General features: G+C 38.3%; 4 protein-coding genes across 4 annotated transcripts; 2 read left to right on the forward strand and 2 right to left on the reverse strand.

The window, feature by feature from the left end:
* Positions 1 to 9,455: 9,455 nt before the first annotated feature.
* On the reverse strand, positions 9,456 to 21,977 carry LOC147163708 (uncharacterized). Its single transcript, XM_086093499.1, has 8 exons — positions 21,638 to 21,977; positions 18,480 to 18,622; positions 17,801 to 18,395; positions 16,614 to 17,145; positions 15,630 to 15,697; positions 14,945 to 15,041; positions 14,737 to 14,855; positions 9,456 to 14,493 (listed from the first exon to the last, which is right to left on the reverse strand). Exons 1-8 carry the CDS (start codon positions 21,833 to 21,835, stop codon positions 13,990 to 13,992), a joined length of 2,256 nt encoding a protein of 751 aa, XP_085949625.1. The 5' UTR covers positions 21,836 to 21,977; the 3' UTR covers positions 9,456 to 13,989.
* Positions 21,978 to 23,672: 1,695 nt separating this feature from the next.
* tslig3a (tRNA splicing ligase complex subunit 3A) lies at positions 23,673 to 29,699 on the forward strand. The gene is made up of 8 exons (XM_086092186.1): positions 23,673 to 23,813; positions 24,307 to 24,455; positions 24,923 to 25,057; positions 25,665 to 25,846; positions 26,963 to 27,043; positions 27,128 to 27,244; positions 27,345 to 27,512; positions 28,441 to 29,699. Exons 1-8 carry the CDS (start codon positions 23,776 to 23,778, stop codon positions 29,074 to 29,076), a joined length of 1,506 nt encoding a protein of 501 aa, XP_085948312.1. The 5' UTR covers positions 23,673 to 23,775; the 3' UTR covers positions 29,077 to 29,699.
* Positions 29,700 to 29,880: 181 nt separating this feature from the next.
* On the forward strand, positions 29,881 to 58,350 carry rin2a (Ras and Rab interactor 2a). The gene is made up of 12 exons (XM_086093428.1): positions 29,881 to 30,113; positions 31,030 to 31,114; positions 33,461 to 33,558; positions 35,769 to 35,979; positions 36,364 to 36,475; positions 36,897 to 36,969; positions 37,833 to 37,924; positions 42,915 to 44,519; positions 52,142 to 52,450; positions 52,767 to 52,898; positions 53,720 to 53,883; positions 55,463 to 58,350. The coding sequence occupies exons 2-12, from the start codon at positions 31,055 to 31,057 to the stop codon at positions 55,877 to 55,879; spliced, it is 3,273 nt and encodes a 1,090-aa protein (XP_085949554.1). The 5' UTR covers positions 29,881 to 30,113; positions 31,030 to 31,054; the 3' UTR covers positions 55,880 to 58,350.
* Positions 58,351 to 60,588: 2,238 nt separating this feature from the next.
* Positions 60,589 to 113,809, reverse strand: slc24a3 (solute carrier family 24 member 3). Its single transcript, XM_086093064.1, has 17 exons — positions 113,468 to 113,809; positions 97,136 to 97,261; positions 78,583 to 78,659; positions 76,350 to 76,424; positions 75,961 to 76,045; positions 75,123 to 75,226; positions 73,394 to 73,468; positions 71,524 to 71,549; positions 71,367 to 71,420; positions 70,759 to 70,886; positions 69,157 to 69,317; positions 68,568 to 68,808; positions 67,773 to 67,939; positions 66,599 to 66,713; positions 66,118 to 66,230; positions 65,826 to 65,891; positions 60,589 to 64,985 (listed from the first exon to the last, which is right to left on the reverse strand). Exons 1-17 carry the CDS (start codon positions 113,646 to 113,648, stop codon positions 64,836 to 64,838), a joined length of 1,944 nt encoding a protein of 647 aa, XP_085949190.1. The 5' UTR covers positions 113,649 to 113,809; the 3' UTR covers positions 60,589 to 64,835.
* Between the last annotated feature and the right edge of the window lie 725 nt (positions 113,810 to 114,534).

Consider the following 114,534-nt stretch of genomic DNA (forward strand, 5'->3'; position numbering starts at 1 on the left):
TTATAGTAGCACGTTTCTTATCGTCAGCGGAATTTCACTCAGTAAAAATATTCTTTCTATCTCCCTTACTTTCCCACTCAAACAAGCACTGTGTCCTTCCACTTATCATGCTGGAATGTATAACAGTCTCCCAGAGCGCAGATGAACTGTGTTAATTGGTACAGAAAGCAAATAGATTGAGAGAAATGTTCCCACACAAGGTAAACAGACAAACAGTACAAGAACGGGAAAACACAAGACGTTTATTAATCATGACGAATACACAAGAATAAAAAAAAGAAAAAGAAAGTGTTTCCTCATATAGTAATATAAACATATTCACATTAAATTGAATTAGGTATGTTCAATACCACTTTTTTTCAGTCCGATACTTAACTCTTGAGTAGTCACCGATACCAGATACAGCTAGTATATAAAATTCCTCCGCCCAAAAAAAACAACAGATAATTTAAAAGAAAAAATTATACATCACAGTATAGTATTTTTCCTGAAATTAGTTAATAGTTCCTGATTGCAAAACAGCCAATAGAGGACGGCCGGTACTGGTATCGGCTAAAGTTGCGAGTATCGATAGAAAGTTGCATACTGGTATAGACTGTTTAAAACCCATCATCAATAACAAGAAATTGTGTCTTCAACAACAGACAGACACAACAATCATATTTTTTTTCTTTCCTGCAAAAAAATGTCTAACTGTGCAAAGAACAATAAGAAGGCTTAAATTCATGCTAATTGAATGTTGACACTTCTCAAATTGTGGGGCGAGCCCCCCTGGGAGCGCTGCGGTGCGATGCCAGGGGCGGTGAGTGTTGCCCGATGTAGTCTGGACACACACAACAAAAAATGGCACTATTCTTTGTTTCATTAGCAACAAGACTGTCACAATGTGAGAGACATTTACTGACTCCCACTGGGGCAGCTTTGTGAATCATTAACTGCCAAGTTAATGTTTGTTTTTTTATGTGCGAGCAGGTGAAGAAACTGAAAAAGGAACTTTTTACCTTTTTTTTCTTTCTTTTTTTAACCAATGAGGTCATTCTGTTTCACATTTTCAGACTAACTGACACAAACATGATTATTAATCCCAAAAAGAGCAATATTCTCTTAATAACAATTTCACTTGTGATATATGTTGAGCAATGAAACACATACAATATTTGTGTCCTGACACTTTTTGTTAGTCCGAAGCTCCAATTTACAGTTTAACAGGTATTTTAGACTATTTAACCAATTTTTCTTCAAAACAATAGTATATTGTTCTTTATTGGTGGCTAGGTGATTCTGACATGAGAAAGAAGTCAATTAGGAGAATAAAAAGTGAACACTCATTACATCCCTCTACCATTGCTGGTGGACACGTGGAGAAGTGTTATTTATCTCGATGCCTAGAGCTAACTACAAGCATAAAAGCGCAACCATCAACCAATAACACTGGACTTCCTCTTAAAAGCCCATTATCAGGCTGCTCATAAGCTTTTAGTTCCCTTACCATCTTTATGGTAGCAAAGCCTTTCAGTCCAGCTTGGGAAAACTTTAACGTTCACTTATAGTGCATACAAGTTTTTGTCTGCTATACTAAAGAGGCATGGTATTTCAATCTAAGACAAATTTGGTCATGAATTACATGCTTGTCCGAGGTAGACAGGCCTGGCTCATATATGTTAATTTTGTTGAGCGACCAGCTCCCATCGTGCTACGCCTCTCCATCTGTGTGTGTACCTTTGTCTTTGCTACATGATGGGTCCATAACCCCCCCCCCCCTTTTTTTTTTCTTCACGGTTTAACTATAATTGTACTTGTACTTGTGGGGACATTTTGGTGGGCCCCACAAGTTCAGACTTTTTTTTTGTGGGTCAAGACTTGGTTTTAGAGTTTAGGTTTGAATTGGATTTTGGTTGGGGTTAGGGTTGTTAAGGGTTGGGCAATCCGTTGTGATGGTTAAGGTTATGGTAAGGGACTAGGAAATGAGATGTCCCTACTAAGATACAAAGACAAACGTGTGTGTGTGTGTGTACTTGTATATACGACATTGTGAGGACCAACATACATCTTTAACCAACAGATTGAGGACATTTTTGTGAAGTGAGGACATTTTGGCCGGTCCTCACAACTCAAGACCTCTTTTTGAGGGTCAAGACTTGGTTTTAGAGTTTAGGTTTGAATTGTGTTATGGTTGAGGTTAGGGTAAAGAATAGGGGTAGGCAATCATTTTTGATGGTTGGGGTTAGGGGAAGGGGCTAGGAAATGCATTATGTCAATGATATGGCCCCACAAAGATAGTAAAAAAAACCTGTGTGTGTGTGCGTGTGTGAAAACAAAGATTAAATAGGTTGTTAGTGACTTGCCTTTGTGAAACACGCCGATGTGTGTGCGCACCCCCCATTCTTCTATCCCTTTTACTACATTTAATATGATCCTGATTGCCTCAGCCAAGGAAATGGAATCGATAGCACAAAACTTTGTGGTGGGGTGACTCGAGGAATACGACGAGGGAGAGTCTGTTATGTGGTTTCAGATAAAGGAGCAGACTCACAACATTTATTTGACCTTATGTTTAATATTATAATATAGTATTTGTGCACTTTTCTTGCCCAGACTTTTTTTTTTTTTAAGCAGTGTACGTTCTTGCTAGTAACCAGCAAGGTCACAGGAAGATTTGGCTATGGTCATATCAGTGCACATTTCTTTTCAGCTTGACACTGATAGCATTCTTTCCTCACTGTTAAAACAAAGTTACAGTACGTCAATGTAAAGGTTTGGTTTAAGAGTCAGGTGTGCGTAGTAAATTAGTACTAAACCTCATAAGTGATTAGATTTGTTTTTTCTAATTGTGACCTAATAAAGGTGTGTGTGTGTGTATATATATATATATATATATATATATATATATATAAAACAGGATAGTGACTTTTGCACCCCTGTATTACATGTAAAAATATATATTATTTACAATTCAGTTTAACAATTATTTAACCAAATTAATTGTTCAATTGTTTATTTAAAAATGTTTATTGTATTATTTAAATACATAAACCAATAAATCAGTTGCTAATTATTTAATGAGTTAAATGGATAAAAGTGTTATTAAAATATTGTTAAATTAAATGCACAACTATGACAAGACTCTTGATAATGTAAATGCTCATTTTAAAAGAGATTGATGTGTCCCCCAAGGCCATACTTTGCCCACCCGATCTATTTTTTTCTCTCCAGATCATCTAGCCATCTTAAAAGTGTGCCGAGATACCAAGCGAGCTCCAGTTAAAATGACTTTAATCCAAACTACTCATCATTTTTGTATCATGCATTTAACCAAGCTGTGTTTATCTGTATTAAATACATGCTACATTGTATTTTGAAGGGATCTTCTTATGTAGCATTTCCTTCAACGGATTTGGGCAGACGTGAGCAATGCGCCACAGTCTTCAACTGTTTTCTTATCTGTGGAAAAGGTGACAACTGCCTGAAGGTAGTAAGGCCTGTCAGACTGCGAAATATGCAGGCCACACCCTGCACCTTAACCCTGCTTTGTCCTTGTTTTGTGTGTGTTTAAGCTACTGCTCCTTTGTCTTTGCCCATGCAGTGTGGGTGTGGTTACGCTTAACAATTACAGTAATTGGCATGTAAATAAAGGATGGATCCACAACAAAAACAAAGGACAACTCGCAGTGAAGCTCTAGGCCAAGCTGGCATGCACAAAACCAGGAAGAAAAATAATCATTCTCATATTCTGTTGGACATGTAAATGACACACTAATATGACTCATGCTTTGCTTTACTTTACACAGCTGTATGTCGATGTGAGATTTTCTCAAAAATAACAATTGTCTGGGAAACGGCAGCATGGTGGTTTAGTGGTGAGCACATCCGTCTCACAGTTCTCTGGCTTCCTCCCACATTCTAAAACCACGTGTGTGTGACGATAATCGCCCAAAGTGCTCGTTTTTTTCCCACAACCATGACCCTAATGAGGATAAGTGGTATAGATTGGAGATGAATAATTCTCTTGAATCATACGTCTCATGAACAATAGTTTTAAAGGCTCTACGTGTAGTGAAAGAATCCAATTGATTCACACAAAATCTCACCTAACGATGTAGTCCCATGCCACGATGAAGTAATTACTGTCATTAATTATATTGTTCTCACGTTTGTGTGCATCCACCTCAATTCAAAATACAGCATCTGAATCCTTGATAACTCGTTTTTGTCTCAATCTTCGTGCAGTCTATTTATTGCATGTGCTGAACATTGCTTTGAAACGTACCTAAGTCATAAAGAGCTCGCTATTGTTTGTAATACAGGGACTATTAAGTGAGAGTGGAATCTAAATTTAAGTAAATCTAAAGGGACCCTACACTCCACAGACAACAATTGGCAACACTCTTGGGCAGGTTGGGACTTGCAGTGATGAGACAGGAATGTTAGCGGCGCCTGACTCACCAAACTGGCCAATATTGCACAACAGCATTGCACTGACTGCACACAACCTTTTCAAAAAAACAAAACAAAAAAAACAACAACCCAAAAACGTTCTTCATACTCCTAGGCGAAAGTAAAAAATAAATAAATAAATAAAAGACTGTCAACTGTTGCCACAGTCAGTAGATAAACTGAAAACATGACAAAGATTTGATTAGTGAACAATCATCTTTCCGCTCTTCTTGTCTAGTACAATCAATGTTTTATCATTGCGCTAGCAGATATAATTTCCAAACGCCAGGACAATGACTTTTTCATCCGTTCATGTGGAAATCGCAAAATGCTGCGTTGGCTACTCATACGTAATCATTTGTAACGGACGTCAACAATTTTTGAGTCATACATTAGTCAGTTCTTGAGTAAGAGCCAGTGGCACTAACAAATTTAGATTAACATAATGGAACATACACGAACCAGGCACAACATTATTACCACTTGCACATTAAAAAAATAAGCATATAGCCATATCTGTAGCAAAATATTCTGCCTTTACAAAATCACTTCTCTAATGACTAAACCTTGTTGTAAATATTAATTTCAGTAAAGATCATTATTGTGGTTGTAGTGGTATACATTGTAATAAGTTCACTTTACTTTAAAAGAAAAAAATTCCCGAGTTAAGTAGAGAATTCCTTTTAAGTTGTTAAAGCTGAAAATAAATGTGTTGAGATCTCAGATGAAGCCAGTAAACTTGAGTGAATTTTACAAAAAATTTAAGTTAATTAGGTTAACTATAAAATATAAATTCCGACAACTCATACAGAGGCAATAAACTTGATTACAGGTCAAATTTTTGGTTAGGTTGACAATAAAATGTCAGATTTGTCAATTTAAACGTGTGAGTTATGTAAAATTAGGGACGTTTGATAATAAGAAAGGATATTATTAATAAAGATTTTATGCCTGGAGGTGGGAAAATATGTTTTTGGGGAAAATTAAAATATCTTTCATGTTGTGGATTTTGAAAAAAGGAATTTGCACTGCATGAAAATTTTTACAAATTGCAAGGTGGAAATGGCACCTGTTTCGGAGAATGACTCAATTACATTTTACAGTGTAGAACTGTACTACTGAGCATGCGTCCTTAATAACTGTGACTTTCTCAGGTCACTATTATTGAGGGACCAATAAAAGCAATAAAACAGCCATAAGGAAACTGGACATAGAAAAGATTAATATAACAAATGAAAACATATATTACAATAAAATAATTTTGGTCTATACGGATTTAAAAGCTCACTACTATATTCTGGTGCGATGACGTGGAGTGCTTTGAAAGTTATTAATACAATTTTAAAATTAATTCGGAATTGGACTGCATAGCAGCCTCTCTCTCTCTCCCCAACAGTGTGCAATTTACGTTTGGGGGATTTAGGACGTTGATGGATCATTATAGAACACTACATCATCTACAGACGGCACACTTCGCCATCTTCTGGTCAGTTTGAGAACTGCTGTCAGTGGCAACTTCCGGGCATCTTAAACAAATATAGGCGTCATTTTTCGATTTGTGTCTTGTGCTATATCCTATTTTCGTTTAAAAAAAAAGAAAATCTAACTGTTTTTAGACTTTATTTTTTATTTTTTTTATACTTACTCCTTACGTTAGGAAACAGATATTAAAAAATAGAAAAAAAGACACTGCATCACATCATTGCTTGGTTTTCTTGTTTGCTGTCAGAAGTTTAAAAAAAGAAAAAAGAAAAAAAGAAGAAGTCTAAGGCATGGTCAGAGTTTCTGTATAAAATATTATAATAACCTTATTGTTTAGTCATACCCAAATCTACAATGCTGACATTGAAAATAATGGACTTAAACAAAAAGAATGATAATATTGTAATTCATTCTTGAACAAAAGTTGTTGATTTAAGAAAAACTCAAGATTTAATTGGTGCAAAAGTATGTGGACCTCTCACTTAATCAGACATTGCACCTCCTTTTGCAATGAGAACTTCATCCAAAACTTTATTTCACATCTACTTTGAGGTTAGGGTTAGATGGGCATCTAGCATAAACTAACCGCTTCAGGTCCCGCCACGGTATTTTTGAAATAATTTAAGTCAGGATTTTGACTGGGCACATCCAGAACATGAATCTTGTTGTTCACCAGCCATTCCTTGGTTGTATTGCTGGAATGCTTTGGATTATTGTCATGTTGCATGATTCATCTTCTACCAGGCTGTAACTTCACAAAGGAGTTGTCCAGGTCCTGAGGATGAAAAGCCAGCCCAGAATTTAACATTCTCACCCCCATGCTTCTCTCTTATTTTAACTTCAACTTATATTTTGCAATGTGATAATATGCTCAATAAACCAACCAGCCGACAACAACTCTCTGGTCTGCCGCCTCCTCTTCGCCGACGAGATCCGACGATCTCTGCCTCGTCAATATATTTTATGTCAGCCCATGGTGACATTTCTCTTAATGCCTTGCTGAAAAGTGGTTGCTATGGAAATCCGACAGCGTTGACAGCGGTGCAAGAATAAGGATTCTTATAAATATAGGTACATGAAAAGTCAAAACGCCCAAAAAGGTAAAAACATTACATAATTTTGTTAACAGTAACAACACATCAAAGTTTAAGCTTCAATACAGCTCTGGTTCTACCGTTAACTTACGGCGCCCTTGTGTGGTCGACAACGACAGAGTTATACCTGAGAATGTTAACAAGTTACAAAAAACTGTCTGCAGTGGACAGCTTAAGAGGAAAAAACAAGGCAGAGTTATAACCTGCCTATGTGGACACAGAGCAGTGATCACTCGGTGTACTGTTGTCTGTCCTCTTCTTCGATGTCTTGACAAATGCACGCAACCACACCCGTAAAAAACAAAACAAAAAAAAAGGACGAAAAAATTACTCCAAAACGCTGACAACTGGTCGAGGTTCTCTAAAGAAAAACAAACAGCGATGGCCACTACCGGAAAAGGTGGTGCAATATGAGATTTTCCTGGAAAAACGTCACAGCGCTTTGTGCATAGAGTATTGCCCTAATTTGAACATTTCATGACAAATTTCACGCTGACAGCATCTGCAGCATGAAATAAATAAATAAATATGAGAGCAGAGCTTTTTATTTATTGATTGACATTTCATTTCCATATTTTTAACTTTTTAAATGTATTTATTTATATTTTTGGTGTTTTTATTTCCTTTTTTTTAATTTTTTACATATATTTATTTATTTCAAAAATATTGTGTCGCTGTGACTTGTCCTGGCTTGTGAGCCGTCCCCCGTGTGGGTGGGCGGCCAAGACAAAAAGATTAGAAACCATCTTGAACAGATTAGACCTTCTTCCACATATTAAAAGAAAAAGTATCTACAGCTGTGTACTCGATCTTTCTGGCATCCAGTAAATAGTTCAACTGAGGATATGCAGTCTCCTGATTGTTGTTGTTAGCATAGCGAGTATTAAAGATAAAAGAACCAGTGAAGGTTCCCATCAGAACTTTATAACAACAACAAAATACAGTGACAGCAACTCTCACCTCATAGTCAGCTTCAACTGAGGGGCGAGTGTGTCGACAACTGTCAAATAATATTTATTTGGTTGCTTCGGGCTCGAGGCGATATCGTCACCAAGTTTTTTTTATTAGAACAAGGTATGATTTTGCGGGACTGCCTTAATTTGCAGGACGCATGCATTGAGCTTCAAAAAGTGTCCTTGTACGCGCTACGCGGGACTGGTAGTCACTCGAGCTAGAAAAAAACATGCATGCTTTTGAATGTTGGAGACAGTCAGTGAAAACCCACATAAGCATGGAAGACGATGGAAATTCCACACAAGAAGGGCAGAGTTGAGATTCGAACCCTGTACCTTACAACTGTGATGCAGACCTAACCACAAGACCACCATTCTTCCTGTAGGGGTACATTTTTACCAAAACGTCATTAGAAATACCAAAGTAAAAATACACTTGTTGCGCAAAAAAGAAACAAGACAAACTGCTATCAAATTTATTAAATGATGCACATAAACCACAAAACAGAAAAAATATCAATACTGTATATAAAATACACAATAAAAAAAAAAATATATAGACAACTTACTAAGTAACTGTGATCATTTGCTGCGACTCAACAATTGATGACCTGGTTCTGATTTGGTAGATGGGCATCTCCAAAGTCACGGCTGATGTAGAGAGCTGACCCTTGTTATTGAGTAATCTGCCGTTGGATGGGAACAGGCTGGACAGCTGCAACATATGAAGCTGCCATGTTAGTCTCCTAAATACTCCAACTCGACAGTCCCTTTTCAATATCCCGACTCTCCGCATCCTCTCTAAGCTAACAATTGAAAGCACTCAATAACCAAGCTATTTCCTATTACATCTTAGAATCATTTTCACAAATCAATTTGTGCATTCTCTCTGGGTGCTTTTTTTTATGTATTTTTTTTTTTTAAACACGAGGAAAGATTGTTTTTGGGACCATACTTGTATGAAGGATTAGCTTTAACAGCGCCCAACACACACTTGCATTCAGAGGTGGGCATTCCGTCAGTATGACGGACATCTGTTTTGCTGATGAATGATGGGAAACTTAAAAAAATTAATAAAGACTGACTAAGCACTGACGGAAGTATTTTTCTTCATCCGATAGCGTACTCTTCACTAACTGGGTCTAGTACAGACAATCTGTCGGTCCTAAAATAGTCGTGACAAAGTGATGACGGAAGCATAGTTAAAACAAAAGGACTGACTGATGATTACAAGTTTGGTTCGGCTTGAAAAAACGATGGACTGACGATGATGGAAGGGTCCCCATGGCTCTGATGAATGACAGACTAGTAACTTGCCCACCTCTAATTATATCAAAATTTTAATTACATACTGTATTAACAGAGAACCAATAAGGATTTTTTTCAAATAATAATTTGCTTACCTTGGGCAGCTGCTGTCAAAATGATGAGACCGACTGCTTGTCTCAGGCCCGGATAAATAGGGAAGGTAGGAGTCTGGCAAAACAAACAAACAAAAACCCTGCCAAAACTTCATTCAAAAACTGCGACAGAAATATCAACTTCAAATACAGTATGTGCTCATAGATTATTATTTTATCTCAGTAGACATCCTATCAACACCCTCTATGTGGTGACAAACCGGTTCCAAATAAAATATCAGCCACAGTTTTCATTGATTTCAGAATTTATTTGATTGATTTAAATTAGTAATGTTTTATTATGAGTTTACAAACTACAAACATATTCAAATATTTAAACAAGGTGGTTAAATTTTTTTTATACTATACCTGCATCTGATTATGCATACTAAAACTAGATTGCTTTCAAGTATGAAGTGAAATTTACACAGTTCAAAAACATGAACTGTGATTTAAATTAATTATAATTACATTTGATACATGAGCGTAAACATCTATTCTGTTTGTCTGTGTCGGTAAATCAGCAGTTGCTGCAGTGATGTGCGGCAAGGGTAAGGTGAGGCACTGAAGCCTATGGGATCAGATATAAAAAATATGAAAATACAAAAATAAAAGATTGGCCTATATTTTAACATTAAACCGACCTTATTTAAACATTTGTTTTCAAAGTTTTAAATTATGCTTCAATCAATTCCACAGTCCACACTGTTCAACAGCTAAGTTAGTTGTTTTCTTCTGATTTCTTTTTAAAGTAAAAAGTATTTGGTCTTGCCTTAATATTTAATATGTTATGAAATCCCCGATTATAAAATTTTCCTCGTGCCTGGTATCACAACTGCATGTCTGATGGGTCTAACATACCAATCAAACTCTGTGAAGAATTAGATGAGTTACGATCAATTTCAAGGCTCAAAATAATTTTATTACCCACCTCTGCACACAACGAAACTGGCCTAGATAATTATGGGTCTTCCGGTTCCTTAATACAATTCAGATTCTTAAAAAAGAAAAAGAGAAAAAAAGAAAGATAAGAAAAGAAAAAAGTTTGCATGGTTTAAATAATGGTGCTAACCAGTAATTTTTTGGGGGATTAAATCATTTGAACGTTTCTGTTTCTTTATTCCATAAACTTTAAACCGTTAATGAAATTTACGATACATTTTTTAGGTTACAGTATTTTTATGCATATTAACATCAAACCTATGAACTTGAAATGATCACAAGAAGGCTTAATTTTTGAGAACCTCAAGAAAATACAATAATATAGTAGATACTTAAAAAAACTACTGAACACCCACTGATGGACTAACCTAGTGCAGTTTTTCTATACAAAGAAAAGACTATACGACAAACAAAACATTTATTTGAGGGGGACACAAGGAAAATATATTTTATCGAAGAAGTCCACAAAAAATAGATAAAACTAAATATTAGCCGGAAATTTGCATTTGTGTTAGCCCCACAGACTTGTATGGAATATCAATAGGCCCCTAACGGCTGAAGCCATAGGGGTCATTTTTTCACTGAAAACACATAACAGTGCGGGTTTTACACCAGGATCCCTGTATGGAGTGATGAGAGCCTCTCAAAGAATTAACTTCACTGTTTGCATCAGCCATTCAGACTACTATCATCTTGTAAATTGAGACGACTCACAGAGGTTAGGCTCACATTTCACAGCGAATATTTTCCTGATGAGCTTTAATTTCATTTGATTGTTGATGGTTCTGACAAAATGACACATATAAATCTGAGTAGCACTGAGTTATACCATATATTATAAATATAAGAGAAAATAAGAATCATATTCTTAGTGATGAAACTTTAGACTAGACTTTTTGTTACAACCGTATGCCATACACAGTAGCGTCATAAAGAACGAAAATAACGTGAAAAAATGGCAGAGAAATCCACATATTCAAGTTAAGCGGGCATACTGGGTGGCAATATAATAATTTTTTTGTTTCATTTTAACTTGTTGGCACAAGAGATATTTTACTCGTTTACTTACCTAATTCTGATCGTGTGGTACCAGGCTGAGGGGTCGGACCCGAAGTTAGGTAGCACAGGAAGGCCGAAGACGCGGCACACACAGTGGAAACTACATTCCCTGAATCCAGAGGTGTTTTGTCATATTTGAATTGCAATCTCCTTTGCTCGATATTATTTTATACACTGAGCAGCAGTATGGTCTTTTTTTCCTTCTTCAATTTTTGCTCGCCGCCAAGTTGTGTCCGCAACTCGTGAGTTTGAAACTTGCACATACTTGCTTCTTAGTTAATCGAGGTGTGTAGTGTTGCACACGTTACTTGTTGGTCATTCTTCATTTGTGCGGCTTCTGGCAGGAGTGAGCAGATGCACAACGCCGCCAACCGACCTTCAGTCTGTCCATTGTGTTTTTAATTTACCGTATCCTATGGAACATTAGGTGCACCGCATTTAGAAGCAATATCAATGAACAGATCTATTTGAAAACATTTTCATACATAAGGCACATGGGGTTATAAGGTGCTTTCTGAAGCATTGCATGTCAAAAGGAATTCAAGATTGTAAAGAGTTTGCTCTATATTAGTTATTTGGTTGTTACTAACATAACTATTTGGGTCATTTTTTCAAAAATATTTCCAGTTTAATACATTTAGTAGAAATTGTATTTGGACGTACGCCGCTATTGTTATTTACGTCGCAACGCATTCAGTGCGTAGTGATGTAGAATGGCGGCTGGCTCTCTCTGCCAAGCAATGTGAAACACGTATAAAGAAAGCAAGGTAAGCCTCGGTAGCATTCCTACAGGGACGATCAAAACTCTTGAATGTGTTTGGTGAATGACGAGAGCACGGCATAGGGGAGGGTGACACTCCCAATCGTACCATTTTTTGTTTATTTTGTTTTATAAATCCACTTGAAGGTATTAGAGAGGATTCTGCAGCGAATGAGTAGCCCAACGGCTGTTTGTGGTTTGCTCAATAAACGGATTTGTACACAGAAAAAAGTTTGTTAACCATAAGTACAAGTCTGTTGCAGGTTGATAAAGCGATTTTTAAGTGAATCAGACAACTTAATTTGTAGTAAAATCCTCTCCAATACCTTTAAGCTACATAAAGTAACATATTATTAAATGATTAACGTATAAATAAATGTATTATTTATCAAATTATATACATTTAATTAAGACACTGCTTTATCTTGTGTAAATTGTACATTTAATAACAGAATGTACGGAGCACACTTGTTCAGGACAGAATGTTGTAAAAGGTGATTATTTTTTTTTAATGGCCGACAACCAAGCCATATGTCGGCGCTCTAAAATCTCAGAAACGTGGGTTCCGTCAAGCAGGAAACCTGTAAAAACGTATTCCGTTATTTTGTTGTTTTATTTTTACCTTTGCGATTGTGGGAGGTGTTGCTGCACCCCCTAATACAGCAAGAGTTCGGGTCGCCATATTTCAATCTTTCGGCCAGATAAATGACAATAAATCGGCGACACCACGACAGAGTACGGTTTGACATGTAAACAATAGCCGTGTTGCATCAAACATGACGAATACGTCTTGCACAGGCCCTATTAGGATAATTAGATGTGACAGGTCGACATCAATGGCTTCCTAACACACATGGCTGGAGAGGTGTTTGTGTCTGTGTGTGTGAAAGTTCACCCCTGTGCCCCAGCATTCTAGTACCTTTACACACAGGGCCCATACGGGTGTTACGGCTACGGACTATATGAATGGACTGTCAATAGGTCTCTTGTGGCTGAAACCAGAGGGAAGCCATCTTAAGTTGCCACTGTTACAAACGACTTTTTTTTTTTATGCATGCTAGGATCTTTGTATGGAATAATGAGAGCTTCTTACATAATGGTTGATGGTAATAATGCAGACAAATCTTAAGAGTAGCACCCAGAGATATACTTTATAAGCGAACATTAAAAGTCTCTTAGCGATGAAATGTAATGCAAGTGGTTCTCCCAGACTTATTGGTACAACCATATGTGATACATGGGGGCACTTTGGCTGCAGAGGCAGAAAATAACATGAGAGCGCTGCAGAGATATCAACGCATTCAAGTTAGGCGGGCTGAGTGAGTGGCAATGTAATATGGCCGCCGGTGGCGTCACTTCTCTAAACGCAGAGTAAGCGGCATTGTTAGTCTATCTATATACAGTATAAGCCCGTGGTTACCCAATTTCAGTTTGTTCAACCAAAGGATGACTAACACTAGAAACAATCCATTCAAAGAGAAAAAAAATCACTCTAGATTACAGGGATGTCTAACGTTTGTCATGGGCCACAATGTAGTAGAAGTCCATTACTGAAAACCGTATCGATATAAATCGCCTCAAATAATTTTTACATACACACAACAAATTGATGGATAATCACTTTTGAAATCAGAAGCCAAGAAAAATAGCTTGTTTTCACCTTTTTTTCCTTTTTAAATTTTTACAGTATTTCAAAAAGAACAAAAAATATGCTTGCAACATCTCAATGTAAATAAAAGTGACAATGGAGATGATGAGACGGACGGGCCTTGTACAAATGTTATTGTCTGACGGTAATGTGATGTGACATTTGTTGAGGTTTGAACTTAATAAGCAAGCACAATGTACCACTATGAATCATCATCCTACTTTTTCTTCTTGTCCTTCTTCTTTTTGTCCTTCTTCTTCTTCTTTTTGTGTGACTTTACTTTGGATTCCTTTCCTTGGTCATCGCTGCTGTTGTGGCTTTTATTTTCTTTCTTTGCATCTTTTTTGCTAACATCTTTCAACTTTCCAGTGGATGATGCTTCCTCCTTAACTTTTGTATGACTTTCAATATTCTTATTCAGCTCTTCCTTAACATTTGAGGATCCAACACAAACAGTTATGAGCATCTTCTCATTCCTCATCTCCTTGATCAAATTACTTTCCTTTCCAGGCCTGTGACTACTATGATCATCCTTCTCGTGTTTGATTTTGTGATCCCTCTCATGCGACCTATCATTATGATTCACGCGTTTCATGTTATCTCCTTTATCTGTAGAACTGTCTCTTTCCTCGGACAATTTGGGATGGTGTTTTTTGCTGCTACTGCTGCTACAGCTGGAGTGACCTCTAGCCTCTTCTGGATGTTTATTCACCATTGTTTTCTGTCAAAAAATAAAATTAAAATAATAATGTAAAAGTAAAAATATTTAAATATATTTCTAATAGAATATTACATTTGGTTAACAGTTCAAATCATTGAGGCATTTATATACATGGGTCAACATGGCAACCAGTGCAGTGCTTAATTTTACATTCCCTTCATTTTTTTTTTTTACTTATTTGATGTCAATCTGACAAATACAACATATATCAAACATTATTTGTCATGGAAAAGAAATACTCACACGGCCAGTCTTACGGTGACAGTGGATGGCTGCATGGTTTTCAGCAGTACTTAAATTTCCAATGAATTCCTCACATATCTGGCAGTAAAACCCAATCACTGGTACAAGAAAATCGAATCCTGCAAAAACAGTACGTCGCTGAATGCATTTAATAATAATAATGGAGCAATTTATATAATAAAGACCATACAAATTAAGACTACTGTACCTTCCTCTTTGAGCAAGTCCCCCACTTCTTTCATCAAATTTTCAGTTTGAGCTATTTTTGCTCGTTTGGCTTTGATCCTTTCACTTTCATCACCTGGCTAGAAAATACAAATGACAAGTTAAACCAACGACAGGGGGGAAAAAAACAAAAACCCAATCCCTGGGGCTGATCTGCAAGGCCACTACTGCAACTGTCTTCAAAACTGTAATCGCCTGACACCCCTGATATCTATCCATCTCTCTAAATATATATATATACACATACATACACACACACACGTTACTTGGATGTAAATGCCTTCAAATGACAAATTAAAAGCTGAGAGTCTGCAGTTAAAGGTCATTCTGTTCATCCATCCATTTCATTTCAAATCCATTGTGGTGATGTTGAGAGCCACTAAGATGAGAATTGTATGTATATCTTTCTAGAGTTAGATGTTGACCAAATCCACATTGTTTGAACAGGACGGGACCCATGGAGATCGGGGCACACCGTTGTTCTTGTGTCATCTACTTTGTCGGCCTAAAACAGGCGTCCTAATTCATGCATGTGCGGTTGTAAAAAATAATTTAAAAAAATAAACAAAAAGAGCTGCTTGTTACACATTGACTTTATTGATATAAAAGTGACAAATGTTTAAGTTTGTATGCTCTTGTTTCATAATGTTCTGTCAGAAATTGTTTACCTTGTGTTTATCATAGGAGGACAGAGATGTCTCAACTGTTTCACATTTTTCCCGCTTCTCCTTGGTTGCTTTAAAAAAGCAAAAACCAAAATGTTATGAGTCTACATAAAACAAGTATCGATCAATAAAAACATAGTACGGGAAGCGTATTAGACAGCAGTTTAAACGGATCTGGTCCACCGTCATGTGCAGATGACATAAAACCTTATCAGTGACAAATGGGGAGAAAAAAAACATCCAAGTATGATGTAAGGAAACACATAACTGATTCAAAATCAATAAAAAATACATGCTTTAAAGGTATAGTCTGACGGATTTCCCTCAAAAATAAATGCTGGATGTGTACAAATAATACTCAACGTTTTCCCTCCAGCCAATCACAGAGTGGAGGGTGTGTCTCTGGGCTGGCAGGGCGGCATTTGAGCAGAGACTGGAGCGATTGCTCACAAACAATGGCTGACCGTACCAAAACGAGGAAATATTCCTCTACGAAACGTGTAGTGGTGGTGAATATTGGGTTTGCTTTTACTCGCTTCCAAGGGCTGAAGAGCGACGTGGAGTTGGCCTGCTTGCTGTAGGACGGGGTAAGTGCCAAACACAGAATGTTAGCCTGCTAATTCAGCGACATGCTAGGTTGCAGTCTTAAATGAGGGTCAAACTTTGCTTCTATCGTATTTATACCGCACAATAGGCAAAGCTAAACAAGTAAGTGAACGCTTCTCTAGCATTTTTTTTTTGTATCCACGGCAGTGGGGACATTATTTATCTTGGTCTCATTTATGTGCATTACAAAACCTTGGCATTTGAACACAGGTTTGTAGACTTTTTATATCCACAACGGTTAAAGTAACCCTTTTTGCAAGCCTGACTTTTTGACTTTCCAATTTCATGCCATTCTTGTAAGTATGTGAGGCTGGTAGTAAATAATACAATCCCTGCCTACTGAATTGAATAATCTTAATATTTGATGGAAAATGCTCTCACCTTTGATGAGTGACTGTAGGGACTCCAAAGCACTCCGCACATTTGGGGTGTGAGATGACATCAATCCCAGGGAGGCTGCTGCCGAACTAAGAGTTGGCTCAGAAGGTAACGGTTTCTCACTATTGTTGGTTTTGCCCAAATTGTTCAATATCTTTTTGATCTTCTCACACTCATTGTTGTCCAGATTGGCAAATACTTGTTTTGAGGAGAGACCATCCAAAACACGGAAATTTGACTTATGTTTCTGCTGTTGACTGCCTAGATCACAAGTCTTCATTTCATCACACTTTGGTTTGACCAACTCTTCAGTCATGAGCGATAGGGTTTTTCGGGGGACGTTTTCATCACCATATAGGAACCACTCTTCATCGTCAACGTAATCAGTTTTTGAAGTCGTCTGACTTTTAGGCTGAAGCCATGAGAAGTCACTGCCAACTCTGTCATGAGGCAGGAGCATGCTGTCATTTTCCAAGGACGTGTCATGTTGTTGCTCGTTGAAGACACGCTTCACTTTTTTGCTTTTATCTGAAGCCTGGAGAAAAAAAAAAGTTTCTTAAACAGTGGACATTTATGTTTCATTTACAGAATATCAAAGAAATCATTTTGGATCATTAGGACTTGCATAGGTACTTTGTACATTTAAATCAGGGTTTCTGCAGGCACCCGCAAATCTAATTTAATGCTTTTAAAACTAATTTAATGCTCAGGAGGTCCTACTGTGTGTGTATATTAGGGGTGTAACAAAAACCGGTTTGAACCGGAAATGTTATATATATATATATATATATATGGCCTGGATTGGACTCAATACCGATTCCGTGGATCGGATTGGACCATCCCTCATACATACATATATCGATGGTGTTGGGCCTAAACCTCTTAAGTCACACTTTGGGCAAAATTCCTATTTTTTCAAAATTCTGTGCTTTTGGTCAGCACACGTGTGGGTGTATTTTTTATTTATTTATTTTTACAAATTATTGACCAATATAAAGTGTTGAAAATGGATTGTTCTCTTTGAAGATGCAATATTAACAGTTGAACAAACATGCAGTTTTTGGGGTCCTCTGAAGTGACTATTTTGGAGGTACAATGTTTTGGTCCAACACCAGTGACATATTCCTGCAACTTTAATATTACATCTTTATACACAAACTATAAATAAATGTAGGAATGCCATTTTCTACCTGAACAGATAGGATTGCCTCTTTGAGTGAGGGCAGCTGGTTTTCCAGTTGTGTGTTTTTCATGACCATCTTAAGTCCCTCTAACAAACTACTGCCTCTTAGACCAGTACTACAACTAGCACCAGTGTCACCAAAGTGGCTGGGGTTCCTTTTCCTCTTTCTGCTTTTAGCATGGCCTTTGTCCAGACTGCTACTTCGTGACGATGACCGCCTTGGTCGGCTTTTGCTACGTGCACGATTCTCCCTGGTCTGGCTTCGACTGCGAGCTCTGCTTTTGCTCCTTGCTCGGCTTTTTGCGCGAACACGACTTTTGCTCTTTCCTCTACTTCTGCTTCTGCTTCGCGCATGGCTACGCCCACGGCTTCGCCCGCGGCTTTTGGCTCGAGATCTTCCACGGCTGCGGTCAGGGCTCCTGGTCTGACTTTTGCTCCTGGTTGAACGATTCTGGAAAACATGGTCTGTCTTGACTGCCTCCTTCAGGATACTGGCTGACTTTAATGCATCAGCCAGATTGTATGCCATGTTTCCTCTGAGATAGTCTGGGAAAGGTTTATTTGCAGCTATACATCTCAGGAATTCTTCTCCAGCATTGTCACTGAAAAATGTAATAAATCTGCATTTGAATGAAGAAATGAAAATGTTCCATCTTTGACTTTCATTTACATGTACGACTACATACCTGTTCTCTGGTGTATTCTTGGCAGGTGTTGGATTCCATTGGGAGACAGGGAGGTGTGATGGTAGTGGCTGAGAGGCAAGCTGCTGGCTGCCTCCCAGAGTAATCACTGTACTACGGTCTATGGAGAACGAGCTACAGTGGGGCTGAGAGATTTCAGAATTTATGTTAATCGTACTTTACAGGAAAGACTTGTGATATTTATGGCATATTTATACTATTTAAGCTAACAAGCAAACGGTGGTACCTTGACATAGGAGTGCCCCAATTTATGTGTTTTTTGACATAGGAGCCGTGGCTTGGTCAATTTGTTTTCTTTGTGTTGCAAGAATTTGACTTGCGAGCCAGATGCAGCTACTCAGCAACAAATTATTATTTTCCAGAGGTGGGCATTCCATCAATAATGACGGAAGGTCCATCATTGACGCACAGCCATTTTGTTGTCAATTAACGATTGATAGGAAATTTTGAAAAACTGACGAACTAAGCAGTGTCGGAGGTGGGTTTTCGTTCGTCAATGTTAACATCAATAACCGAGGTCAGTACTAACGGATATGATGGCATGCGTATTTTGCTGACAAAAGACGGAAACTTTGACGAATGCCTACATCGTTGACGAATGACGAAAACATTGACGGACGCCCATTTAGCAGATAAATGATGGATGGAGGAATTGAATTTTGAGCATGGTCATGGAACAAATTAAGGTCATTACTCGTTAGTCAAAGTACCACTTTTAAATTTTAATGGACAAGGAAAGTAGACGGTGGATATTTCCCGCCATTAATGTAACCCATATATATATATATATATATATATATATATATATATATATATATATATATATATATATATATATAAAATGTTGGTATCGGTTCCGGTACCAGCATGTAGTTTGATACTTTTCGGTACTTTTCCCAAATCAAAAGACAACCAAAAAAACTTCATTAAAGACTTTATTTTTCTTCCCAAAAATGTATTGTGTCTTTATTTATATAGATGAGTGAGATTTTATGAAAGGACAACTCGTAGTAGCCGCTCCTTTATGCATTGCTGTTACGCTTCCCATATAGCCAGTTGTAAATTAGGTCAGTCATAACTACAGTGCGTAAAAGGAAAAAGAAACAGGTTATCAACCAGAAAGTACGGAAGGCCTACCTGTCGATCTTTGAGCTCCTTATGCAGGTCAGGGTGCTTGTCTTTTAAATGTTTTGTGATGTTGGAGGTGTTTCCACCTTTCGCCTGGCAGGTTTTATAACATCGTCTACAGACCGGTGCGTCACGCTTTGCCTTGCACATTTTCTTCAGCCAAACTGACTATATATTTGTTGTTTTTAAATATCGTAATTTTGTATTTATTTGGTGATGATGTATTAAGCATTGACATTCTTTTGCACTCATCTGGGAAGAAAAGCCAACTAGAACATCTGAACTGTATTTGGGGTTAATCAGTCGGACTTTAAATGGTGGTAGATGTGCGCTGACTGCCATATAACATGAGTTTGAATATGATTGGGTATTTCTAAACACAGCCACACGCCCAGCTATTTACCTCGGTTGTTATTTTTCATGGAATACGTTTTGAAATGATTTACTGGTATCGTGCTTTCATTTTTTGTATCACCAAAAACTGGCATTTGAAGAGGGGTGTTTGACATTTTATCCACAGTATAACTGAACACTGTACAGGATATTTATTTGATTCCAAATTATGGTGGATACAATATGACGATTCAATTATCATTAAGAATGAGCATATGCTTTCTTCTAATATGACCTCAGAATTTCATTTTATATAATACATACTGGTAAATACTAACGATGACTTACCACATCCGATGTCTCCTACATGATAAGAAATGCCTTTTATTGTTACCTTTTGATCACGTTTGTTACAGTGCTTCGCACAAAAATATCCTTGTAATCCTTGTACATGGCAAATGGGCCAAGGAAGAATTATTTACACATGATGCATATTAAGCAATTCATGTTCATTTATCACCGTTAGAGACACATTGACCAACTTGTTGAACTGCATTATTTTTTAATCAAACAGGGACATGCACTACTGCTCGGTATTGGTGGGCGACTGCACTGTACTGAGATACATATGTTTTTAATAACTGAGTAAATTAGGAATAGCTACAGTTGATTAGTACTTTAATGACACTTTATTTTACATTTTTCGCGTTGGTTTTCCACTTCAAATACCACCTCAATAATCACAAGAAACTGCAAACACTCAACACATCAAAACTTTCATTTGAGAAGAAAGTGAGGGCAGAAAGAAAAGTGGAAATTGTTAAGTAAAACGTGTTCATGATTGTCATTTCTAGCTGTACATCCTCAAGTGTTAGAATGGCACCACAATGGTGAATCTGCTCCACCTATTAAAAGTTTAGCAGTTTCCTTCACCATATAGTATCCTTTCCGCATCCATTGAACCTCTGCTGATGAGGCAATAAAAATACAGACCTGTTGTAGTCTATTTAAGAGCTCTCAGTTTTGCCAGTGGAAAAGGCTCAATGACAAGTAGAGTTTGTGCCAAACTGTGCTCGTACTATTAAGAGGAAAAAGTATCTTGCATTTATTAGATCTTCTGGACACAACGTTCTGCGTGTATGACTGATGTATGCCTAGGAGAATGACATTAAAGTTGGATTGTTTCTTTTGACAGCTATATTGTAGAAGGAGCAAGCACTTCTCATATTTAGCATCTTTCTTAAGTCTAGGCTAATTATGGAATTACAATAATAAGCATTTATAGCACCTGAAAGCCAATGCGTTATCATCCCTCACCGTGTCTAATCCAATTATTCATGAAAATTAAAGTAAACAAGATAATACTTAATGTTGCAATGAGAAATTTCGATACAGTTCCTACTTCAGTGCTTAATTCTAACTTCTTTAATGACGTATTACTACTACAACAAAACCCGACCAACTTGTAAAGCTGGTAGACACGAACCAAATGTACTGTAGTGACAAAAAAACTAGGTCTAGTATATTGGGTCGCCACAATAGATGAATTTCACACGTATAAAACATTATTTTCTTTTAAGCATACGTGTTGATGTTTCTACCAGGTCCTCTAACAATTATATTTTAAACTGCCCTGTTCCACCCGCCTCAGAGTATGAGTATGTTGTTGGTGTACCTACATTCATATAATTAGGTCCTGGAGGTCTTTGTTGAAATTGGTTGTGCAGCGGCGCCGAAGACGAAAATGATCTGGCCGGTCCTGGAGGTAAATGTCCAGGAGAAGATCCACAAGGGGCGCCGTCGTTGAACGGAGGGCCGCGGCATGGTGGAACACCGAAAGATGGCGGACCACACGGATGTTGACCGGCCCGGTACATTACTCGTGCTTTGATGAAGCAATAAAGACAAGTCGGGTAAATTCAAGTGGAGAGCATAATAGTTTCCAACCGAATCATTTGCGATGCTGCGAAGGTGTCGACTGTCGAGCAGAAGAATTCGCCGCGGTGACAGACCTAAACAGACTCTTCTTCTATAAACAGGAACACAAATAACCACATCGCCCCCTACTGAATAGGAGCGTCATTTATTATTATTTTTTTTCAAATTGCACATATCAAGAAATACAATCAGACAGAAATAGGGACACATGACCGGGCATTTCCATACTAACATACATACTACAAAGGACAATTATACCAAGAGCAAAAATAAAAAATAAAGCAGACATAATCTTTCAATAAATGAAGCCACTCCTGGTGTTAATAAGTCTAATAGTATTATTACGAGATTTCAACTCATTTTTACAATGAGTAATATTTGGTTTTGTTTCACAGAAACTACATTGTATTGCTTTGACATGTATTGCTTGCCCAGCAAAATAATATTGCCAATGTAAAAGCCAAAATTATTATTACAGAAAAAAAAACAAATTTTATATCAGTGATACTATTAAGATTGACAACTGACCATTTAGAACAAGTATAAAAGAAAAGGTGGTCCAAATCTTTCATTACACTTTCACAAAGATTTTTTTTCCCATCGGGTAAATATTATTAATATATTTGTAATTACAAAAATCAATACAGTTAATGAAGAACTGCTCTAAAGCCAAGGTGGTTTTTGATTATATTTAACCACCACCTGTATATCCATGTTTATCAGGGATATTGGGAAAGTTTTCACAATGTGTTTGTATTTATTTTGAGCACATCTAATTATCACAAAACTCCACATGTTGTAAAATATGTCCTTCCTCATCTATTGTTTTTATTGAGTTGTGGGTCATAAAGAAGTAATTCCCAACTCATATTTACAAAGCACTTTACAACAACCATTGCTACAAAGTGCTGTACATGGAGTAAAAATCAATCGTGCAATAAAGACAGGTAACACAAAATAAATCCATAAATGTCATAAGTAGATCAGTTGGTAAAAAGGTAGATATTATTTGTCATATCATATTACGCAGTCCTGTTACACAGATACTCAGGCACTTGAACACATTTAAAACATTGCTGAATACGTCCTTACAACTAAATAAAATGAGATTTAATTTGAATTTCATTTAACTTTAGTTTTACTCTAACCACAGGTTGCTAGTACCAAGGTCTAAAAGTTATTGTAGAATATGAGTACACGCTTACTGTATTAGCCGCTGTACTAGTCAACAACAAACATAGCGATCTAATACATTTTTTAAATGATATTATTGTTTTCTGATAAAATTAGAAAGGGTTGCATTGGTGTGAGTGACACTCTCAGTGACGGCTGAAAAAGTTGAAAAATAGATGTAGTTCACTTTTCCCTCTCTTCCTCTCTTCCTAGTTAAACGGTTTTGAGGAACATGGTTGTGTTTCTGTTGAGAGACATAACTTGAGAGCATCAACCGTCCTATTTAAAATGTTTGTGATTAAATCAAAATGTTACAAAAAAACCCCACAGAACTGTACTTTTTAATAACATGGTTATGTTTTTCTTGAGATACATAACTTGAGAGCACAAACAAAATCACTTCTATTTGAAATATGCAATAAATGTTACATATAGCACAAACAACTATTTCGTATTTTACATCCTAAAGAAAAAAACAGGAGTACTTGACTGTACTATACTGTTGTCCGCACTGTCTTTGTGCAGTTTTACTGGTGGTTTATCTTGACAGAATCCGTACACTAGTAGGCGATATTCTGCCTGTGCCACACGTTGCTAAGCAGAAATAAATCCAGCGAAGAAGTCAATCGCCGTTAGTCCAACAGGCAAGCACATTAGTGTGCGTTTGACGTTTCGTGAATTTTAAGCGTACGCAAGAATTATTACTATGGATAATGATATTATCGTCTCTCTGGAGGATTTAGGGTAAGTGGAGGGAAAAAAACAATTTTGTTAAACAATGCACTGTACAGTTGGAATTTCAATGGCTAACCATGTCCGTGTCTGTTGAGCAATGTGACGTGGTATGCTTCAGCTAAACAACTGACCCGGTGTTAAAGCTAACATTAGTCAGACAGTCGTTTTAACCGACCTCTATTGATTGCTCATTAACGTTGCAACAACTATTACAAAGAAACCGTCGGTCAGTCTTCTCAACAACACTTGTTTCTGTTGAAATGAAACCATTGCACTGTTGCTGAGATCAAGTGCAGCTTATTTTTAACTCCACCCTCGCTAGAAAGTCGTCATTTGTTTCAATTTCGTCGTCACGATATATGCGGTCATTCCGAAATGTTAGTCAAATTTGGTTGGTTAGAGGCTTTCAGTTTAACTACTGTACATGTTATATGATAGCCACGCTGGGCTGATGAGCAAAATGGCTTGAGTTGAATTTAAATTTGTGCCTATGTGATTGAAGGTATCAAGGCCCACTGTTGGAGGACGGAGCGCTGGAGTCAGCTGTGACTGGTGGGGCTGCTTCACCGGAATATACAAAGCTCTGTGCTTGGATTGTATCAGAGCTCAGACTTTACAGTAAACTGGAGGAGAATGTCCATGCCACAAACTGTAAGATTTCAAAAACGTTTCTTCCCAAATACCAACACTTTAACGAAGGCTTTTGGTCAAATCCATCACAATTACTGCAAAAGCCCATTGGCAGTGATTTAAATCTAGAACAATTAAATTGACATTTTGTAATATGAGGGCAGTCAAGTGATTTAGTGGCAATTCTGTCTCATCGTTCTGATTTTTGGGTTTCATTCTCATTTGGATATAGTCTAACAAAAAGTGTTCTTTCCTGAGCTATTGAACATATCTAGAGTTAAATTCCATGAAATAGAAGCAGGAATTCTAAACTTTTGTCTCATAATCATCTTGTGATATGAAACCCAAATGCCTTCAGTATACAACATAAACAAAAGAAGTAACGGAATGGAAGGGACTCTGTGTGTTTACTGTATACGCACACATACATTCATGTTTAATTTCACAAGGACAGAAATACAAGGTAATTGCTCTTTTACATTTTTTAGGTCCAAGTGAGGCAGAGAGCTTCCAGCTGGAGATGAGCGGTCTGTTGGCAGAAGTCGCTTGTCCTTACTCCGTCCTCACAAGTGGGGCTGTCAACCAAAGGCTTCTTAACAAGAATGACTGTCTGCTGCTGCTCTGTATGATTTTACTTTTGGCAACAGTTTTTGTATCATACAACATCTACAGCTAGATTTAAACTTCTGGTTCAAGTGACGCAGTTTTTATTTATTTGTTGTTGTTTTTTTGCTGCCAATTGGCAAAATTCTGATGTGCATTATGGCAGAGGGAACAAAAATCATGGAATAGTATGAGAATCAGGCCTCTTCCAGATGTAGATTAAAGTCTGATCTATATCGTCAAGTGCAACTGCAGCCTAAACAGGCAGGATATACCTGTCAGCGGTTTTGACATTGAAATATATGCTTAATGATGTGTACAATACAGACCCATGTTTGATCAACAACAGATTAAAAACACCAAATTAAGCAAAATGTTAACTACAGAAAAAGCGTCGATCATAGTTACTATCCGTGCAATTTGGGAATCTGCGTACATACCAGATATGTCACTTAAAATATACATGTAAATACGAGGTGTGACAGAAAAGGTCACCCATTTAAGTGTTTCTCTCCAACATTACTCTGAGTGGATATGTCGATTTGAAGTCCAGCATTTATCTGAGCAAGCAAGATATACAAATTCAAATGTGACTGAAATAATGACAACGTGTGATTTTCATCTCAGCCTTTCTGGTATCCGAGCTTGAGGCTTCGAGGATGATCCTGGTGAACAAACCCCAGAAGAAGGCCCAGGAGTCTGGTAGCCCTGCCTTCCAGGAACTAAAGGGCATCTGCATGTCACTGGGCATGTCCAAGCCTCCAGCCAACATAGCCATGTTCCAGTTCTTTAGTGGCATTGAGAAGAAGGTCAGTTTGGTCAGCTCTTCATTGATTGGATCTTTTTCACTGTCTGCTTGGGGTAAGGTTCGCCCCGCCTCAGAAATGCGCTTGATGCTGACAGTGACCAGACTCTTCCGCTGGTTACATGGATTAGTCTGGTTTCCAGGCTAATTCTGAACACAGCCATATCTCCAGTTATAAACGGGTTTGCACACTTGAGCAACCATACTCGGTTGTTTATTTCTACATTCCCGCTACAAAATATTTCATTTATTTTTTTCAATTGAGTTGTACAGGTTATATGTCACACTAATGGTGGGAAAAGTCTTGAAATGCTTTTTCTTGGTCACATCACAATAGCCTGTCAGTTGAACGGCGGTGTGTAAACATTATGTCCATTGCATACCCAAACACGGCCAATTAGATCACTTGAACCATATTGTTTATGCAGTTACCATATACGTAACAGATATAAAGTTAGATATTTTTTTTGGGGGGGGGGGGGGTAAATACATGAATAGGTGCATCCACAGGTGTCGAACTGCGAGAATGTGAGAGTCCACTTAAGGGAAAAATCCAGAATGACAATTGGCTTCTACAAAATTGTAATATACAGTGTATTTTGGGCTGATATTCTCATGCATATGAAATTTGAAAATGGCATGGGGAACACTGTGTCTTGCAAACTAGTCAGTGTACTGTAGGCAATTCTCTTTTCAAAAAGTTAGCCTGTGAACACATAAGTTATGCTACCCTTGAATAATAATGAGCCCTCTGTGAAATGCTTGCGATTATTTTTTTTACCTTGATTGAAAATACAAACATTGTATCTTACCGCTCTTGTGGTCATATTGATCTAAATCAGGAAATTGTGTCAGTCCTCAGAAGGCCGTTTTGACTGTGAACCCTTATAAATGTATGATTACCTCATGCTACATACCGTGTACACAGTAAATTGATGGCTAGCTCAAATTATTTTAAAAGGGAGATTGTAAAAACAAAAAAAAAAACTTTCAAATGCAATGTAATAATGTGATGTGATCTAAATAAGTCTTTGTTCTTGCGGTGTGGTGTAAGATTTTAAAATTGCAGTTTTCTGTATCTTCTCACACTGTTTGTTTTATCTGTCACCATGTATGGTAGCTGAAAGAAGCCACAAGTAGAGTACCACCAAGTCATATAGGAGAGCCTTTGCTGAAGAAACCCTTTGGACCTGTGCACATGGTAAACTTGAAAGGATTACAGTTTGGGGAAAAATACACGGTATTGTTGTTAAGATGCTGCCTTTTTTTTTCTTCCTTTTGACAGGAAAAGATAGAAGCCATCAATCAAGCACTTGTAAATGAGTATGAAGTGAGAAGAAAGATGTTGTTAAAACGTCTGGATGTGACAGTGCAGTCTTTTGGTTGGTCAGAAAGAGCAAAGGTATGCAGCACCTTGTATCAGAAGAAAGAAGAACAACACGCTCTGTTTGGTCTAGTTTTCCTCTAATAAAGGCAAATCATGTTTGGTTTTTCCACCACAGACGCAGGCTGGGAATTTGGCTCATGTTTATCAGCCACTACGTTCCACCCTTGGTGCCAAAAGCCAAATCTCCGTAGCTCACCTTCTTGCAGCCCGACAAGACTTTTCAAAAATCCTTCGTACAAGCAGTGGAAGGTCGAGAGAGAAGACTGCTTGTGCTATTAATAAGGTGAGTCAATCAGCTAAAAATAAACTTAGACAAGTCTGCCGCCTAGTGTTAATTTTATCTGCCAGTTTTAAAATTTAGTCTGTTTTAGTCCAGTTTCAATCACACTTGTTAGTTTTTATCATAGTTAAGTCAACGTCATCCCTTTTTTATGTAGTCCATTTTTAGTCAACTATAAATAAAGCATTTTAGTCAAGAAAACATGATTTTATTCGTCTCGTTTTATAGTCAACAAAAAAAATTCAATGTTTCAGTCTAGTTTTAGTCAGGACAATCATTTAAGGCCTGTATTTTTAGATTATTTTTAACCTTTCGGGTCTAAAACTATTTCACATAAAATGTTCTCTCATCTTTTTTTCACACAAAATTACAGCGTATCAACAAGTTGCTATGAGCTAGTAAATTAGCCATCATTAGTTAGCGGTCGGATTAACATTATTGTTGGTTAGATTAATGTTACGTTTTAATTGTAATTTATTTATTTATTTTTAACCTTTCACTGTGAATCCTCCTGTATATGTCCAATGTGTTTGTGCATGTTGCACTCGCTAGCTGCAGATTCGAAAGGGAGTGCGTCACATGGCAGTGTCACAGTGACAGATTAGCAGAAACAAGATTTTACAAAACCATATAATTTTCATCTCTTTTTTTTGTTTATGAACTAAATGTCCATAGATTTTAGTCCAGTTTTTATTAAGTGAAGTACATTTCCGTCTTGTCTTCATTAGTCGACGGAAATGCATACTGATTTAGTCCCAGTTACTGTTTACAAATGCAATTGTATGGGTTCTTTGCACATGAACATCTGGTCGAAGGAGAAATGCGATCAAGCTCGGTGCAAAATTTTGTTTTTTTGTGTTCTGTCACAGTGGGAGAAAAACTTTGGGGTCAGTGCTGAACATGCCATTTCATGTTTTTTTCTTCCCACCAGGTTTTAATGGGCCGAGTGCCAGATAGAGGAGGCCGTCCCTGTGAGATTGAGCCTCCCCCGCCAGAAATGCCCTCATGGCAAAAGCGGCAGGATGCCCCCCAAGGTAGTGGACACTATGGTGGTGGAGGTGGGCATGGAGGCAGCAGGGGTGGTTACGATCATTATTCCCAAGGCAGCCGAGGGGGCTATGAGAGGGGTGGAGGAGAAAGAGGCGGTAGGGGGGGAGGGGGAGGGGGAGGAGGCGGCGGCAGAGGCGGGAGGGTGCAAGGAGGCTGGGGGGAGGGCGGCGGAGGAGGAAGAGGTGGTTACAACAAGGGCCAGTATCAAGATTTGGGCGGTCATCAGGGGGGAGGCGGAACGAGAGGTGCCTATAGAGGAGGTGGTGGCGGCAACCAAGGAGGCCCCCAGGAGTCCAGCCACCATTCAGGTTACAATGACAATTACCACCAGAATGGAAACTGGCATCAAGAGCGAGGCGGCGGTAGAGGAGGCAGGGGAAGAGGAGGTCGAGGAGGCTGGGGAGGGAGAGGAGGCCAGAATTTTAATCAAGGAGGACAGTTTGAACAGTTTTTTCAACATGGCGGCCAAAACTACAACCAAGCTGGCTTTAATCAAAGCCGCCACTACACTAGTTGAAGATAGTAGTGTGGGACACTACAGTGCAGTCCACAATCGCTTAAACAACAAGTGAGAAGGCCTTATCAATCGCAGATTTTCAGCATGTTTGATCAGACTGGTCACCAGTAAGTAATATGTGGATACTTAATTACTGAAATATACATGTGAATGTTTACATATAAAGTGTACATGTTTTTTTTGTCTCCCTCCACAATGAGGGTTAAAAAAATGTTTGTCGGCTGTTGGCTTAATTTGACATAATTTACCTCCACCCCAGTAATAACACTACACTGCTGAGTGTTATCTTCAAGTGCTTGGTAATATACAAAGGGTTCTAAATATTTTAGTTTCACATGCTGACTTGAAATTTTCTTTTTATGGCCAGGGTTTATTCTGTTAGTAAAAGCAAATATAAGTTATTAGAAATAGGTCAAATTGTGTTGCCCTTAAATTGTGAACCTACAAATGTGGATACTGGACTGCATGAATGTGTGCCTGAGCAATAAAATGATCAAAACAGAAATATTATTTTTGTGTCTGATAAAGTGATACTCCAATGAATTGAAATACGGTAAATTCTGGTCAACATAATTTATGTATCATTTGATATGTAATTGAGAATAAAAATGACGAAAATCAAATGTCATGCTTCTTTACGACTTTCAAACAAAGAATCTATCAAACGACGCGTAATTTCATTTAATCCGTACCGAACAACTCGTTTTTGGGCATGTCGAATAAATTGTCACTAATGTTGTTGCATTTTATTATGAAAGGATTTTAGCGGAAGTCTTGGTCTTAACACAAAAAAAGTTCCACAAGGAGGAAAACGCAACCAAGTCGGGAGAGGAACCAAGAACGTTGTACAGTAAAATGGAAAGAAGCCACCGACTGCGCGTCGTGATCTTGTTTACTTTCCTTGCTTTGAGGATACGATGAGGCTTTACATTATTTAATACTAATTTTCGTAAAGCGAGAACGATATGGACCCTTAAGGATCTTGTTGGCTACTTGTAGCAGTGTGGGTTTCTCCTGACAAATTTACACATCACAGAGTAAGTATCGTTTTAAGTTTAAGCAACTTTGCTGTGTGGACATTCCTAACTGGTCGTTCCGTCTTTTCCCCCCATCCGGTGTCATGAGAGTCCGAGTAGTGGTAGCTGCTGTGGTGCGTTTACTGCATTACGTTCAAGGAATCCTGTGGGACTTGCTGTTCAACTTGCTACCACCTGTTTCAACGGCGGTGTGAAAACAGTCGATAAACGTTGACATGGAATAAATGGCCATCCGTGTGTATTTTGGCGCATCTTCATTTGTGAATGAAAATGTCTGAAAGACGGGAGAAACCACTCTGAGTTCGGCAATCGGCATGCCAGCCATCCCCACGAGCTGCACAAGGAATAGTACGCGACAACGTTTGCGAGTTTCTATCGCAAATTCAACTTTGTTTATAATTTTTTAATTCTTCTTCCCTTCACCAGAGCCATTTGTAGCCTGCCCTACACACTAGTGATATTTCTTCTCAGCCAAAAGCCCCAAATTCATCATGCAGTGTTTTTGTTTTGTTTAGTTTTTGTAAGTAATAGCCCCTGAATGTTTCCAACTTCACAGAGCGGTGTGTAATGTATTGTTTGCTAGGTAATTACACTGTTGTTTAAGTGGCATTTGTGATCTTAAGCACACTGTATTGTTATTCTTTCTTCTATCCACAGGCGCTGTTTTTTCTCTCTCCCTCAAACACATTTTAATCTGCTCAGAAAGTCTAAAATCTGCTAACACACTCTCTATTGAGAACCAAAGGGAGCACAATAGTGATAGTGATGTATGCAAACTCAACCGTCACAGGCCAGGTCACTTGTAATAGGCTATAGTACAATAATGTGTTCTCTTTATACATGTAGGATTACTCTGTAAGGACTTGGGCTTTTCTCATCGTAATTATTCCGCTTTAATTAAAATTTTACTTCCCAGGTAGCTGTCCAGGAGATTCAACAAGATGTCCGCCCAAAACATCCATCAATCCTACAAACGGGAGAAGAAAAGCAGTTTCTTCAAGGTACATTGTCACAGCATCAATACTATTTTTCAAAAAGGAAGTGAGATGGAGTCTAATTTGGTGGTTTGTTTCCTGCCTGTTTTTCCTGTATTCCACATATTTGTTCAAGTGGTTTGCTCAACTCAAATGTTTTTCTGGATAAAAAAAAAATATATATATACTCAACAAAAATCTAAACGCAACACTTTTGTTTTTGCTCCATTTTTTTTAATGAGATGAACTCAAACTTCTTCCACATACACAATATCACCATTTCTCTCAAATATTGTTCACAAACCAGTCTAAATCTGTGATAGTGAGCATTTCTCCTTTGCCGAGATAGTCCATCCCACCTCACGTGTGCCATATCAAGATGCAGATTAGACATCATGATTAGTGCACAGGTGTGCCTTAGACTGCCCACAATAAAAGGCCACTCAATTTTGTTTAATTGAGGGTGGGGGGGATCTGGGGACTCAGAGAACCAGTCAGTACTAACTGGTCGGATGGATTATCTCGGCAAAGAAGAAGTGCTCACTATCACAGATTTAGACTGAGTTATGAACAATATTTGTGAGAAATGGTGATATTGTGTATATGGAAGAAGTTCGCAAAATTCCGAATCCTGTCTGATCGAATCAACTTTTAGGATGTTAACTTTTCTGACTCTTTTTGGATTTCCCACTGTTGGGCTAAATGTTTTGTCATTCATGCTGTTGATTAGTAGCCCAGCAGAATGATTGCAAAACTTAAAAGGGAAATGAAACAATGACATCAGTATCACACATTAAATGTTCATTGTTAGTCTGAACATAAGGAAATACAGTTTTCCTATGAAACGAAAATAAAAAGGCTGGCACAACGATTCATCAGGCATCTCTTCTTTGGAATGGTTTTGTTACAAAATTCACTTTAAAAAAAAGAAGAAAATGTACAGCAGCTGCATACTCTTCACATTTAAATACAAAGAAAACCAATAACTTAAATAACATCTCAGGCCTACATTCCAGTACCAATTAATTGTAAAAAAAAAAAAAAAACTGAAGTAAAACAACACAGGCATCTCAGTTCTAATTTAAAATATGTCGAAATTAAGCCTAATTTCAGGTTGATTGGATACTGTATGTCAATGGCGGCTGCTGGTCATTCACAAACGGGACGCTCATGTTTTCTGGGCAAACCATTGAATGTGAATACTCTTAAGTTTTGTCTTTGTAAGGAAGTGGCTTCAACAAAATTTGGTGGACAAAATTCATATTACCTACCATGATGTGCAGCTTGCTAGCAAGTGGAGCTTCTTACGAGGGTACACTACTATGTGACCGAGGGGGGTAGCTCAGTGACACGAGAGTCGCCAAACACAATGCTGGCGTTTTTACCTAAGTCGCTGGGGATCGGTAAAGTCTCCGCTCAGTTCAGAACAATGAAATAAAAAAACTGCCGCGGTGGAGTTTTAGATTTCAAGAACGCTGATTCGCTTATTTCACTGTCAATGAGGCATTTTGCCTCAAGACAGATCAGCCATCACTTTTTTTGTGTAGGGAAGGGGTTGGCTTTAGGGGAAGCGGCGCTTCTCTTGCAGTCTTAGACGAATCGCCACTGCTGTTATGTGTGGTCAAACCACTAACAAAAGATATATTTTGTTTGGAAATGTTGCTTAATTTTGTTAAAGCCACACTCTCGTAACATGTGAGACACAACAATTCTGAGTCACCTTCTGGAACAATAGAAAAATACTGGTCCGTCCTTCCATTCGTTTTTAAAAACTATTTACTTGAGCAGCTTTCAAAACATTGGATGAATCATGTAATATCCTATCAATATCTTCCAATAAGATCTAATAATACAAACAAAAGCAAACAGCTACCATCACAGTGGAGAATGTGAGAACAAAATTGGCCATGAGACGATGCACCATCCGCCATTTTAAGATACCCTTTATACAGGAATTTAGCCCATGTTTTATTTAATAAACATTGGTTGGCCTGGAATACAACGGCCATGTGGCAGTTGTCCCAATTTCCCCAATTGCCATGCCTACTATGCATGCTGCTTGTGTCATATTGTGCATTCTCACAGCAGTGCACGTTTTCACCAATGTGCCATAAAAATATTAAACTATGGCCTTAATGTTTTCCATTATACATTGAACATTACATTTTCAATGAATGCTTCACTCTGGCTTTAACGAAGCAATTGTATGGGAGACCAGTGTGATTATTTATTTTTCTTTATTGCGTCCTTTCCACCTTCTGTTTGATCAACTGTTTCCACATCCTGACATGCCATGCCTCCAACCATTCGTTTGACAAATGTCCGAGTCTCTGCACTTCCTCATTGAATGTTGTTCTTTTGGTTTCTTTGTAGTTGATTGAGTCCTTTGCTTTGGAAATTGGTACTTTAAAAAAGGAGATGGGGAAAAAGCCCGAGACAACAGAAGACCTCAAGACGGATTCGATGCATGGGTGAGCTCTTGCTTTGTGTAATGTCTGAGGCTGTCTTATGTTGTGTATTAAGTCAAGCCATTTGGTTTAATACAGTGCACTGGCACAATGCTGACAGCAGAGTGCACAATTGAGTGTTGTCAATGTGTACTGCTATGGATAAGTGAGATGATCACCAGTTGTTTACACACGTCTGACAATCATGACTCATCAGAAAAATACTTATTTAGGGGTCAATTGTTGGCACTCTTCTCTTATGGTCACCGAATGAACATGAAACAGACAAAAGTAATTATACAATAAATGATTACATACTAGATTGAATGCGATCCAATTGAATTATTATGAAAAGAAAAAGAAAAATGATTTTAATGCACATCCTATTGAGGCAAGCAACCACTGTAATAATAATAATAATAATAATAATAATAATAATCAGTTACCCTGACACTCGTGCTCCTGTTAATACATATTTTAGGCCCACTCTTTGTGAGCTCTGGATGTCTCATCATTTGAAGTGTACGTTCTCCAGACTGCATGTTTCAGCTCCTTTCATAGATGTTCAATGGGATTTAGATGAGGGCTCATCAAAAGGCCACTTCAGTCAAATGCAATCTTTTGTTCTTAGCCATTGGGTGCTGTTTGCTGTGTTTTGGGTCTTCCTGTTGGAGGGCCTACGAAATTGCACCGGACGCAGTGCAGCACATTTTGCTCCAGGATGCCTCGATGGTCTTTAGATTTCAGTATATACCCTGCACAAATTGAAGACACACCTGTCCGCTGGAGCAGTTTGCTCACGAGAAGTGGACCAACATAGTTTTTCTAGTTGAATCAGAGGTCTCACAGAGCGTTACAGAAATTGTGTGAAGAAAGTTGAGTTAGCTAATCATTATTTTTGTCCTAGCCAGTTATTAATTACATTTTTTTGTTTTTTTTTCGTATTAGGTTGGACCAAAAAAAGTGTGGCAATATTGTGTTTTGATCAAGTTTTAGTGACCATTGTTGCTTTTTCTTTTTTCAACAAGAGGTTAATAAGAATTTAGCTTGATGCATATTAGATGATTACTGATCTTGACTCATTCAATGAAACGTTTAGACACTAATGTATTATTATAAAAGTGCTATTGAAGCCCCTTCAGACCCTAATTTTTTCTGCTGGGCAATTTTGTCTGTGTGCTGATTTAGACTCTTTTCCCACATAGGAACAACATGGAATTTTTTTTTGGAGGGGGCTTACCTCATGTTTTTAGTTGGTTTAATTGATCATAATATGGCTGTAACGTGTTATAAACTTAACAAGCTTATATGCAACCTTTTTAACATGAAAAAATTGAACATCATGCAAATCAACTTGCGGTTGTGATTGGTTGGTTAAGATCCAATCATGAACCAGAAGTGGTGACATCATCCAAATTATGCGTTTTATTGGTTTAAACACGCAAATATGTCATATCCACTGCAACCATCTATGGGTCTGATGGGGTTAAATTAACGTTGACAAATGCTCACAAACCACATTCAGATCAAACAATTAAGGCTTCTCAAAATATTTTTCTATCTAAACACGGTAACATAATAATAATAATAATAATAAACAAGTGAATTAGAAGTGTGAGTAATATTGTCTGGAGTACTTTTATAATCACAATCACAAATCTGATTAACAGATTGTTTTTCTTCTTCAAACCTGCTTTTGCCAGTTCTTGTACTTTTGATGGCACAAAAATGTGTTTAATGAGTCACCCTTGTGAGACCAAAAATCCCTGTGCCTGTATTTTTCCTTCTCTGGCTAGAATGTAAAATTTACCGGGAACTTGGTCCTTAAATTTTCCCCTAGAGTATTTTTGTCTTTTGGGATTAGTATCTCCCTGTTGGTAGGGGGTGTTCTATACTGCGCTCCAAAAGTATTGGAACAGTGAGGCCAAGTCCTTCATTTTGCTGTCAACATCAAATGATGATGATATAAGACATTGAGATCAGTTCATCTTTTATTTCCAAGTATTTTCATCTGGATCTTAGAAGATACCATTATTTGTCAAGAAACATCCCATTTTTAGTGTTGTGCAAGTATTGATACAAACAAACAAACAGCTCCGTCGCACCGCTTTGAGTTGTCTTGTGCTAATTTATTTGACCACGCATGTGCACCTGCACTCCCCTTATGTGTTCCCTGGCCTAGATTATATAGTTACACAATCGTGTATCTCGTTTATTGTTTGTTTGTTCTTCAGGTTGGGTGAAGAAGTGGGTGGTCTCTTCCTACCGGCATCCCCCTGTGCTGACATTGGGACTGGGCTGGCTGGAGTCAGAGATTCAGGCTATGACTCACTTCATCGGCGCCTCAGTGTTTTGGACAGATTAATCAATACACATTCTGTGTGGCTCCAACTTGATCTTAGACATCAGAATGCCATACAAATCCTACGGAACCAATCACCTGGAGTAAGGAAACACTGATTACAGTATATATACTGCTAATGTTAACTTTGTTTTAAAAACAGCTCAATAGACAATCAAATAGTGCACGTAAAACATAAGCAATGTCTGTACAAAAACTTGCCAAATGCACACAGTCCCAAATATTTTTGCCATCATTTGAGAGAATTGCTCTGCAAACTAGTCATATACTGTAAATCCAAAAACAAACAATTGGACAATGACAACTCTTTGTGCCACATTGCCACTCAAACATTTACTGGTACCTTTTAATGAGAGTAAAGCGAGGTCATTTCTAATAATAGTCCAAGGCTCTACAATTCTCAAAACTACAATTATAGTACCATTTTATTTTACAGTCTTCTGATTGGATGTTTCTTTCCCCGGTAGACATTTGTGGTGAGGAAGTCTTCAAGCCTGCAGAAAAAGGTCATATCTTTACGCATGGACAAGAACTCCCCAGTTCCTGTGAAAGACTTTGTTGTCAAGGAGAGCCAGTACAGTAAGTTTAAAGACTTTCTTGCTTGGAGCGGGACTTTCTCCTTGCAAATGTGACATCAGCAGAATAATACACGTTGAGTTGTGTATTTTGACTGATTATAGACTATCTTCCTGTCAGGCGGGTGTTTTCCTTGTAATGGTGCTGAAAGGCTCATTGAACTTAAACCACAGTGCAGTCAAGTCAAGGTTTTTAATCTCCCATCTCGTTGAATATATGCAATTATTTAGACAAAAACCTCAATATGATCAGACTTAAAGTTAATTAACTTACTTGTTCTGAAAAATATCTCTGGCCTGTCACAAATTTCTAAGAAACATCTTTATACTGTATTATTAAAACATGAATGATGGTTGTATTTCATTTATCATGCACTGGAATTTAATTAATTTTTTGATCAAAGTGTGCTATTGGTGTCTTCCAGCTTTCTCTTTGGAAGGATCCGGCCTTAGCTTTGCAGACTTGTTTCGACTTGTGGCCTTCTGCTGCATCAGCAGGTAAGTCCATTCTTCAGAATTATTCATGCTGCTCTTGCTGTGCTGGGCTGTTCCTTTTTGTTGTGACCAGCTCATCTTCTGGCCCATTGTACTATGAAACACTGTTTTTCGCATGTTGCATGCTTTACTTAAAAAACAAAAAAAAAAAAAAATAAACAAACTCACTTATGCTATATATGTAACACTTGAGTTCTTGCTACTCAGTTTAAGAATGCGTAAAGCAAATTGGCAACACTGATATTGTAACATGTATGAGAGTATGACAACACCCTTTATCAGATCCTTTATTTTTGCTTGTAGATTGAAAAATACTTGGGTCAGACAACAGCATACATACTGTTTATGAGAAATTTAAAAGTTATAGATTGAAAAATACTTGGGTCAGACAACAGCATACATACTGTTTATGAGAAATTTAAAAGTTATAGATTGAAAAATACTTGGGTCAGACAACAGCATACATACTGTTTATGAGAAATTTAAAAGTTATTTCCAGGTATTGTGAATCAGTACTTCGATTATACGATAATTTGTACTATTATTCTTTATGTAGTGATTGAAGACTAAATGCATTGTGATATTATCTGGTATTCTATGCAAACTCTTTCCAGCTTTCATTCCTGTGGGTTTCTGGGGTAAAATAAGTTTTTGAAAATGTGTTATAAGTTAACTGATTTTTGTGTTGAGGGGAAAAAAAAAGTGTGTGTGTTTGGGTGGGTGGTTGTATGTATGGTTCTGCCAAAGCCAAGCCATGCTCAGAAGAGTGACTCATATGTTTTTAGTCCCCCCTGCTTCAAATTGTTTTTTCTCTTTTCTCATGTAGTTTGGCTGCATTTCATTCTGTTTTTGTTGCTCTTTCCCAGGGATGTGCTTCCGTTCACCTTGAAGCTACCAGAAGCCATCGCTTCAGCCAAAACCTCTGCTGAGCTTGCTGAAGTGGCTAAACTTGGAGCAGGTTTGTTTGTTTTTACACTCAATGGAGCAAGTGTTGCAAATGACAACAATGGTATTGCATCTTATTATTTGTTATTTTGGACACCAAACTGGCACGATCCTCTTTTATTCGTACTCATTTTTTAAAACTTTTTTCTTACATGCGCTGTTTTCGTAGACAGCACATCTACGCATATATCTTGATTTTCTTGGAGGTGCAAGCCTCCTTTAGCAGGATTGACAATTTGAGAGTTTGAAAATGTGTCAGATCTCGCCATTGGAGATCTTCTTGCAGTTCTTATAAACGTACTTAGCGCGCCTTTCCCACGCTGAATTTAAAGGGAATGAGAGGAGCCGTTTCCTTTGGCTGTGAATCAAGTAGACTCTACACACTCCCACAATGCCGTTTCTAACCGCGCGCATCTGTGAAATAAATACCAAAAGAAAGAAAACACACACACAAAATGTACTGCAATTCCAATACTAAATGACTCAGCCTGAGGGACAAAAGTCTTGCAGATCGGTGTTGAGTCAGAACTGGGCCGTTGTGGATCTCTCCCTTTCTGCTACAGAAAGCCTTTTTCATCATTTAACTGCTTAATTTAATTTAATCTGTAAAATTGTTTTCTGCCAATAATTTTGTTGTTTTTCTTCTTAAAATAATGTATTTATTCAGAGACCAAAAGGAAACTCCCTAAGCATTTGAAATGGTCAGATCTGTTATTGTAGTTTGTGCGCCACCACTGACAAAGACAACTGTGTGACACAGAAATTGCAGCACCCCCCGAGAGTGACCTTTCTGTCTATTCAGGCTCTCAGGCTGACTCAGCTCAGAATTAAATCTGCCAGACTTCCTCCAGCCGGCAGCTTATTAAGGTGTCCAGTGTGGCACATTATACCACCCTCACTTTAATGTGGTTTCTATGGATTCAAAAGGCAGATTTTCCCCATCTTTCCCATATGAATAAAATGTCTTGTTTAAGTAAGGTGAGACAATGGTGAGGTTTGTCTCAGTGTATATAAAAGGCAGCTCTGATGTACATACAGGTGTGCGTGTGTGTGTGTGTGTGTGTGTGTGTGTGTGAAACGTGAAAAGAGATTTGTGATTTGGATAATCAGATTATGTGATGCTGCGCAGAGCCTTAAGGCATTTCTCATCATTATTAACTCATTCACTCATTCACAGATTTTGCCAGGCCCACAGAATGTTGTGATATAAAAACATGGAACCTACCAAAAGAAAGATTAGTCTCTTCTTTCATCAGGAAAAAAATACATTTGTGTCTGTTTCCGTTTTGCAGCAATTAGCATTAGAAAATAGCAAATTTTCATCATTATTCACGAATCAGTTGTGTCTGTTTCCGTTTTGCAGCAATTAGCATTAGAAAATAGCAAATTTTCATCATTATTCACGAATCAGTTGAAAACAATGGGGAAAAGAGCTTTTTGCAACATGGCCCTGGTTGATCTCTTATTCTCTGCTGCCACCTGATGGCCATATTTGTAAAAACTACCATTGCTTTATGTGTCCCCTTCAGGCCAGAGGCTGTATCAAAGCCTTTTGTATGCTCTATCATAAAAAAAACATAAAAAACATAGTAATATGTTTTTGGGACCATGGCAATATTTAAAATAGTGTTAGTACCATTTTTTTGGCCCCCGATTCCGATACCCAGTTTTGCAGTATTGGCCGATGCCGATACCATACAGATACCAAGTTGTTGTTTTTTCTCGACATGAAAACGCTCTCCTGCCATTGGTTCAGAGCATTCTAGGGCCTTGCTTGGCATGCAGTGAACATGTCACATCAGTGAATGTCTTGCATGGGCAAGACACAAGATGCTGCATCCAAAGTCCTATATTAGCGTCAGAATGAATGGTATCGGCATGTTACGTGTTAGTACTCACCAATACCGATACCACTGTTTTAATGCAGTGCGGTATCGGAACAACACTAATTTAAAATAGAAAGTTTTTATACATTTTGGGGAGCAAATGAGTTAATAAGATACCTGTATACACATCTGCTTTGAAGTGTACAATTTGCCTTTCATGCAATTGTATAAACAAAAGTAGAGCACATGCTTCCACTAATGCTACCAAAGCCTTAAGACTAATCCCCATCTGATTTATTTGAGTGGTAAAATATCCGCTTTTACATAGCCCGTTTAATTAAACTGCCTTTTTCCAATGCCATTCTACTGTTTAAACACCACAGACACTGAATGGTACTACGTCATTCTGACAATATGCCACCTTTTGGAGCTACTATTAAAACCATACCAACACCTGTGTAAGCAGTGAACTCCAGGACAATGGGACAGTTGTATCAAGTAACATCTAAGGGCAGCAATATGCAACTTATATACTCTATCTAAAAAGCAAAGGCTGCTGATTTTTAGAGCTTCAGTTCTAGCTATGGTCCTGCTATTTTGTTCTATTTCTAAAATAGGTTATTTATGACGAGCTGGATCATACTTTGTTCTTTTGCAGCGTTAGAGATGGTTGTAAAAAAGCCAATTTATGGTGTGTCTAACTCCCCAAGGCTAAACTGCTCTCAAAATGTAGTATATATTATTACAAACAACAACAGTATTTTTTGTACTCTAAAAAAGATACCAACTTTAACTGTACAACAAACATTTTGATAAGAAACAAACAAAAACAACAGACATAACAATGTCTAGCTTGTACAAAAATAGACAATGATCTGTTTGAGTACAGGGCAAATCCAAAAAGGTCACATTACATAGTGAGAGGTGACAGTGAATCATCTAACAAAATATGCTGAAATGTATTCACAGTACAACTAAACGAAAAGCGGTGCAAAAATACAAGGGCCCCCTTTTGGATCCAAATCCCTGTTAGAACTCTAAATCTTCTGTACTAAGAAGCTGATTGAAGACATTTTTCAAATTAGAGTGGTTACAAAAAGAAAAAAAGAAATATGAACAAGTAAAATCAAAGCATGTAACAAAGAAGGGGGAAAAGTGGATTGTAAACAAGTGTAGAGTGGGAGAGCAAACGGGGGTTGGGCATGCGTCATTGAAAGAACTACAGAGAAAGACTGCTGAAAGGGAGGGAGAGAGGCGGAGAAACTCCACTAACAGCCCTCCCATACACACGGATACCATGAGGAGTCATAACAAATATTGAGTAGGAGTTTAGTTGAAGACAGTTGAGCGACGGTAGCACATTACGCAGTCAAAGGCTGGTGATATTTTGCACCCAGTCCCATATAAACATCTCATCTGTTTGTTATCAAGCGTTGGGATCACTGTGAGTATTGTTGTCGTCTATTTTTTCTGGTTGGAAGGAGTTGCTCTGTGTCTGGTACTTACGCGGAATTGCTTATGTCAGTCTTTAAATTTCTCATTTTCTTGCCTGCCTGGCACAGGGACTTTAGAGGGTATGATTCCCTTTAAGGTTATATGCTTGTATGCTTGCAAAAAGGAGCAGCTGTGGTTCTACTCTTTGTTTAAAGCGTATTTTAAGATTGGCTTCAGTGCTTGTGTTGGCTCACCGAGAGTAAATTAATCCTTGTCAGCATTTACTGGGCTTGGCAGAAACAGTGACATGATAGAGAGAGCAAACATGCCCTAAGGCAACAATTGTTTCCCCTTAACATTAAATGTTACAAATTTTGAGGGAGGAAAAATTGTAGCAATGTGGAAAAAGCACTTCCCAGCAGGCTTGTAAATAGTTGTATTAGGTTAAAAGTTACTCTCTACTTGCTTTGTCATAAGTGTGTCTGTGATGATTTTGGACACGGAGGATAAAAAGAACAAAGGATTAAAGGACTTTACGCAACATTTCAGATGAAAGGATAGGAGTAATACGTAAACTTGAAGTTTGGCTTAAGTCAGTGCGTGTGCCATGTGGAGTGACTCGGCGTGGGCTGTGGCCGATAGCAGGTCGTTAATGAATGTGTGTTCTGTTACTCGTGGGAATAAAGCAATGTTGTATGCTGATAGTGTGTTATAGCTGAGAAATTGTTTTTGTATTGTATTTATAACGTTGCAACATCCGTACTTGCATCTGAAGTTAGTCAGCAGAAAACTGCCGCTCCTTCAGGTCGTTATAAACATTCCAGAGGCATGCTTTAATTGGCTTCATCTGGCATGTGTAGGAAGGAAGTGTATGTGTGCACATGTGTATGTGAAGGAAGATCTAAATGATAAGGTTAAACATTTATTTTACGAATGGTTGAAGTCTGAATTGTATGGCTTTAATGGCGTTTGACTTCAGAGGACTTCAGAATTCAGCTTGTCAAAGTAACTCATTTAGAGACTAGGGAAAGCTATAGAAATATTTGGATTTAAAAAAAATCCAGCGTTGTTTGTCCTTTGTTCATTAAGAAACTTTGTTACCTTTCATATATTCATGACGTCCAAAGTGTACTTTTTCCCACAGTCAACTATTTTCTTTGTATATGTAAGGTGTCTGTTGTAGTGTAGGCTACATGATGCAATGTCAAATTTTCTTAATTTTTATCGCTAAGGTTTGTTAGCAAGCCTCTTTCAAAATGATGTCACAATCACGCAGTATTGAATACCAGACAAAAAAGGTCTTAGCCCCAAATTAGAAAATTTGTGTCCTTGATATAACTTAAACCAGGTATATAACTTTTGTTCATATCTATCATTAAATTGTTTTGGGTCCAGTATAGAGATGTCAAAATTAATCAATTAATCTATCATCAAAATGATCAACTTGTTTAGAGTCAGTTTATTTGACCTCTCAAAAGTAAATATTTTCAGATTTCTGTAGTCTTTCATGAAAGCAGATTGATGGGCCTGTCACAAACGTATCTTTTGGAAATCGGTTATGCTATCGATTACAACGGGAATTATTTCTTGCATCAATGTATTTGCTCTGATCTTGACACTACCAAATGTTGCATTCATTCTTGTGTAGTTTTCACAGTTTTTGGTCTGAAAATCTGTTTATATTTTTATCAGATTGCAAATTAACATCACATACTATAATCAGTGTAATTTGTCATTATACAGGTTTCTGGGACACTGAATTGTGCCATAAGAAGAAGGGTTCCTCCTTTTTATTTGGAGCCACAGCTCCTGATAGATCACCTCCACCTGGCCAGCGACCACTCTCAGTTGCATCCACCCCAGGCTGCCCTCTCCTTAGAACTCGTACCCCTTCGGAGCTTGAGTGTTGCCAGTCCAATGGGGCACTCTGCTTCATCAATCCTCTTTTCATTAAGGTTCATCAACCAGAGAGCAACCACAGACCTGAATCAAATTCTTCTGGTATTAGTAGCAAACCTCTAAATCACAACCCAGAAAAAAGCACACGACACTTCGGCGGTGACAGTCCGGCACATTGTAACGCTAATATCTCTGACAGTGGACTATCAAATGAAAACAAATCTTGTAGCCTTGGCAGCATCACAGAACCACAAGCTCAAAAGAAAAAAAGTGGTGAGGACATTACGTCACGGTCTCCACCAACCCGTCCACCCCCACCTCGCTTTCCAACACAGCAATTAGCCCCTCCTGTCCGGCAGCACAGTATGCCAGAGAAAATTTCCTGGATCAATGTCCCCAAGGAGAAGGTGGAAGAGAAGGAGCGCAGCAGTAACCTCTTATCCCGTCTTGGTTCTTCACTTAGCATTAGCCCCTCATCATCTCCTCCTAAGAGATTCAGCATTAGCTCCCCTATTTCCATCCCCAGGCCCTCTCTACCCATCTCTTTATCATCGCTATCCTCTTCGCCTCGAAGGGCCAAATCCTCAACATCTTCCTCCCTGGAGGATGCCCAATGTCACCGAGCACTAGAGGACCAGACTATTGAAAAGGCCGTTCTTAAGGCCAAACTATCTCAGCAGGGCAGCAGCAAAGTTTGCACCCAACCCTGCAGCAGTCTTCCAGAGTCTTCCCCAATGACTCTAAGCAAAAAAGCAGTGGTGCAAGGAGAAAGTGGAGGAGAAGCAGGGGAGGAATGCAAAGGGGTTAGCCAGCGCCTGAGTGACATGAGCCTTTCTACAGATTCTTCAGACTCCCTAGACTGCTCTCAGTCTTTAGCTTTCTTCCTTCCTCCTCTACATGACCCAAGTCCACCCACAGTGGCGGATTTTAACACCCACCTCCCTCTTTCACTGCCCTCATCCCATCTTCTTTACTGTAGCATGGAGGAAGATGATGATGATGATGATGAGGACGAAGATGAAGAGGAGCCTGACTATGGTGTCGGCCTGGAGAGTGACCAGGACCAAGACCAGGACCTGACAATGATACCGCCTGGGCACAGGATAAGACGTCGGCCAAGTGCAAGCGCTTTGGTCCTCCAGAAGGCACTACGAGGACATCTGCGCAAGATGAGTGGAGTTTTTAACTCACTGTTAACACCGGAAAAAAGAGCCATTCGCAGGGTGGTGGAATTGTCCAAAGATAAAGGCTCCTACTTCGGCTCCCTGGTGCAGGACTACCTGAGCTATATGGGTGAAGGGGCGGGCACCCCGGCTTGGCAAAGCTTTGCCTCTGGACTAGAACTACTTCAAACTCTCCGTCAGTTTATCACACAAATGAAGAGTTACCTGCGACAAAGCTCAGAACTGGGTCTGCCCATTGAGAGTCTTATACCTGAAGACCAAATAGGTAAGTTTGGGAATAAGTCTTTATTTTCTGAAAATGATTACACTGGTCTGCATCAAAGAATGACATCAACATTTTCTTGATCAGGTTTTCATGCTGAAACCAATCGTAGTATTCATCTTGCCCCATATACTCCAGTTTTTCTGTTACAGACTATGTACTTTTTTCTTCTTCAGCCGTATTGGTAGGCTACTAGGTAGCCCAGCCACTTAGCTTAACCCATTTTGGCCAGGAGCACATCACCGCGTTCCTACCACAGAGCTGGGAGCGCCCACCCCAAAAGAGACGGGAAAGCGGACACGTCATCCTGTCCTGCCCCAACCAACCCTCGGTCTTTCAGCCCATGAAATACATTAGAATACACACATGACGGCGACGCGGGAACTCTCAGCACACCCCACTACTCCACTCGAGCACTCATGGCCGACGCAGACCCGCAGGAGTCATGAAACAAATGACGATGACAGACGGCGCGCTGAGCACCCAAACCAGCGGCACCAGCTGACAGCGACACACTACCAAGACGTATGTCTGCAGACAATGAGGATGCCAAAAACCCTGATGGCTTTGCAACGGAATTGACGACGAACAATCACGACTCGATTGCCCGAGGCCACCACAACTGCGTCGCATCTGCGGGTAGATTTACCTTCAACACTGGAGCGCAGTTGCAATAACCTCAGGGAACCGAGCGGCATTCACTCCCCGTCCATTCCGCCACAAAGCCATCAAAACTTTCAACATCTCCACTGTCCACAAACACGTCCCAACAATATATCTCCGCCATCCATCCCACAACTCCTGCGAATCTGCGCCAGCCGTAAAGGCCTGAACAAAACTTCAGAAAATGCCACAGGGCCCACGCCTCCCCCACGTACACACTCCGATGCAACTCATCGGCCAAGAGACCGAGAACTGGTCAAAACAGAACAAAATGACACATCCGCCCTCCCGGCCCCAAAGCAGAAGAGCGCCACTGCGCCCCCGGCTCTAATTGCAGAAACACGGCAATGCGCTCCCGGCCAAAATGGGTTAAGCTAGGTTCCAAGAACAATAACTAAACTGTCAAGGGATTTATAGAACATACCTGTATCTCTTAAACCACTCGAAGAGGCAATTTCATGTTTTGGAATCACTTTTCCTCACAGCCAGTGGCTTTGAAACAGGTGAACGTTTATCAGGAGCTTTCGAGGAGCAGCTCATGCTAAACTTATCCTCTACTGGTTGTTGCCTCAACCAAGTACAGTGTACTGTTCTGTTATATGCATCCTAGATTTTTTTTTTTAGGTTTAGTTGGTAGTTTATGGCATATTTAGTGGGCATTGGACAAGCATTTTTGTTTTAAATTGCGGCTACAGCAATGTGAACATCTTTTCAGCTTTGTTTTGACAAAATGACAATCAGATATATTTATTATTATTACTATAATTATACTTTTTTTAAGATGACAAATTAAAAAAGCGGGAACATGTAGAGAAAAAAATAAGAAGATATTAGGAATCTACATCCAAAACTGCCCTAGAAAATGTTGTTGGCTACTTTGAGTATGTTTACATGCAGCCAATAACCCTTTCAAAACCCAAATATTGGCAACATTCGAATTTTTAAAGACCATGAAAACGCGTGCAAAAACCAAATATGCTCTTATTCGGCTTTTCAAATTATGACCATGTATACGGGAGTAACTTTGTCCGATGAAGCATATAAATGGGTTATGATGAATGTTTCAGAAACAGGAATTTTGGCCTCAACCCGAATTTTGATTGCATGTAAACATAGTCTTTGTTAATGCAATGTTTACGTTTTTTTTTATCACTAGGATTTACCAGTTTTTGAATTTTTTTATGGTACGGGAGAATGCCGACGGTGTCTTGTACAGCAGAAATAATGCTTTGTTTGGGGAGGTGCTTGGCCATTGTAGTCGCATGAATGTTTAGATAGTTACAGTTTCTTAGTGTTTCATAGAATTATCTTCTGGCATGCTTGTAGTAACATTCCTACAGTGTAAGCATAATGAACTCATTGTCAAGAAGGAGGGCGTTTAAGTCTGTCTTCTTGTTATATCTAGTGATGTGAAAGCATTTTAATGAGTAATTTTAGAAAGTGTAAAAGTATGTGTGAAAACACATTGCATGATTTTAGCTCAAAGAAAAAAGTTGTACCACATTCTAGTGAAATGGGTAAAAACAATTTTTTTCCAGCCAATAGGAAATGTTTGGAAAAAGGACAGCGATTTGATGTTGACAAATGTTCTGTCTGTCTGTGACGTAGCGATCATATCAACTGCACAAGACACAGGCAGCCAATGCTGTTTTTGCCAGTATTTGTTTTAAAAGCGTGCCATTTTCATGGAATCCACGTTAATCTTATTTGGGCTCTTATTCTTTGGCTTGCTCTCATCTCTCTCGTCGTCTCTGTCTCGCTTTCTCTGTTGTGCACTCTTTCTCTCTTTATTTGGCTCTCATACATCCGCGCGTGCGCACACACACACACACACACACACACACACACACACACACACACACACACACACACACACACACACACACACACACACACACACACACACACGCAAGTGTCAAATAAAGTGACTTTTTTACCTTTGGTGGAAGGCTGATTGGCAGGATGAAGAAGCAACCTACAATACAACTGATTCAAATCTTTCATTTTAAGATTCTAATCTGAATCTTTAATGAAATCTAAATACATATATTTTATACGCAATAGGTGGTGCTTGAATGTCTGATTTAATTGTCTATTGACAAGCGACTGACACATTTGGAAATTTTAGTTCGTGGAATTGTTGCACAATATTTTGTTGTGATGAGGCTTCACTAAAAGCCCAGCTGGCCCAGTTGAATTCATGTTGCAGTCTGCCAGGGCATGTAATCGTACTCCACCTCCAGTCCTTTCATACAGACACACCAATCAGAGAGCACGTTTAAAGCGAGGCCCCTCCTTTCCCTTTTGCAGTCTGGAGTTCTTTGATTCTCACTTGGCATTTTTTGTTAGTGACGCTTTCTTTTCCTAACTGTTTTTCCAGACGCTGCCCTAGATTTACTAACCATATACACATTTAACACCAATAATGCTATAAATGAGATTTCGATGATTTTATTAGTCTTTATTTCCCAATTGAACTTCCATTATCACAAGTTACAACAGCAAAATCCATGCAATATTCCGTAACAAAACCTGAGAATGACATCACTCTGGCATGGAAAACAATTGCATGGTGTTTCTGATTTGCTTTCATTCCATAGACCTCTCTGGGATGAGGATGAGTAGTGTGCTGAATTCTGAGGGGTGTGTGTGTGGGTGGGGGGGGGGGGGGGTTGTGGGGTTAGAATAGACCTCCTTTATTTGATACGATTCCCCACACAGACCCATGAGTTTAATCTTAAGAAGCCGCATGTGTGGTGCTGTTTTAAACTGTTCATACTGTAAAAATATCACTATTGTTCAGAACCAGTTGGCTTACTGCATGTTAAGGATTTGCAGTACAATATTAATAGAAACCACCTTTATTTATTTATACAACCACCCCATAAAATAGCTTTAGTTGCTAACTTTGGCTAACTTTGATCGTTTCTCAACTGAGGTTTACGTTTTTGTTAACGCCAAAGCATTTTCTCCTAGACTATTATAAAACATTTGAAGGAAAAGGACACAAATATTTTTAACTAAAAGACAAGATGAAAAAGGTTATTCCCAGGTACCTTGTTGTGATTATACGGTGCTGCATTCAACCAGATTTTTCATGCCGTCCACAAACATGAAATGCACTGACACTTTGCACGCACAAGCTTTATGTCGCCGTAGGAGCATGGCCCAAAGTAGCATTATGTATCTACCTATTCATATGTCGGCTTGCAGGAGATTTGCAGTAGCGGACCTAGTACAACGCATGTGCTAAAGTTGTCATGTATGTCAATCAAAACGCCAAGGAGGGAAGATTGGCGAAATTGTCTGCACTGCTATGCCTAAAGCATAAAGCTATCTTTATGATTTTTGAATAGCCAGAGTCTGAGCTTGATTTATTTATGTCTTTATTCTTTATATCGACCACATATCTAGAACATCAGGCCGTTCCACTTACCCAATATATTCCAGGTGGAAACACAGTATGGCTTTGTTCTGTACCATAACAAATGTTCTGCAGTTAAAAATCAAATCTAAATTCATTTACCGTTATGCCCCAGTTAACAGTTAATAGAAAGCTGCAGATTTATCCACCTGAGCTCTTTGAAGCTGTGGATGTCGAATATTGCCACGAGAAAAATACATTGCAAACTCTTTGCAAGATTGTGAAGCAGTTAGCATTCTACATAATAATGTCCAGAAGTTAATGGACATACTGAATTTTGTTGTCAGCTATGCCAGTCCTGATAAAATTATTCCCTTTATTGCACGTATGTGCCTACAAAACATCTTAAAAGAAAAAAAAAAGTACGAATAAATAAATAAAAAGAGAAGTCATTAAAGATTCCCACAAAGTTGCCCGTGTTGTTCCTTGGCCAGCAGTCTAATCATAAAAATGTGGCTGAACCACCTTTGCTTACATATTTGCTTCTACTCAAGGTAGACAGATGGTCTGTTACCTTCAACCTGAATTGTTTCTTTTAACCCGAGGGCCGGTAGAAAATCTATATTGAGGTCGTGTCACTTCAGCAGGAAGTAAGCAATCTTTTGTATCAGGAGAGCTGTGACAGATCCCAGAAACGCCTCTCTTCTGATGACACCACGCTATTTTTAACTCCAAAATACTGACTGCTTGTCTACGGGAACTTGCAGAGTCAAACACAAGTCTGTGGTGCTTGTTTGGTTTTCTTCGACTATTGGGCTACTGTGTGTTCAGACGTATGTATTGTATGTATTGTAAAATGAAATACTTTACTCCAGGCTCAAAGTGACACCACGACAAAGCCTTTATTAATTGCAAAGACAGTTATTATATTAATTTCTCATACTTACAACTGGCATACAACGAGGAAGATAACCACTGCATGGTGAAACTACAATAAATGAAAACTACTCAACCTTTGAAGTTTGACACGTAGAGGAGCGGGAAGGACTTTGGAAGTCTGTTCTTGTGCAATGTTTTATAGCTATTGCTGGAATGAATAAATTGTACGTCTACTAGTAAGAAGCAAATGAACACATCTTGAGCTCTGTGGTTGCTTCCTTGATATCCACTGTTCAATATAAAATTATGATCTACATTATTGGATGAAAATTTTAAATATTATAATATACATATTTTCAGTGCAGTAAAATTGTAACGTTTGTTTCCAAACTTCTCTGGTCATTTTCTAGCAAGTCATTATTAGCCACTGTGCTTTCAGAACAAAAGCTTTAGAAAAAGTAAAACACTTTTGGTGAAATTAATGTTGAACTTTCCAAGTTTTCATTTGATATTTGAGGCATAATTTTCCTAAATATTTTAACTGAATTTAAAAATACAGTGGACCCCTGCTACTTGTGGGTGATAGGGAATATGCCGTTTTTATATATATATATATATATATATTTTTTTTTTTAACCCCAATTTTTTTTTAATCAGTAGGGATATAAGGTCATTAGGCATTTTTAATTTATTTTTTAATCCTTGGGTGCCAAACCGCAAATACATGTGGGTCCCACAGTCTACCACTTGTGTGGTGCTTGACCTTGACCCTACTGGACCTTCCTTCCACTGCGTAAGGTTTTTGTTTTGATTTGTTTATCTCTAAGTTCAATTGCAGTATGGCCGTGTGATAAGGGATAGATAGGAAGGAGGACGGAAATCTGGCTTGTCATGTCATCTCTCTGGCTTTGCACACGAAACATCCTGACAGCTTATACATATCCTGTATTTGAAAATGGATGTTTTACACAAACATGTCACTGAGGTACAGGAAATGAATGGATCACTCGGATTATTTGGAAGAAGCCAGCAACCACATACAAGCCATGTTTTGTATGCATCAGTAACAAATATAAACTCATAACACACACAGGTCCTGAGCCACATACTGTAAAACAGCAATGTAAGACAGAAATATATTGCTGGCATAATTTTTTTTCTCAAAAAAACAAACAAACTGTTCAATTTAAGGTCCAAAGAGAGTATAGGGGATGTTTATATAAAGTGGGGGAAAGAGGTCATGTTGTGCAACTGATAAATGGATCCACTTTGCCTAATACAAAACTTCCTTTTTATGTTTATGTTTTGTATGGATGAGAATGCTTTTCAATGTCATAGTAAATGCCATTAGACAACCATTGTGCTGATACAGTTCAATATGCAAACCGCTTACTGACAGCTGTTAATCGAGTTTGTTTGAACTGGAAAGTGAGAATGTGCTGTTTGTGTTAGTCATGCACAGGAGCACGTCTATCTCCAGCTGTTTAGATCCAGTTGAGCTGAGGCAGCATCAGAAGGAATAAAAAATGTAAGACGATCGAGGCGGAAATGAATGATTCATAGCGACAAGAATGGATAAGTGGGATTTATGTGATTTGATGATGAATAGTGCTGAGTAAGAATTAGCATTTGCACATGCTGAAGCAGAAAATAAAACAACAGACTTGACCCTATTCTGGAGAGTAGAGTCAGCAACACACATGCACACTAAGGCACGCACGTTCCTCCTTATTCAGCAGTGCTGCGGTTTGGTTTCCATCCTGTCTGGATGATATCATGGCATGAGCTCGTCAGACTGCATGAGCTGAAATGAAAAAAAAAAAACGTGACGTTGGCACGTTCCAGCTCCTCAGTGTGCACTCTTCTTTTCCCCATAGTTCTTCCTCCCCCAACAGCAAAGTCAGTGGTTTTTCTTCTTCTTTGCCTCAAGTTGTGGAGATTTGGTTAAGCACATGACAACATAAGCGGCAAAGACATACTGTGATTGACCTGTCCTTGACTGTCTTGACTTCTGCTGTTGTGGCTAATTGTGTCCACAAGACTGATAAGTGATGTTGACATTGGACTATGTAAAGACAGTAGACTATATATATATATATATATATATATATATATATATATATATATAAGTAAATAAATAAATGCTCTTTCAACCAAAGAAATATATTTTCAGATTATGAATATTTATTATTGTTTGCACATTGTTCTTGCCATTATAAGCTTACTCATCCATGCAAACTTATTTCCATGGAGTTTATCAGTATACTGCTGCAAATAGTGGCAAAACTGCAAACAATTTACAACCCCTAAAAAACATTAGAATTGCCTGTTTTTGTTGTTGTTGTTTTTTTACCAGAACTTTTAATATAGTTTTAAACTCATCTTAACATATTTCCCTAAAAATAAATGGCCTATAGATAATGTAAGATAATTTCTTGTACATGCACCAAGACTTAAAGACTTAAATTCTTCCCCTAGCCTATGCTAACCTCCCTGACATAGAAAGCTAGTCTCTCATTCAATGTTAATTCAGAACTGTTTTTTTCCCCCGCACCAGCGTATTATATACTTCCCTATTTAGCAAGGATTTGGTGCCATCTTGTGGTATCTTATGGCACAAAAAGTACTAAAATGCATTGGTTCCACTTAAAAAGAAAAAAAAGTGCATTGATCATTTCCTGTGAAATCAATGTACTCACTTCTTTCCTTCTCTTTTCAGACCACGTCTTAGAGAAAGCTATGCACAAATGCGTCCTGAAGCCTCTCAAACCCATGATAAGTGCCACACTGCAGGAGTTCCAAGTGCGCAGCGGGGAATGGCAGGAGCTGAAGGAGAACATGTCTTTGGCGAAAGCTCGACAGCCGCAGGAAATGGGTGTGGAGGACACGGTGCCGCCGGATACGATAGCTATAGAGAAGATCAAATGCAAGTTTCACACCATGTGCAAACTCTATTCCCCGGAAAAGAAGGTCAACATGCTGCTGAGGGTTTGCAAACTCATCTACACCATCATGGAGGACAATTCAGGTAGCAGTCATACACATAGACGCTCCTTCGATATGAAAAAAACATATCGTCGCTGCTATGTGAAAAACACTTATAGCCATTTATTTTTTATTTTTAACGTTTTGGGATGTCTGTATTCAGTTTCACCCCAAAAACGTAAAAAAAAAAAAATGGGGGGGAAAAAATGGACATAAGTGTTTTTTCACATATAGTGATGATATGCATATAAATAGGTTATGACTTCATGGTTGCCTTTTTTATTTGGGGGGCCCAAAGTCAAATAGTTCAAAGTGGATCTCATTGTGGCGCATGCGTTGTTGATCTGTGTGTGACTCAGGCCGTCTGTACGGTGCGGATGACTTCCTGCCCATGCTGACCTACGTGTTGGCCCAATGTGACATGCCACAGCTGGACAATGAGATACTTTACATGATGGAGCTACTGGACCCCTCGCTTCTTCACGGAGAAGGTTTGTTTATTTAAACTGAAGCACATCTTCATTAATCTCTCCCATATACATTCTTTGGAGCAGGACTAGGAGCACAGTAGCACCTACCTTAAAATTTTAGGTGTGCTGGAAGAAAATGTAGGGGCGCACACAGTAAATTGACTTGCAAAGTAAATGTTCACATTTTCCTCCATTTTCACTTAATACTTGAATAAAGTGCAATTTTTTAGTTCATATTTTATTGTGCAAGTTTCGACAACATAAACTCTATAAATTATACAGCTTAAATACTAATAATGGAAAGTTAATGTTAAGAATTGTTTTTAAAACTTTTTTTTTCTTCTGAAAGCTCAGTTTTCATTCGGTAGCCTTCCCGAGTCAACATGTCATCATCATCTCTCTTTTTGTGTGCGTGGGTGCGAGTTTGTGCTCTTTAATGCACCTGAAACCTGTTATAAATCCCAGACCTTTTACCTTAACCGGATACTTCAGAGTCCCGCCAGAGACGTGAAGTTGTCAGGAAACCAGAGGAAGAATCAAAGGAAAGAAAGATGAAACAAAGTGAAATCCAACACCAACCAGACCCCACCTTCCACCCACAGAGTTACAAAACCAGAATCTTTCACCAACCCCAGATACATCTAAGTTCCAACAGATTAGCTAGACCTCAAGAGACCAGAGGAAAGACTAAAGGAAGGAAGGAAGGATAGATGTAGTTAGCGACATGAGGCTAACCCTGATTCATGCCACCTTTTAGTCTGGAGCCCTGCCTAAGGGGAGCCTGTAATATAGTGTCTGTATGTCCAGTCATTATTATTTTTTTATTCGTCCTGTTGTCTCAGGTGGCTATTATTTGACGAGTGCATACGGAGCGATGTCATTGATCCGGAACTTCCAGGAGGAGCAGGCAGCCAGGGTGCTGAGCTCGGAGACCAAGAACACGCTGCACCAGTGGCACCAGCGACGCACCACTCTGCACTCTGCACCATCCTTTGATGACTTCCAAGTAAGCCCAACAATAAATCGATATTGGGCGGCCTGCCACACATTGAGTGATGTGGTCGAGCGTGACCAAATGATCGACTCACAAGACTGACTGCCAAATTTGCTGCAATGGAAAAACTGCGACACCTGGTGTTCTTATCGATAAAATTTTGAGGCACCACTTAGACGTTTTTTTTTTTTTAAATTGAACCTCAAACAACATAGCCAAGTGTCAATAATGAGACCTGGTAACGCAGAGACATGAAATGGGATATTTTGCCCCATTCATCGACTGAAACAGACTACCATTTGCTTTTTAGCCGCAGGTTCATATGAAATTATAAATAAATATAGTTTAGTATTATCTTACAACAATATACTGTATTTACTAGGGATGTAACAATCATATCAAGATATTGTGGGGAGGTTGTCAATATTAAAAAAATGTCACAATATTGTAATTTTAAAAAAGAGCTCATACTAAAAAAAAAAAAGCACAATATTGTGCTTTTGTACATTAAACAACCTAAATCTCTAATAACACTTAATATTGAGGCACTTACTTGCTAATGCACGCACATATTGAGTCCCTCGGTTCACAAGCATATTACGTTCCCCTTCATCTGACGATTAGCGTGGATTTTAAACATAGCAAGGCCAAAACATGCCTTGTGAAAATTAAACTGCACTAAAAAACTAGCCACCAGAGGGTGCTAGAACTTAACAAATGGAAATCAACCTGACTTATTTTATTTTTAGTTTTTTTACATGTGCTGCTTTTAATATCGTGACATGATGACGACGATATTGTGGCAGTTTTGATATCGCGATATCGCACTTATTGTTACATGCCTAGTATGGGATGATTTGACGGCGTCTGGCTGGATCTCACTTTGTACCTGCTAAACAAATTTTTGTTGTGAAACATCATGTGATGGGACATGGCATTTTTGATTGGCTGTTACATTTACTACGCTGCAAAGCCATTTCCGCGAGATTGGATTTTCCAATCCCAGCATAGAAAACTACTTGCACTGTGCAATAGTTGAATAGAAAATTGACTTTTCAAATTCTGGTGAATGTTTTTTTTTTAATAAGTTCACTTTCATCTTCAGATGAGAAATGACATTGAGTGAGCACAAAATTTGTCTTACCCTGTCCAAAGTGAATTTTAAATCATGGGAAATTGACAGCGTGAATAATTGTATTTTGTAGTCGTTTTTTTGCAATTTATGTTTGAAGCTGATCAAGCCAAACACAAAAAAAGCCTTTATCATTAAAGCTACTGAGCGCAGAAAATTCTATTTCGAATCGCTACTGCCACCTGTTGATGAAAAATGAAGCCATACTCGCTCTTTATCACGTACACAATGTGCACATGACGCCACATCCGCAGACAGGGCTGGAAATTCAAACCCGAATCCAGTCTAAAAACTATTGGCCAGAGGCTTGCAGGGTTACCCGTTGGGAACAGATAAGGTGTTAATCTGCTTATTAGAAGATGTTTCAGTCATAAATGGTCAAATAAAACGGCTATTGTTATTTTGGCCAAATTGTTACACAAAGCAGCTTTTAATTTTGTTTTTATTGATTCTTCCTAGAATTACCTGCGGGTGGCGCTGCAGTCGCTGGATAGCGGCTGCACTGCTAAAACCCTCCCAGTCCAACCCTACGCCACCGCAGAGGAGGTTTGCCAGCTGTGCGCGCTTAAGTTCAAAGTGTCGGACCCCGGCAGCTACGGCTTGTTCCTGCTGACGGAGGGCAGCAGCCAGCAGCTCGCACCAGACACCCACCCTCAGAAGATCAAGGCGGAACTCCACAGCCGCCCGCAAGCTCCCCCCTTCCATTTTGTTTACCGCCGCTTGGCCAATCGCAGCACCTCCCCGTCGACCCCTCTCGATTGTTCGCCCAGCCCCAGCAACCTCACTTTGACTTCTGAACAGCAAGACAACCTGAACAACCTCAGCCCCGAGACCCCCGCACCCTCCCCCGATTCAGACCTCAGACTGTCACGTTAATGGAAACTCCTTATCTATGGAGGACCAAAACTGGCAAAATTAAAAATAAATAAATGACTAAAAGTGAAAATAAAAACGGATATAAAAAATATTATTCAAAAATTAAATACAAAAAATAAATATAAATGGAAATGAAAACAATAAAATATCTATCCATAAATGTTGAAATAAATAAAAAAGATAAAAAAACTGATTCCATTTTTTTTTTAAATAATAATCAAATAAATAAAAATCATAAATATCAGTCAATAAATAAAAAGGCTCTAATTTCACATTTATTTATTTCATGCTGCATGCTAAACAAAATGTTATTCAAAAGAGGGGGCGGTCCTAAGCGTGTCCTGGGTTGAAATTGCCTTTCAGTGTTCGAGTGAGCGGGTTGGCGAACAAGGTCGTCCTTTGCTGGAGCTCTCCATGCAAGCCGGCGAGACTTCCTTATTCGCCGGCCTACTCACTCTAGTATGCAACAGCGGAACCCAACCCTAGACACGCTTAGGACCGCCCCCTCATTTGAATAACATTTCGACCTGACAGAGCGTCTGCAGCATGAAATAAATAAATGTGAGAACAGAATGTTTGTATTTATTGATTGATATTAAATTTTATTTATATATTTATTTTTGTATTTATTTCAACATTTATTTTTATTTTTTGAATCTCATTTTAAATTTTTTGTAATTTTACTTTTATTTATGGATATATATTTTTTGTTGATTTTATTTCCATTTTTTTTGTATTTAATTTTTGAATTACATTTTTTACATCTGTTTTTATTTTCATACATACATATTTTCACTTTTAGTCATTATTTTTATTTTATTTTGGGCAGTTTTGGTTCTCCATACTTATCAAGAGGACTGCAACCGGACCCTGACCGACACGGCTCACTGAGGCCCGCCGTGTTCGGCAGAGCGTTGGCGTGCGCTTGTAGCAGTCCAACTTCTCTTTTGGATGTCACGCTCAACATCCTCTCTGTAGAAAGTTTAATCAGGCAGACAAGGCGGAGGAAGAGAGCAGTGACAGAAGTGAAAGTCTTTGCGTCTTCTGCTCGGTTCAACTCCGACAGGCAACACTTTTTTTTCCTTTTTTTTTAATTTTTTTTTAAGATCTTAGAGTGTAATAACTTAGTGTTTGTTGATTTAACTGTACTCTAATTCTAAAATAAGAATACTATATGATGGACTGAACAACAACGCTGGCGTGAGGTGTAGATTCAAGGGCTTCCTGTGGTTGAGGCTACGTTTAGTGAACATAGACGGGAATCTGATGTGAAATAGGATGCAAATATTACATCCGTCACTGTAAATACACGGCACCTTTTCTATGATGTCTTCCAGTTGCTGGTAAACTGTTTTGACCCTGTTTGCTTTCTTTGAATTAGAGACACCTAGCGGTGGGTGAGGTGCACTGCCAAGTCTGTAATATTTGCACAGCCAAGTGTTGGATAAAGAAAAAAAGAAGGTGCGAAAGAATTGATGTTTTCCCAGCAACCTTACTATATATAAAGACTTATGTATTTACTCTCAATATGCTGTGCATAAACTTGACATTTTCATCCTCATTTCTATGAATTCAATGAACAATTAATACAAGTAGATGTTAAGAAACTGTACTTTGACATGAAATGTAAAACATTTAACTCATTCACTGCCAGCCTGGTAAAAATGTATCTTTGACGTCTATAGCCGTCTTTGGCAGTGAATGTGTTGTTAAATATTGCAACAGTATTTAGATTATGTTGATAATACAGGCAATTGTGCCAGTGGCATTTGTTTATAATTACTCTTGATGATTGTAGAGTAACAGGTTGCTATCTTCTTCATCAGACTTGTCTGTAATGGAGTCATTATTGCAATTTTGACAAGGGCTCTGCTACTGTAAATCTTTTGTAAAAAGCTTTTAAGCATTTTTAAAGGCCAGTTTCCCCCCTCCTCCTCCATAAAGAATGATGTTTGAGCTGCTGAGAGGCTACATAAAGTGAATAATGGTGACGAGGAGAAAGTTGTAGATCTTTTGAAAGACAAAAGCAGACATGAGAGGCGTGTTACAACGGACACATCTGCATTCAGTATTAAGCTTGGTACTGTCTGTCTAAAGCTACTTGAAACTTGTTTTATCTGCTTTCCCAATACTGGAATTTGTGTCAACTTACACCACAAAGAATAACAAAGTACTAACACTCTTGACATGTTGGAGTGGTAATTGCAAGTGCAACTATATAAGAAATGTAACACCATGTTGTGTTTCATCTTACTTAACTTTATGTAGCACACATCTCCGGGAACCACATGTTTAATTTGGTTGATCTAAAGTGACTAATATTCATCAGAGTGAATATATTTAACTTTGCAGGGATTTTTCACAGATTGCTTTTTGTCCTGTAATATTCTTTATGGTGTCATTGTTTTCTTTGCACCCAGTAAACGCATTTGTGGCCATTCAATGCTATAATAAAGATGATTTTGCACAAATAGTTGAGATGGAAATGATTCTGACAAGACTGTATGAAACAAAAGGCATGTCAACCAAGAAGTTTTGGGTGTGTACACTTGTGCATCCAGCTCATTGATGAGCAATTCATTTTGCAAAGGGGCTACATGATAATTTGGAGCGCTTACCAAGGGCCAAGCTAACATGCTTACATACCTAAACATTGAGTATCCACGTATTCATAAATCAACTGCCTCATTGTCAATACACTTTTACACCAATTTTATTTACAAATTACATTAATCACATTATATATAGCACTGACTGTCACCAAGTTACAATAATTGAATACAGAAAGTAGCAAAACTTTAATCCACGAATAGAAACAATAACAATATAACTATACCGTGTCTGTACAAAAATAACACATAAAAGAGGAAAAACACGAACACGAGTGTTTCTAGTAACCGCAACGAAGCATGATGGGAAAGCCTCCTACGATTACCGTTGCTCTCTTCAAGTTAGCGTCAGTCAGCTCAGTGTTGCAACGGAAGTGGTCAGAACACGTTTCGAAATAAGAGTGCTAACACAAAGTACAGCTGCCTTAAATATGGCAGGTTTAACTGCATTTGCTAAGTGTGTCTTATGTGTAAAATGTCCAATCCCATTTAATGTACTTTTTTCGGGCCATTTCAAATAATCAATGATTGTTCGACCAAGGAAAAATGGAGGTCTTTCTTTCTTAAGGTTCTAAAATTTGTTTAATTTAATTTGTTTTCTCTGAAAATGCTATTTATATACTATACTACTTTTTTTCATTTTGGCTTTTCTCTTCAGGGGTATATATATATATATACTATATTTATATAGTACTAGTGGTATCAGTAACTTCTCAAGAGTTCAGTACTCGTAACTGTTGTCAGCCTGGCAAAAAAAAAAGTGGTATCAAACTGGTCGACTTTCGCTTCTTAACTTTGAGCTTGTGGTGTATATCAACAAAACTTGACCACTATTTTATTGGTACAACTGTTTCATTTGACTGGTATGCTTTTATTTTGAAGGCCGCAGTTTGTGGGCTACAGGATGTGTTGCACTGTTATGGTGAGGGCACCCGAGCCCTGTTTAGTTAATAAAAACTGCTATACAGAATGCCTTCTCTCTGAAGGTCCAAAGAATCTGAGTCTAGAACATGAAGGGTCAGTCAACAAAGCATCAAATCCACCTGTTTTGATCTATCTTAAAGGACGGCCATTTTGCAACTTGCTGTCGACTGAAAATGACAAAAGCCATGAGCAGCTCTATTGTCCGTTTTTAGTCGACAGCAAGTGGCAAAATGGCCGCCCCATGAAACGGATAAAAACGTCTGTATTTTGCTGCTTAATTGATATACCACAAACGTTATATTAATTAGAATGCCGTGTTTAGAAAAGTGGGGATGTATCGAACTTATTATTGTAAAGGCCATTTTTGGAGTGACTTCCAATTTATTCATTTATTTTAAATTAGTTTTTCCTGTAAGTGAATAATTCAGATTTAAATATTCCCACAATAACAAATGTGCAGCCAAATTTCCAGTTGAATATATATGTTTTTCTAGATCTATTCAAATAATTCAACAAACAGAATACCAATGCAATGCAAAAAAATAAATAAAAATAAAATAAATGATGGAATGAACAGTGGAAATATACCCATAATCCCATTTCACTAAATGCTACCGGTAAATGTTTGTCACTTGTCATACATTTTGAGAATTACTTTTATGTTTTACTCCAACAATGGCCATCCTTCCTTTGTCGCTTGTATGACGGTTAAAAATCCTCAAATGTTCAGAAAAAGGCACGGGGGAAAGGAATACACATTTCTCTCTCTCCATTATTTCCAATCAGAATGAATAGGATTTAGTGATTCGAAACAAGGAATAATAAGGCGACACATATTTAGTTGCCTTGAGCAAATACATATTTATTAATGCTCTGGTAGCAAAAATGATCTCTAAAATGACATTTGAAACATCTAAACACAAAGTAAACCATCCAGTTGAAAAGTTTCTTGTTTGAGAAGCGGCAACACTTGCACATGTACAGAAATGGATTGTGCTATAATTGCCCCCCCCCATCCCCCCCCCCCCCCCGAAATGGATTGTGCTATAATTTCCCCCCCCCCCCCCCGATCCCACTGTACCCAAGCACGAGCATGCATGTCTATTCGGTAATAGATTGAAATAAATCCAGTGCCAGGAATTCAGTGTAATTCCAATCCAAATATACATTAAGAGGTACTATAAATAATTTATTATATTGAACATGAATCTCCATGCGAGTAAACAAATAGCTTCAGAGGTCTCACACACATCAAAACAAAGGAGTACAAGGGCGACCTATATCCTATGAAAATATATTCAACAAATATACATATGGAGACAAAAATATATACATTTATACCTATTATGTACATATAATACAAATGCAATATATCATCTATAAGGGTATCACATATTTCAGAATCTCCAAGACAAAATGTTGTTTTGAAAAACATTAGCATTGTTGTGGTGGTTTGGTTAGTTTAAAACACATGGTGCTTTATACTGTTTTGGTTTCAGGTATATATTGTAAATAGCAGCAGAGGAACATTTCAAAACAAACCTGTAACAATTTATTGTATGATAAAGTGCATGGTATAAATATGTTCTGTTTCGTACAATAATCTAAAAAGAGTTCACATGCCAGACACTGACAAACTAATTTTGGAATGTGTAAAGATCAAAACAAGGGATGTGCATTTCTTTGATCAAATAAATAAATATGACTTAATAATCAACGTACTGTTATTTTGGGGTGAATTGTCCTGATTATTGTGGATCATCAATGCCTTTCATACCGTAATACGCAGGTCTCATCAAAACAAGGAAACATTGACATACATTAATCTGTCAATAATATTTTGCCACAAGACAAAAGCTTGGTATGCGTATTTTCCTCAGTGAATGAATTATTAACAACTCTCAAACATGCTCCGAGCAATCTGAATGTTTAACATCTGAGAGCGAAAAAACACAGAATTGTCTAATATTAAAATGGTCATAAAAAAAAAAAAGGAGGAATGTCATCGCCGGAATGATAAGATGTTGTAATTTGATTGTTTAGTTGCAAAATGCATTTGTGTATTTCAAAAACAGTCCTGTTTCGAAATATCCTATTATTACCTGTTTAATACACACCGATTTTTTTTTTTCATTTTACAACTCTTATAAATTGTGAAGTCTTTCCTATTTAAAGCGGGATATTAACAAGTTTGTATGATCATAATTATTGCATTAAGTATGTTATTCAACAAATTTAAACCCTGTTTTCCTGTAATAGCACAGATGACAGAATAATAACAAAAAATATGACCCACCAAAACAACAAAAAAAAAAAAAAAAATATATATATATATATATATATATATACAAAAAGCAAATACAAATGGAAATAAAATGTTAAAAAAAATACGTAAAAAATAATTGAATGAAAATGAAATAAAATGCCTTTTAAAGTTAGAAGCAGATTTTTTTTTTTTTAAGGATTCTGTGCAACAGATTCAGTCAACAGGTTTCAACAGCTGTGGAAGTCTTCTAAGTGCGAATTCTGTGCTGTTTGTGGACTTCTGTAGCGGAGTGAAAGTCCTCAGGAGTGTTCACAAAAGTACATTTTACATGCTCTAAAACCTAGTAAAAATATTCATATAGAACAAACCTACCAAATTGGGACAAATCTAAACATTAGGCCATACAAAATACAAAGTTTGACGAAAAAAATAAAGTATTCAACTCGAATAAATGTCCTGATATATTACATCTTTCAGTGGGACATCAATCTACCAAAAAGTAGCTAGTTAATAATGCCATCAGTGTTTTGACTCTATTTAATTAGCATATTAACTCATATTAATTCACTCCCAGCCATTTTCACTGAAGCAACTCCCTTCGCTCCCGGCAGAGATGGGAAAAATACTGACATTCTGTACTTGAGTAAATGTACAATTACTTGCATACATTTTTTTTTTTTAACTTTGGTCAAAGTAAAAGTACTCATTTAAATAAATACTCAAGTAAAAAGTTTAAAAGTACAGGCTCTAAGATGTACTTCACGAGTAAAAGTAAAAAAAGTATTTTTACCGCATCCTCCGTGTGTCATGTAATTTGAAGACCATTACATTTAAAATATCATCACTTAAACCCTTAAAACTGACTAAATCGCCTCGCGAAGCCCTTGCAATATTTTTTTACTCCTCTAGATGGTGCCCTTGCTTTAAAGATGCAATGGAAATGAATTACGTTTCCACAACTTGCCTTAAATACATGTATACATTATGTTTAATGATGTTTACAGGAGAAAACGTGTCTATTTTTTTATTAAACAATTATAACTGTAATACACCAAAAGATGCATCTGCCAAATAAATCTAATATTGGGGTTTACGGTACTGAGCAATAAAAGGAAAAGGGGGTCTTGAAAGCAGCACATACCGTCCGACCTTCTGTTTTGAAAATGTATCAAGTAAAAAGTACACATACTGTTTTTAAAACGTAACGGATAAAAGTAAAAAGTATTCTAAAAAATAAATAATGAATTGAATTACAAAGTACTGGGAAAGAATACTCAAGTACAGTAACAAAGTATTTGTATTTCCCATCTCTGGCTCCGGACAGTTTTACTGGATTTTGACTGATTTTGCAAGGCAAGATTTTGCAAAGCCCACAGAATATTGTGTTCTATTGCTATAAAAGCATGTAACCTACCAAAAGAAAGATTTGAGTCTCTTTTGCAATATACAGCTAAGTTTCATCGTTATTCACAAACCAGTTCAAAACACTGGCAAAAAGAGCTTGTTGCAACATGGTCCTGGTTGATCTCTTGTACTGTGCGGCCACCAGCAGGCTGTTTTTGTAATAACTAGCGTTGCTTTCAGGTCAAAGGCTGCATCAAAGCCTTCTTTATGCTCTAGCATAAAAAATAAAACCCATTAACTCATTCACTGCCATTGACGACTATAGACGTCAAAAATTCCTGTGAACTATTTCTATTAGGTAAACAATTTTTCATTTCATTTAATTTTTTATGAAAACCTATATTTTTTTATTGTACATTAATAACAGATAGAAAATTATCATGCGATTAATTACGATTAAATGCCCATTATTATTATATATTTTTTTAATTAGGCCCGTCAGGCGATTACATTTTTTAATTGTAATTAATCACATGACTTCACTAGTTAACTGACGATTAATCAAAATTTTTATATCCGTTCTAAATTTACAAAAAAAAAATTCTAGGTTTTCATACTCGTTAGCAAAAAATTTTTTTTTTTTAAACTAAAATAAATAATTCTAATGAATTTTTGACATCTATAGCCGTCAATGGTAGTGAATGAGTTAAAAACGTAATAATACGTTTTTGGGACCATGGCAATATTTAAAATAGAGCGTTTTTATAAGTTTTGTGGAGCAAACGAGTTAAAGGAGCAAAAATCAGCAGTAAGTTATTTTCTGTACTTTGCTTCTATGTCACGCCTAACAAACACAAAAAAAACCCGGCGTCATCTTACAAGGAAACACATCCCTATAATCAGCATGGAGCATTTGGAGGACAACAAAGAGTCCAAGAGGTCCTCCTCTCAAGCTAGTTTAGGCTTTACAGTGCAAGTTTTTCTTTTTCTTTCCTAACATCAAAAAACATCAAAATCAATTGTGCTTGTCGGTACACATCTGTCAAGAAGTGCTTCTCTCCTATAAGAGTGGATTGCAGCGACCCTGGCTGGCACCATAAATAAACCCGTTGAGGGCTCTGTGACCTCCAGAGGAGAAATGAGCGTATGACACCAATAAATAATATATGAGCCATCTGGGGCTATTTACAGAGAACTATTTACAAATGGGGACCAAAAGCTCTGCGGAAAGCGCATCTTAAATACAAAACATGTCACTGTGATGTGACACTTGACAAAATATGATAGGGATAAAAATGCCCCTGGTGTGTTTTGGATATGTCGAGGAGATATCGATATAATAAGACAATGTGTCCCATGGCTCGATGCTATGAATTCTGGATCTGTAATAATAAAACATAATCCAGGATATGCTGGGATAACAACATCTGAGACGTGGTCTCATCTGCAGAGCAAATGTAGTCCTCGTGAGCAGATGACAGTTTACTGACTTGGGATCAGATCAATGCCACAGTGCTAGACTTCCACTTGTCAACACGTTGCCGCGAAAATGTAGAGAAAAAAAAAATAGTCTACCACAGCAGAAATTCGTCATCTCTCCTCTTTTCATACGGATAAATTCAATGACAAAATAAAAAATAAAAAAATAAATAAAAATGTGATTTCCACTCAAGAATGCAGCAACATGGAGGTTGCCTGCACATATCTTTTTGTTAATAAGATGTCGGTGCTCCTTCTGCTACACTGCCATCTCTTTCCAAATTTAAATGCCACGTCTCGTTTGAAAGTGTGTGCGTGTGTCTGTCTGGTGTGGTCAGTCATCTCTGCAGGTGGGCAGGTTGACAAAGGTGAAGATGTTGTACTCGATGAGGCAAGAGAAGCACAGGAAGACGGAGTAGAGGAAGATACATATGAGGCCCAGGCGCTTGTCCAGTGTCCACTTGTTGAGGTGAACTCCAATGACCTGAACACACACACACACAAGCATGCAACTATCATTCAAAATACTTCGATTTACTCGAGGGGCCAAAAATTGTGGCCGGACAATTTTGTGGACATAGAAAATATCTTCGATCTTTTGATTTAAAGCTCATGTAGATGAGAGCAAAAACATGTGTTGCATTTTTATTTTCGTACAGTCTATATACAAATCTACGACGCCGTATTTGGGCCATGTACAAATATATATTTTTTAGAGGGTGAGGGCAGTATTCTGAGAAAAAAACTCACAAATTTGCGACTTTATATAGTGGCAAATTTGAGACTTTATAAAGTGTCAGATTTGCGAGAAAAAAACTCGTATTTTTGCAATTTTATAAAGTGGCAAATTTGTGAGAAAAAAAAATCGTATTTTTGCAATTTTCTAAAGTGGCAAATTTGAGACTTTATAAAGTGGCAAATTTGAGACTTTATAAAGTGGCTAGTTTGCGAGAAAAACCCCTCGTAATTTTGCAATTATATAAAGTGGCAAATTTGCGACTTTCTAAAGTGGCAAATTGCAAATTTGCAAGAACAAAACTCAGAAATTTGCAACTTTCTAAAGTAGCAAATTGCAAATTTGCAAGAACAAAACTCAGAAATTTGCGACTTTCTAAAGTGGCAGATTTGCGAGAAATAAAACTCATAAATTTCCGAGTTTATAATGTGGGAAATTCGTGAGTTATATAAGGTGGCAAATTTGCGAGTTTCTAAGTTGTTTGGCATCTTCATTAAAAAAATCTCACAAGAAGTTTGGATGTTGTGGTTTGCTTAGGAAACATGTTGCCTTTTGTGGACTTGATCAGACATTTCCTTGAACACTCACCGTCAGGAACACAGACGCCAACAGGAGGCCGACGGAAAAAATCAGTCCTTTGCTGTATAATTTAATCTGCAAGAAAGAAATATGTTTGAATGATTGCGAGCAGAAAGAAGAATATGAATTGAACACTTATCGGACGATTATCAGCAGTGTCTCAAGATAGAATTTCTTATCTATGAGTTGCATTACTGAATTAAAACAAAACATTGTTAAAAAGTACGTGAATAACTTTATGTGGTTTCTCTTATTCCTATTTTATTGCGGAACCCCGCTTTCATCTTTGTCTGTTGCTTACGTCAGAGCCGTAGTTAATAGCGAGTGTCTTCAGGGCCCAGGGGAGGCCAAGGCCCACCAAGATGTCAAACACATTACTACCGATGGAGTTGGACACCGCCATGTCTCCCATTCCTGCACACAAGCACAGGGAGAAAGCTGTCAGGTGAGGCAAAACGCAAGCAGGAAATGGAGGTTACAGGGCAGGCGGCTCGGCCGGGGGTTCAAAAGGTGAGATCGTTGTTGTCACGTGTCTGACTGATGTACCAAAGAAAGGATGACGTGACAAGAGCACAAAGTGAAGCAGGGTGATGGTGAGGGCGCATGTTTCCACAAGCCCGGAAAAACAGATCTGTTTAAATATTTGATGACAGGAACTAGAGAATCACACACCAAAAGGTAGTTGAAGGATCCCTGTTGAGCTGTCGCCCTTCACCACCACCCAGTTTTCACTCAAATGTGACAAGAAAAGAAAATGGCACCGTGTGTGCGCGACCGACTACCTTGTCTTGCCACTATGAGGCTGGCCATACAATCAGGGACGCTGGTCCCAGCTGCCAGGAAGGTGATGCCCATGATGACGTCAGGGATACCCAGAGTGAAGCCAATCACTGTTACCTGAAAAAACAAAAAAAATCTGTTAATAATAGGGCCCGACATGCATTTTTTTTCCAAAGCCGATGCCGATTTTTGGCACACTTGAAGTAAGTTAAAGCGAGTACAGAAGAAGGTTGCGATTTAATTCTATTAAAATAATTCGTTTTTCACACATTGGGAAGAAGTTGTGGCCTTGCGTAGTGTTATCTTACCTGTGGGTATATGTTCCCACGGCATTTGCGTGTGGATATTAGTTATTTGAAAGAAAAACACTCCCGAAGTCGATGCTAACTTCCTGTTAGCATGTGAATGGGATCCCCCCCTCCCCCCTTTGCTTTTAGCAATAGCGCTAGGCTAGCGATGTTCTAAAAACAAAGCATCTTTTGTATTTAAATATACAGTGGATGTAATTCTTAATGTAGTGTATTTAGTTTTACAGTTAATTCCAACTGGGATGCCATTAAACAGCTTAAAGGACGCTTGGGGACAACAGAATGACATACGCTACACACTTGCTAGTTGCTAATGCGACGCAAGCAAAAATGGTGCATTCAGGGTACTTCCACAGCGTCGGAAACTTCGGTTTACTTCGATGATAACGTTTTAAAGGACCGGTGTTTGAAGGGAAATAATCGGGCTATTATAATCGGCGGCCAATTAATCGGTCGGGCCCTAATTCTAAATATTATATATATATTTTAATATTATCAGCTGCTCCTCACTAAAAATCTATAAAGTATTTACAGTGGTCACTCACTACTTTGTGGTTCACTTATTGCAGATTCACTCGCGGATTTGTCTTTGTGTCCATTCATGCTGCTATTTTTGTCCTTCTTTGTAATATTTAATAATATAATAATGTAATATTTAATGCAATGAAGTTATTTATTCAATTAACTTCAACATGCTTGTTGCAACTCAGAAGAGCTCATTAAGGTGACCGATAGTATTAGTGGTTATTGAAGTGTGTTCAATTTTCCTGCTAACTTTATTTCCGGAAGAAAAAAAAATTTCAGAAAGTAAATACGCAGCAACAACAAGCTTCTACCTCTGGTTGAGCATGACTTTGAAAACTCTCACCATCCAAACCATGACGTAGGAGAAGGCAGCGATCCACAGGGTGGAGGAGACAAAGGACAGCATGAAGCAGTTCTCCCAGCGAGGGGTGGAGCAGTTGGGCACCGTGAAGTAGAGCAGCAGGCACAGAGGCCAGGCCAGCAGCCACTTCAGTTTGTTGCATATACCGGCTGCAATACATACACGCACGCACGCACGCACGGAAATGAAAAATGAAGAACAGCCATTCTTTTAAATGATGACAGAAAATGCTGAACTGTGTTCAAAGTGGGACTTTTTAATGTTTGTCTCATTGAAAATGAATGGTGAAAAGTTGATATTTAACGTTAAATTGTGAGAATATTGTAAGTAATGCATGGAATGGAATAAGATAATATATATACGGCTTGAATTTTTGAAGTAAGTCGAAATTTGATTTCGGTGTGTATTATGTGGGAGTTGTTACATGGCAAAAAAAAAGTGTAGAGAATAACAAGCGCCTGATATAATAATAATAATAATTATAAAGGTTAGAAACACAATTAACTTCTACTTTGATAACTATCAGATTATCTTTTACATATTTGATTTGATAAGATTGCATCTGTTGGGTTGCAATCGCTACGCAACTTCTACATTGAATCTTTTACGATATGATTTCACACAAAATTGGATTCCAACAAGCTGCTCAACAACTTGTGAATAATAAACGATTTGAATTGTCTTATTGGAATGAAACTATTCACCATACATGAGGAAATTCATCTAAGGCAAAAACGTTCTTAGTATGAGTAACACCAACAAGATGATTTCAGCTACCTGGACACTGGAAGGGCACCAAAGGTCCTTCCCCATCCTCTTCTTCCTCCTCCTCGTCGTTTTCGTTATTCTCATTGTCTTCGTTCTCCGTCTCATTGCCCGCCTCGTGATCCTCACGCCGCGTGTTGATGCCGCGCTCTGCTCCAGACAGCCCGTTTTCCGCGGCCCGCTTGCTCGCTCCTTTCGCCGGCCCGTCTGAGTCGCCGTTGGTCAACGTTCTTGTGTTTATCAGACGCTGCCTCTGCGCCACGCGTCAGACGCATCACGGTACACATTGCAACATGTTGTATCAGCTCGTGTAGAAAAAGTGTGTTTATGACTTGATCTAAATCATGTATACATTTAAAAAAGCACATAAATAGACCCTCTGCCTATGAATCGGGACACTTTCATAAATTCTACTAGCAAAAATGTTCAAATATGACCAAGTTAGTTCTTCTTTTGCACGTTGCACTAAATTTGTGTTGGGAACGCAAATGCCGCCCCATTATGTTAAACAACATCACATCAACAAAACATCATTATTCTAAACCACATCTCCATTTGCCAATCAGAACTGTAAAAAGAACCGGCGAGTGTGTGTCCTTACCTCAGTGATGAGCATTCGGGAGGCCATGGTGAGGCGGGTTCTCGGGGAAAAGTGGCTGGTGATCATGATCCTCATGCCGGCCTCTGAGAAGGACAGCTGGTGGGGGTACGCCGAAAGCAGCTCGTCAACCATCAGCACTGACGTTTTCCTGTGGCGGTTTGCTGTACGACACACACGCACAATATACGCAGCACGCACGTAAACTTTACGATCATAACCTAACAAGAAATGTTGTTATCCGTCAAACTACCTTCCTTCTGAAATCTGAGTCTGAGCAATAAAATGACTGCGTTGGCGCAATTTTATGGCATATTGGTGCCAAATAATTACGTTGGAGTGAGTTGGGGGAGCAGCATTTAGACAAAAGGGGTGCTTTGTCGCCCTCTTGAGTAATTTATAAGCAATTATAAACATATCCGTGGTAGAGCATTGTCCTGATCCACCACAAATCAGGCTCAGGTGAGTTATGGGCATGACAGTTCTTTTAAGTGAACTGAATCTTTAGAATCAGTTCATTAACTCATTCACTGCCATTGACGACTATAGACGTCAAAAATTCATGTGAACTATTTCTATTAGTTTAACACTTTTTCATTTCATTTCATTATGAAAACCTATATTTTTTTATTGTACATTAATAACAGATATGAAATCATCATGCGATTAATTACGATTAAACGGCCCTTATTTTTTTTAATTAGGCCCGTCAAGCGCTTAATTTTTTAAAATTGTAATTAACCACATGACTTCACTAGTTAACTAACGATTAATCACAAATTTTATATCAGTTCTAATTTTACAATATTTTTTTTTCTAGGTTTTCATACTCTTGTTAGCAAAAGTGGATTTTTTTTTTAACAAATAGAAATAGTTCAAATGAATTTTTGACGTCTATAGACGTCAATGGCAGTGAATGAGTTAAAAAGAACCGTTCAAAAGATTCGTTCATGGAATTGTTTCCCCCCCCCCCCCACAACGGACGTAAATTAAAAAAAAAACACGCAGTTAATGTTATGTTGCTATATTTGTTGTCACGAGTGTGTTTCTATCAAAAACAAAAGTACGTTCACTCACTGAATCATTCCTGAACCGGAATTGGCAACACTTTCACTCACTGACTCGTTCACTCGCGTTGGCTAACGCCAATAGCATGGGAGTACGTTCGCCCACGTGTCTGAAGCCGGCTGCTGATTGGTTGTTCGCGAAGATTGACGACATGAGCATGGCTGAGCTCAAATGGACTGAGAAAAGAACGCATCACTTCAGGAAGTGATCCGTTCACTCACGTTCACTGAAAAGATTTGTTCTTTTTTAACGAAACGTACGTGAACGACACAACACTAGCTCAGGCGGTTGGCAGTGCTAATGAGTTAAACAGACAACGAAGGTTAAGTCATAGAAGTTTGTTTTTAGCGCTGCTCTTGTGTGCGCGGTGGATGTGTTGACGCTCGCAATTAGGAGTGTGTTTTGCACAGTGACAGCAGTAGACAGCGCCAGTAAAGACGAACGAGTACACGAGCCGATGGCGTGAGTTGCCGGCATTTGAATTCAGGAATGTCATCTAACACATAAAACCTACAAGTTCCACAAAGCAACGCGTACTTTTTTTCAACAGGACGGCGGTTGCATCGGAGCCATCATCGAGCTCGCCGTTATTAGCGGCTCCATTTCTTAAACCGGGTGAGTTCTTCTTCCTCCTCTCCAGAAAACGAACCACATGGGAGTTGAAACTACAGGAAAGAAATCCAACACATCATGACTCATCTTCAAGATAACTTCAGCTCCGTTTGACTTCTTATACATTTTATTATTAAAACGTAATCACTCCCAGCCATTTTCATTAGAGCAATCCCCTTTCGCTGTTTTACTGAATTTGGACTGATTTTGCAAGGCCCACAGAATATTGTGTTCTTTTGCTATAAAAACATGGAACCTATAGATAAGTTACATTGATATTCAGATTACTGGTGAAAACACTGTCAAAAATATCTTGTTGCAACATGACCCTGGCTGATCGCTTATACGCTGCTGCCACCTGCTGGCTTTTTTATTTATTTATATATAACTACCATTGATTTAAGCCACCTCTTCATGTCAGAAAAAAATGCATAAAAAACAAACAAACGTATAAAATAAGTTTTTGGGCGTGAATGACAAAGTATTAAAAAAACATATTTACACATTTTTGGGTTTGAATGAGTTAAACTTACTTCATAATCAAAATATAGCCGAAATACATCAGAATCAGCGTGAGTGCTTCCCACCTGAAAAAACACAGTGAATCAAATTCATTGTGTGAAAAATGTTCCGTCGGTGTAATTGAAGTGTAAGTGAATTTTGATGACCAATAAGGTAAATGGCACTTACCAAACCACTTTTTCATCATAAATGAACTATGATAAGGAAAGAAAGGTAAATGCTGTTAGGTCATTGAAACGTTTCAATGTATATGCAGTGTAATATACGAGACAGCCTAAATACAATACACCTCAAAGTCAAAGCTTACTCGAGATCAGCAGAGATGACTAAAACGACTATCACAATAAATAATAAGTTATTCCCTCCATCTATTCTCTTCGTCTCTTCCTTTTGGCTTGTCCCGTTGTCTTCCCTCACTCCTACATCAACCTTCTCTTCGGTCTACTTCTCCATTTCTTTCCCGGCAGCTCCATCCTTATCACGCTTCTAAATATACTCACCGTCTCTCCTCTGGATTTATCCTCCAAACCGAGTCTCCTGAACACACAATACATCTATCTACATTTCTCCTGATCATCAGGTCAACAAACTCCCGAGCTTTTTCTTTCATAGTCCCAACATTCAAAGTAACCACTTTTAGGTCTTGGCTCCGTGCTTTCCTCTTCTCGTTCTGTCTATAACACTGTAAAAAATGAGGAGTAATATTTACTTGAAAAAAACATAGTATTTTTTTTTAACTCAGAAATTCTAAGTACATTTTTACAAGGATTTTTTTAGGACGTTTTACCAGATTATATATTAACTCATTCACTGCCATAAATTCATAATAAAAAAGAAAAGATGATTACAAATTAGGGGCGACAGGCGATTAAAATCTTTAATTGTAACTAATCACATGACTTCACTAGTTAACTCACGATTAATCACAAATGTTATATCTGTTCTAAATGTACAATAAAAAATTCTAGGTTTTCATACTCTTGTTAGCAAAAGTGGGAAAAAAATTTAAACTAATAAAAATAGTTCAAATGAATTTTTGACGTCTATAGCCGTCAATGGCAGTGAATGAGTTAAGAAGAAAAAAAGCTATGTTGCGTTGAGGAACGAAGTCATGACCTTCAGCTTGGAAGACAGACATGCTACCACCTGAGCCATGCCACTCTTGGTGTTTGCCCCTATACTGCATTGCTGGTGTGTCTAAGATGACACAAAAACCGATGTCTTGGAAGTACGAGGATTCCACCTGGCTCCAGCATTATATTAACATACAGAAGAAGTGGCATGGCTCAGGTGGTAGAGTGGAGTTTGTTCCTCAACACTTACATAGCTTTCTTTTTTTTCTTTAATAAACTCAAGTGTCAAAACTCTCCTTGTAAACGGATTTCTGAGTGAAAAAACTTTATTAGGTTTTTTCAAGTCATTATTATTCTATTTTTTTTTTACAGTGTTTGAACCCACATTCCAGCTCTCCTCCATCTTCGACCCACACTTGCTAAATTTCCACCGGCGCCTTGTAGGTTTAACGGCGCCGATGGTGGTCGCTGGGCCACAACCGATCAAGTATGGAATTCTTCGAACGGTACGGCTTTTGATAATATCTGACCTGATTTTAGGTGAAAGGCAGGTTACAGTGCACTCTGGAATTGGTTGACAGCCAAACACAGGCCACATATAGCCAAACAATCCTTCACACTCAAATGTTCACCATGACCAATTTACAAGTCTCCAAGTAACAAACACAAGATCATCTATCTGACTGAGATTCAAAAATTGGAACTCCTGACACATATGCAAATCACCCTAATAACATATTGTAAAATGAATCACAGACAGTGTCAATTAAAAAGACGAAGGTGTTTTTTTTTTTTTAACAGCCCTTATTGTTGGATCCCATTCAATTGTGAATTTGTTCCTAACGTTGTGGCCTGCAAATCAAAAAGTTAACTCAAAGCCCATTCTACAGTGAAATCATTTATGTAATATTTATTTTATGTATGTAACATAATTGTGTGTCGTGTGATATAAAGAAGTGAATTACCACAATAAGAGCAGAGATGGAGAGAGTGTAGTAGGTGGAGTCTCTGAGCAGAGGCCAGCAAGACAGATGGATGGTCTGCGAAAACAACAACAGAATTTTCACTTGAATATGAACAACTGGTACATTTTCTATTCATACACAACTACATTATTTAGCTAAATAATAATAATAATATATTATTATTATTATTAATACTGATACATATTTGAATATAACAGATTAGTCCAGTTGAATAACACGCGCTTAAAGGCACTGACAGTACACTTCTAACAAGATAAACACGACCCTGCGTTGCTCTTGCATAATATGTAATCTTAATAGGAAAAACATTCTTTCAAGTATGTTTCGCCATTGCTCGTGGGATTAAAGGGGAAAAGCGGGACACGCAGGATTTTCTGATTTGTAACACGGAATGGGGCTGAGAACACTTTCTTTCCTGGGATGTGCATTAATTAAAGAGAAAACTACAAAGTTGCCACTGGAATGAAAAAAAACCAAATGCCATTTTTTTTTTTGCAGAATAATAACCAGTCTGTGATGTTTCCTTTATCCAGACCATCTCTCCTTGACATTATTGAGCTCAATTGTCTTTTTGGTGACAGTTGAAGGCTTTTCTTACATCCTTCAGAAATTTGGGAATGACCTTTCTATTTTGCTTGTGCTCTTTTTAATTCTCATTGTCCTGATATTGGACTGTCCTCGGGGAGCTGTTAGAGAGATAAATGTAATGTCTCAAAGCAGGCTTGATTGCCTTACAAATGAGCCTTCACAATGAAAGGCATGCAGTATTTCACAGGGATTTGAAATCTATTGTTTTTGTTCTCAGAGAATCCATTTTAGACTTATCTTCAGTTTGTCTATTTTATTGTAAATGATTGCTTACAAATGGGCAATTCTTATTGTCCTTGAATCCTAGTAACCAATAACAGTTTAATTATGCGGATGAAACATCCCCGTTTGGTGCAAAACATTTATAAAAGGGCTTGCGTGATTGGGGTGATTGGACAGAAATGAGGTCAATGTTGACCCTGGAGTGCTCTCAAGGTTAATAATACATTATTCAAATAAGTTTGATCTAAAATGTGAAATGCTCAAATGCTTACTTTTTTGAGTTTCCACATTTTAATTTTAAGGTAAACATCAGACAAAGATAACACAAGTAAACATGAAATGCAGACTTTAAATGATGTGTTAAGTATTAATGGTAAAAAAACTAACAATAATAATAAGTCCCCAAAACACTGGTTGGGCAACCCTCAGCAGCAACAACTAAAATCATGTGTTTTTCTATAACTGGCAGTGAGTCTTTCACATATCTTTGGATACATTTTTTCCCCACTCTTCCTTCTAGACTTACTTGTATTCAGCAACTCTGGAGGGTGCTTGAGCATGAATGCATGAAAATCTAGACACTCCAGTTTTTATGGCCGAGCGCACGCCCACTGTCTATGAAAATACAGCCCTCTGAGTTACGGTAAATTTTATTAGATTCGATTAATTTCATTTAAAAAAAAAAGTTAAAAAAAAATAATAAATAAAATAAATACAAATAATAATAATTAAAAAAAACGTAAAAAAAAAAAGGCATGGTCACTGGTAATTTTTTTTTTTATGTCTAGCAGGGGTGTATATAGGATATTAACTTATTATTAAACAATATTACATATACATGAATAAAACAAAAATGTTTGTTCATGAAATATTTACTAATAATAACAATGTACTTTACCTGCAAAGCAAATATGCCACAAACACCAATAATGCAGAGGATATTGAAGACAGCTGAGCCCACAATGGTGCCGACCCCAACATCTCCTTTAGTGATGAATACTCCTGCAAAGCAGACATATAAACAATGATCATTGGATTTGAAAAGTTATTTGTTTACTTTATGAGCTCATACTACCTTAAATTGCCACGAAGATTTTCTTGTTTCAAATAACCTCCTTGCCCCCACCTTAACTCTTTGACCGCCAAAGACATTTAATAACGTTTAGTAAAATCCAAATGAGTGCCGCCAAAGACGTAAAACATAAATATATATATATATATATATATATATATATATATATATATATATATATATATATATATATATATCCATGTATAACCATCCTAAAGTGTGTAAAAGACAGATTATCCAGATGATCTAATATAGACCGACTTTATAGGCCATAGGTCAAATCAATTGGCATTGACAATTCGAATTTCTTGTTTATAATTGCAAACATTTTAATTCTAAATGTTTACATAACAGTGGTTTCTTACCTTGAAAGAGACCTGGGAACCCTATTATTAAAATTAAAATTAACATACAATTAAGAATTTGTACAGTAGCGTGTGCTTGAGACCATTCACTGAAGAATTCGAAGCATGCACTACCCACTTATTGTCTGTCGAATTTTAAGCTACTACATGCGAGTGATGAACCCATTGTGATTGATTTTGTGAATTTTAGGCTTTCACTAAGATTCTTTATTGTACCTGTTGCCTGGATGCATACATTTTGTGTGTGTGTGTGTGTGTGTGTGTGTGTGTGTGTGTGTGTGTGTGTGTGTGTGTGTTACCTATGACCGAAGTGAACAATTCCGGTGCTGAACTTCCTGCAGCCATGAAGGTTGCCCCTGCAACATCCTCACTAAGATGAAGGCGCTAGTTGAAAAACAGAAAGCAATATGAAAGCTGAAAGAAAAATCATGGCCAATTTCTGTAAAATATCATTTTGTCGCTGCTATGTGAAAAACGCTAAATTTTTGTCCTTTTTAAAATTATTATTATTATAATTTTTTCATTTATTTACATTTTTATGTTTTTAAGATGAAACTGGATGCAGACATCCCAAAAACATAAAAATGTAAAAAAAAAAAAAGAAGAAAAAAAGACAAAAATGTTTTTTACATAGCAGCGATGATTTATAAACTTTTTTTTAAAACACTTATAAATGACTGACAATTACCTCACATATCTTGTCTAGCGAGGGGACGAAGTAATCATCACACACAATGGCCAAGGCATAAAACATATAGACTGCCTGTAAACACACACACGAGAGTTAACTTGCATGAAAGGATATTTTCTCTGCAGTTTTTTTTATTAGATCAGATTATATCATTTATATCAGGTTACAATCAACTGAAACCCAGTGTGTAAATTATTTTATTTATTTATTTATTTTACAGTCCATTTACATGGATTCTACAGCACACTGCATACTGTATCTGACAAATGGGGCTGTTGTAGCAACCAGGAACATATAAGCCCTCCAAGCATAAAATGTCTCTTGTTGGGACGGCCAACAGACGCAACAGGAAGTGCCAGAACTTGAAGGGATTGTGAAATGTCAGGTAATACATATGCTCTCTGAATCCTATATGAGAGGCCTTTTTAGTACTGTTAAGTTTAGTCTAATAACTGTTTTGACAGTTTAAAAATATGGCCTGGCATCCATGGCAATCACAGCCTGTCACATTTGCTCATTCCAACCCTCATGTGTCACATTCATCCCGTTTTGTTCACGGTGGCCTGAGATGTGACATTATTAAATCTTTCCACTCTAGTGAGAGTGCGAATTGACGGGAATGTGTTATGTTTGCCATTTCCTAAAAAAACACAAGTCGATCCAGTGTCTGGGTCAGGGGTTACCAACTCCAGTCCTCGAGGGCACCCATCCAGCATGTTTTGGATGTTTCCCTCTTCCAACACACCAGATTAATTTTATCAGCTCATCTGCAAGATAAGCAGATGCCCCAAAACGATCCTGATCGTTTGAATCAGGTGCGTTGGAAGAGAGAAAAGTTTAAAATCCAACACGTTTAAGGGGTTCATTCCGAAATGCGCTCCGAGCGCTGCTTCACTCTGTCCCTTTGGAACCTCTATGCATTGTTCAAATGTGCCGGTCAGTTATACATAGTGCCCCTAAAAAGGATTGCTTGGGGACACGGTGCGCCCAAGCAGTACAGATGGAAACAGTTCAAGCATGAGCTGCTGACTGGTTTACAAAAGGAGGAAATTAATGGGAGGGAAGCTCACTCTGCCTCTCCGAACTTTCAGAGTGGTGTCGGGTGTCAGAGTAAATTTCTGAAAGCACTGGCGGGTGGCCATTTGGTTGACATTTGATGGGAAACTTAGAAAAATTGAAGGACTAATCATTGCCGTGGGTGTTTTTGCCAATCACTGTAATTATTCATAACTGGGTCAGTGCTAACACATGTGGGCATTCTGCCCATTTCGCTGTCGAATGACAGATGACTAATGACGGAAGCACTGCGGGTGAGACACACTTTTTCTCCTTCAGTAAAGAAGAAAATTGCCAGGTATGCTAACTTCCTCGCACACCATTCTCCAAACCTTCTCTCTTAGGGCTCCGTCTCAATACTGATAGCTGGCCGTGTTGTAGGGCTTTGGTGATGAAAGATCACAATGATTATGTTTTCCTCCTGTTGTAAATTCCTCCTTACTGCTATGTTTATGCAACAATTACTTTAGTTGTCAGTTTGTTTATTTAATAACAGGCACGTTGTTAGACAGCAAAGGGTCCTTTGGTGTACCATTTTAAGTCAAGCAGGTTGAACAGCTAAGGTTCCTATAAAGGAAGGGTGTTCTCACTGTCCATACTGTTTATGACTGATGAATGACAGATGCTCAAAATTCATTGACGCACCCACCTCTGATTCTTAATAGATAATCATTAAATTATATTAACTCCAATGTCTGACCCCCCTGTGTGATATTGTCTTTGTGCTTATTTTAGTCTTTAACAGTCTGTGAGGTATGTCCTCCCATCATACGTAAGCCTAGAGTAAGCTTGACCACACAGTGTTTGATTTCATCCAAGCGGGATACATTTGACATTCTTTTCTCTTTCTAGAGCGAAGCAAAACTCTCATTAAACCACATCTGCATGCTTTAAATATTCCCTTTGTAGGGCACATCATGTATGTGCATATTCATAGCATTATGCAACTAACCACTCATTTTCATATGTGTTAATTAAGATGAAGCTCTTGGAAGTGGGAATGCTACAACAGATTTTTTGAAAATGTGACTATTTTATTACTTGTCCTTTAAACTTAAAAACACAAATTTAGTTTAGAAAAAATACTGTATATAAAGACAAAAAAAAAAAGAACTACTTGATTCTTGATCAATATTTTACTGTGTGTAGAGGCTGTACAGTTCAATACACTCACACAGAGGACATGCAATCCCACGGCTCCATCAATGCGCTCCTGGTTTGTGAAGTAGTCTCTGGGGAATTCGTGAATGGCTGCAGATAAAAAAAAAAAAAAAAAAAGACACAATGAAACAGTGCTGGGAAGCCTATTATTATCAAGTGAGAGACGATATCCATATGTCATACAAAAGATCTCTATAGCGACCACCACTAAACAAATAAATGAAAATCAATTAACAAAAATGTCATCCAAATCCTGTCAAATGAAAGGAGGTCAGGATCTTGCTCCGCGAGCGTCAAGTGCATTTCTGATCTATTTCTGTTACAAGCTCTTTTGTGAGGACGATGCAAAAGACGACTGCTTCCCAACTGAGTCGAGCCAAATCAGATTTCATGAAATGGTCAAACCCTGCATGTGTGGAAAAAAAAAAGAATGTGATTCTTAGTCCAGGATGATGTGAAAGTAAATGCAAACATAGCAAAAAATATTGTGTGACTTTCTTTGACATGCATTATATATTTTTTTACATATTTCAATTATTAAAATAGTAAAATACTAATCTAACGAATGCTTCCACGCTTGGCTTCGTCCCCAGCTGTTCACACCTTTATCATTATTCAACGTCCTCGAGGAGTAGTTAAATGCATTATGTAAATATTCACAGAGCTCTTTGCCCCAGGCACTTCCTAATAATTGCATTGCTCCTTTTGATGACCCTGATGGTGGAATTTGCCAACCAAGCTCAAGAAAGGCAAATAACAATTAAAGGAACCTTCAATGAGTCCTCGCTATTCTCTCCTGCTTTCCATTTGTTTCTGAATACAATTCGAAGGGAGTCCAAATATTAACATTTAAATGTGGTGAAATAACATTCCACTCTGGTTATGACCTAACAGACACAATGAATTCATCAGTGCCTGATATCTGATATCGGTATCAATCGGGACAAAATACACCACATTGTCATCATGCCACATTTCCCATTCCATGGAAGTGTGCATACGAGTGGGTGAGTTAAAAATAGCTCCAGCCCAGCATGACCCACCCTGTTTGTGTGTTGGTGTGTGTTTGGGATTTGCTTGGCTAGCTCCACTGTGTGTCTATTTAACGTGCTGTATGTTGGTTTGTGTGTGTGTGTGTGTGTGTGGGGGGGGGGGGGGGGTATGTGCCTGTGTAAGATGTGCAGTGACATTCTCTCTCTGAGCGTAGCCGAGAGCGCGTGAGTCAGGCGATGGCACCTGCAGCCTGTCTTGTGCGGCCCGGAACACAGGCTTGTCTCTCCAAAGGAAGTGTAAGCAGCAAAGATGAGAGGACAAGATGAAGGGTGGCAGTGAAGTGATATATAAAAGAGAAAGGCAATGAAATCATATGGAGGAGCTACTGATATATTAAAACCATAAACCAAAATTTGCCTACAATATCATAGATGTCTACACTAGTCGAGAGTGATATTTAGCTCAAAATTCACCCCAGTTTACTTCTATGGATTAAAGACATCTTTGCAGAACACAAAGCATTCATTTCAAAAATTGCATTTTGGAGCTCAATTGTTTTGGTATTCGTGGCACTTCCTAATGATTTGGGCTCAAAATATTTGAATAAATATGGGACATTGACACAATTCCCGTCTTTTTTGGCTCTATACACCGCCACCACAATATTTTTTGAAGTGAAACAAACCAGATGCATGTACTTACAACTCTTTGTATACAGTAAATGCCTCCTAATGAACAAATTAAATCAAACTTTCACTTTGTAATACTTGGTTATAAATCCTTTGCAGCCAATGACATCCTGCGGTCTGTAATGCGAAATGGTGACCTTGATTCCTGGTGATGGTCTGCCAGACCTCTACTGCAACAGTCTTGAGTTTTTGTTTGTTCTTGGGGAATTTTCCCTTCAGTTTTGTCTTCAGCATGTGAAATGCGTGCTCAATTAGGTTCAGGTCAGGTGAATGGCTTGGCTATTGCAGAATACGCTATTGTACTGGTTTGCCTTAAAACAAAACAAAACAAAAACAAAAAACTCTTCTGTATAGAGTATTTCTTTATTTTTTTTCTTCTTTATTTTTTCTTTTTCTTTTTTTTATTAAAAAATAAATAAAAATAAAATAAAAATGTATAGAGTATTTCAATATTCGCCGGGTCATTGTCCATCTGCACTGTGAAGCATTGTCCAATGGGTTCTGAAGCCTTCGGCTGAACATGAGCAGATAACATTGCCCACAATACTTCAGAATTCATCCCGCTGCTATTGTCAGCAGTCACGTTATCAATAAATACAAAGAAACCAATTCCAGGCCAAATATTTATGGTCCTGATGGTCTATTGTTGTATGACCCTGCCAAGACATGTTAGTTGGAAGGTGGTGAAAATATATTTTCTATTTGGAGAGATTTGTATGGTTCACGCAATGAAGGAAAGATGTGATGACAGTACTTTTGACATGTTACACTATTTACATAAATCTCTGAAAGTGTTTTTCAAAGGATCACTTCTACTTCTTGGAAATTACAATGTGTCATCACTGTTGAGCTATTTCATTTTATTTGTATTCGTTGGCGTGTCATCATTTTGTTTACCTTACATTGTATTTGTGCTTGCACATTCAAGACTACAGTCCTGTTGTTGTTTTAATTCCTCGTTAAAAAAAACGTGATTGTAGGGTGAAATGAGTTGCAACAGTGGGGAGATGCCAGTATTTTGAGGCTGCAATAACGTATTTTATTAGAAACAATTTAATACAATAAAAAATAACTATGAACAAGTTCATTTTTGGAATGAGAAATTTAGTTATTTAAAAAATAAAATTATATATATATATATATATATATATATATATATATATCCCCGCGACCCTTGTGAGGACAAGGATGGATGGATGGATGGATATATATATATATATATATATATATATATATATATATATATATATATATATATATATATATATATATATATATATATATATATATATATATATATATATGAACTCTATTTTAAATAATTTTGAACTAGTTTGCGTAGAAAATGAACTTTCCTAACACTGCCCTCAACCCTTGATAAGGACAGGAAATGGACAAAACCAGGCCTTGGACTTCAGAACTTGAAATGGAAATGTACAATGCTCTTCAGGCATGCCATAAAGATCCAGTCACTATAAGCATTTGGCATGTTTTAGGATTATAGTAGAGGATATTTAAACAGGCCAGCAATGATGTAACCTTCTAGTACTGTGCTAATCCCATTAAGTATTCTGTGAAAAAACAACAACCCTGCACGTCAGTGAGTGAGCGAGACAGAAAGCATTGTGGCATTGTGCGTGCATATAATCTCTGCAAGGTGGAAAATTAATGGGACTTATAGTAGCTGCTACATTAAAACCATTTTCTAAGTATATCATCTGATACAACTGTATTAGATATCCTCCTTAAGGCTTCTCTGAGATTGACGTGTCATCACCTCGGGGGAAAAAAAAGTCAAAGGTCATGCGCATGTGTCTGAAATGGCCCAAGAAAATACATTAATTTTAAAGCATTCCAGTTGCAGATGGGTCAAATTTGGAGGAGGAAAAAAATGGCCGGCATTTTTCCTTTTAGAGGTTTAAGATACAATGAAAATGCAAGTTGGTGAAAATGGTAATATCAAAAGTGCCCATCGTTTATTCTGTAACAAAAGTTAAGATGACTTCTTGTTTACTGCTTTTCATTGCGTTTCTACAAAACAATCATTGAATCATGTTATTTGTACTTGTACACTTTCTTAAAAATGCTTTTAGGGTTGATTTTGTCTCGTGCCTATGGCACTGCGATGTAGAGATTCGTTATAAAAAAAGGACTGGTAAATATCATTGCAGATACTTTATCAAGATCACCTTGAATCGCACTTTTACTCTAGGGCGTAAATGTCCCGACTTTTGGGCAGAGGGTGTTATGAGCCTGTGGGTCATTTATTGTTTTGTATTTGTTATGCTGCAGTGTTCCCTCTCTCCTTGGTGTGCGCCCCTGATTGAGTGGAATTAGGAGCAGATGTTGCCCATTCAGTCTGGCTTGATTGCTGCAACACGACAATGAAATGAACAGCCCACTGCTTTCCTCTCCAACCTTTCCAACCACCAGAAAATGCCAGCGCTGTGTTGTAGATAGTAAAGCAGTGGTAGGAGGTAGAAGCCATGTTTGTTTAACCCTTTTTTTTTTTTTAGGAGGTAGGTTATTTGATTGTCATTTTTTTTTTAGCTTTCCTTTTTATTTTAGGGAAGGTAGGGTTTAATTAGAGTGTTTTATTTGGTAGTTTTTGGTCTTTTCTCCACTCTGAAGGAAATACATTTCTCCTTATGAATTTCTTTGATGTTGCTGGCCTTACTGGGAGTGGGAAGACTGGGCGAGCACCTACACGTCGTGTCCAAGGTTCCCCTGTACTGGGACATAAATAACACTGGCGGCTATGGTAGGTAGCGGAGCTGGCTCATAGTGCTAAATGGCTAAAAGTGAGGAGAAGTGGTTCAGAAAATGGATGGATGGACAGTAAACACTACGTGACAACTGAATACAAATGGCCACAGCATGTTGAAGTTCAGCTATGGTGAGTTACTTTTTTTATTTTTTGTTTGTATTTTTGTGGGCATCTACTGTGCCGTAACAAACCCACCACACCGTCTCTATACTTCTAAGCACTTGTTAACTTGGTAACTTTAATAAGAAAAATAGCAGCATAAATAAAGAATTTTACGGGGGTATTTTAATGAAAAATCGTAAGGGAGGTGGGGGATGGGGATAATAAGCTCTGACAACCCCGCAAATTATCAAGGTACAACTCGAGGAAAAACCCTGCATTGCAAAGTATGAGTTAGGACTGTACCACTGTATTTCAAAATAAAATCAGTTATTTCATTTTGGTCGCACGACATGATGTCATGTAAGAGCCTTGAGATAACTTATGTTGTGAAGTGGCACAAAAAAAAATGGAATTGAATCTCTGTTCTAGTTCATCCACAAGTTGTTTCTTGGGGTGAGGTTATCAAATTGTACCTCAACCCCCCTATCTCGCTAGCTTTCTCGCTAGCTAACTTGCTATCTATCTATCTATCTATCTATCTATCTATCTATCTATCTATCTATCTATCTATCTATCTATCTATCTATCTATCTATCTATCTATCTATCTATCTATCTATCTATCTATCTATCTATCTATCTATCTATCTATAGTGCCTCCTTCATATTTAGGTGTGACTTTCTTGTTAAAACTGAGTATAATATTACAGTGGTTTAAAAACCATTAAAACAAAAAATTTTAGGAATAAAGCTCTACCTCATTTTCGATGAGCCTTACCTACTAGGCCATAATACTAAAGTACTATGCGACTAAATGGAGGGAAAATAATGTGACTTGATTGATTGAATTTATCATCTTCATTTTCAAGAATCAAGAATTTCTCAAAATAGCCCTAAGTTGCATCCTGAGTGTGAACTGATGAAGAAATGTAGCGTGAGGCGGTGAAGTCGGCTGCCAAATCCCTGAGCTTCATGAGATCAACGTGGATTGACCCAAGTAGAGACGGATGGCTTGTCACTTCAGGGGCAGAAACAACAGTAAACACCCCCCCCCCCCCCCCGCCTTGCATAATACCACAAGCATTACGTAAGGGCTTGTGTGGCACTGATACAGAGTAGACACAGACAGAGAGAGAGAGGGAGAGAGAGAGAGAGAGAGAGAAGAGTCTGACAAATCCTATACATCATTAAAGGCGTAATGGGAGACCTCGGTGTTTTAAGAGCAGCGGGGAAAACACTCTTCATGCAGATAACAGATGGTGTAGCAACTGTCGTGGCACGCACGCACACATACAGACACACACTGTAAACACAATAAACACGCTCAACCACAGCCCTTACATGACGGCCAAGTTTGTCCAAAACATATATAATTTTAAAATGTAATTTAATTTAAAATAAAATATAGTTATAAGTAATTTTCCATTAGTTTGTCCCAATTACTGTTCACAATTGTGGAAGCTTAAAAGCTGCATCATCCAGAGGTCATACAAATAAAAAAATGACCAAAATATTTAGGAAAAAATATACTGTATATTATTAGTTTATTTGTATAAAGCTGAACAAATCCTGCAAGGTTGATCCATTTAGCAGAAGTTATTAAAGAGTTTTTTTTTTTTTTAAATGTGTTATTTTGTGAGCATTGAAAGGTTTGAATGTGATCGCAAGGATATGACATATGGGACTTTTGCTAGTCAGTGTGTCCATTTGTCTAGCAAAATCCACATTATAAATACGGTATAGATGGCATTATGTCAGGTAATGACGTGGGGGACGACCCAATAGCAAGGAAGCTGGGGAAACCCAAGCAGTGAAAAGGTAATTTAATTCAACAAAAAGGCAACAAAGTACTTGGGTATTCAAAAAACAAAACAAAGTCTAAAACAAGATTTAAGCTACAAACAAATAAGGGGATATGACTTGACTTAACTTGAGATAAACACTGGTGACAAGAACATGACAAGGACAATGAACCAACAAGGACGGAAAGAAAGCTGGGCACTACCGACTACACACACACCCCCACACACACACACCTTAACAAGACAACGAGAGATACCTGGACAAGACACACGTGGCTGAGGAAGCTGATTGGATGATGCAAGAGACCAGGATCACAAGCACAGGTGGAAATGATAAACCTTGACAAGACAGACAATGACAACAGGGACAAAAACATGACAATCAAAATCTAAATAAAACCAAATCAGCAAAACACGGATCATAATTGTATACTCAATAGGGACCGATACCAATACTCAACTTCCTTAAAATTGCATGAAATTAATGGCAATTTTCTAGCCCCCTAATTTCTAGTTCCTGATTGTAAAAACGGTACTAGAGGGCTACCGATACTCATATCGGCCACTGTCACCAGTACTGATACAATTTCTACTTGTATGTGCATATGTGTGGGCGCACACGCACACACAAATGCTAATGATGGTAGTTTAAAGTCCACTGTGAGGTAAATGCATCCATCTAGCCTCTGATAAAGTAGATAGTGTCATGCCTTGAATGTACTGAGCCGAAAAACTTAAAATGCAGCACACAGAGGCAAAAGTCACAGCATGTACACGGCTGAACACAGAAGCCAGGCTTAAGGGAGATGCACAATGGGATTCACATTTCAAATGTTAAACACTGTCCTTTTGCAGGCATTTACCACTTTAAAAGCATGTGACTGCATGCAACTGCAACAAGAACACACATGGAAATAAAAAGCGAACACAAATAAGCAGCATAATGTGGTTGCATTTATTTTCCACCACAAGTATTTCAAAGTATGTGGGAGGTATTACCTAACGCATCAGGCTTGGCGAATAGGAAGACAAAGTGCGGAATTGCAAGAAAACACACACAGGAACAACGAAAGAGTTGACTCTATTTGTGGAATTAACAGTATTTCTTTGTAAATTACCAGGTCACTTGACATCAGTGCTGAATGACACAAATAAACATGTCTTCAGTCTCTAATGGCCCTTGAAAGATTCCATTTAACAAGAAAAAAAACGAAGTATTGGAGAACAAGTGAGAAAAGACCCTGAAAAACTGAACAACAGTTCAGGTTGGCCTCCAATATATTAAGCTATTAACAGTTTCCCTCAGTGTCTGCAGCCTGAGGGCACAATTAGCTGCAGACTGCCCAGTGAATGGGTACAGGGTTAATACAAGTGTCTGCTGCTCTCCTTGCCCCTGCGGCACAACCTACTCAAAAATGATAAAAGAATACAACAAATTACTTTAAATGTTGTATTTTCCAACTCGTTGAACATTTTTATTTGGGAACTGTTTTTATCATCTGGAATAGCATCAATACAAAACCATGATGAGCTCCCAGAATTCTCAGCAGTCTGATAATGCTACATGCTCATCAATAAAGAGTAAAAAAACAAAACTGTTGTTCGAGCTCAAAACGTTTTTTGTTTGTTTTGTTGATGCCAGAAATTTGCACATAATTTTATGTCTGTCTGATGACATTGTTTTTAAAAAATAAATCAGACTTTATATTCAAGCAGTTACTCAGTTGGATTACTTGAGTATTCTTTTCAGTAATACTTTTTACTTTTACTTGAGTGATTTTTCCGATGACTACTTTTTACTTTTACTTGAGTAATGCTACTCTTACTCGAGTACATTTTTTGGCCACTCGACCCACCTCTGGTAGCTGCACCTGATGTATTAACTTTTATTTTTATTTTTGAATGCATACTCGACTGATAAGGATCCACTACAGAAGATAGGTGATTAATCAAATACATTTTTGAGAAGATGCTTTTTTAAATTCTGACATAAACCTATTTTTACCGTATATACCGTATTCTAACTTCTAAATGTGCAGAGCAGAAAATGAGGCAGGTATTGCTATACCAGACTTAAAAATTGCATATATATATATATATATATATATATATATATCTTCTCATTGGTTTATGCTGTCCCGTCGCATCTTCTCAGTGACATCACATAGCTACACCAGTGCACACTATATGTCTCTTATTAATTACTCTTATGACCACAATAACAAGCTCACTGCTGCTGCAGACTGCATAATTAACCTTGGTATCTGTCTTTCTACTGTGCAGAAGACCAGCTGTTGTCTCCGAGGAGCTCCCCCGCCACGGATAAGTCACACTGAAGGACCGTATCTATTTCGGACTCGCCGAACCTCACAAGCAGGAGCAAAAGAAGGATCACCTCACCAGGAGAAAAACCTTGGGAGAGGAGAAATAAATCATGCTGCACAGAAAGCTAGGCCTATTACAAGTGAGCAATCCAGCGTGTGAACACAAGAGACGAGAGCGAGAATGTACTTTTTCGGCTTGCATGTGTCCATCTGAGGGATATGAGTGACAGGGGGAACTGCATTGTGATGCAGATGGCGAAAACTACACACCAAAAACGTGTTTGTGTGTGTGTGTGCATGCGTGCGTGTGTGTGAGCTTGTGTTAGCTTCGAGCTAAAGGTTACATGGTAATAGTGGCATTTAATCAGGGAGGCAGCAAGAAATCAGATCATGACCTGTCATGGCCTGGGAGTTATTATACAGGAGACAAAAAATAAATAAAAATGAACAATTAAATCAAAATCAAGCTAAAAAAAAAAAAAATCTTTCTCCAATGTCTCACCTGAGATGACGGCATGTTATGCAGGTATGTGTCCAATGGATTTTCTTGTCTTGTTTCAGATTTTCTAAATGCCACTTTCATGACATTGAAGACATAAATTGTAAATGTAAATGTTTTTTGTCAGTTATCAGTGACCTCTACTAAAACTGATTGAGTGATTTGTGATTGTGAGTAAATTTACTTTAATTACACTTGTTACATACATTTGAGATTGTGTCTCAATCACCACAGCTAGTATGTAGATGTAACAGAAAATTCTAAATTAGACCAGGACTGGTTCCCACTTGGCAGACACACTGCACCATACTAGGCGTTCCGGTGGACAAAGGGGGGAAGTTTTGTTCTACAAACCCCCAGCGCACCTGACAATTTGGTAACTGAAAGTAGACTCGACTTTCAGCCAACTCGAAGCAGGTCTAAGTTGTGGCGCAGGAGGCGCAATGCAATTTTGGTGAATTTGATAGTATTGGTGTAGGCAGACAGGTTATGCGCTCTGCTGATATGTGTGGTGGTTGTCATCGTATTTCATTCATAAATATGACAACAGCGTGCATCAAACACTCAGAATCATTGTAGAAATCAATTTGTTGAATGCATTTTTTTTTTTATCATCATCTTTAATATACTTTTTAAAACACCTCCCTGAGCAGTGCTACAGCAAGGTTTTCACACACGGACAGGTACGATTAGAGTGGAAGGCGATCTTGAAACGCCGACTTCAAAGTGAATTCTGTGATCACCCTGGCCAATTCTACATCATCTTCTTGCAGTTCTTTATAAATGTACTTTGCGTGCGTCAATATCCCGCATGGACTTGCTGCAGTTCATTTTTGCTTCTGCTACGTCAAAGACTGCGTGCACCTCTCTTGCACTGTATTTAAAAGCAAAGAGATGAGACACTGCCATTGGAACCAAGTCATCTGTGTCCACTCCCACAACGGCGCAATGACATACTTTTACATGCAGTCAATAACCCTTTTGATACCCAAATATTGACAATATTCGGGTTTTGACCCAATATTCGGATTTTAACCCCAAAATGCTGTTATTCGGGTTTTTAAAAAACAGAATAAGACCCTCGGGTTACTCCTTTCATAACCCAAATTCTTGCTCATATAACACATTGGGAATACCTGGATTGAATGGCACATTTTTTTTCTTCGTCTTTTTTTCTTCTTCTTATTTGATTCGCAAGGAATCTTGGTTTATGTAGTCACGGCTTTTATGTGCAGCTCTGTCCTACTGGCTAGAGGAGCCTCCCTTGAATACATTGATTTCTCCACTGCATTTTCACATTATTTTGTGCCTCTATGGCAAAAATGCCACAGTTTGTGCCTGTATACACATATATACAAGTATATAAGTCAGTTCTTCTGGCGTGTAACCCACCGGAAATACTCAAGTCGGTGTCAACAAACATGACGCTAGGGAGCAACGAACCACACTTCTGGAGCGAGGAGGAAACTGACTACTCTTATTTAGTGTGGCGAGTGACATGGATATAATGTATTTTATTGAACGTTGTAAGTTAAAAGCGGAAAGTACATTATTTACCTAGTTACGTTGTCCGTACGTCGCGTTCCGAACGGGATATTCCAATCGAGCACAAATGAGCATGTAAACGGGAGTAACTCTTTCTGCCACGCATGACCTTAACCCGAATATTGACTGCATGGAAACATAGTCAGAGTCTGTTTCTAACTGCGCTTGTCTGTGAAAATACCAAACGAGACCAAAAACTCCAACCATGTGACTTGTGACTTGACTTGCACTGGAAATGAAAATAGGGCCGTGTGTCTTTGACATGCAAATAACATCACAATCTGTCAACCACACTGCAATGTTTTTGCTGTGCCAGCTCTCTGCAACCGGCAATTCTTGAATAGTCAAGTGCAGTAGTTCTTTTTTTAAATTGTCATTATTTATTGATTTATTCTGTTTGATTATTTAAATTGTTGTCTTTTTATATTTGTTGTTATCAGTGAAGGGAAAGTAAGAATTTCATTGTTCAGTGCTGCTGTGCATTTGACAAATAAACATCTTGAACCTTTTGAAAACCTCTCGAAAAATAAATCATATTTTTTCATTTCATAACTACTTCATTAACCCTGCACCCTCCCCATCCAAGACTTATTAATAATACATGTATTGCCACACATGTATGGCAGTCTTCAAATGTAAATGCTGAGTGCAAACCACTCTCATTAGCCAGTGTCTTCATCATACATTTACAATAACATGACTAAACAGATGGCCTTGGTATTAATCCCATCACAGCACCCCCCCCCCCCCCCACACACACACACACACACACCACACAGCATGTTACTTACAGTAAATGTTGCTTTTATCCGCAGCCTGATATGATCTTGTTTTTTTTTTTATCCGTCCTATACAGCAAAGCATGACATCACTCTCTACAGTACTTAAATGTCTGCTGCATGCATATCAATCCGTGAAAACCCTACCAAAGGATGAGAGGTTAGGAATGAGTAAATGCACTTGTGGTCTGAGTTTGAAGCATGGAGAATATCATGTTATATCACAATATAATCCTTAATTTCTGGAATATAACATCTAATAGGTACACCAGAACAAAATGACAACACACTGATACCAACTGCAGCTTGATGATTTAGAGCATGAGAAACAGCTGAGCGTAAACGCCATTAATAAACCAAGCAGGCAAGGAAAAGAACATTTGGGGTTCTTCCATCTCAGCTATTTCGTAATCTTGGCAGGCTCTCCATTCATTTATCCGCTGCTTGTGCTTTTGGCCGCCACAGAGTAGGCTCGAGATGCCAAACAAGTTGAGCAGAGGGAAGGATTTCAAAGTGAAACATAGAACTTACAGTATATTATCATGAGTAGCGACGATGTGAACCCCGCATCACTTATTATTCCAAAATACTTATTGGTCATAATTATAACAATTATATAAATCAAATTAGTCAATTTTATTTAAAGAAATGCATTATTTAAAGTCAACTCAAAGTAAATATGCTAATGTCAAATCCCGATTATTTATTTTATTTATTCAGTCCAATCAGCATGCCTCAGCGCAAAGTGGGACTGTAGTCAAGCGAACCATGGGGAATGGGGAACAATCCCAGCCCTGAATAGCAAAAAACAATGAAAAATTGGCATCTTCCACTATGTGGTTTGAAATTGCCTAAAGATGACAGAAGATAGTGGAAAAACCTTTTATTAAAAATTGAGAGGATCATCAAACATCAACACCATGCATCTAGAATGTACACAATCATGAATCAATAGGACATACGTATTATGTAGTTTTGGCCGGAGCACAAAAACAATGAATGCTATTTGGGGGGGGGGGTGGGGGGGGGCGTGGGGGGGGGTAAGAATATCAGAGGATCCCCCCCCCCCCCCCCCCCCCCCCCACACACACACACCAAAAATGTTGAGGTTACTTCAGCAACGCACCTCTGTCCCTATCTCAAGTTATCAAAGGTTTAACATAGTTATCGTATTGAATATTTAGAAAGTCATTTCGGGTGTCACACTAAGTTTTCAGTGACATTCTCAAAATATGATATGGTAAAACATGCAACGTGCAGTTTTAGGGAAATAAATTAAACTGGAAAAAGGTGCTTAGCTAATTCCACTGTGTTCACACATTCAGCACACTGTTATAGTTTTGTGGCGCAGCTACTGTTATTTCAATAAAACTGTGTTAATCTTGGTCCCTGACCTTTTCCTAAAATAACTATCTGACTGCCTGTCTGAGGTCCATCAGATCAAGTTTTTCAGCTTTGAAATGGTAACATCACTGCTGGAGTTGAAGAGTCTTGAATGTCACAAGATGCAGCCAAGCAGGACAAGGAAGGAGGGAGTGAGGGATGGAGGAGAGAGAGAGAGAAGGAGAGAGAGAGAGAGAGAGAGAGAGAGAGAGAGAGAGAGAGAGAGAGAGAGAGAGAGAGAGAGAGAGAGAGAGAGAGAGAGAGAGGAGAGAGAGAGAGAGAGAGGACCTCGTAAGTCACAACTTGGCAAATACATATTATTTTTTTAAATAAAAAAAAGCTTAATAAAGGCATCTGTATTATGTAGCATATGCTGCTAGCGATGTTTGTGTATTGTGCGTTAATGGTATTTTGGTTTTCTACTTCCTGTTTTTGTTCAATCACCATTGGCTAGATAAGGGTTAGCGATGTCAAGCAGCTTTCACTTAATTTTCTGTGACTGGTGTGGCACATTTCAGTCCCATTTCTTTATGCGGTCTGACAAGAAGGAGCACTGAGTGACGATAATGTCGATGGCAACATTAGCTTTTGCACAAACTGCTGACCGGTTAGCGACCATATGATTGTCTGTTGTGATCAGAAGATAGAGTTTTAATGTGTGTGTTATATTTTAACGTCTTATATTATAATTGGGGACAATTTAATTGTATGCCTGTGAGAGTTGTTGTTGTAAAATAGGTTTGCTTGACCTACTGTGCATGCCTGAAAGCAGCAAACCCGAGAAAAAAAAAATCTAACTCATCCAAAGACGTTAAAATGGTTGGACAAGCGAGAAGGTCGAATGAAGAATGTTATGTAATCTTGCATTGGGCAAAATATATGTTTTGTTGGAAGTATTGCTTACTTTTCGTAAAACACACACACTGCTACATGGCAGCAAGTAAACACGCACACACACACGCATACAGTACAAACACAGGTGACACAGTTCACTCGTTTCCATGGCAACAGGGGGATGAGGGTCTATTCTCAAAGCTAAAAAATAAAAAAAAATGCGGATTTGCGTGATCAGCACAATGGTTTGAAAGTGTCTACTCTCATTTCATATACGTGGCCGCACACAGGCCACCACACGGCGTCCCTGTCATTTTTCAAGAAATACGATGTTCAGTCTCATAAAGCTTACCACCAGAGAAATAAAAAAATATATCCGCTGTGTAATATTGTAAAATGAAATTGCTGTATTGGTGGCACATCATTATTTTCCCTTAGCCTTAATCGTTCAGGAAAACACTGAACTGAGTTTATTATCAGTTATCACTCCATAACCTTTGTGCTTGGGAGATATGTTTTCTTTTAACATTCTTGCCTCTTTTATCTTCATTACACTAATATATGGTGTCACAAAGGTCACAAGATATATATGGCTGATAATAACAAATCAGAGACACGGGACACTCACCTCCACAGTAATTTCCTCAGAGGGTTATACACTGACAACATATGTTACACTCTCAATAGGTTTTTTCGTCTGTGTGTTTTAATGTCAGGTACAAATCCAAAGGAGAAAGTCAATTACAGAGGGAAAAAAAAGAAGAAATCCCACAGGGCAACATACTAAGACATTTATCTTTTTTCCGTCAACGTTATTTCAACCAGGCTTCCGTCGTCACAAAATGACAACCTTTTCAAATATACTGGATCTACCTTGATGCCGACGCCTGACTTCCTGTCCGGCTCGTGTAATTTCTTCAGCTTCATGAAGCTTCAGCTTTGGAGCCGACATTCATTTTCATTAAAAGGGCAACAAATATTGGCGTGAAAATTAAAACAAAAAACAAATTCCAGTTCTGAACTTATTGAACACCTTTTCAGATTTGCAAAATGTTCAAGTTTTTTCATTCTCTACTTAAACAATAGACATACATGTTTTAAAATTCTAACAAAAAGTTCAGGGACTTCCCAGAATCATCAGTGCGGTCTTTATAAACTCAAATGAAAACTTAAGTAAAAAGCTCCGTATTAATTTCTCCAGTAAATTTTACCAAACGTTTGAAATTCAGTATCTGAAATGGTAATTTTTTACTTATCTTTGTTATAATTTTAAACAATGACAAAAGGTGCAGAGCGTTCCCAGGGTCATCGGCACAGCCAATAATCGGTCTATCCCTACTATATATATACACAGCTAATCTTAGCCTTTTTATCATTGGCTCATCAAAGCTGTGTTCATCCGCAAGTCTTAAGTGGACATTTCCTGAAGGCAAACCAACTATTCCGTTCACTAGGACAAAGAAATGGACAGACATCTCACAAAATGTGAAAGCTTCAGCCACAGCTGTGACTCACACAGACCACAAAAATAGAGCTATAGAAAAAAAAAGTCCAACCTTTTCCTCTCTCGCCACTGCACACAGTCACAGTGTGTGGCGAGGATGAACGTTGGATCAGAGGGTTGCAAGCTTTTTGACCTCGAAGGATACAGAGGGAACTATTTTAACAAAGGGAGCTATTTTGGGGTCTTTGCTGTCACGCGCCTGAGCATCACTGTTTCACCTTTACAAGCCTAATAATGGTGCTAAGAATGCATCTGTTTGCCTCTGACGTGTTCAGGGGAAAACTCCCTAAAGAAATAGAAATTCCCACTCCCATCTGTCAGTACACATCAACAAATGTTCTATTTTTATAGAAGATGGGGGAATAATAACACACTAAGTCTAAATCCTGCCGAAAATAATGAATCCTATTAACTGGCTTCTCCATTTTTTTTGGGGGGGGGGTTTGCAGATATGGAAAACACCCCATGGCTTCTTGTTACCTTGTCTAAAGGCTGCACAGAGATGTGCTTTACACATGCAGTTGAGTGTGTGTGCATGCAAATGTTATATGACATCACATTGAGCCAATGAGTCAACCTCAAAGGACAAGAGTAAATGGAAAAAAAAAAAACACAGAAAAAAATATAAATAAAAGAGGAAGTGCTCCAGGAAGAAGATAGAAACAGATTAAATGGAGTAACATTGCAGACGCAGGGAGAGAGAGACTAAGGCACAGGACGTCTTTGAAAATGCTCTTTTTAGCGCAGGAAAGCAAGAATAATGTCCATTAAGGTCATTCTTGTTTCCGAATCCAAACCTTAAAAAAATACAAACAGTCTATGGACTTTGTCCTAAACGTAATGCATTGATTAAATCCAGTAAGATTACATACTGTATCTTGAAACTGAAAAATGGAGTGCGCGTGAGTGTGCAATACATGCGTGTTGTGTTTACAATAAGATCAAGAGAATGCTTGGCAGGAGATCAGCCTTGTTCAGCCCCAGGATCACACATGGAAAACACTCACACTCTGTGTGCCAGGGGAACAACACAATGGTGCGCAATAAGGGAAAAATACAACATGGGCCTCAAGAGTTACACAACTAGGGAGTGGGGAGCAGATATGCAGTACGTGCACGGTACTCCTACTTTACATTGTTTTTTCTGGCACGAATCATTTAATGGGTCTGTAAAGTTGTTGTGTTCTTTAAAAAATAAAGAATAATCCAAGAATACAAAATGTGTCACAACTAACCACATGGGATTGCTTTGTTCTCGTATTGGTCAGTTGTGGGTGCAATCATGTAAATAGATGATGAAGGTCCGTAGTGTTGTATGCATACAAGCGATTGAAACAAAACTAAACATGGCGTTTATTTGGGCAATCCTGTCATGTCTGGGAAGATCTGGTTTTGGTTGAGGGTCCCGATTGGTCCTGAGTGGGTTCCAGCCCTTCCGCGGTTTGACCAATCCGGGCCCTCAGCCACTTGTGCCTGGCCCCAGGTGTGGCTAGTTACCCAATTAGTGTGGGTGTATCTAGTTCCCGGGTGGTGATCAGTCGGCGTGGGATCATTGCCGCTTGTCGCGGTCACCGCCGGTGTTCTGTCTGTCATTTAGATTTTGTATCTTTTCAGTTCTTTGTTTATTTAACATTAACCAGTACCCTGGTTAGGGTTTTCTGTAAAATAAAGCACGGCAGTCTCGCCCGCACTCCTGCTGTGGTTCTCCTGCCTCCCTGCATTTTGGGTCCTCCACTTCACACGCCGACAGACACCGCGCCGCCCCGTGACCACACCGTAACAAATCCAAATGGTAAAGAGTAGACCAGAAACATACAAGGAGTCCTCGAGTTACGTCGTACGCAACCTACGTCTTTTCAATTTTACGGCACCCGTGCCTCGTCCGCAGCACCTTCTTTTTCATTAATTTCCCACAGTAATCACGCCTTTTTAAAGTTATGTAAAGTTGTGTTGTTGTTACCTCCAGCAACGGACGTCCATCGAGCAGGTCGGCTCGCCACATTTCCGTGTTTAAGTTTGAATTAGCTCCGTTCTGCCGTCCGTCAGAAATGAATGTCCGTGCGGAAACACGAAATATCGGTTCCGGCTCCTCCCGGTTGCGCAAAAAAGTATTTTGCTGTAAATATCGATTTTAACGGTGAAATCCGACTTATGTCAAAATCCGTGCTACATCGCCAGCGCAGGAACGGAACTCGGCCGTAACGCGAGGACTCCCTGTATTTATAGAGTGCTTTGAGAACAACGCAGTTCACCAAAGTACTTAAAACAGCAGGAAAATAGAAACACAGCAAGGAACAATACGTGTAAAACGTGAAAGGAGTCATTAGAAAGTTGTTTGTAGACTGATTAGTAGTTGGAGATTTGTTCTTCAACCTTTGAATAAGACTCACACCAATTTAATGAGAAATTAAATAATAAATACATCGCTTGAGGGTGTGCATCCCTCAACAAAAGATGATTGGATACTGTTTTTGATATGTGAGGTGCGAAATCATTCAAGGACAGTTGAATTTGAAAGTGGAACGATTCGATTTGGTTCGACTGCAATAACTTATTTTTTGTTATGTAAGTGTGTGATTTTCTTCTCAGGTATATCTTTCCAATAAAAAGGCAACATGTATCTCGATTCTGTTTGATTTGATGCACTCGCATCTTTTAAATAAAAAAATAATTAAAAAAAACGATTTTGCTACCACACCTAAAATCTATAATCAATACACTTTCAACACCAGCATGAATACTTTAAGGCAAATTAAACTGTGTGTGATAAACAATGCGAGTGCTCAGCTTGCACACATCCACCTAATTTATTTCAATTAGTTACTCATTCATATAATCAAGACTGTCTTCCAGTAAGTAAATCACGGATTCGTAGGACATGCAAATGTATTTTTTATTTTTTTACAAACACCGGTTAAATCAACACTTAATACTTGCTCATTATACTCACAGGAAATGAAATGTTGGAAAATTTGGAAGCTATAGAATTAAGATTGAGGAGCAACTAAAGGTTGGTGTTCATATTCATACAGTAAATATTTCAAGAGAACTAAAACCGCTACTAAACACAATATGAGCAAAATTGACCTTTGTTGCAAACTTTATAGTTGTCTGAACAATCGAGCAGGCTATAGAACATCAGTAAATACCCACTGCTGTGCACGCACTTAACCAAACAAACTACCGAAAGGTAGAGTGGAAATGCACCCTGTGTAGCAAAAACAAAAATAACCTGCACTTAAAACCACAATGTTTTTCCGGGCTAACAAATCAGCTGAGAAGCGACGCAGGAAAGTAGCAAGAGCTGAGAAAGCACAATCATATTTAGCATCTCCGCTAGTCTTACCTGGTTCGGTACAGTTTTTGTCAAGCTCTGAGAACAGCTTCGACTGGTTGTCGTAGAAGTCCTGTAGAAGGTGACGACTCTCCCACCTGGGCTCTTCGAGTATTGTGGAGGTCGCCACGTGGTATGCTGAGAGAGTCACAACGAGATAGAAACAAGAGGGACGAGATGAGTGTTGATCAGTGCAGAGCGACGAAAAGAGACTTCAAGTGCATGTTTTTGCTTATATGTGTGCTGTACGAATGAATGGGCCGCTTTCTGTGCGTCCGCTTTATCACACAACTGGAAAAGCAATCAAACCCCCGCTTTTCTTGGTTAATCCAAAGCTTTAAAGTTTTCCTATCGATCAAGTACCCAATGCACGTTGGCGGTGCAAAACAAAACATGTTCTGACATTTACAGTAGACAAACGAACGTCAGACAGATCAAAAGTTATACCCACACGGAGATTTGCCTGTGACGTAACACCGACCGCGTTTATATTTTCTGTCACTTGTTCCAACACTAATTTCATTAGTTCTTTTGACCACCAATGATCTCTTTGTTGTACTCTATTTATTCATTACTGTCTATTTTATCAACTTGCGCAGTGTTTGTTCATTGATCGGCTAATCATTTGTTTTTTTTCAATGCTTTTATAATGTACATTCCGCCACTTTATGTTTGGACTTAATTATAAATGGCTGACGTCATGATGATATGCTGACAAGTTTGTGTTCAGCAATCTTTTCGATGATACAAACCTTATGAAAATAGGATACAGATTGAGAAAGGCGACGCACGTGTGTTGCACCGAATGACGATTTTGCATATACGCTCAACTTGTGCACAGAGTATGAACGTTCCTATGCATTTATTAGGGAATGAGGGAATGGCTCTTATATGGAATAAATTAACATTTACATTGTGTTTATATATTCCCTCAGGTTCAGTCTGTATATAATGATTCTTAGTCACTTCAAATTAAAATATCAGATAAAGCCCCAGCCAAGCTTCTAATTTAGGCAGATACAAATTGAGAAAAAGAAGGAAATAAATAAACAGCTTCACCGAATGAAAATGCATTTTACAGTTGATGAAAGATGGCTCATTCTCAAAATAAAGCCCATTTATTACTTGCCATCCCAATCCAAAGGACCATGAGACACAAACTTTAAAGTTGCAATGTGAACTTTTTTCCCCAAAATAACTTTACAATAAGCTTTTTACTTAACCATTTATGACTGAAATGCCTTCTAATGAGTAGATTAACACCTTAGCTGTTCACAATGGATACTCCTGCGAGCCCCTGGCCAATAGTTTTCAGACTGGATTCGGGTTAGAATTTCCCGCGCCCTGTCTGCGGATGTGACGTCATGTGCGCGGCGCGTAAGTGAAGAACGCTGTGTGCAGTTTCATTTTTTCGTCAGCAGGTGGCAGTAGCGATTCGAAATGGAATATTCTACGTTCAGTAGCTTTAAGTTCCAGTGTTAATTTACAACCCATGACTAGTCCTAACCCTCGCATTCCCCATAGAACAAAAAGTGAGATGACATATGCATGTTGTGTTGCCACGCTCCTGCAGGAACGCTCATATGGGGGCATGCGGACCTCCGTGAGGCCAATCATTTTAGTTCATTCATGTAGGTCACTGTATTCACAAGCAGCCCTCTTCCAATCCATCTCCTCTCTCACCATGCAACAGGCCTCTGCAAAGGCACGGAGCTGCCATAAATAGCACCACTCTATGCTATATTTATTAGGACATGATAGATTTTGCAAACACGTCGAAGAACAGAATGTTTCAGTGCAAAAATGCTTTAGAGGGCAGCGACGGCGGTATCACAGCGGTAATGGGGAATCTGGCTTGCAACTATTTTCTGTTACTAAAATAACAACCACCGGCATGCTGCTGGGCAGCAGAATTGTTTCTTTTATTCCTGGTTCTCTTTTTTTCTTCTTGAAATTAGAAATTGAATATTGGCTGACTAACTGTGGTTCAATATTGATTTCTTGCAGTTAACATTTGTGGCACATGTTGCTGGCCAATTACAGAAGCTTTGGTGAAACCGTTGTATGCACGATTGTGACGAAGCGAACAATGTGATGGCTAAGTTGTTGAATAAATAAATAAAAGTTCACTGTCATATCGGAGTCACTGATGCAATCAGAGCATTTGCTGATCTATGTCATAATAACTGAAGCCCGCTTATATACAACTGCATTATATTCACAAAGGAATACAAAAACACTGACAGCACAGTTATAGTCTTTGGAATAAATTAATAAAAACATTCTGGCAACACACTGAATACTGTAGGTGAGCAAGTGATGATCCGAAGAACCAGGGATGATCAAGAAAGAATGGGAAGACCTGGTTTCAATTTAAGTGGCACTGCTGAGGGGCTAAACACAACAAAGAGACTTTTTAGTCATTCCGATTGAAACCATTCCGAATGAAAATCTCTGGTCACCTGTTTGCATGTGACGTGATCCATTCCGATCTGCCGTTTACGCGCTCCCCCGTTTAATCAGATCAGCCCCGTCGGGGCAGCCGCGGGACGCACGGACAATCGATCACGTGATTTACATTTTATATTAAGATGGAGATCATTCGTCATTTAGCACAGTAGTTGTGATGGTGTTAACACTTTTATTGAAGCAACATCTTAATAAAAAACAAGTTTCAAGTACTTAGAAAAAAGTCTTTGGGGAGACACCGCCATTTTGGTGGGTGGAAACGATGACGTCAAGACGCATTTACGTCAAGACAGATCTTGCGCATGCCGGACGAAGCCTCGCCATTCCGAATGAAGTGTATACACGACGCTCGTTCGGATTGACGAAAGGAATAAACCAACCTTGTGATTCCGAATGAAATTCCATTCAGATTCAGCCTTTTCATTCCGATTGAGGTTGTTTATATGGAGCATTTTCATTCCGTTTGGCCGTTCGGATTCATTCTAATCGCAATACATGGCTCCATGTAAACCAGGCTAATGAGACCTTAGGGTCACAACATGGCTGTTCTTTTGGTGACTTATAGAGGTAAAATTAACAGATCTTTATTCTAGAATGCCCCATCTGCTAAAAATGTTTAAAGCTGCTGAATGCAAAAAAATATATTTTTAAATCACTACTGCCACCTGTGGTTGAAAAAGGAAACTGCACACCCCCTTCATCACGTACACAACGCGCACGACGTCACATCCGCAGACAGAGGGCGGGGAATTCGAAGCCCAAATCCAGTTTGAAAACTATCGGCCAGTGCAGGAGTACCCATTGTGAACAGCTAAAGTGTTAATCTACTCATTAGAAGATGTTTGAGTCGTAAATGGTCAAATAAAAGGGCTATTGTAAAGATATTTTGGGGGCAAATTGTTATATAGACCATCTTCAAATCTCCATTTAAATCTTATTCCAGCGCTCTTTCATCTTGTTAAACCACACCTAGTATACGACTAGCCTCTCGCCCGACCTCACTTTCTGACATCGAGATTTTGGCCCATTTTACTGCCGCTTCTCCTTGCTCTTTCTTCACCTCCTCTCGTGCTCAGAGTAGGGACTATTAAGTGGCGAGGTTTTGCATCTACCTACCGCAGGTAGAGGCATCTGCAGCGCTTCATTTCATTACATGGACTCTTATCGGGCGTGGAAGGCGGTCATGTGCTCATCCACAGCGGAGAAGTTTACATCATCCACAAGTGATATCTCTTGCATTCCTTTTAAATGTACTTTGCACACTGCCTCTACATAGAGTGGAGTGGTTGTCTCCCAACCCAACAAAGGTTGTTGGTTCGATCCTATACCATTGTGACCACGTCGAAGTATCCTTGAGCAAGATACTGAACCCCCAAGTTGCTCCTGATTTTGCGTCAGAAGTCTGAGGTGGAAAAGCGCTATATAAATGAAGTGACATTTACCATGAATGAGGGGAGGCGCTTTGATTGGCCAGGAGTCGGCGGCATTCCCTCCCACAACGGCGCACAACGATGCTAACACCCACTTCTATCTGCGCTGCTCTGGAAAAATGCCAAAAGAAAGAAAACTACTGAGTATAGTGCTGTTTAAGGATGAAAATCCTTTGTCTATGAGGCTTGCAAACAGAAATGTGAAATTTGAATAAAAAAAATAAAAATAAAAATAGAGAGCAATGATGATGACATGTCAAATCGGTAAAATTACCGAATGAACAATACTGAGCTCTTAAGAAAAAGAAAATTAAAAAAATGAAAAGAAATGTGAAATCTGATAGGGGCAAGACATATTGTCTGCACTCTACATGTTTTTGCAGGTTTTCACTGTCAGTTTGTACGAGACTGGCAGGTTGTAATTGTCCTTATCTGAGGAAAATCTAAAGTCACAAGCATACAGCGCTTGTTGCATTGTGTACACTACAGTTATACAGAGAACCCGAGGGTGAGATCTGCCATGATGTATCAGTGCTAGGCTGCCCTATATTGTAAACAGGCCTAATGTCCTCTTACTACATGTTTTTCCTTATACCCAGTGTCACTATGACATAAGCAGGAGACATGACATGATCAAGGTCAAAAGACAATCACAATAAATGTGCCATTGCCAAGCTCACCAACTTTGTCCCTTCAAATTGACAAAACAATATTTTGCCTTACTCTAGAGTACCCAATTACAACATGGATTGCACGTGGGTGGATTAAATTGATTGCAAAAGAAAAACAAATATATTATTGACCTTGTTTTGATGCTTTTAATATTGCAGTCTGCAAAGGAAGAATTGGAGAAACAAAAAATAGCATGAAGCATCCTCCATACCAACTGAAGGCATGAAGAATTGCTCCATGTCATGTGATTTGAAGAGGTCTGAGCCAAGCCACAAGAAGCAATAAAATTGCAAATCATAATCTCCATGGTTAAGATACGCTTTTGGCTAAATTCACACTTTAATGTGGTTATAAATTAACACTGAAGCAAGACAGAGAACCTTCGAGAAGGCATCTGCCCACTAGTGTTAATTTCGTCAAAGGAAAACTAAACAAAAATAATTTCATCAACACACATTTTTCACCAGACTAAGACTATAGACTAGACTGGACTAACACCCTCGTTAATGAACAATAACTGGGACTAAATCAGTATGCATTTTTGTCGACTAATGAAGACGAGGCGGTGTACTTCACATCATAAAAACTTTAGTTCATGAACAAAAATGCGATGACAATTATATGATTTTGGAAAATCTCTGCTAATCAGTCATGTGACCACAGAGACACACTCGCTCTGCAGCTAGCATGTGCAACATGCACAAACACATGGGACAGACAGGAGGTGGCTTCCCGGTGAATGGTTAAAAAAACGAGAGGTAAATTATAGCTCGAATGTAACATTAATCCAATGGCTATAACGTTCCATCAATAACGTTAACCCGACCGCTAACTAATGCTGGCTAACTTACTAGCTCATAGCATGGAGCCATAGTAGCCACTTGTTGATATACGGTAATTGTGTCAAGTTGTTTTTCTTAAAAAAAAAAAAGATGAGAACTTTTTTTGTGAAATAGTTTTAGATCTGAAATGGAAATCTGAATGATCTGAAATTATTTGCTGACAAAAAAAGATACATTGGTAAAATGATAGTCCTGACTAAAACTAGACTAAACCGTTGACAGTTTTTGTTGACTAAAACTAGACGAATAAAATGATGTTTTCTTGGATTAAAATGAAGACTAAAGTGCTAAATTTATAGTCGTCTAAAAATGGACTAAATAAAAACAGGATGAGGTTGACTAACTATGATAAAAAAAACTAACAAGCGTGATTGAAACTGGACTAAAACGGAGACTAAATTCTAAAATGGAGGATAAAATTAACACTACTGTCCACTGACTTTAGTGTAGCACTACAAACGTAGAATCATGTGTAGACTAAAATGTGAACTCAAATACATTGTGGATTAATGCGTGTGTGTTTTTGTGTGCGTAATTTGATGCATTTCCATGTTACTTAAAAAAAAAAATATATATAGTATATATATATATATATATATATACCTGCACAACTTACCCACCCTCTCGATCTAGGCCAACCATTCAGTGCGTGTGCGTCAGATCAGCGTGTACAGAAAAAAAAAATGCTTCTGAGAAATCATTAGTACCAAGGGATTTGGTAGTCCGCATATTTCTACCAATATCTTTCACCAGCACCGTGTCCTATATCGGTGCCAGAGTCCTATGTGCATTAGGTCCAAGTCGACCCCATAACGTCAAATAACACGGCCGGCCATCGCTCCTCAATGTCATCCTTAATTAGCTACTTCATCTTCATTAGTGTTCTTTGACAGATGTGTTCATGTGTGAGAGAATATATGTAGGTACATGTGTTCACACTGATTATTTGGATTCCTTGCATACATGTCAGAGTTTTTGTTTGGCAAGCATGGCAGATGCACGTACAGTAGGTTTCTTTTATTTAAAAAATATATATATATATTTTTTTTTTAGGACCTTAGGCAGTTAAATGCCATCTTGTGACAATCAACAGTATCTCTAAACATTGCACATCTACTATATCAAGCGAGCTACATAATTTTCCCAAGAGAGAATAAGAATCAGGCCAAGTTGGTGTGTAGCATATACTGGCGTTCTAAAAGACGCAACACGTGATAAAGTATCTGGAAGTCAGCGCTGTAATTGTTTTTTTTTTTTACTGTAGATTTGACAGAAAAGTGCTAATGTTACTCTATTTAATTACTCATCATTCACATCTGGTTCGACGGATTCTGCATTTCGCCGCCTTGTACTTGTGACATGTAATGGCAATAAAGTTGAACCGAGCAGGAAACGTATGCCTCTCGAACCCAATTGTCTGACGCATACTGCACATACTCACACACAAATGAAAACAGAAACAAAACAAGTGGGTAAATTCCCTCCCAGTCATCTAAGACTATGATTAATCAGATTGGTGTGATTAAAAGCTTAATGGGTTTCTCTGACCGTGCTTAATGTAGGTGAATGGCACTGTGATTTTGTTTTCATTGTTCGGGTGTACAAAAAGGGCTCTGCAAAAATAATCACTGTCGGAGAAAATAGAGATCTGTGTCTGCCACCTGAAAACACTTTTATTAAGAGAATATTAGGAAATTAAATGCATTGGTTAATATCTTTTTTTTGTTTCTGATTAAATCGTGACCGAGTATATTCATTTAAAAAAAAAAAATCAACTAAGTAAAGAAATTCAATGGTTTCATTCATATTAACCTGGCTGATCAGGAAAACATAAAAATAATAATAATAATCACACTACAGCTGAGAGGTGGGTGGCAAGATATGAACTGACACATTCGTTTTTGTTGGTTGTCATCGGATGTTGACCAATTGTGAATAAAGCGCAGCACTTTTGTCATCAAGAAAGAAACCTGACGTATGGATATTGTTAAGTGTCTGCAAAGCCACGCGTAGTCACGATAAACATGGCAGACCAACAAACGCTGCAGCATTATCTGAATAATCCAAATCAAAATAATCCCGATTTTAAATCCATATAAAAAGATTTCTAAAAAGTGATGCCAAAGAATTACGCTTATTTGTATATTAATCAGATTTACAAGCATAGTACTTATTTACTCACTATATAAACAGGGTAAACATTTTATATGGATGACATCATCTGTGTCATCCCTGCTTTTGTAGGAGTACAAAACCAAATTTCCTAAAATTCTCCAGAGCAGCGATTTGTAAGAGCAGAATTTGGATTAGAGCGTGAGCATAAGCAATTTGAGCAAGAGGAATTGCATAACAACATATGAGCAAGCTAGAGATTCACAGGCTTGTGATCAAAGCTGCTGGCTTTCGCTTTGACAGCTGGACGGCCCTGGACACAAAACTGAAACTCGGGGAGAAAATGCAGAACCTAGCATAACATACTCCATTAAAATATGTCATTTGTGCTCTCTTGAATATTTGGGATCCAAATTTGTTGGAAAATTTAAGACCAGAAAAAGGGTTGAGCAATAGGTTTTCCGATATCCCCCCCATTATAAGCAATTGTTATATGGAAGAAAGAGCTCACAAAATGGCCAAGAACTTGTTCATTCAATCCAAATCTACACTTAAGACAATGACAGAAAATTGAGCATCTTACTTCAAGTGATATGAAAGAGGCAGTGGTGGGATTTGAACCCATACCTCATGAGTGAGGGAAATTTATTTTAACCCAGCACTTTAGACCGGTCGGCTACACGACCCGTGAAGGGCTCTCTTAGGATCAAAATTTGTTCGGAAATTTAAGACTGCTACCAGAAAAACGTGGTTGAGCATTTTTATTTATTTTGATTTGATTGGCTATTGGAGGGAATTAAACTTTTTCATTATGTGATCCGATTAGTCGACTAATTGCGACTGCTATCAGTGACTAGCATAAAACATGCCAGGGAATGCAGAAAATGACACATGAATTAAAACTGTGACCTTCTTTTGGTGAACTAATGAATACACACACACTCACACGCACGCACGCACGCACGCACACACGCACATACACATACTCACCCACATACAAAATAATAAAAATTAAAAAAAAAAATTAAAAAAAAAAAAAACAGCAATGATGATGACACGTCAAATCTGTAAAATTACCGAATGAACAATACTGAGCTCCCCCCCCCCCCCCCAAAAAAAATAAAAATAAAATATATATATAAAAAAAAGAAGAAAAAAAAAAGAACTGTGACCTTCTGTGTGCGCGTGTGCATTTGTATGCATGTGGGGGTTATAACCGCCCTCTTTACTGAACCTGCTGCCACCCTCCCGCCACCCCAGGTAAGAGTGTCGCAAAGCGCCAGTGCCATTCATGCTACAGAATAAGTCATGACTTCCTGCCAGTAAATCAGCTTTGTGTTCAAGTGAACAAGCCCAGATTTCTGAGTAAAAATGGGTGCCTTAGTTGGAAGACAAAAAGGAAGATTTTCTTTAAAATCCTCTGCAGGTATGGAGTCCTTTCTTCCACGCTTCACGCTGTGGATCCCAGAATACACAATGCGGGTACAGAAATAGGGTTTGGATTAGGTGATAAATTAGCCCAGGCATATATGAGGAGAGGGAGTGACTAGAGAGGGAGACAAAGGAAACTAATGTTCACAGTGAAATTGAATACAAAACATGGCCTACAGACTAAACTCAGCTACACTTTACTAGGGTTGTGAATTGCCTAGTACCGATTCCGATACCGATGGCGATTCGATTCAATACCGATTAATCCCGATACGAATCTATAAATTGATTATTGCGATTTTTTTAAGACTCAAATTTAGAGAAATACTAATCAGTAAACTTGTACATATACACTGTAAGAGTTGTATGAAAATGTATTTATTTATCTGAAAATTCTGTCTTATAACTGAGCCACTGCATTTAACAAACAGGTTGCAGTCTGTTTCATGTTTGAACAGCACTGAAATAAAATATTAAGGCTTAATGTTCCATTTATATAACATTCTTCCATGCTTAATGCGTGAATCCTAACCCTAGACGTTTTTATTCCCATAAAAAAATCTATGTTTAAAAATCGATTCGGCCGCATATCGAATCGATTCAAGAATTGCGTGCTGCAATATCGCGATATATTGCCGAACCGATTTTTTTCTAACACCCCTACACTTTACACTTCACATCTATCACAACAAAGCACAGGTTCTATTTATTTGTGTTTACATGACAAACTTGTGGGAGAATGTTCCTGATGACGAGCAAAAGCCTGAACACAAAAAAAAGAAGACAAATAGGACACACAAACAATTCCACAACCATAAAGAAGGGTGCCACGTCACAATCACAAAACTAAAATTGCATTAGAATATTTGGGATAGGAATTACATTTGTCAACAATACCCCTATTATGATAGCACAGTGATTGTGTCCTAACCTGACAAAAAGCAACACCATGAAATCGATGAAACTGAAGAAGAAATAACATGACAAACTTGAATCCTCAATCAATCTAGCTAATAAAATAACATAAAATAAAATAGAACATACGTAATCAATATGAGTCATATATTCACTCTACAGATTGGTGATGTGACTGCAGCTTTTTTTTTTTTTTCAGTGGAACCAGTCAAAGACAATTAGTGTCAATCAAAGGACTATAAGTGAATGCGCCAGGTGCCTCCTGCAGTGTGATATTCAAGTACAGAAATGAGAAGTGTTCTATGCTCACCCACACAGTCATACAATAAAAAATAAAAAAATGCTTTGAGTGACTCACACCTGCAGCTACTTGGGCCAAGGTAATGGTTGGCATCTTTTTTTTTTAGAATTATATTTGAAACATACATTTACAATAGCGTTTATCCTCACTTGGGTTGCCAGGCTTAGCTGCAGCTATTCGCAACTGACTTTAGGGGTGAGACCCTGGAATGTGCGTCACTCATTCACAGGGAAGATACAAGCAACAACAGACAAACAACTACTCACACTCACAATTTTAAGTCTTCATTGAACCTATCGCTCATTCTCTTAGAATGTGGTAGGAAAAGGAGTACCCGGAAAAGTGTCATGTGACCCAATTTTACAGGACAGCTCCAACGCTGTTTCTTTACTGCTTTTACCAGTACTATTTATTTCCTGGACTGTATTTTGCTCTAAAAATGCCAACGGTGTCGTCAAGTTTTGGCCTAATTTAGATAGCATTACGTCAAAAAACAACAAAAAAAACACAGACGACTGATTGTCACCGAAATTTACGAGTACATGTACGGTCATGTGATAACCATAGTCTGGAAATATTAGAACGCAACTCGCAACATTTTTGATAATAGGGGTGTTAGAAAAAAATCGATTCTGCAATATACCGCGATATTCTCGAATCGATTCAATATGCGACCAAATCGATTTTTAAACATCCATTTTTTATGGAAATATTTAACAAAACGTCTTACTTAGGGTTAGGATTCACACATTAAACATGGAAGAATGTTATATTAATGGCACATTAAGCCTTAATATTTTATTTCAGTGCCGTTCAGACTGCAACCTGCTTGTTAAATGCAGTGGCTCAGTTATAAGCCTGAATTTGCAGATAAATAAATAAAAATTCATACAAATCTTACAGTGTACATATACAAGTGTACTGATTTGTATTTTCTAAATTTGAGTTAATTTTTTTTCGCAATAATTAATTTATAGATTCGTATCGGGATTAATCGAATCAAATCGTGACCTAGAATTGTGCTACGAATCGGATCGCCAGGTACTAGGCAATTTCCACCCCTAATTATTATTATTATTATTATTATTATTATTATTATTATTATTATTATTATTATTATTATACGTCTACAAATGTCTTTTTCTATCTAAATTATGGCAATATACTAATTTTTATAGCACAAAATTATACCAGGAAATAAGTCCAAAATTAACAGGGGTTGTGTCGCGGCAATGACTGACTGGACAAAAAAAAAAAAAAAAAAAAGGATATGAAAAATAATAATTTTAATCTGTTTTGTGGGTCAATTTGACTCAAATTTCAGGTTAATTCGCGCATTGTCTCAAATATTGCTTTTACATTGCAAACAAGTCGCATATATGTCGCAAAATGACAGCGACGACAACCTCATATTTTAGTTTTGAGTACATCTCATTTTTAGCCTTTAGTTATACCTTTGTCAGTACATACCAAACAGGTATGCCATATTGACTTACGTACCTGGAAGTAAAAATAAATTGTTATATCAAAGTATAAGTAGAGCAGAAAGCGTCGCTGAATAAAAAAAAAAAAAGTTAGTGAACGAAAAAGCTGTCATTTTGACAACACAGACAAGACCCTGTGAGTAACAGGTCAAAAAAAAAACTTTGGCTGCATGGTCGGAGTACTTGGAGGGCAAAAAGGTCACAGCTACCGGGGGACAAAAACAAAATAATAGCTGAGTGCAATTGAAATGGAAGGAGAGAGACAGAGGAGAGAGAAAGCGAAAAAGAAAGAGAGAGAGACGAGAGCAAGGTGACATGGATGATAAAATAGATCAGACGGCTCCTTAAGCCGGTTCCCAACTCACCTCCCGTGCCAGATGATTTTTGCCTACACGGTGGCTTCACACGGCCGCTTCACACGCTACTGCTCTCAAGTAATTCTCTCGCCTCTAGTTTCTTGTAATGTTGTCAATTTGAACTGTTTACATTTTTGCAAACATTAAATCATGTAAATAATTGTTCTGAAATACAATTTCACAGTGGTCTAAAGTGCAAAACAAAAAGGGTAACATATTACACAATCTAAAATAAAGTGTAAAACTGCACCTTGCTTTGTGGAGCAACATTTAATTTGTGAAATACTGCTTTATTAGACCGTATGCAATGGGGCAGTGGATATTTTGCCATGACCGGCAACTCTACCACTAGTGTTATTTTGCCGTGAACTGCTCTAATGGTCAATTGCTGGACGGAGTCATGCACTGGGAGTGATCCTGCCTCGCCTCACCCCATTCTGTGTTACCAGCCTAACCATAACCCTCAGAGCATATAGGCTGATTAAAAATTTGTAGTTAAAAAATTTTTACTCATTCCCTGCCATTGCCGGTTATAGACGTTAAATATTCATTTTAACTCTTTCTATTAGCTTAACATTTTTTTTCACTTCTGTTAACAAGAATATAAAAACCTAAGATTTTTTTTTATTGTACATTTAGAACAGATATAAAATGTGTGATTAATCATGAGTTATTTCATGAAGTCAGGCGATTAATTACAATTAAAAATTTTAATCGCCTGACACTCCTAATTTTTTAATAATGTTTTCTTTTTCTAAATCACATCAGGCAATTAAATTTTTAAAAATGTTTAATTAATCGCATGACTTCAATAGTTAACTCACGATTAATCATACATTTTATATCTGTTCTAAATGTACAATAAAAACAATTCTAGGTTTTCATACTCTTGTTAACAAAAGTGGAAAATAATGTTAAACTAATAGAAATAGTTCAAATGAATTTTTGACGTCAATAGCCGTCAATGGCAGTGAATGAGTTAAAATAAAATGAGAGCATATAGGCTGATCAAGAATTTGTTGTTAAAAAAATTAAAATCAAATGCATAGATATACAACTGTGACTCCGCCTTAACCACTATGCTTCACGTTAGTACACATTCACTAGCGCAGAATTTATACGTGTAGTTCTTGCACGGCTAACGGGAAAATAGAGCTAGCAAGATCCACTTAGTATGTAATGCCACTTTAAACTTAACTGTGGCTCTAATTAAAGTGTAATCAAATCAAATAATGAGGCATTTTATCGTACGTGCCTGCTTCATGCATTTTAATAGCAACACGTCTCATCTCCTCAATTTTCTCTTCTTCACCTGCCTTGTCTCGCCCTATTTATCACGTTCAAATTCCGCCTGACTCTGTTTGTCTATTCCTTTTACATATCCACTATTCCTTATTTCACCGCCTGAGCTGTCCCCACATGATCCCGTTCCTCTTCACAGCACCGACTGCACTCTTGTCTGTTTCCCTTTTTGTCTAATTCTGTTCCTCTGCGCTGAGTCCCAATGCTTTGTCAGTGCAAAGTGCTCCATCTGTGCCCCCCCCCCCCCCGCCCCCCAACCCATCCTGCTAGCAAACACAAAGGAAGAGACCCAACAGCCAAAGGTTTGAGTTACGTAAGAAGGTAATGGAAACACTAATGCTCATACAAAGAAACGTTAATGGCATTTCTATACCACGACCATTTATTTGTCTTTCGCATTTGTCGCAGATGGATGAAAAAAAGGGGCTTTAGCTTGAGTAGTAAAGTTCAGTGGCATTAAACCTGAACATAATAGCAGCTCATATGTCTAATCCCCTTGTCGTATAGAGCTTTTGTCATTTCTACGCGCAGCGTCTACCTTTTTATTTGAAGGGGTGGAATACAACGGAAGGATGGATGTATAGACTTACATACGACTCTTTTTCCAAACAAGTTTAGAGCTGCTGAATGCAGAAAATGTCATTTCAAATCGCTACTGCCACGTGTGGCCAAATAATGGAACTGCACACTCCCTTCTGGCATGCACAATGCACGCATGACATCACATCCGCAGACAGAGGGCGGGATAATTCAAACCCGAATTCAGTCTGAAAACTATTGGCCAGAGGCTTGCAGGAGTAACCATGGTGAAGAACTAAGGGTGTTCAATCTGCTAAAAACAAGAAGAAGAAAAAAACGTGCAAAGACTGAGATCAGATTAGTGCAGAATTGCTGAGGTATTTCGGGAAACTTGTTCACCCTCAATTATGCCTACCCCCCCCCCCCCCCCCCCCGCCGCCAAAAAAAATCCATCTTCCCAGGAGTGTTGTTGGGCTACAATGTCTCTGCCTTGTGCATGCATGATGCACGTAGTGATATCGGCAAAATGGGCGGCACTGCCACCTCATAAACATGTGATGTCGTGGCGAGCTACACTCAAATGTGGCGAGGGGATTTTTATACCGTTTAGCCACATTGGCTGAAAGGTTTCATGACCCAGTGCCAACCCTGCGCCGTGTATGTTTTGTTTTTGTTTTTTAGAATGTTAGAAGGCTGTAGAGAAGAGAAACCCAAAGAATTGGGATAATATGCAGACTCTACATAAAAAGGCAAGATGTGCAATTGGAACCCAAAAGCCAGCGAGAGAGAGAGAGAGAGAGAGAGAGAGAGAGAGAGAGAGAGAGAGAGAGAGAGAGAGAGAGAGAGAGAGAGAGAGAGAGAGAGAGAGAGAGAGAGAGAGAGAGAGAGAGAGCTTGCCATTCCAGCCACATACCGCGCGCTGCTTGTCAGAATTAGTCACGTAATAATAATATATGCAGCAATAATTTATGGAATTCAGTATCACATTTAGTTCAAGATACTGTGGGTGTCTTTATAGAGCAGCAGGCCTACGTATTACAGTTTGGAACTTGCACAATATAGAAATGATACATTTCACCTTGCATTCTTTACGGCTTCTTTTGCTCCTTATAGGTGAGCGAAAGACTCAATAATCATAATTAAATATTATAAGCGATATATCATACTTTTTTTTTTTTTTAGGTTTTAGGCTTGGCCCAATAGGGGTCACAACAGCAAGTCACTCATAGTTTCTATGCCAGACGCCCTTAATGATGCCACCCACCCCGTTTTTTCATCACTGACCAGGAATTGAACTGCCACTGGCTGCATGAAAGGCAGCAGCATGTACCACTAGACGCAATACAAAAAAAAAATGTAGACGGTATTGCGAATGGCAAGTACTCAACATGCGTTCTTGCACGACTCGAAACAGTCAAGGCTCAACATGTCTGAAAGTAGAGCAGAAGCATTGCATGCCGCGACTAGCAAAGTGACTTTATAGCCACTGTTGGGTCCCTGGACAGCTCGGGCTCCAAAAAGCTAATAAGAGGGAGGGGGGTACCAGTCTGACTAGGAACCACTGAGATAAGCCTTCTGAATGAATATCTCTCACTTGTTTGCTTTGGCTGAATAAAAACCGATTGAACAATGCCATGTAAATGACTCACTCATATCTTGGTGAAAGCCTGAGAGATAAGACAAACAATCACTCACAATCACTTATAGGCAAGTTCGAATTTGCTATTTTCACACAGCGCATGTGCGCTCCGTGTAAAAACTGGCTCTCATGCCAGGTTAAGTCTAGTTTACTGTGTTTGGAAATTTGGCAGACTGTGCTGCACCATGTTCCGGCGGACAGGGGATGTTTTCTTTTACCCACCCCTTGCGCACCTGACAATTTGGTCACTGAAAGTAGGCTAATATTTTGACCAGCTAGAAGCAGACGTACCATTAGGGTTGGAAGGCAAGTCTTCAAGTAACTTTACATCATCCGCCACTGGGGATCTCTAAACTCTCATTTCTAACTACGTGTGTCTACGAAAATACCAAAAAAAAAAAAAAAGCACTCATCCGCACAGTTAGTCTGCACTTTGCACTAGACTTGTGCTGGGCACTAAAATAGGGCACAGAGTTTTTCATTTTTGGGAGAGAAAAAATACTGACAAACTAGGTTTGACAATTGCTGCCTCCAAATGCATTAGCTTGTTGTTGACGTCTTGGATCCTCACCGTTTTTCCTGTAGGAATGGTTTGTGTAGTAGTAGTAGTAATAATAATAATAATAATAAGTGATCATCACCATCATCATAATCATCATCATAGTTTTAAATGTAGCTAAATTAACCCGGCATATTCTGTGGTTGACGGAATACAATTTGATATTAGAAAATAAACAGAACAAATCTATTGTTTTTAATGAAACAGACACCAGAGAAACATGATCATGAATCCAGCCTTGACATTTGCTGCCGTCAAACATCCCGTTCGTGTTTCCCCCCCAAAACTCCACTTGACTTCGTGTGTTTCTCACCTTCTTTCTGTGCCACATTCTTGAGCCCCACAGCGAGTCCCAGCAGAATCCCCATGAAGCACATCTGTACGGCGAACAACTCCTTTCGCTTTCTCCGCCTGCCTTTACTCCTCCGTCGGCTCAGCATCACTCCTGCTCCTACGGTTGTCTCCGGCATCCCTTCTCCCACCACGCGGGCCATGGCGCTCTTCTTTCGGCGAGCGTTCCGGCGAGGTCCCCGGGTGGTGTAGAGGTGTACGAGTATGAGCAGCTGGGAGGAAGACACCGAGAGATGAGCTCTGAGTGAGATGGAGTTGCTCGGCGCGGGCAGATGTGAGCGCAGGCGTTGGACTCTCGAGCTTGACAAAATGAATGCATCCCTGAAACATCCGGTATGGACCTTCAGAATAAAAGAGTAAAAAAGTATTCGAGCATAAGCGAAGTGCGCATCTCGACTGCACGGTGCATTAGTAGCGGCGTGGTGCATTGTGGGTAGGCTAAACTACCAAACGGTCATTGAAAGTGAATTGGATCCAATGGAATGAGCTCTGATTTCTAACATTTCAACCGCTTGAAAGTTGCTGTTTTTAATTGATTGTATTGTAAACATGCATAGCATGTGGTTTACTGACTTGTAAGCTTTAAGGTGTACAGTGACGCAAAAACTATCACCACTCTAATCTCAGCCATTCAAATAACGATTAGTTGGTAGCCTCGCTTTTTTTTTTTTCCAGGCATGCGCAAACGTAATGCACACTTGGCTTATTGTGGATACGTAGTGGCATCGATGTTACCATTTAAAACACCATGAATAAATGAATAAAAAATAAATATTTTCCCTTTACGTTTATATACAACCTGCGTTGAGAGAGGAATACTGTATGACTTCATTCAGTTCTTTACCACTCTTGATAACTTAAAAAAGTTTCCCCTTTGAAATGAATGGTAATGCCATACACATCAACAACAAAAATTCTAACACGCTTTTAATGAGAAAAATAGGCCATCCCGGCTGGGTCGGCCCTTTAATTCATTGTTCAAACTGTGTATAGACTTTTTGGTATGTCAATATATAACAGATAACTGAA

The sequence above is a fragment of the Leptonotus elevatus genome, chromosome 13 (genome assembly GCF_054856555.1).
Source record: "Leptonotus elevatus isolate MCC_2025b chromosome 13, RoL_Lele_1.0, whole genome shotgun sequence".
Lineage (NCBI taxonomy): Eukaryota > Metazoa > Chordata > Actinopteri > Syngnathiformes > Syngnathidae > Leptonotus > Leptonotus elevatus.

What these genes read in the sequence shown, in the direction of transcription:
- slc24a3 (XM_086093064.1), bottom strand. Translation starts at nt 113,648, where the DNA reads ATGGCCCGCGTGGTGGGAGAAGGGATGCCGGAGACAACCGTAGGAGCA. An exon ending in CGCTAGACAAGATATGTGAG is followed by an intron (nt 76,046 to 76,349) that starts GTAATTGTCAGT and finishes TTTTTCAACTAG; the next exon opens with CGCCTTCATCTTAGTGAGGA. An exon ending in TATGATGAAAAAGTGGTTTG is followed by an intron (nt 71,421 to 71,523) that starts GTAAGTGCCATT and finishes GTGTTTTTTCAG; the next exon opens with GTGGGAAGCACTCACGCTGA.
- LOC147163708 (XM_086093499.1), bottom strand. Translation starts at nt 21,835, where the DNA reads ATGTACCGGGCCGGTCAACATCCGTGTGGTCCGCCATCTTTCGGTGTT. An exon ending in CAGGACCTAATTATATGAAT is followed by an intron (nt 18,623 to 21,637) that starts GTAGGTACACCA and finishes GAAATCTCTCAG; the next exon opens with CCCCACTGTAGCTCGTTCTC. An exon ending in CCTACAGTCACTCATCAAAG is followed by an intron (nt 15,698 to 16,613) that starts GTGAGAGCATTT and finishes GCTTTTTTAAAG; the next exon opens with CAACCAAGGAGAAGCGGGAA.
- tslig3a (XM_086092186.1), top strand. Translation starts at nt 23,776, where the DNA reads ATGGATAATGATATTATCGTCTCTCTGGAGGATTTAGG. An exon ending in TGACTGTCTGCTGCTGCTCT is followed by an intron (nt 25,058 to 25,664) that starts GTATGATTTTAC and finishes TTTTCATCTCAG; the next exon opens with CCTTTCTGGTATCCGAGCTT. An exon ending in CCTTTGGACCTGTGCACATG is followed by an intron (nt 27,044 to 27,127) that starts GTAAACTTGAAA and finishes TCCTTTTGACAG; the next exon opens with GAAAAGATAGAAGCCATCAA.
- rin2a (XM_086093428.1), top strand. Translation starts at nt 31,055, where the DNA reads ATGTCCGCCCAAAACATCCATCAATCCTACAAACGGGAGAAGAAAAGC. An exon ending in AAGACGGATTCGATGCATGG is followed by an intron (nt 33,559 to 35,768) that starts GTGAGCTCTTGC and finishes TTTGTTCTTCAG; the next exon opens with GTTGGGTGAAGAAGTGGGTG. An exon ending in GCCTTCTGCTGCATCAGCAG is followed by an intron (nt 36,970 to 37,832) that starts GTAAGTCCATTC and finishes GCTCTTTCCCAG; the next exon opens with GGATGTGCTTCCGTTCACCT.